Consider the following 144,179-nt stretch of genomic DNA (forward strand, 5'->3'; position numbering starts at 1 on the left):
TGCTATAATTTGTTTACTTATACAAAATAACTGTCACCAGAAACAGGACTTTAACAAAATGTAGAAGATTGAACTCCCTCCAATCCCCTAGAAGTCGCTTGTGTTTTGTGACTTAAATTGCTATTGTGCTGACAGATGTAAAGGTAAGCAGGTTTTCTAGAGAAGAGTTACCCGAAGGGAATCATAAGCTGATGAAGACAGGCAAGCCAGCCTGAGAATGCCCTGAACGAAAGGAAAGAATTCTGAGCCGGAAGACAAGGAATATGGAAGCAGAAGTAACTCCCCAGCCCTGTGTGTGCACCTCTGCAGTCAGTGATGTTCTAGACAAGTCTCCATCTCTTGCTCTGGGCTTCATTTTTCCCTGCCCTAAGCTGCCTCTGGGTAAAAGCACGTTCAGCATGTTTGACCTGCAGTGGGCCTGTTACATGCAGTGGGTCCAAGGAAACTATTCGAACTTCAGCCTTCTGTTATTGCTGCTTGCAGCTGCTTGGAAATTCTTAAGGGATGGGCTCACTGGCAGCCCAGTGAGTGGTGCTCGAGGAACCAGGGTGGTTCGGTTTTAAAGCACCCTTGATATTTCACATTTATTTATTCGCTGCTTGTAGAGACGGCAAAGAAAATGCCTACATACAATCATACCCTTACACATAGCAAAGCTGTAACTCCGGCTGTCTAAGGGCTGCGGCCCAGGCTCCGAAAGGTTTAGAACTGTGGCCCTGCAGTCCACAGCAGCACCTTCCAGGGCATTTTAGGCTTAGAGAAACTAGTCTCACTGCTATCATTGATGTGGAAATCACATACTCTGCAAAGTGAGAACAAGGACAAGGCCTCAAACTATCTGTGCTATGGACTAAGCCTAACATTTTGAGTCCTATAGCTACGACCTGACCTCCCAAACTCCTTCAGAGTGAACCGCGTAGGCTTGATATAGTTTGCATAATTTCAGAATCGAAGGATGTGGTTTTACAAATACGGAATTTTTGTTCTGCACAGTGTCATCTTCGGAAGGTGGGAGAGATGGCACTTTTGGAAAAGGAAATACTGTTAGGTTTCAGCTTACCAGGGAGGCTGCTGGTTACCTACAATATCCATTTTAAAATACTAAGCATGGAACGCAATGGGAGGAACCGAGATACTTTGTCCAAAGCAACGTCAACTTTGTATTTCCAGAAAAGTCCTGTGTATAGTCTGACACCTAGGAGCAATAATGGAAAAGGTATTTTCTTGTATCAAAAAAAAAAAAAAAAAGCATGCGACCAGCATTGCCTCCCGGGTACTCATTACTCCTCGGGTCAGCTGTCCAGGCCTCTGCTAAGCAGCCACAAGGGGAGCGTTTCATACAGTGAATGCCACTGGGTCTTTCAGATTTCTCTTCCCCCCAAACTACCAGGCAGCTCCCTTGGCCTGACAGGTGTTTTCCCAACTCTAGAGGCCAAGGATTTTGGGGAGTGTCTGAGCCCAATAAGATTTCTCCTTGGGGGAGGGCGTGGCTACATGGTCAGAGCAGGGGCGGGGCTTGTGCAGCTGAGGAGAGCCTAGCTGGTTGCGTGGAGGGTTGTTTGATTCCCACCCCCTCTTCTTTCTTTTTTTTTTTTTCTTTCCTCTTTTTTTTTTTTTCTTTCTCCCCGAGTCTTATTAATTTCTCTGTGGGGCTGCGGCTTGGAGGACCGTGGAGTGTTGGAAATGACGCTCGGAGCTTTAATTACCACAATGGCTGGACAAGTGTGAGGAAAACTGACAGGGGGAAAAAGGGGGACCGGATCGAGGAGAAGCAAAGAAGCACCCCCGCCCCTTCCCCTTTTCCCTCCAGATTTGGACGGGAGGTGCAAGGAGACTGGAGAGAGAGCTGAACATAGCCCGGCTTTGGGGGAGAGGCCGGAACCCTGCCGCCTCTTTGCAATCAACTTTTTTTGGAAGCCTTTTCCCCCTCTTTCTTTTTATTGTTGACCAACCAGTGAGAGAGGGGGAGCGAGCGAGCGAGAAAGTGAGGAGGGAGCGAGCAAGCGGAGGATCACTCGGGGAAATATCTGTACAGTCCTGCCTGGAGCACCAGCCGCACAGCACAGTCGCGCTCACTCCCACAGGCGCGCACTCTCCCGCGGTCCCTCGCCGGGTCTCCGGGTCCTCGGGCCCTGGAAGCCACCGGCGCCTACTGGCTCGCTCGCCAACCCCGGGAGCCCGTGCACCGCGCGCGCCGCGCCCGCCCCCCTCGCGCCCCCCACGCGCTCCCGGCTGAGGGGGAAAAGCTCCTCCGCGTGCCCGCAAGGGGCTATGCCATTTGGACATGTAATTGTCAGCGCGGGATCTGAGACTTGCCCAAAATGAAGCTGGCGACGGGACTGTGGGTCTGGGGGAGCCTTCTGGTGGCAACGGGGACCGTCCAGCCCAGCGCTTCGCCAGTCAGGTGGGTTCGCGCGGTCTCGCGGTTCCTTCTCGAGCTCCAGCTGTTGAACCCGCCACCTCCTCGGGTGGCTTCCTTCTCCTTCTCGGCCCCATGTCACCCACTGGCTCCTAGGCTCGAGGGACCAGAGGGACCCGGGCTTCTGGCTTGGGTCGCCCCTTGCTCCAACCCAAACTTACCTTTATGTGTGTGCGTGCGTGTGTTTTTTATTGATGCTGCAGATGAGTCCGCTTTCCTGCCTCCCCCGGTATTATTTTCTGCCCCCCTCCGTCTTTAGCCCCCTTTTTTATTTCTCGCGCGTTTTCTGGGAGCCTAAGCGGGATCGCTTCTGGTGGCGCCCGTTGTTAGGGACTTGGGAGATAGAAGCTGGTCAGTGGATGGTTCCTTCCTCCTCCGGCTGGGCAGGCGAAAAAAAGAGAAAGAAAAAGAAGAAGAAAAAAAAACAAAAAACAAAAAACAAAACAAAACCCAGATAGAATTGCTACACCTCTTCGGCCACAGAGATGTCTCTAGGCTGCTCCTGCCCGACCTTCCTGGGGTGCAGGGCTGCAGCGGGTGGAGCGCGGGCCGGGAGCCCGGCTTGGCACCTGAGCGTGCTTGCGTGCAGCGGCCAGCCGGACTCTCCCGTACCCGGCGGGGTCACCCGGGACGCGGAACCCGGCCCTGGCAGCTGGAGCGCACCGGACGCGCGCCTAGGCCAGGAGCCGGGGTCACTGGGCTTCTCCGTTGACATCCCGGAGCTGTCTTGCAATTGACTTTGGGCGCGCTTGCTCTTTCCTGCCTGCAGGATCTCTTTAAAAAAAAAAAAAAATACATCATAGACTGAACACAGAGCCAGACCTTCCCGCCTGGTGCAGGGCTTTGCTCCCGGAAGAGTTCTAACTTGAGGTTGGCCTGAGTCCCTTCAACTTCTGTTTACTGCCCGGCGGGGCTGCTGAGCCCACGGGTGGCGCTCAGTGACTTAGTCCGTGGCGGGCGTCCTAGCTGCGCCCCGAGATCGGCCGCTGTTGGCCCGACCGCTGGAGCCCCAGGTATTTGGACAGGAAAAAAAAAGGACGAATTGAGCCCGAGAGGTAGCGCACTGTCACTAGCATGCTGGAGAGTCCATGACCAATGACAGCAGCTCCGGTGCCATGGAGCTCAAAGTTTTTTTTTTTTTTTTTTTTTTTTTTTGACAATTGGGAGTTTCCCCGGGATAAGAGGAGGGGACAGGAAAGGACCAAGAAGAACCAGTGTGTCTGATGCGACCAAAAGGGCTGAAAAGAGGGCTTTTGGAGAGGCAGAACCTTCCCGGGCTGGTGGCGGGAGCGTGGGAGTCAGCTTGAAGAGATAAAGCGTTCAGGAGTGGTGACAGGGAGAGCTTTAGGTCCCCAGAGAGTGTCCTTCTGACCTCAGCGAGAAAGCAGCAGCTTGCTAGTTTTCCCGCTCCGCCCCCCCCCCCCCCCCCCCCGCCTCCTCCTCCTCTTCCTCCTCCTTGCCTAGTAAATAACAAGTTACAGTCTTAGAGCCGTTCAAAATGACCTTCCAAAGGCACATGTGCGCCATTTGTGCTGGCCGTTTGCACACTCCCAGTGACTCCGAAATTCTTCGTGCATACCAGCTACAGTGCTCCAGCCACCTCTGGAATCATAGCAGCCAGGACTTGAGATTACAGGCGGGCGCATAGATACATGACTTTCCTAGCTCCCAACTCAGAGCCCTTCGCCTTTCCCCTCAATGGACTGATTATGCACATTGACCCATTCAGAAACACTTGCTACTGTCACGCAGGCTTAGCCGAGAGGAATTTCTATCAGGCCACCCTACCAGGGGGCTGTCTGGCATAGCCTGGGCCGCTGGGGGATCCCTGCTTCGAGTCCACAGCAATTTAGTATTAACTGTGCAGTTCCCGATAGGGCTATGCCGAAAAGCCCTTTTCAAATTTAGGACAAGGAATGTAATCTAAATTAGTTCTGCAGCTGTCCCCTTCCACGTCTCAGACGGACACCAGCTTGCGCCCTAGCTCTGCTCTGCTCTTTTCTCCTGGACCGAATTGTCAGACCCACAAGTGAGCCCATTTAGAAGCACGAGGATTAGCGTTCCATTGTTCCGTGTGTGACTCTGTACTTGAAATTCTGGGGACACAAAAGAGAGCCTCACTTGTTCAAAACACAAAGTGATCTAGATTGAAAGGGCCCGCACAAAGAAAGGCTCTTGGGTGCATCCGTGGTATAATTGCAACAAGCATACTTGGGTGATCTATTGGAAACTGTCAGTGCCCCCAGGGACTTTTTTTTTTTTTCCAGGCGCCCCACCGCACCTGGCAGAGAAAGTTCAGCTGGTTTTAATGTAGTGCTATTATAAAACACGTAGCTGTCTGGTGAAAGTGAGCCTCGGTGTTTGTGGCGGTGCTTGTATGTGTTACTGTCTATCCAAGTAAATACATACTGCGCGTTTCCTCTCCCACGGTTAGCAGTCAGCAGCAGTTTGGAGGAGTTTGTTTTGGTCCAAATGAGAAATTAAGTGCGGATAAGTAAACTAAGCTGCCAGAGGGCGACAAGATGTTGAGTGAATTGCTTTTAGATGAAACAAATTAAGGAAACGAGGGAAGACAATCTGCTTTTCGCATTATTAGACACGCTTGGAGTTCAGGGGAGAGGGACATATTTTTGAAATGTTAATTTCTTCAGCAGAAGGAATGCACCTTATTTTACTGCTCTGTGTGAATGGAATAAGACATACAGTGGGAGATTCTCCCCTACGATCTTCAAGACTTTCTTGGGAAAACTGTACATAAGAAACTTGTTTTTATTTTGCTTGAGGGAAAGCAAGTCAGTTTGTGAGTATCTTCTTAAATAATACCGGAGATTTTTTGACTCGTACTAGTGATAAATTTTATCTATAAATGTTTTTAGTTTAAGGCCTTGATATGGCAATTCCACCCGAAGGAGTTAAAAGTGTTTGCCTTCTGTCTATGGTGGGACTTACCAATATCGCTGCTGTACTGAAATAAAAATATACAGTAGTGTTGAAGTGACATCCTCCTAAGCTCAATGTGTGATGGACAAGTTCATTCTCATCTTCTTGAGCAAGTTACTTAGTCCCCTTGCGTTTCATTTAATTAAAGTGCACACATCTCCTACAAACTTAAGGTATATTATTTTACCCAAACTTTAGATGGTTATTTACACATGAGAAGGAAATATTAGTAAAGTTAAGTGACAGAAAAACTGCAGAGATTCTTTAGAACATATCAGTTCATCTTTCCAAGTGTATCTGCAATGAGCATGCCCACGGGTACACCCCTTTGTTCCTTTAATGTGAAGACCATGCATGTGTGTACAAGAGAGCTTTATAGGAGTACATGCTTTCCGTTCAGAAGTCTTCTAAATAGGTGGATGCCTCTCACTGTAACTGCAAAACTACTTAAAAATGCCGTCATTTCCTACGGCTGAGATGAAGTGATGGCTTTGATTCTGTTGTGATCCCTTGTTTTCATGTCAATCAATTGCCTTTATTTTAATCATGCAAACATAGGAGTCCAAATTACAAAAAAAAATAAAACCCAAGCACTTACAGCGTTGTATATATTCATATTTTCCATTAGTCCCCTGGAAATGTGTCTTAATTAGGAAATCACATCAGAACATTTATTAGGGCTTGTGTGTGATGGAAGATTTATGCATTTTTTTATTCTAACCTGGGCACAATGTTTGCATGGCTGATGTTTTAGAGTCTGAATTCACTTGATAGAAAATCATATTTCCTCCTCAAAGTGGATTCAATATTTAGTATTCATGAGCTTTCATCTCTTGGTTCTTAAATAGAAGTACTGTTTATCATCTTTCTTATACATTCACCCCCTTCCATTACTATGGATCCTTGCATATTCTTTGAGTTACGCACAGTGAATATACATTTTCCCTCCACCACTAAGTGTATTCGTGTGTTGTGTGTGTGTGTGTGTGTGTGTGGGTGGGTCTCACTGCAAACCTGCCACTCAGCCACGGCAGGACTTCTCTAACCAGCTTTCATTCTTTCTCTCTGATAAATCTGATATGGCTGCTTGGCTGAACAATCGTATAGCCATTCCATTGCTCAGATTTATCCCTGAAAGAAAATAAAACAGCATCGATACTAGACCACTGGGGCACCTCCAAAGCCCGGACTCCAAGGCCAACTCTTCCCACAGAGAAGTCCATCTTTCCCTTTGTACTGTCCCCTCTCTCTCCTCCATTGACCATGGAAGGTGATGACTGCCATCCAACAAAAGCTACCGACACAAGGAAATGCGCTCTGGGTAGTCTCTGAAGCTTGAGTACAGCCACTTGAAATTAATGGCTATGTAAAGTACATATTTTACACAATATACTAAATTAACATGCCTTTAATATTGCATTGTCTTTTATGCTATGTCCAGCCAGTTATTAAGAAAATTTAGTTTGTGTTTTCAAAATAGCAAGAATTTTTGATTTTACAGTGTTCTGCTGTTGTTGGATGTCCAGAAGTGATGATAAGTATCCAAATCTAAACAGAACAGAAGGGATGTCTATTACCAGCAGGCTTATTGGCATTTGTTGTTAAAAGTTACATTGAAATTAGCTAATGCATGTTCAAATCTACAATAGTGTATAAAAGTGTCAAGAACATTCTGTTATCTTTTACACTGATAAGCTGAAGGTGTTATACAGAGAGAAGTTGATTGTAATACCAGCTCTCTGCTGGCTTAGGGATATGATTATATTATAGATGGTCTGTATATTAACATTCCACCATATTGAACTAACTGGGTCTTTTTTTTTTGTACTATTTATTTTGTGTAATATAGAATAGAGTAAAAGGGAGAACTATTTAAATATGTAGGAGAGTTATTGATAAGAGTTCACAATAATAAAGTAGTTTAATTCTTAATTTACTTATCCCAAATTTTTTTAAAAAACAGATAGTTCAATATTTCATGAAACCATAGCACGTATACATAATTGTGATGAGAACTTACCTGCACTATATTGTAATTAAGAACAGCCACAGATCATACCATATGGTTTTAAATCAAGATTTCTTCATCCTAGGTGCTTCTTTAATATTTGCAGCATCTCATTCTGGGCCTTGTGAGTGGGGTTACCTGCCTGGGGGAAATGCATGTGACGATTCTGTAATTTCTCACTGTGTAGCAGTTTTCCCAGCAGTGATTTTAAAGCTTCCGTGATGCCGAGATACAGTCTAGTAGAAGAGATCATGCTTTTGTACATGAAATTCAAGTTGTACATACAATTAAAACATTTGCACATATGCTTAGAAACACATCACAAACTCGCTAGCAGGAGATTCTCTCTGGAAAGACCAGTTTTAAAGAAGTATAGATGTTCTTGACTCTGTAAGGTTGTCTGTGTGAAAACTCTTTCTCTCAAATAATTCTTTTTGGAAATCTGCCCCATGGTCTCTTCAGATTAATTTGTTCATGTATCTTCCTGAATGTTGGTATTCTGACGTGTTTTAATTAAATTAATTTATTTTTTCTAAGCTTGAACAAAACACTTTAAAGTCACTTTCTCGCTTTTGTGTTTGAGACTTAAAACAAATCTTTGATGAGAGAGAGAGAGAGAGAGAGAGAGGAGGAGAGAGAGATGCAAGATGAGAGAGAGATGAGAGAGAGAGAGAGAGAGAGAGACCAGAGAGAGAGAGAGAGAAGACAGACCAGAGAGAGAGACAGAGAGACAGAGAGACGAGCTAGCATCTCACTTTTCATTTATAACAATGTGGCAGTTTGGAGCCACATCTAAAGAATCTTTTGAACATGAAGTAATGTACTCACAGCTATTTTAGAATAAATGATTCTGTACAGGCCCAGCATTTTGCACAACTCCAGGGGCAGCAATCCAGGGAATTTAATAAGTATGGCACCGCCTGCACTGTGGTAGCACAGCAGCAGCTTTGGTGTTGAGTGAATGCTAAGGACTAAAGCTCTGGACTCGTGGGCTCCAGTATGCACCTTTGAGAGCTTGGGCAGAATCTGGTCTATTTGCCCTACCTCCTGTTAGCGCAAATAGGATACCTCAGCTATTAACATCCTGAATATTTTTTTTGATAATTTATTGGAAATGGATGTTTAAAATACATGAGATGGGAATCAGTTGTTTTATGAATAGTTTTGTAAATCGATCTCCATTTGTTGAGTAAGTTCACCTGTGTAGACTGAGTATCAAAAGCAGGATTTTATAACTGGTTTTTGTTAAAGCTGCAAAGATAAGCCAACTTCTTGGAATTTATTTGGGGGTCTTTGGTGTTTTTCTTTTTATTCTCTGTTGCTGTCTTTTCTCCTATCTGCTGTCTTCAGAGAAATCTAATGCTCTTTAGAAGATCCTTATCTGGTCTTGTCTTCGCATTTTTGTAATGAAATTAGAAGCAGAAGAAAATAAGTTGTTGTTTCCTGTGTTATTTTTTATAAGACACATAGAAGTGCTGGAAGAATCATAGACACTTGAAAGAATAAATAGTTTTTCTCAAAGAGAATAGCAAAAATTGCCATGAAGCAGATCAGTTGCCAGGCCTGCCTACACTGTATAGTTCTTTCCAACACGCAGGGTGTGCGATCATTATCATCTTTGTTGTATCTAGGTCATAATATTGGATTGCATATATAATTTATGCAATATCATGATGATTAAAAACTAAAACACATTGTCAGGAAAACTCTATGAGGATCTCACTCTTAGTGCCTATTCTAGACTCTGTAATCCATATAGGAGCAGCCGACATTTGGATTTGAATAGAATGGTATTTTGAAGTCTTTAAGAGACTAAGAAGTAAAGATAGTTGTTTATCTTATCCATAATACACAATGTATTTACTTAAATAAAAAGGATTATAAAAAACATTTGGTGAGTTCTCTCTCCACTGAGTTAGTGGGGGCCTTAACCAGGGAACCCAAAGGAGTCTATCAGATTCAGCCAGACCTATCCTGAATCCAAGGTGCTTAGTGCCAAGGGGATTGTGCTTTCTTGTGTCAGTTTTTCTTTGAAAAACTACATAATGAAAGCTTTCGATATTGAGACTTCATTGTTTTGTTTTGGTGGCGTAATTGCCTCTCTCTAACTGGACATTCTGTAAGATGCTGCCTCTGGGCCTTGTGTGTTCCTGTGCTGTTGATCTACCTTAACTCTGTCTTGTTATGGATGAGCTCCTTCAAGTGCCTGTGCTTTCTTGAGCACGACAGCATTCTTAGGGCCCTAGTGACATAAGGGAGATTTGAAATTTGTTTTGGTAGAAACAGTCACTTCCTGTTAGGAACTGGAAATGAAAATGGAGCCCCCTACATTCATAAAAGATTAACATAGACACCACGGAACTTCCTGCGCATCATCATTACAAGACTCCCATGAGGATCTCTCAGGATCATTACTCTTAATCACGTTATTTCCAATACTGTAAGGGTTACTGAAGCAAGCTACACACCATTAAGAATATGCAAGACACGGTTTCTCAATTCTGGGAGTTAAATGAATAGAGTTAAGTTTATCTACTTACATACATCTATGCACATATACATACATCTATGCACACATCTCAATGCCACTTTTGAAACACAATTTAAAGGTGTTTAAAAGAAAAGAAAATAACCGCTCATTTTTTCCCTCCAAAACATCAAATATGTCAACAACCACTTTTATCACTGGATCTTTAATACTCCTTTGAGCTTTAATATGTCCGTTTTCATATGCTTCTACATTAATGAATATCCAGTATAAGGTATAAGCCCTTGTGATGAATGACAATCATAAACTAGCCTTCAGGATATTTGCGTTCTGGTCTTTTTTCGCCTGTGGTGTCACATGTGATTGCGACATAAAAACATTGTCCATGGCTCTTCAGGTTTCCATGATATGCTGTCTTGTATGACTTCCAACATGCATAGTTCTCTACTTCTAGATGAGGCTTGTTACTGGCAGGGACAAGCAGACCAAATGCAGACCTCAGATGGCAGTAGCTGCTCTGGTCTAGGCAAACTCCTGTTCTGAAGATCTTTTCTGCCATTGTTTGCTCTTATTCCCTGCAGGCCTGCAGAATATTCAAGTATTAGTTTCTTTCTGAAGGGACCTAACAGAACTCAACAGAAAACAGATAAAATATTTCTTTCAGATACATATAAATAGTTTCATTTGGGATTTCTTGGTAAGCCTTTTTGTCTACAGTGGTATCAATTAAACATAGTCTGTTCTTAAGAAAAATTGGCAGCATGGTTGTTAAAAATCTATCCTTTTTGTTTTTCATTTTTGTTTTTTCAAGACAGTTGTTTCTCTGTGGAGCTTTGGAGCCTGTCTTGGAACTAGCTCTTGTAGACAAGGCTAGCCTCAAATTACAGAGATCTGCCTGCTCTGCCTCCCGAGCTGCTGGGATTAAATGTGTGTGCCACCACCGCCTGGCCCTATAATTTTAACCATTTTGTTTTTTTTTTTGTTTTTTCAAGACAGTGGTTTCTCTGTAGCTTTGGAGCCTATCCTGGAACTCACTCTGTAGACCAGGCTGCCTCAAACTCACAAAGATCTGCCTGCCTCTGTTTTCCCAAGTTTTCTGGATTAAGGTGCTATGCCACCACCGCCGGGGCTATCTAATCTACATGAGAAGCAAAAAAGACAAGATCTCTTGAGTAAATTGGGAGCATGGGGACCTGGGAGAGGGGTACGTTGAAGGAGAGAGGAGAGGCAGGGAAGGGAACAGAGAAAATGCAGTGCTCAACAAAATGAATTAAAAAATCTATACCTCAATTGCTTTTAAATAAAATGTTAGGCAGGTCAATGAAATGGTGCCGACAAGATCTCCTTGCCTCTAAGACCTCCTAGCAATGCCAGATGATCATTCTAATACAAACATCAATTACCTTACTTAGTTCTGATTCTGAAATACTTTGTGAATCCCATTGTGAAGTTCAAAGCCTGCTTAAATTGTCCTCGCTTTTATGTTAACGTGTCGTTGGAGTTTCTTAAGATGCTTCTTCCTGAAAGCCAGGCTACCTACTCTGGTGTTTATGATCATGCCTCTTTGTTGTCTTTTCTTCTGAGGACCCCTTTCCTTGTAATTCATGACTTACCTGATGCCTGCTGAAGAAGATTTTTGCATAATTTAAGTTTATTTTGAATCCTAGCTATTCATTTATTTCCCCCTTAAGTTGACTACAGTAGCTTCTGAACCTTATCAACATCACCTTTGTTCATTTATCATACAGTTCTCACTTTTGAATGCAAGGTTAAGCTTTCAACTAATGTGAGCCAAAGACATAGTAAGCACTTAACATATCTTTTAACTAAAGAATAATATACTTTTGCTGGAATAATTTTAATTGCGTTCATACATGGTTCTTATTTGTGATTCAGTCATATAATGCACAATGTAAGCTGTTCTGAAACATAAATACAGAATTCTTAATAATAGATATTAGCGGTGTTTACGCAGGGCATTTCTTAGGTTGTTTTCTTGTGCTTCTGAAGCCATTTCTTCAAATGGAGCCTTTTAAAGACTGTATGATTTGAAACCCTTGCCCATCTTTAGAGCTTGCTCCCAAATTAATACCAAGTATTTCTGTTTGTTTTATTTTTGGCAAGTTGAAAAAAAATGTGAATATCATTCTTAAACACGTGCAACTGTTTTTAATCCACTATTTTTAGGTCAAATGCTAATTATATTGCCGCTTCCTATTCATCTCTCTCATTCAAATTTTTATCTGCTTAAGTGTTAGCAATTTAACAACCACCAGCAATGTCCTCGCTGAAGGTTGGGACCATACTAATAACCAGAGAGCAGAGGTTGAAGAGACTGGATGCCTTGCACGTAGATCAGGTGGCTAACGACCACCTGTAGCTCCAAGTCCGTAGGTTCGATGCCTCTGTCCTCATCGGGCAGCTTCTGACCCACACACATGTGGCAATGCACTCACAGATAGACACAAACATGATCAAAAGTCACTCAGGCTGAAAAAAATAAAAACCAAGGAACAGATGTAAGAAGTTTAAGACCCCAGACTTTTCTTGACAAAGGACAGTTGACAGCAATAAAACACACTATAAAATATGTCAAGTGATCTTGCAAAATTTGGGGAGCAATCTTTGCTTTCAGGGAAATTCTAATAAGAATTTCATGAGAAAATGAATTACAGACAGAATGTAATATTTTCTATTTCTAGATAGATGTGATAACATAGCATTGTAACAGCCAAGATTTCTCAGTGTCCTAAAATAGACAGCTAGACAGACATAAGCTCACCATTTTGAAGCACTCTATTAAAAACACACTAGCAATACAACAGAATAGGGGGTTCTCTTGGATGCTCTTTAGATGACTGCCTTGGATTCTGAGAGTGAGTGATGTGCTTGTAATATTGTAGTGTCAAATCCTACCAGGGAAAATGTATGTTTAAACATTTTCTTCCCTCCAATTCCCTTATTCTAGGGAACTGCCAACCTTTCTAGGCCACTAGGGTGCACTCACTGTACTTAAATCTATAATTGCCTGAAAGAGTTAATGTCACTTTTCAAACTAACCATAAACTGAGACCTTATTACTGAGAATTTATTATTAATGAGAAATGGGCATGGGGATGTCAGCACAATGTCAGAGTTTATTTTAAAACATTCTTGATCCCTTTCCCTTTAAGGCTCCCACCAGAAAAGGCCCGAATAGATAGATGGCTCTGGAGTTATCACACTTGCTGAGGATGGTGTGCTCAGTACATACATGGTGGCTCTACTTCAGGGGATCTGATGCCCCTCCTCTGGCTCAGGAGGCACCTGAACCTAAGTAGTGAACCATATACTCATGCATACTTACACATGTGCACATACATTAGCAGTGAATCTATAGCTACAGAAAGAATCCACAGTAAAAAAGTTTGGATCAAACATTGTTGTTCCTACCTGCAGGTGAGAAACAAGGAGTAAAGAAGTCATAGGGGAGGAGTGAGCCTGACTAGTGTATGTGCATGTGTTTCCAAGTACCAGGTTGGCTTCTTAGGGCCCTGCAAACCTTCTTTACAGTTGCAAAGGGACTGACTCCCCACAAAGGCATGGTTCCTCTATCTATCTGCTCTCTATGGAAGGAAAATATTCTCGACATCCCTGATCCCTTTTTCTTCAGGTCAGCAGCCTTTTCTGCTTCCCCTGTACCTATGAGAAGAAATTTGTCTAATAAAATCTGCTAGTTAAGGACCCTTGGTGCAGGAAACTCTGAATATTGCAGAGTATATTCTCCACATTTTGTTTCATTGTTGTTGGGTGTTCTTTTGTTTTGCTTTTGCACAGCCTATGTTAAGAAAACCTTCCCATATGTTTCATCTGCTTTGTAAAAATAAAAGAACCTGAAACAGGAGTATAGAAATTTATTGGAACCAGACTCTGTATGTTCTTTTTCAAAAATAAAATAAAATAAAGAAATTTGAATGAGTCGTGGGCCTTGAGACACATCAGTGTAGGGATCTCAAAAATTAAATTCTTATGGTAAATAAGAATCTTGGTAAACCTCTTTGGCATTGAACATTGAACATTTTAGGGCACATTTTGAAATGGGTCTTGTGAAATTTCTCATATATAATTCTGCAGTTTATAACACAGTTTAATGAAACTATGCCACTGTCAGTTCCATTATGTGACAGCTATATTATTAAGGTCCTATTCCTTAAAATGTAACTCACTGGATTTTTAATCACATTATTTAGCATGGATAAAATTCTGTCTTTGACTTTTACCCCTTGGACAAGTTAAATGTGACGCCTTTGGCCACAGTCGCCATTATCACCATCAGTGGCTGGAACAACGCAACTAAATTAAAACGAACAGTCAGAGGCCAGAGACCTTCGGTGAACTTTAACTAATGTATCCGTACATTTGAGAAACAATGAAAGGATTAGTGTTAAAGCCACACGCTTAGTATGTAAAAATACATCAGCTAAATAGTTAATATTTCCCAGTTGTTAACTTCAAATTTAGCAGCCTGCTGTCCCTGGAGATTTATCAAAAAACTCTAAAGATGTGCCTGGAATTAATGGGAACTGAAGTGATTAGTATTAAAGTATAATTCTTTACTGCCCTTTTTGTTTTTTTCTTTTAAGTACAGGATAAAAATTGAAAAGAATATATATATATATATATATGTATATATATATATATAAATATGAGACTTTCAGCTAAGTTGAAATAGACAAAACATTTCACATAAGTGTTGGTGAAAGGGGCATTCATTATTGTTGCTGAGCTTACGCTATTGCTCATGGTCAGAATTAGCACACTGTGAGCCAGAGAAAGAGGTAAGACCAACAGAATGGCATCCATCTAATTTTGTTTAGCAAATTTAGGTCTGGTACACGCTCCTCTACAGACCGGACCTGTCACTCATTGAAAGGGGAAGATTAAGTTCATCTCCTATAGTTCAACAGCTTTTGCTCAACATTTATATGCTACGTAAAAATAAATTTATAAGTAATATATTTCTCACTGCCAAGATGAATGTTGTGAAGGTGGATTTATTAATGAGTAAAAAGAAAAAATATTAAAACAAAGACATTTCAGTTGAGTCTGCCAATAATAAAAACATCTAGGAATCTCTGCAATATCTTTGTTTAAAGACCACACACGGGGCTTCATGTGAAGAGGAATGTTCTTTCTGCTTGGAAGTTGGAAATCCCTTTATGTTGTGATCATGTTGTGATTTTGAGTCTGCTAGAGGTTCAGACTCATCCTAAACTAGTGGCTACCTGCCACATGAACAACAGGCACAGGCTCCTAAAGCCTCAGGTATTATGAAAAAAATGTATTTACAAATGGATACATTTGGTGAGATTTCTACATAAGGCAAAATTACACTAGAAAATTCTCACAAGGCACATAACACTTGAAGGAAATATGATTCTGGAAAAATAGGAAAAATAATACCTACCTTTAGAATATTTGAAGGCCTATTCCTAAAATAACCACTATATTAAAAGGCATCAGAAACATGTTATTCAAATGTCTGCCAGTCCTTGGTCAGGGCTGAAGACTATATCCTCTATAATCAAGCTCACGACAGAAAAGAGTTCTCATATTCATGAATTGTTCATCTCATTATATTGCTAGTGGTTATTTCAAGGTTATTTTTTTCCAAACTGCTTCTCCCTTGATTACAGTCTGTGGTAATTGTGTATATGCTGATAGAGCACATGCAGGCTTTAAACTTGAAGACGTTTTGGACTTCATCCTGTGTCAAGATCAAATGACTCTCCATGCTTCTTACTAAAATTTATGAAGAAATGATTTTGTTGCTAATTTCTTAGTTCTAGGCATTAGAAACTCTCACGTAGGATTTGATGAACGAAATATATTCCATTGTCTGCACATATGTTTCTTAAGATTTTATTGTATTTTAAAGTAGCAAAGTACATTCTCACTTGACAGAATATTTTAGTTTCTTTCTCAGGAACTCTTTCCTCATATTTACTCAGTTAAAAAGCTAAAGATTTAACATCTGACACATTAATGGGGTTCCATATTTCTCTGGCATGTGCTATGAGTCTCTCTTGTTCACTTCTGTTATTAGTTGTTAAATATTCTTCATATTACACTGAATATAATTACAGTCACTCCATAAGAGCTATGTGTATGTAGTGTGAGTCTGTGTTCACACATGTGTGAATACATGTATACATATCCACAGAGGTTCAAAGTTGACATTGGATGTCTTCCTCTTTCTGTTACCATTCTATGTATCATGGTGGTGTTAAACCCAAAGGTCCCTAAATCCAGCTAGTTTAGCTAGCCATCCTGCCCTGTGGATCTACTGCACTTGTGGAATCCTAGGATCACAGGCAGCATTGCTGTCTGCCCGACTTCTTCTTTTTTTTTTATTTGCCTGTGAGTTTATTGTTTTTTCCCCTCATTATTTTATTAAAAATTTCCATCTCCTCTCCTCCTCCTCCCTTTCCCTCCCCTCCCCTCCACCCATACCCCCACTCACTCCCTCTCCAAGCCAAAGAGCCATCAGGGTTCTATACTCTATGTTAAGTTCAAGGTACTCCCAGCTCCACCCAGGTCCAGGAAGGTGAGCAACCAAGCTGACAAGGCCCACACAGAGCTCGTCCACACCATAGAATTCAAGCCCATCGCCATTGTCCTTGGCTTCTCAGTCAGCCTCCACCTTCGGCCACATTCAGAGAGTCCGGTTTGGTCACATGTTCCATCAGTCCCATTCCAACTGGAGTTGGTGATCGCCCGTTAGTTCTGTCCCACTGTCTCCATGGGTGAATGCACCCCTCACGGTCCTGACTTTCTTTCTCATGTTCTCCCTCCTTCTGCTCCTCATCAGGACCTTGGGAGCTCAGTCTGGTGTTCCAATGTGGGGTTCTGTCATTTTCTCCATCCATCACCAGGTGAAAGTTCCCTCACGTTCCTGACTTTCTCCCTCATGTTCTCGCTCCTTCTGCTCCTCATCAGGACCTTGGGAGCTTAGTCCAGTGCTCCAATGTGGGGCTCAGTCACCTTCCCCATCTGTCGCCAGCTGGAGGTTCCCTCACAGTCCTGACTTTCTTTCTCATGTTCTCTCTCCTTCTGCTCCTCATCAGGACCTTGGGAGCTCAGTCCCGGTGCTCCAATGTGGGGCTCTGTCATTTTCTTCATCTATCGTCAGGTGGAGGTTCTATGGTGATATGCAAGAAATTCATCAGTATGGCTATAGGAACTGGCCTTTTCAGGCTCCCTCTCCTCAGCTGCCCAAGGAACTAACTGGGGGGTGTCTCCCTGGAAACCTGGGAACCCCTCTAGGGTCAAGTCTCTTGACAACCCTCAGGTAGCTCCTTAAATTAAGATATATGCTTCCCTGCTCCCATATCCACCCTTCCTATATCCCAAGCACCCCATTCCTCCGAGCTCCCCCCATTCTCCCCTTCACACTTTTCTCTCCCCATCTTCCCTTGGCCCAGTCTCGCCCAACCCTCAAGTTCCCAATTTTGCCTGGCGATCGTGTCTACTTCCAATATCCAGGAGGATTACTATATCTTTTTTTGGGAGTTCACCTTCTTATTATCTTCTCAAGGATCCCAAATTTATAGGCTCGATGTCCTTTAATTATGTCTGCCAGACTTCTATATAGAATTCTGAGATCCAAATCTTGGTTGTCATCATTGCTAGGATGCATTTACCGCCAATACCTTAATAGAGATATGAACACTGTTATGTTAAGTTGGCCACAATTCAGTGTTATCCAGTTTGAGGAACACACGTGTCTGAGTTAGCTGCTTTAATGACTGGAAGTTAAAAAGCAAATGACTTAACCGGGCTCTCTCTGGCCCACAGATTGGTTACTTGAGTGAGGTAAACCCAAAAGACTGGGAAATAGATGCTGAGGATGGGTGCTGATGGATCGTTTGGGTCTAGACCAGGGTTGGTTAGCAATCACCACAGTTTGAATTTGAGATGGGAATCGTGTGTAATGCCCATATTGCCTCCTCTTTCTTAATCTGTAAGACAGCTGTCCCAAGTGTGTGCACGCATCTGGAACGCTCCCTTTAAGGCACCACACCTACTCTTCATTTATGGAACATAAGAAGAAAGAAAAATATAGTCAGAGCGATACATAATTAATATGTAATTATAAAATTATGAAAACTGTTAAATAGTCTTTGTTATGATATTTTTGCTCATAGCTTTAGATGTGTAATTCTGCTAAAGTAGCTTCTGTGAGAGCAGAGATATAACACACTTCTTTTCTTTGAAGAATGAGTAGGGAAGGAAGGACATGACGAGTATGGAAAGAGCCCGCTCAAGCAGGAGACATGATGCCAGCCTTCAGTATTTGGATGGCTGTTATGTATAAGAGGGATTAGCACTGTTCTGTGTAGCCTTGGAGAACAGAAACATTAACAGCTGCTTGAAACTCCCAGGCATCAGGTTTCATTAGAAGACCAGCGAGGAGCTTCTCATCGGGCTGCTAGGGCTGGAAGCCTGTCCCAGGGGGTGGCAAGTTTCTTAGTGTGTGGGGTGGTAGGCTATGATTCGGTCACTTCACTGAGGGTAAAGAATGATCGAGCAGCTGAGGAACAACTGGAGAGCGTTGGGGAAGGGGTCAAATTCCATGACTTCTGAGAGCCCTTTCTGCCTTAACTCTCAGGATTCTTCACAAGCACACGGTGCCCAGGTGCCCTTTTCCAGTCTCAAACCCAGATTCCGTGTCGTCAGGGCTATGGCTGTTGTTCCTTCCTCCTTGCTTCTTATCATCCTACCTGTTCTGCATAGACCACCTTCAGGCAGATCCCTGAAGGGTTTTAGGAGCTTGCTTTTCTCAAATATATAAATATTCTTCATTTTTCATAGCTGACATTTATGCCTCAGATCCAATACACTATCCCAATAAATTCTCAATTGAAAAGTATAGATATATTGTAAAAAGAAAGTGTAATAAAAGCAATTAAGACAGGATGTAAATAAACAGTATAGTATAAATACATATTTTTGGTGAGTTATAGTTAGGCCTAGCAGGGAGTGTCAAACCTTGGCCTGCAGTTGTGGGTAGATTGTGAAGTGTTGAGAAATTAAAAAACAAAAAACGAAAAACAAAAGAGCTTTCCCAAGCGACTAAGAGCAGAACTTGAAGGTAAAGGTTCACATGCAGTACAGCCTCTCTTAATGATAAACACGCCAGTCAGTCCATTGTTGTAAAGCTTGGAAGGTCTTACCATGTCAGCTTCCTTTATTACTACTTTAGAATCTCTGCTGAATGACACACACCAAAAAATAGTGTTTTGCTTTTTTTTCCTTCTGTGCCTGTTCTTTTAAAATTCTCTTAGATTCTCTTGTAAGGAAGCTGCATTTCTGTGATACACTGCTGTCTGCTTTGGTCTTTCTAATTCACATACTTCCTTGCTGTGGACACTCTATGCCTATTTTGATGTCTCGAGTGCTGTGGATGGCTTGTTACTTTGATGTAGCACCTGCAGTGTGCTGAAAACCTACCGGATAGGTGATGGTAACCCTTTTCCATTGATAAGGAAAAGGAAGCAGAGATTTCATGATTGGCTGAATCATATAGCTAGTTCTAGCAAAAGCAATATTTCATTTAAATATATTCATTTTTCGTATATGTGTGTGCTTCAGTGTTTGTATATGTGTCGTGTGTATGCAGGATCCCTTGGAAGTCAGAAGAGGGCATCAAATGCCATGGAACTAGAGTTAAAGGCAACTGTGAGTCACCATGTGGATTGTGGGAACCAAACCCAGGTATTCTACAAGATCAGTAAGTGCTCTTCACTGAAGAGCTGTCTCTCCCGCCCTCCAGAGACAATATTCTAATGATTTATGTGACAATTATTGGTTATAATTAGGCTTAGGTTTTTGGTTATGCATCTATCTTCAAAGAAGTATGAGTGAAGTTAACACCTTTTAAAAATAATCTTACCACTTATTACTCCTCTTAAAGATTCATATTTTTGTTTTTGGAATTGTATGATTGTGTGTCTGTGTGTGGGTAAGGGAACATGAGCAGCACTGCCCACACGCAGAGGCCAGAAATTGTCAGCTGCTGCATCGTCCCTCCAGCCCCTAAACTCACTCCAGTTGTTACCCTTTGGTGTTAGTTTCTGGAACCCTGACCCCTCTGTGTGCTGGGGACCTCTCACTCATCTAGAAGGCTCTTATTCTTCTGTATGTTGCCTATCTCTACTTGGACTCCCCATTGTCTGCCTCTCCTTCACACTCAGTGCTAGTTAAATATCTTGGTGTAAAATAAATACAGGTTGAATTCCTCATTGATAAGTGTCCAGGAAAGTCACAGAGAATTCATCAAAAGCCTACTGTGTTGGAGCTGGGGGATGGCCCTGGGTTTGCTTCTCAGCAACAATTTGATAGCTCACAACCATGTCTTACTTCAGTTCCAAGGGGATTTAACTCTCTCTTCTGACATCTTCAGGCACCAGGCGTGTATGTGGTGCGCACACATACCTGCAAACAAAACAATTAGGAAAATAAAATTCAAATAAAAAACCTTAAAAGGACACAGTGTGTCAAGAAGTATGCTAAATAATTCTTAGGTGATATTTGGCCCTGATTTTACCAACGTGAGCATTATTGTCATTTTATCAATAAAGAAATAGAAACTAGGAGAAATTAAGTAAGCTGTCAAATGGCATATCTGTAGAGGTGGTCAGTCAGTGATGTCTAAGAAGTCAGTAATTCTCCTGGATGTAATATCAGTAAATTGCATATGTAAATAAATACCTTTGATTAACTCTACTCAAAACATAGATGATTATATTAATGATTTGAGATCCTTAATTATTTCAATTGACATCTCTAATAATTGTCAATATCTAGGTATACTTATGAAAACAGCAAACTTAGAAACAGGATCAAGCATGTTACCAACATTTGTTTGTTGCCAGTACCACTGCTATGTTTGACATTTATATTCCAGTACATTTATAACACCTAAAATACAGTAACCATTTCAATTGCCTTCTTAATTCAATAATGTGAATTAAATTATTTAGTATAGAAGCAAAGTCATGTGTCTTGAGAATTAAATAGCTGTTTAGAACACAATCATGACTGCAGGTTAAACATGTAATGTTTAAAAACTACAGTGTTCTCATCTCCAAAGGAAATCTTACATTCAAATCCACCAAGCAGTTGCAGGGATTAAGTAAAATAATGTTGTAAAGTATTACCAGGTCCAGAGTGAGTAATGTTAATGTGTGTAGGATTTTATGGCAGAAAGAGGAGCATTACCTGGTGGTGCATATTTGTAATCCCAGCGCTTAGAAGACTGAGGTGGTGGGATCACAGATTTGAGGCCTTTGTAGTTTTTATGGTGATACCAGGTTTCAAATTTAAACAAATTACTTTCTTTCTTTTAAAAGAGCAGCATGAGAACATGGACATCTCTTTCTCATACACTGAACTTGAGTTGGTGTTTCTTGTGTTTATACACAGGAGATGTAATAGTTTGCAGAACAAATGCATACCTGGATTCACATAAGCAGTTTAAGCAGACTATCTGGGGAAGGAATTTGGCTGTCTCTGAGGGGCAGTATTCTTAAATCATTTTCCTACATATTCTGTTTTTATAGTTTTGGTATAAAAAAAGTAGCTTGGAGAGACAGTTTTGTTACAAAGATTTATGTTTACCCTGCGAGCCCCAAATCAGGGGTCCTTTCATCCTTACTGTTTTTTAACATGCCTTCAAGAGAAAATGGTTTTCAATCAAATTCATGAGATAACCTTTTATATTATATTTTATAGATATTTAAACTTTTAAAGATAAGACACAACTAATGTGCTTCTGGAGAGAAATGCTGCATGCTAGAGAGAAATGCAAGATTTATATACAAATACAGAACATATTGTTTTATGTACATACTAATGAATGAACTATAATTATCAAATATTCCCCCTATTTCACAGCCCTTGCACATTTATTTAGGTGGTTAAAAAATAGACTACATGTTAAGTATGAAGTGCTGAAGTTTGTAGTTCACAGAGACATACTGGTGATATCCCCCGGCTCACTCATTTCTTCTATCCCAAACCTTACATACTTGGAAAAAGTGTTAAAGAAGCGGGATTGCAGTTCTTCTGATGTTGACTAGCAAACTTTCAGTAGACGGTGAGTGGCGATTTAAACAAGTGTTTCCCATATCTGCCAAGGTAAAGAGTTAAAATGGTGATCGCCCCCCCCCCCACCCCCACCCAATGAGTTAAATCTCAGACTGAGAGGTGGTAGACTTCATGTGTGCAGGCTCTGCCACCTGTCATCTTCTTCAGCTGGCAGGCGGTGCTCCAAAGCAATATGGGCAGCAGGGATGTGTGGTTAGATTGCTGTCAGCTTCTGAACAAGTCAAAAGCTGAACCCTTCAATAAAGATTTGTCATAAAGCAGTTCAATTTGTATCTATTTATTTTTAAATGTGAGGATATCAACAACAAAATAATTGTTGTAAGCAAAGGACTTGTGGAATTTTAATTGTTCTTTAGCTATGGTCATTGGCTTTGGGATGAGAATTTCATGTAGCTTCAACGATAATCGTCGCTTAAATTCTGATCAATAATTTGAAATATTAAACTATTATTCATATCATTTTTTCCATGAAATTTGTTATTGCTCATAACATTCATTTTAAGCATGATTGCCCAGGATTCAGAACAAAAAAGTGTTACCTACAAAGGTCTCTAAAACACGTTTATCTAATTAGAATGTCATGATTTCTTTTTAAATGGAGACAGTGTGACTTAAATAGACCTGGTGAATGAATTCCACAAATGACAATGGTTGCTAATTCTGGTGACCCTTCACCAGAAGGTGGGTGCTACAGGTGAGGTTTATCCTGTTCTGCGAGGAGCTTGTCAAGGTGAGGGAAATGAGAGCAATTTACATTCAAGGTTTGGTTAAAGAGGGGTAATCAGCTGAGTTCGAGAGAGAGACAAGAATGTAACAGGCTAAGGTAGGTTGCTGGAGATGAAACGACTACACAGAACATTCATCCTGTCTTCATCTCTCTTCATACTGGCTTTTGTCTTAGATCCCATTGTCCTCCACCCTTGAGTGACTCTAATTGCATCTATGAATCATGAACCAACTCATTCTGCTCTTAACAGTTTTAATATTTCATTCCCAAGTCAATATGCTATTTAATAACCCATCTAGAATGTCTTCCACATCCTCGGTATAAGTTTTAGTGTTGAAACTATTTTTGTCTTTGTTAAAATACATTAGTGCGCTTTTAAAGTCATGCACCCTTTGTTAGGGGAGCACGTGTGTGTGGATTAATGCTCTGTTCTAAGCCCTACTGTTAGCAGAGCTGCTTTGGCCCTCTCTTTCTGATATGTTCGGGTAGGTGTGCCAAGATGCTAACCATGCCAAGGATTTCCACAAAGTGGCGAATTTATTTTCTACACTCCTCGGTGAGGACTCTGGATTTTTTAATTTTATTTCTTATCAGAGCAGTGTTCTGTGGCCTACCAAAAGAAGTGGGTGCATAGTCCCCCCACCCCCCTCATGGAAAACAAAGACACACAGATGCACTTCTCTAATGTTCTGTGGTGATATTTTGTTTCTGATCTAACAAATAAAGCTTGCCTGAAGATCAGAGATGCAAAGCAACCAACCACCAGAGAGCTTTTAACTCTGCGAAGTTTTCAGACTGAAAAGAGAGTGGGTCCCTGTCTTATCATGTTTTATATTCCTCTCTAGTGCTGGGATTAAAGGCATGCACCACCACTGTCTGGCCTCTACAGCTAATTCGTTTGGCTGCTGGGATTATATGTGCATGCCACCACTTCCTGGCCTGTATGGCTGGCTGACTAGTGTGCTCTTCTGGCAAACTATCTGTTATATTATAAACAAAATATCACTAAAATGTCACTATGTTGGGAGTTAACATTCAGATGTGAAAACAACAGAGAAGGACCTTTATGCTTTTACTGCATGGATTTAATTTTATTTATCATTAGTTTAATAAGACTCGATACCTTCATGGGAAAGACCAGATCAGAATTAGGTGACCCAGGCAGCACACGGAAACTGTCACATGTATTCTTCCAGAGCACGGTCCGCGTACTTCCCCTTAGTTTCCACCAAACCACAACGTTGCATTAGCTGTGGAAATATCAGCCTGAAGTGAATTCTGCTTAAAGGTTAAAAAGTATTGATTTATCAAATGAATTATTACCACTCATCTCAGATTTTAGTAAGACCAGTTTTCAATAATTATGAAGTAGCTTTAATATAAGGAAGAGCACCTCAGACACCCATGTGTTCTTGAAAATGAATAAGATATTTTGCAACTTTTCTCCAGGCAGTTTGGAAATTATGTGTATTGTTTAAAGTGTAGTGTATTTATATTACATAAACTTGTAACGTGTATCTAACTCACATGTCTTCTAATATAAGATTTAAAAATTATTCCAATTAAGTAGAAATTGTTAAACTTTTTTAAATTTAAGGCCAATGATCTGTACTCTTTATTGCTATGGGGACTATTGAGTTCTTCTGGATTTATCTACATCTTTGAAATAGTTTGTGTCTTTCTAAGTTTTCATTCCTCCTGACTAGGATCCTTGCCCAGGAATTCTACCACCTATGCTTCAGAAGGCAGAGAGGGACAAATAACTGGAAGACTCAAATAGCACTTTTTCCAGGGAGACGAGAGAACAGCTGCCTCTTTGGACTGTGATTCCTATTTGGAGCACTCTGCGGACTTGTGAAAGAAATCTTCTCTGCGACTATTGCCCGACATGCAACTATTTCTGTCCTAAGAGCTTAGGTCAACACCCTCCGCTGTCCTGTAGATCTGCTTCTCTGGCAGGAGAGGGACACAGACTGAAGGCTGCACAGGTTCACAGGGCTACAGGGAGTGCTCCCTTTACCCCTTTATGTCAGCTGAACACGTGCTTCCTAAAGCCTCGAGACTGCTTTTCCAAACTACGTGTCAACTACAGAAAATAAGTGGATTGCCAAACTGTCTTTTATAACAAGATTAGAATTATGCCTAGCAGAGACTTGTCATAAATAGTTATTTTTAAACTGATACTATGATTCTTAGGGATTTCATGCACGACTGATTCTCTCATCATAGTTTGTGATGCTCTGCAGTGTTTTTACGACTTTGTAAATCTAGTTCCCATGATTTTTAAATGATCTTTGGACATTATGAGATTGACTTATATAATTTGTGTTTCAGAATTCCTTTCCTTCCTTAAATAATTACAGGAAAGGCAATATGAAGGATGGATTAATTGTTCTAAAATTCATTCTTGAGATCTGAGGCAGCAGAGGTAGATTTTTAAAGATTATTTTTCTAAACATGGACTCAATCAAAAAATAGAAGCTGAAATATACTGAAATTAAAAGACTGTTTCTTATCAATTAATGTATTAGAGTGGTTTACATTAACGTAAAGCTGATATTTCAATGGAAGCATGAATTACACATGCACACACACACAGACATATTTGTTATTAATTATACCCGAGACCAGTGAAAATTATTGACATTTCTCAAACTCATGCTACAATTTGAAGTTTCCATATTGTGTCTGTGTAAGAGTAAAATATTTTTTTACAGGTTAAAATATGACCCAACTCCACTTTGTAGAACTGTGTAAGGTTTTCTTTCCTACAGTGTGCAGCATTTAATTCTCATGATAACCGTTACTCAGTTTGCCAGCAGGAGAGCCCTCAAAGTAATGCGATGTCTTTTGGTTGGCAGACTTCTTTATGAATCAGCGACACCGCACCTTCCTTTTAAGTCCTCTAGTAAGTGAGATAACATTGCATAACTTTTTAAACTCAGACTCTAACTGTGTTATGTCAGTGGCCGGTAATAAATGGTACTGCCCGGGAGTAGACAGCTTCATTCACTTGCTCCCTGCAGAAACTGCTGAGTCCTGTTGCTGTGGCTGAAGCGAGAGAGAAGAGAATGGGCCGTGGCTTGCAGTCACTCTCTTGCTGACAAGGGAAGTTCATACTGACAACTTTTGCTGCCTTGCCTTTACTACACAATCCGTTGCGAATCACCTCTTGTACTGAAGCACTGGGGCAGTAATTGGTGATATGATATAAATATTACAGATAGTTTTTGCAATTTTCCATTTTTTGTCTGAACCATCTTTTAGTTGACAGAATACTCCGGTGAAAACTGTTATCTGCTTGAACATAATAATGCAATGCTGGCGGATACACATTTGGAATAATGACGCCAATGTAGGCTTAAACTCCTAGTTCCTGACAAGTCGGTTTCAGCTAAGGAATATCATTGTCTGGTTTCCATAAGAAATGCTGTTACTCCGAATCATTGAGATGATTAATACAAAGAGAAAAATTAGGCCGTAAGTTGTAGGGAGAAAAGTTAAAGCTAAGGCTTATAAATTATTACTCAATGAAAATTGAGAAGTATTTGTTAATTACAAACCAACTGTGATACAAAACATGAACGGTTCTGCAAAGGTTTAGAGAATATAGAAAATGTTCACTGTAGTTGTAGGTTTGACACCAAAGCACGTGCTGTGATTTTACTCCCACGGAAACGCTCCTGTCACCTAAACACTTGAGAGGAATGCAGCCCCTGGCGTCTGTTAATGCATGCTGCCTCGCCTCTCATTTGCCAAAACCAATAGGCCAGCATAACTCTGAGATCTGACATATAAAACTCCAAGATATTTGTCCCTAGTCCTATGGCTAGATTAATTGCAGCTTTTGATAGTCATGATGATTAAATTGAATATACTCTGTGTGCACTAATGAATGTTGTAGCTCTGAGGTCTCGGAAAACTTAACTACCTTCCCTGTGCTTCATATCCCTACATATAATATAAAATGGAAGAGATACTTCTGTTGCTACAACTGTTTTGATGATTATTTGAAAAATATTTATAAGGTACTTAGCATGACATTTGGTTCATGGTAGATACTTGTGAACTTTTACTGGATTTTAAAAAATAAAGATAATAACTTTTAAAACGCTAATTAATATAAGGGGTTTTATCATTGGTATTCAGTTTAGAGAGCACTTAATAAACAAAGCAAAAGCATTCATCCACAGAGTGGCTATTTCTGTACCAGTAAATCCATCACTAATATGCAAGAGAATGTAATAAGTCAGGCAGATGCAAAATTAGAGACTTTTAGAGTTTTATTGAGGATGTTAGCAACTAGGGGCACTAAAGTGAAAATGGACATTTATTACAGCTTGAGTTTGAGATAATTTCCTAGTTAGTGCAGTTTCTGAAAAGAGTCATGATGTTGACCTGGAATAGTTAGGAGATTGTTTCATACAGGAGAAACTGCAGTAAAATGTAGTTAAAGAACTTTCCTAGAATGTACAATAGACAGTCAATTCTGTGTGACTGGAGAGAAGTGAAGAATGAGATTGGAATATGGAAAAAAACAGATCCCTATAAACTGTGTTCCTTACTATTTACTTATTTATTTTGTTTAAAAATATTGATCCTATTTTATATACATATTTCATATAAAGAACTTATTTTCCAAAAAGTGTATATATATATATATATATATATATATATATATATATATATTTCTGTATATATTTTATTATACTACATGGACCACTGTTCAAATAAAATAGTATTAAGGACTGGAGGTATAGCTTACTGATAGAACTCTTACCTAGCATGATCGAGGTTGTTGTTCAATCTCCAACACCACATAATAGAAAAGCTAGGATTTAACAACCTTGATATTTAACCAGACTGACATATGTAGAGTTAAAGATGAGGAGACATTTAAGACATGCAGTTTTGAAAAGAAAAGGAAATACAGGTTGTGTTTTTTGGATAGTTACTGGTTTTGATTGTAGGAAGAAAGGAGATGAGAGAGGTTTTGAGATAGAAGGAAAGTAAAAAAAATTATTACGTTATATAAATTTCTGAGCTAAATACTTTTATATGAATGATTTGTACATGCATGATAATAGTGACATGTTTAAAATACCTAGACATACACCTTTTTGTGTATATATATATATATATATATATGATACCTTTAAAGATTTTTCAAGAAGAAATCTCACACCCCAAGAATAAAAGAACCTGTATAGAATTCTAAATAAACAAAATAGGTATTTACATCAAATTCTTTTACATTTCTAAGCCATAGTATAGACACTTGGCTTATTTTAACATTGCCTTTCTTTGCTAATTCCTTAAAAGATTAAAATTTAGTTCAGTTACCCTATCCCTGGGGAGATAATCACAATTTCTCCAAACCAGTCATCATTATTTTATTTCCCTAAGTCAATGCCTCATTCAGTCATGGAAATTGGATAATGTTCTGTTCAATGAAAGGGAGGTCAAGTGTTTTCTTCATATTGAAAAGCAATATACAGGCAAAGCAGTTTCTTTTGTTATAACATCATATATTCATGTGGTTTCTAGACTGCAACAGCCCATCTTTTTCACTTGGGTTTAAAATTAAATCCCCCATTAAGTAAGACTCAATTACCCATGACTTTTAAGCCAATAGTGGAATATTTCTACCTATAGATATTCTATATTTAATAAACGAACTCTAAAAGCAAGGGACTATGTTTATAGACAAAGGATTTCAATTTTTATGAGTCAAATGCATCATATCCTTAATCAAGAGAGAATGAATGCATGATGGTTGCTGGCTTGTGAGCTCTCAGCTAGCCTTCTCTTTTAATACATGTCAGGAGCCTATGCCTAGGGAATACTGCTACCCGCAATGGACAGTATCTTCCTACATCTATTAACAGTGAAGACACTCCCCCGCCAACATGCCCATATACCAATGTGTTCAATCCTTATTAAGATTCTTTTCCTGAGTGATTCTAGGTTATATCAAGTTGATAATTAAAACAAAACAGTATAGTGTAGAAGCCCTAAAATAGTTAACGAATAAACTACATGGGAAGTAGAAAAATACAAGATCTCCTGAGGGAATTGGGAGCATGAGGATCTTGGGAGAGGGTTGAGGAGGAGGGGAGATGCAGGGAAGGGAGCATAGAAAAACATAGAGCTCAATAAAAATAAAAAAATAAACAAAGAAGCTTAAAATCAAAGTGGTATCTCTGATTGTATATATTTCAATCAATACTTTTCAATATTCTTGTAGATCATGACCATGTATAAGACTTCATTAACCATGGGTTATTTTATTACCTTTCAGGGTAATATTTTTGCTGTATGATTTAACTATCTGTACATCAATCAACAATGGAAATAATAATGCCATTTGAAACTTGTGATGTTTGTTAAAATATTTAATTAAAATATAATTATAGAATTTACCCTTCTTCCCTCTCTCATGTTCACTCCACCCTTCCAAATTTACAACCTTCCTTTTTATAATTGTGTTATATTTGCATAGAGATGAATGAGCAGTTAAGTACAACCTATTGAGTCTTGTATATCTATGTGTATAGACCTGAGCACTTCGATTGGGAAACCAATCTGGGAGATATCCCTCTCTCTCCAGTTGTTAATTGCCCTTAGCTCTTCATTTAGGGGTAGACCCCTGTGATCCTTCCCCCCTTTATATCAGGATGTCAGCTATAGTTGGGATTGTTTAGGTCTTGTTTAGGCAACCATGGTGTTGAGTTCTTATGCTTGTAGCTTCTCTGTCATAACTAGAATTCACAATCTTATAACAGACTTCACCATTCTATTTTATAATCTTCCCCCCCCTTTTATGTGACATTCCATAAGATTTTGCTGCTGTTTTTGAAAACATTTTTTCCAATTTTCTGTTTGATACCTGACATTTGAACTATAACATGATTGTCATTTTGATTCACATATTGTTTTTCTTGAGAAAAATTTACTGATGGAGCTTGAATGAAGTATTACGCCTGGTTAACAAATGACCCACTTACAAGCTTGGCACTTGACATTATGATTTTAAATTTTTAAATCGGGAAAGTATTATGAAGGAACTGTGAGGAAGCTTGTTACTGTGCTCACTGGTAGTGGGTACTCTTAGAAGCCTTCATGGCTCCATCACTGATTTTGTTTAGACCTTTCTATAACATTTTTTTTTATTTGAAAGCTTAGCTTTCCCTGATACATGTGTATCAGTCCAGTTGTATCTGGAAAATGCTGTTTCCTTGAAGTTTTCCCCTTCTTCTGGCCTTTACAGTCTTTCTGCCTACTCTTCTGCATAGATCCCCGATGTGTGTGTGTGTGTGTGTGTGTGTGTGTGTGTGTGTGAATGTATTATAAAGACATCTCAATTAGGGATGAATACTCCAAAGTCTCTCTGTGTATGTTGACCAATTATGTGTCTCTGTTACTTTCCATCTACTACAAGAAGAAGCTTCACCAATGACGGTTCTGCAGTCTGCAGATCTATGGCTATAGTGGTATGTCATTAAGAATTATTTTATTGCTATAATCATTTAGCATTATACACACAGCATGCGCAGGACCCGTACAAGTTAAAACCAAACAAAATCCCATCTTGACGAAGAGAATGTAGACAAAGAATCCCCTCCTAACTGGGAATCTATTAGCGGTTGGCGTATTGTGGCTTCAGGTATATGAAAAATTCTAAATTTATCAGTCATGCTTCATAGTCAGGCAGGCCACATGCTCAGGACTAGTTGGCCAACACCAAACAAACAGCTTTTGTGGCATTTGTGCTTTCGTTTGGTGTTGGTACTTTTTGTGTTGTTTTAGAGGAAGAATCTGAAGTTGGGTAGGTAGGGACAGGGAGGATATAATAGTTGTGGGGGAAATAATATGACTAAAATACATTGTATGAAAAACTTTAAAAATATGTTGAAAAGAACTAACCATAGTTATGGTTTCCCTATACCATTTTAAATTTCTTATTAAATGGTAGCATTGGAAGTATCACAATCAAGTCTTGGTTAGGAATTAGGACAGTTGAATGTGAGGTGACACGTTCATGCAGCCCTTAGTCTGCTAAATACTTGAAAGTGCTTTGACCTACCTGCAGCCTTTTCTCTTTTGTGAGTACCTTGTCAAACCAGTTCATTAATTCTATATTTTAGATAGACACATAGACTTATGTACACTTCAGTTTTGTTTATATTACACAATAGCCATATTGGTACTTGCCAAGATCCATTGTTGAATTAATCCATTAGAAGGTAATAGTTATATAATTACTTTACCTATGCTATTTTGTAAAGAGTAGCAAAGTGTTCTCTAAGTTGTTTTATATGTAACTGTCCACTTTTAAGAGTAAATTGAACTGAAATAGTTTTACATATTGTTTATAGTAAATATTAAGACATTTCATTGCTAAATTATTTACTGAGTATAGTTTGAAGATATCTAGATTTGATGAGCTATTTCATAAGTATCCAATAATCTCTGCTGAAAGTAAAACCTATGTAACAAATGAATATATGGAAGAAATTATCTTTATTCTCAAGAGTGTTCCCATACCTAGTATTTTTTTTTTTTTTTTTTTTTTGGTTTTTCGAGACAGGGTTTCCCTGTAGTTTCTAGAGCCTTTCCTGGAACTAGCTCTTGTAGACCAGGCTGGCCTCGAACTCAGAGATCCGCCTGCCTCTGCCTCCCGAGTGCTGGGATTAAAGGCGTGTGCCACCACCGCCCGGTCCCATACCTAGTAATTTTATTAGCAAGCAGTATAAGTAGCTATCACTTGGACTGTAACTTGTGAATCATGTTTTATACTATATCCTGGGATAGGCACATTTACATACATAGGCTTTCCTTGAATCCAAATACCACTCTTGTAAATTCAGAAGTGGATATCAGCAGATGGTGTTGGGCATAGCTCTCCTTGTCTTCTACCTTGTTCAGTGAGACAGTCTCTCTTGTTGTTCACTGTTTAATGTGGTGGACTAGGTGGCCCATGAGCTTCTGGGGACTTTTCTGTCTCTACCTCCCTGTGTCTGCAGGAACTCACTACACATCTGGCTTTTACTTGGGTTCTGGCAATTTGAAGCCCCAACACTGAACTTTGTGACAAATACTTCACACACCGAGTCATCTGAGAATTTAAACTTGGCTGTTACCCCAATACTATGTATAGTTTTCTCATTTTGATTCTCTGCTTACTTTAAAAAAAACTTACTTTAAAACATTATTAAATGCTAATTCTAATGGTTACTAATAAGGACACGCAGGAAATGATAAAACTGTATGTAAAGTCTAAATAAACAAGCTAATATATAATGTAAATAAATAAGTTAATTATTTATTTTCACAATGCCTGATGGAGGATGATGCAGAAGTTTGAACAATGAAAAGAGCAGCAGGCTTTGGCCATACTATGTGTAGCTGAGATATTAATATTATTTGTGGAACAGAACAGCCTTATGCACATATTCTTGTATATGAGAGTCATAATTAAAATTGTACAACATAAAATAATATGAACTAATAAATTATAACTCATTTTTATTTTTTAAATCTGACCCATTTAGACTTTATCACTCTTTGATTTATACTCAGCAGAATTATATAATAGGATTTTTAATGACTTACACATGATTATTTTCAACGAAATTAATAAAATAATATATGGAAAGTTTTATGTGATGTGTTCCCAGTATCATCTTTCCAGAGAATTTTCTGAAGGAGTTCTATGAGGAAAAGGAGCCCAAATCAGTCCATATGGAATAGCACAACAGAAGCTCATGTAAAGCCTATGGACATTATATACGACTGGCATTCTAGTTTATGGTCTGATAATTTTCTGAAGGTTCTTATTGGACTGGCAAAGATTGTACATAATTGTTCAGTTGGCAGATTGACAAGAACCAAGAAATTTGGAAATGCGATGAAAATAATATGAGAAAAAATGTTAGAGATATATTTCTGTCTTAAAACTCAAGAGAAATCCTTGAAAGAGGATGGTATAATTCATATTGTTAATAATGAGTGTTTTATAGACAGCCAAGGACCATATCCTAAAACGCTGAAGGAAAGAACATTTCCCACTGTAGCTATTCCTACTCTGTACATATGTATTTAGATACACTTAAGCTCCACAAGCTGTTAGGGAGAGTCAACATTATGGTAGCCTTGGATAACATTACAGCTTTCCTGCTGCATATACAAGCTATAACATTTTTGTTTATTAAGAATATGAAGTCTATACCTTTAAAAATACGTTCAGAAAATAGACTGATAAATGAAAAAAATTAAAAATCTCTAGAATATTTTACTCATGAAATGTAAACCCTAAGTTACAAAACAATATATAAATTTACATTAAGTTATTTGTGGTTATTAATTTTCTTCTTAAATATGGTCTGGTTATTTATCCAGTGTGAACAGTAATCAAATTGACTTTAGTATTACTTTAATATTATGTTTGATGTAGGATTTGTTTTTGCCCTAATTCCTGCTCAGTAGCTGATTCATATGTAGTATGTTATGCTTTGGAAGAACAGTTCTGACTTTGGTTTTTCAACAGCTTTTATAGCAACTTAAACCAACTTAACCTTTATCCTAAAGGAGACATTATCTCTTGCCAAAGGTTTCCAACTGTAAACACATCTCTGAGGGGACAAGACCTGAAAGTAGGTGAGACCTCTCCAAAGTCTGCTCCAACAACAGTGCTCTGATTTCTTGAGGGCTGTGCTGAGAGAGCCCTAAGACATAGTCAGACTTTACTATAGTGATATTTTCCTTTATGTTTTAACAAATAGAGCTTGCCTGAAGATCAGAGCGTGGAGCTAAACCACTAGAGGCCAGACAGTTGTGGCAAACACCTTTAATCCCAGGCAGGACTCAGAAGACAGAGGCAGAGGGATCTCTGTTAGTTAGTTCAAGGTCACCCTGGACTACTCAAGATTGAATCTGTCTAAAAGAGAAACAGAGCTCACACAAAGGTGATTCCAGCACTTGAGATCCCAAGCCTTTAATCTCAGCACTAGGGAGGTGGAGACAGGAGTGATATGGCTGGGCAGAGAGAGGAATATAACGTGGGAGGATACAGGAGTTCAGTGCAGTCTGAGGGGCATTCTGAGGCAGCAGTCTGAAGGTGGCAGTCTGAGGACAGGGTCTTCCTTTTCGTCTGAGGATTCGGTAGAGGCAAAAGGACTCTCTAGTGGCTGGCTGCACTGCTTCTCTGATCTCTCAGCTTTTACCCACTCACATCTGACTCTGGGTTTTTATTAAGAACAATTAGAATTTGTGCTACACTTTAGTATCTGGGTAATCAGACTTTTGGGTCAGTATGTCAAATACCTGAGATAAAAACAACTTAAGTAAAGAGGGGATTATTTGGATCCTGATTTCGGAAGCTTAACATGGTGGAGTAAAGCAGCACACATCCATAGTAACTGAGTGCATATGATGAGAACAAGAATGAGTGAGTGAGTGAGTGAGTGAATGAATGAATGAATGAATGAATGAATGAATGAAGACTATGAGGGTGTGGCTGCATTCTAGCCATCCTTTCTCCCCCTATTGCATCTAGCCATCTGGCCTGTGGGATCATGCTGGTTCCTGTGACATTCATTGTGGTCTTTCTCAACATACTAAATTAATCCCATCTGGCAACACCCTCACAGACACACCTACAGGTGTGCATAACACCCTCACAGACATAGCCACAGGTGTGCATTATACCCTTACCCACATGCCCACAGGTGTGTGCAATACAAGATAACAGACACATTCACAGGTGTGCACTGCGCCCTCACAGACACACCCAGAGGTGTTTATTACACCCTCACAAACACACCCAAAGGTGTGCACTACACCCTTATAGACATACCCACAGGTGTGCATTACAACCTCACAGACACACCCACAGGTGTGCACTACACCCTCACAGACACACCCATAGGTGTGCATTACACCCTCACAGACACACCGACACGTGTGCACTACATCCTCATAGAAACACCCACCGGTGTGCATTGCACCCTCACAGACATACACACAGGTGTGCATTAAAGGTCTTAGGTGTCTCTCATCCCAAATAAAGTTGATAACCAAGAACCATCACTGGGCTCAAACTTTATTTGTATAGAACCTTGATATATTTATGAACGTTTTTGTTTTGCAAGCTCAAATGCAGAAAATATTTGATTCTATAATACTAATTCAGACTATTCAACCACAATTTTAGTTTAAACCATTTAATGTTTACTGATAAGGTCGAGTTTACTCATTCATGTTTTATATGTATTTTCTGTTTGTCTTGTCTTTCTCTAATTTCCTCTTCATCATTTTATGTCTTTCACAGGATTAAAGAAAAAGAAAAACTCTAGGGAATTTCCCAGTTTTGTCTTATTCCTAATGGTATTCTAAATTATCCATCTTCAGATGTTTTCATTGCAAATTGTGCATACATTCACTTTAAGAAATAAAGCTGAGGGCAGAGGTCTTCTCTATTAGTTACTTCTTTAACTTGAGAAATTAATCCTAAAGAAAGAAGTCTTCAAGAAATATATATATATATATATACACACACACATATATATGTATATATACATATATATATATATATATATACATATATATATGTAATTTTGGTAATTGGTTTTAGGTGCCTAAAGATAAATCTAATGGCAACCCATCATTTATTCTTACAAAGCTCTAGTATTTAAGGACCTTCTACTACACTGAAGTTTTATGGATCTGGAATTCAATAATGGCTGTCAGTAAGAGATTATACCAGTCAATACTGGCTGGTCAGTAAGAGAGGAGCATGAAATTACTTCTTTCTAAATAAAGACAATAGCATTAAAAACAATAAATGAAATAGCGATGGCTTACATTATAAGTCCGCTCACAGCTAGTGTCTATCCATCTCGCCTAGTTAGCATTCGAAAACTGAATAAATGGAAATTTACGAGATATCTACATACATGTAAATTCTTAACAGCTAGCTGATTTTTCCACTGTCAGCGGATTGTCCTCCTTGACCCCCTCCACACTCTTAAGCTTCTTTGATTCATCAGCATTCTTTTCTCTTCCTGCTTGAGATTCCTCTAGAGATATCTGTGGCCACAGCGGGAAGAGAGAGGCCCTTCAACAATTCAAAAACACCCACGTTAAAGCCACAAGACCAGCTACTTTTGGCTGTTTCTCTAGAGGTCATGCACTGCTTTGTGTTTTCTACAACATGACACAGCGTGACAGAACGAAGTAGTTATCTTTTGTACTTGTTGGCTTTGTTATGTCGACTTCACCTGATGAGACGCTCACGAGAATGCTTTCACGGTTTCCCGTTGGGAGCTCCTTCTGCTCCCTTTAAAGTATAATATACATCAAATAAATGGTTCATTTATTATCCCTGGCACCTGGATTTGGTATAAATCCTACATAGATATCACTTCAAAGATGTTTTTGGATGTTATTTGGTTTTGAAGGAATGAAAATTCAGTTAATGTGCATGTTTTCTGTCTAAGTTACCATTTTATCCCACCTGTTACAGCAGAAGAGGTCATTTTATCAATGGCTGTTACAGAGGATAATGTTCTGATTGTCATGGAAATAAAGGTTTCATTTGTAGCTGAGGTTTATAAACTCTTCAACTCATTGCCCTATTTTTGCCATGGTGCCAGTGAGACGACAAACTTTGATTAATTAGGCTGATAGTAGCTGATAACGACCTTACCAGCAATGCTCTAGAGTATGCAGAACTCTTGCTGGGTTCTGTAAAGGAGGAAAAGGATGGGCTAAATCTTGTGAGTGTTGCTTGAATGATGGGGTCAGCACCATAGTTCTGCCCTGAGTAGATTGGAGCAAATATTTCAAAGTAGTTGTGTTTTTCAGCCTAGATGTCTTTCTCAGAGACACTACTTAGAGTTCTGTAACTGCTTACAAACTTAAGGTTTGTAGAGTCCCTTACTTTTATTTCAATTCTGTTATCTTGTTAGCTATCCCCCGAGTTATTGTTTTACTTAAACCCAGTTGTAAGTGACTTTGCCTGCGTGTCTGAGGAGTATTCACCTGTGTCACGGTTTGCCTTAATTGTGAACATGCAAACTCACATTCATATACACATTTCAAAGAGCCCGTGCCACACAAGTCTTAGCCCCAGATGTCAGCAAGTCAACTGGGACAAGTTTAGTGGGTCATTCGTTTCATGGAAAGATTGGCTCTGATAGGGACAGCAAAGTGCTGGTGCTATCCTGCCTACTTCACCATCCCCTGAATAATGGTGTATGCTTTGCCCTCGAACTGAAGGTGCTGTGTTCAAATGTACTGCGGACAGTCTCTGAGGATAACAGTCAGTATATATTTAAAGAAGAAACAAACAAACAAACAAACAAAAAAACCCAAGTGGCCATCTTGTTAATGACTCCTAATGTCTTTTAAAGAATCTTTTGGTTTTTACAAAATTTTCCTCTTTCCTCATTCAGATAAATTGCTCTTTTACTAATAACAAATTTAGGGTATTTGCCTATTTTCTAGGATTTGTGGGCACTGAAAGGTTTATTAGAATGGCAGGTTTATTGTTCACACTGGTCTTGGACATCTGTTTCTGTCAGCCAGTTTCTGTCATTGTAGCTCGCTCAAGTTATATGAATGGGCTAAATATTTTTGTTTGTAATTTTTCCCCTCGCTTCTTGCTTCAATGTTGATTGCTTTGAGTGAGAGCAAATGCTGTAGAGAGCAAAATTAGCGATTATAAACTTTTTAGACATGTCTGTGTTGCATGACAAAAGTCATTTTCCCTTTTTTTCATCAGCTCTTAAATTCTTTTACTTACAGTTCCCTAGAAAGAAATAGGTGAGTCAACAAAATGAAAAAGATTTAATTAATTTCCAGGGCCACTTTTTAAATAGTCCTGTAGTAGTCATTTATATGTTAATATTTTACAATGACTAATTTAATAGACAGATGGTAGTTGATATTACAGTATGAGAGTCAGGCATTTCCCTGGGCCTAATGATTACCTACCTAGTTTTCAATTAGAGAAGATGGCCAATTATCTAGAGTGGGCTTTATTTTAATTACCCAGTGATTAGGCCAGCTAGGTAACCAGCCTGGAGGAAAGAGAACTCAACTGTGATGTGAGTGAATTCTTACGAGGGAAACTATAATACAAGTTTTTAAAAAGGGGCGGGGAACAATGTAAAGAAACTGCTTTAAAGAAATGATGATAATTTTCCCAAGTCTCTTCGTATTTTTTTAATATATTTATCAACTAAGAGGGAGCTGAAAATGTTAAACTGGCTAATTTTGAACTAAATTTTCTTGCCTTTTTAGATGAAAACATTTTCAGAGGAGTGAGTAGTAACATAACATTTAAATTCCTTGTTATAGTGTGTTTTATATTTCTTATGTGTCCTCATGTTTATAAAATGTCATTAATCAGGTAGCCTTTTTCATCTGAAACATGGTGGAGACTCCAGGCAGCTATAGCATGTACAAATTTTTGATGAATTCCTCTAGTTTTGTCTTCAGGCTTTTGCTCAAGTTCCTTTTCTGTCTCCTGTATCCCCTGTAGTATTTCTAGTAAGTTCCATCTAGCAGTTTAACTTGAACAGATCTAAACCAGCTTGAGGTTCCCCGAATTTCCTACATCTTTGCTTCCACCCAGGGATCGACACTGTTGATAACTCTTCAGACATGATTTGTTCTAGGTTGGATTTTATGCTATTTCTCTGTATTTTTCCTGACAGTAAGTCTGGGAAGATTTCTTACCATGGGGGTTTGAATGAGATGCCCCCCATAGTCAGGTGCCTAGTCCACAGCTTTGGGGGAAGCTTGGTGGAGGGTGTATGTCAAAAGGGGTGGGCTGTCTCTGAGGATTCAAAACGACTCCTGCATTTTGCATGTGTGTTTTCTGCTTCCTGTTTGTTGTTGGAGATGTGAACTCTGACCTGTTGCCCTGGCTGCCTAACTCTGTTCAGCCATCATGGATTAATTACTCTTTGGAAACATAAGGCAAATAAAGATTTTCTTCCATGAATTTCTTTGGTCATGGCGTTTTATCACAGCAATAGTAAAGTAACTAAGACTCTTTCCTTATTCACTTTGTTCTCAGTTGGCATGTCTTTCAACCAGACTTCTAGGGGCTTACAGCCAAGTCGCTACAACACCTTTTATTGACTAAATATTCCTGTTTCTGTAACTGACCTTTAGTTTGCTAGCAAGCATTAGTATTAAGCATGCTTATCGTTAAAATATTATTAAAATTCCATTGACTGAAACATTAAGTATAAAATATTTAAAATTGTCTACTTCAGTTTCAAGGACTACACTAATATGTTACTACTTGGCTAACAGGAAACAAAGAAAGGGCTTTTAGGTCATACAAATTACTGAAAAGGACAGCTTTAAATACCTTCAAATTTAATACTCTTTCATGCATGGTAAGTTTCCCCATCCTTCATTAAATTTAGATCCTTTGAACATGGGAAACATTTCTTAGGAATGTACTATGGCATTTAACACAGTTCCACACAGCTCAGTAACAGCTAATTCAATTAACTCTATGAATTTCTGTTTTATTAAGATAATCCTTATAATTCAGGAGAGACTTGTTTTTAATTTTTTAAAATCTTTTTTGTTAGTGGTGCTGCTACTGAAAATTGAACCGTATGGGGAACTATGAATAAAATACAGTCACAGATCTCTGTTCTGAGAGTCTGTGATCTATTTGATGAGAATCTCCTTAGATAAGGCCTAGGAATGTACTTTTGTAAGAATACAGGACTTTTGGAGGAGGTCGCTTGTTTCGATAGACACCAATTTGTTGTGGGAAGGCCGATTGGTTGTTCTGGCCAATTGGATGCTCAGACCCGAAATAACCACACAGAAACTGTATTAATTAAATCACTGCTTGGCTCGTTAGCTCTGGCTTCTTAATGGCTAACTCTTACACATTAATTTAATCATTTCTATTAATCTGTGTATGGCTACGTGGATGTGGCTTACTGGCTAAAGTTCAGACGTCTGTCTCCAGGAGGGCTACATGGTGTTTCTCTGACTTTATCCTTTTTTCCCAGCATTCAGTTTAGTTTTTCCCACCTACCTAAGTTCTAACCTATCAGGCCAAGGCAGTTTCATTATTAACCAATGGAATTCACAGCATACAGAGGGTAATCCCACATCACAGGACATTCCATAGATCAGCCAATTTAGCTATCCATTATTCTATGCATTTCTTCCTTATATGTCCATGAATTGTTATCACTAATGAGAGTCTCTGGAGCTAAGGAAAAATGCTTTCCATATAGATGGATATACGACTGCAAAGATCACAAAACAATTTTTTATAGGATTAGTAGATAGATATTCTGAAGAACTATAGAAGTATCTATATATTAAGCATTGTCTTAAATATTTTCCTGTTGCAGTTTGGGTGACATCAGCAATAAATAAAATTAAACTATTCATAAATGCTTAAAGTTAAGGTATTAACCATGGTGAGACTCCCTGCCCAACATAGAATATATGTGAACATGAAAAAATATTAGAAATTGATCAAAAGTACTTGAACTATTTTTTGCAGGAGGAATGAATCTGCATCCTTTAGGGAGTCATTTGAAGATTGGGAAGAATTTGATTTTCTCTATTCTCCATTGGCTCTGGCATATTTTAATAGAGTTTAGGATTTAAATAGCTTAAAAATAATGGCAAATCAGTCAAATTGGGAAATCTTAGCTGATACTCCAATAGAAAAGAAGCACGAAAATTTAATACCCTGGCTTCCCTTAGTAAGTCTTAATCTCATTTGATCCTTGGGTATTATCATTTGAAAGAGTATCTCTCTCTCTCTCTCTCTCTCTCTCTCTCTCTCTATATATATATATATATATATATATATATATATATATATATAATTATATTTCATTGCAGAAAAAATCCCCACATGCCATAGGAACTTCCACTCCCTCTCTACACACCTATGCACACCCTAAATTATGGAACTTTGCTTCCCTGTAGGGTGAGAATGTAAGTAGTGTTTGTTTACGTACAGTGTGTTTATTGGGTAATAGCAACAGGGACAAGGGAGGGCAGTCTCAGCTAAAAAGAAGACTATTTCCCTTTATATGTTTTATATTTATTAATTAAAATTATCATATGGGAAATAACAGAATTTATATCAATGTAATCAATTTTAATGTTCTTATAAATTATTCAATTATCACCCTCAAGGCATTGTAGTATGATTAATAATCCAGAGACAGATATTAGCATTCATCCTGAAGATCAGAAAAGCAAAACATCTAGCCACTGAGTCTTACCCCTAGCTCAGTGTCATTTTGAGATTCCTGGTCGGAGGATTGCGTGGTGGTGGTGTATGCCTTTAATCTGAGGACTTGGGAGGCAGAGGCAGGTGGATTTCTGTGAGTTTGAGGCCAGTCTGGTGTACAGAGCTAGTTCCAGTACAGGTAGGGCTGTTACACAGAGAAACCCTGTCTCTATTAAAATAAATGTAGTATAATGAATAAAAACCCAGAGACAGATATTGGGGTTCAAATTGAAGGTCAGAGAAGAAAAACAGCTAGTCACTGGCTTTTACCCCTACTTCAGTCTCATTCTGAGATTCCTGGAGGCAAGATCGCCTTTCCAGACTGAGGAAGAGGAAATGGCTGCCTGTTTTGTTTTCCTAACCTTCAGGGTGAACCCCAATTTATGTCTTGGGGTTTTTATTAATTGTGCTACAAAGCAGAAACATCAACATAATTTCTGTTTGAACTTAGTGACAGGCTTTCAATTTCTTTCTGCTATATTGCACACTTAGAAGGTTTTGTAACTTTTTAAAATAAAAGATAATTTTTGTTTCATAGATCTTTTATTTTTCTTTTAGGTGATTGATATGTTAGATAAACTCAATATGGTGGAATATTTCTTGAATAAAATTGAACTTGGGGTAAACCTTGATTGCACTAAACCGGTATGAGGTAGTGATGTTTGATGCTCATTTTTGTTTCTTTGAACTTCATCCAGAAAATAGTCTTCAAAGAAAGATGCTGCCCAAAAATTTATGCACATTGATCCTATCATTACTACTTACGTGCTTGCATAGTGTACTGAAACATCCACATTTGTCATGATTTAGGCCGCTCATGTCCAATGAAGGGACTAGAAAAACAAGGTTCAAAATAAATTTAATAAACAAAAATGGAATAAGTTAGATATTGAAAATAAATATCACACCCCCCCAGATAGTTCTCTATATAGATTTAAAGATTTTATTTTTGTGTATGTATTCATGTATGGATGCATATGTGTGTGCGTTGCATCTATGTGCTGTGGCATAGTTGAGGAGGCCAGAGGACAAGTTGTGAGAATCAGTTCTCTTTTCCATCATTTGGTTCCCGGAGATTGAACTCAGGTTGTTTTTTTTTTTTTTTTTTTTTTTTTTGGTTTTTCGAGACAGGGTTTCTCTGTGGCTTTGGAGCCTGTCCTGGAACTAGCTCTTGTAGACCAGGCTGGTCTCGAACTCACAGAGATCTGCCTGCCTCTGCCTCCCGAGTGCTGGGATTAAAGGCGTGCGCCACCACGGCCCGGCTTGAACTCAGGTTGTAAGGTTTGGTAGCAAGTGTCTTTACCATCGTGCTGTCATTTTATAGCTATTCTTAAAAGATGTGTCACTTGTGACCCATAAGAAGCAAGAGATAACATAAGACACTATACTTAGTGAAGATTAGAAAAATCATTGACTAACTATGTGTTAATGTTATTATTATTACCAGGGAATAAACCCAGGACATTCTACATACCAGGAAAGTGCTTTATTATTGAGTTACACCACAGCTCCTGTTTTTTTTTACATATATAATTTTATGAAGTTTGCATAGACATTAGACTTTCTTACAGAGAATTTCTGCCACTGAAAAATTATCTAAACATTAAGGTGGCAATGGTTCTATGTAAATTTTATATTAAACAGTAAATTTTTATTGATCAAATTTTTGATTGACAATTTCATACCTGTATAAAATGTATTCTGGTTACCATTCCCCACACATATACACGTTTACCTGTCTCCTGTTCTTATAAACTTTTCATCCCTGTCTCTTTACCGTATTTATGAGTTGGTTTTGTGTAGTGACCCATTTAATTTAACCTAATTCACCTATGTGAATGCAACAATATATTGACATGTGCTGGGACCACCAGAGCCTCACATAGCTTTAGGAAACCACTTGCTTTCTTTCTCCCAAGTTCAGCTAGGAGGGTAGCAGGATCCGCTGAGCCCCTACTGCAGCCATGCCAAGTCATTGATCAGCCCATTGTGCATACTCAGTGCAGGATATTATAAATTCCTGATTGCAATGGCTATATCTTCCCTAAAGGTGGCATTTCACAGTTGTTTTCCCTATTTACTGATTTTTATATTCTTCCCACCTCTCTTCTGCAATGTTCCCAGATCCTTAGAGGGGGTTGTTTAGGTATGAGGACTCATTTGTCAATTATTGTCAGTACATGCATCCATGAGTCTCTGCATTCACCCCTGCTCACTGAGAATGAGAAACTGCTCCGATTAATGCTGAGAATTGTACTTTTTCCATTTCCCTAGCAAAATTTAAGAAGATGTCATTAAGGTTACATTCAGGAAAATGTTATATGATGGTCTCTGTATATGTATGATATTTGTGCTGCCGTGGGTTCGTTAACAGTTACCATGGACTAGAGTTCGTCAGTATTTGTGGGTTGAGGCTAGAGAGATGGCTCAATGTTTAGAGAGCACTTACTGCTTTTTTAGAGGACTTGAGTTCAGTTCCCAGCATCCATGTCAGACAGCTCCCAGCCGCCTATAACTTCAGCTCTAGGGGTATGTAATGCTGTCTTCTGCACTCTGTAGTCACCGGTGCTCACATGTACACAGCCACACATGATTAAAACATTTTTTGTAGTCTCAATGGTTACTGTACGGTGCATCATCAAGCTCTGTCAGGTTTTGTTTTCTTTATTGTTTTGATCAACTACAAAGATAACATATGCCATATATGGTACGATCCATTCAAGACTCATAGATGATTTAAATTACTTATTCATTTGTGCACATGCATATGATGAAATAGGTATCTGACCAAAAACGAAGTATGCTTTGCCTACCCTTTTTGCTTAAGATATCTGTTTTCATAGAAATATTAACTACTTTGCTATATTACTTTGTTCATATATAATTTTAGCTAAGTTATAAAGATTTCCCTAAGATGGTCTAAAATAGTGACTATTTATCATAATTTTAATTTGATAACTAATACTCAGTCAAATACATAGATTTATCTGAGGTGTTCGTGGAACATGTGATCACTTGCTTTGTAGATACAGAATTAGATGTAAAATGTAGAAAAATGAGTAGTTAAATGTAAAATTCATCTAAAAATTTCTGGCCATTATTTACATGAGGATGGATAAAATGATACAATATCATATAGAGTTACATATATAATTAAGAGCTACAAAAATAAATACGTATTGCTGTTCTCTTTGCAATTCTTACTAACTAGTAGCAGAATCTCAACTTTTAAATTATGTTTCTGTATGACATTCATTTCTGTAATTTAAGGGATCTTGATTTTTGTTAAGGAAGATAATATATTCTGGAGCTGATCTTTCCTGAATGGTATAATTATGTGCCACATCTAATTTTAGGCATCAATGGGGCTCTCTCGAGTGCAGCTGTCAGGTAAGGATAGCATGTGTTCCATCAGGTAGGTTTCTACCACTGCTAAGTATTTATTAACTTAAAAAGTTGACTTACATGCAGCATGAGAGAAGACACATTCATCAGTAGCATATAAGGGACCAGGTGGTCTGAACCAGATACAGTGCTTCTTTAATTATTTGCTAGTAGTGTTGGATAATACCCTCCTTAATAGGCTAATAAAATAGTAGGTATACAATTTAAAGCATTTTTTTTTCCACTTGAAGAAGAGTGGGCGCTAAAACTTAGCAAGTTTAACTACTCTGGTACGTGTAACTGTCTCCCATTCCCAGAGCTGTTTGTGAACCCTGAATCATAGCTCAGAGAAAAAGAGCTAATGTTTGAGAGGAATCTCTTTTCTTCGTAATACTTTTTATTTGTAAACACTGAAATTTTGTTTTATATAAGCAAGATTTTAATGCACTAAGTGTTCTTGGAGATGGTTATGATGGGGCTGGAGAGATGACTCAAGAGTTGCAAACACTACTTCTGCCAGAGACCCAAATTCAGTTTGTAGTGTCAACATCAAGCAGTTCACAACTGCCTGTAATTCCAGCTCTTGAGACCTGACACCCTCTTCTGACCTCTGGGGAAAAAAAACACAAACACAGATGTACTCTCCACAGAAACACAAGCATCCACATAACATTAAAAACGTATTATGATGTTAAATAAGTATCAAAATAGAATTCTTTCTTGCTATAAACTCTATTCTTTTTTTCTGAAGATAGTAATGTCTTAAGTGAAATATGAAGTTATTATCATTTAAGAACTATGTGTTCCTAATTTTATATAAGCATATGTTTTATAATCATTATGTAATTATATAATTTCTAATTAATTTTCTATGTAAGTTTTAGAAATCTTAATCTGTACAATACTTTTGCATTTTAGCTTTTTGGAAGGCTATAAATAAAACCTTTTGTTTGTGTAATATCTGTATTAAGTTCATTGTCAAGTTAATTAACCAGTAGCTGGGCATTTCACAGGGATTAATGACCAGCAGGGAGGAGTAGATGGCTCAAGGTATAGCCAAGGGCCATTAACATCTGCTGGCCATTAATTCCCACAGAATGCGCAGCTTTGAAGTCATTACTGCTATTATTATTTTTGAAAAGAAAAAGAAATATAGGCATATGAATTTTTTAAAAAAGTCAGTCCAATTTTAATTGATATGTACAAAGCATTCATGAAGAACTTAATTCTTGTACATTAGCCAATCACATTGCAGGTTTCATCTCTCCAGGTTCCATTTGGGTAATAATTAAGTAATAACAATTGTATGCCTGGCATTTCCTGGGGATTAATGAGTGGCTGGGTGGAGGTAATTGCATAAAGTATAGTCTCAGGCCATTAACCTCAGTTGGTCACTAATCTCCAGGAATTTCTTTTAACCGAGGTAGTTTTGTGATAGGAAGAAAAATGTATTCAATTATTTTAGTATTATTTGAGCCATTTTTATCTTGCTATATAGATAATAATAGGAGAGATCAATGGAGTCTAGATGTTCATTTCAAAGTTAGCTCTATTAGACTGTAAACACTCAGTGAGCGGAGGCCATATCTATGAAACTTGCATATAATCTATTCAAAAAAGGCATGTAGAGTATTAAAATCAACAGGAAGAACCAGTTTTCATTATTTATCTATACAAATGTTGTATAGGTATTTATGTGTCTTGTTGCTTCTTACCTTTTTAGGTAACTAAGGTGTTTTTGGTTGAGCATGATTAGTCATGTTTGTAATTTGTAAATGTATAAAGTGATCCAAGATGGTCTTGAGCTATAGGCCAGTTTGGGTCAAATAAAGACAGACTGTCAAAAAATCAATTACACAAATAATATTTTTCCCTTGGACAAAATCTGCCTATGTTATAATGTGGTTATGTGTATTTCTGCCCAACAGGCATATAATCATTTGTTGTTCTTGTTTTCCAGAGTCTCCCTGTTGCAATCCAGGGTGGCCTCAAGTTTAGCAACCTTCTTTTCTAGTCTGCCTAGTGCTGTGGGTTCAAGCTTATGCTACCACACTTAGCTGGATGCATATATTTTAAATATTTTGGATATCAGTGTGGCAAATTTCTCAGAAAATTAGGAAACAACCTTTTTCAAGACCCAGTAATAAAACATTTGGGTATATATCCAAAGGAAGCTTAATAGTGCCACAAGGACATATGCTCAACTATGTTCACAACAGCATTGTTTGTCATAGCCAGAACCTGGAACCAACCGAAATGCTCCTCGACCAAAGAATGGCTAAGGAAAATGTGGTACATTTACACAATGGAGTACTACACAGCAGAAAAAAATAATGATATCTTGAATTTTGCAGGCAAATGGATGGAACTAGAAAACATCATTTTGAGTGAGGTAACCCAAACCCAGAAAGACAATTATCACTGTACTCACTCATTTGTGGTTTTCAAACATAAAGCAAAGAAAACCAGCCCCAAAATCACAAACCCAGAGGACCTAGACAACAATGAGGCCCCTAAGAGAGTCATACATGGATCTAATCTACATGGGTAGTAGAAAAAGACAAGATCTCCTCAGTAAATTGGGAGCATGGGGACCTTGGAAGAGGGTTGAAGGGGAGGGGAGAAGCAGGGAGGGGAGCAGAGAAAAATGTAGAACTCAATAAAAATCAATAAAAAGATAACAATTCTATACATGAACTATAACCGTGTATTTGTTGTTATGGAGAGTATAACTTTGATTATTAATTATGCAGGTTCCTAGACTTTAAGGTGACTGAATAATATAGTCTGAATGTATTTAATAACAGACATTTATTAAAATAGTTAACTGCAACAGAAATAAAAATTAACCAAAAGTTACAAGATGTTATAAATACTCAAAGTCACATAATAATATTTGGAAGTAGCCCTTTTTGTACCATTTTTACAGTATTAATTAACCATATGAAAAAGTCAGTATATTTATCTAAAGTTCATTGCATTATAATAACACTGTGTTTCATATAAAACACAAGAATCTTTTTGTGTCAAAGACTTAGCTATCTGGTGCAGGAAATGGGTGTCAGGAACATGAAAAAAGTGACGATTTTGAAATTTTCATGACAGTTGAGTTAGCCAAGGTTTTCTTCCTCCAGTTCTGATTTCTTTATCCTGTATCTGAGTTTCATAGTTGGAATATAATAGATGTGACCTACAGTCACATTAAAGGGATACAACTATAATTAGGAGCTACTCGTTCATTAATTTTTTATGATTTTTTATATAAAAATATTAGTATAATGTCATTTGATCTCAAATTTCCATCTACTTAGAAATTTCTGTCTTAATGATTGTCAGTTTATAGTTTTTCTTTTAGTATATTCAGATAAATACAGATTCCACATTATAGTAAAAGGAGAAAAATCAATAAGATTAAAATTAATCTCTTTTTAGTGTTCAATCCATATATTTTATAGTCTAGTCTATTTCTTTGAAACTGTTTTAAAATAGAATGTGGTGGCCTGCTTTGCATACCACAGGTCAGTTAAGATATAATATTTTTGAGAGGACACTTTTACCTCCGTCTCTGCATCTTATTTCCTCTTTAAATATTGCATTTTTTCAAAACTCACATTTGCTTTTCCAAGACAACTTTTAGATTGCACAAGCTTTACATTGTCTCTGCTCTCTGTTTCTGAATCCTCAGTCTATGCTTGTGGTGTCTCTGCTTGTGAGAGCATGCTGAAATTGTCTTATCATTTTTTAAAGTACCACTGCAAGAATATGCTTGAAAATGTCTTTGTATGCACCATTTGTACCTCACAAAGAGTGTTTGTCCTCATGACAGGGACTGTATTCAGAAGCACTGTGGAACGTGACCAGGGTCAGAGAATTTTTACAATCCACGTTTTAAGTGATCTTTGGAATGTCAATAGTTGTGAATGTTCATATCGCTGGGTGACAAGAGAAATAAAGCATTGTATCTAAGCCTGTAAGTTGGAGGAAATCATAGAAGCAAGGGACATGCTCACTCAATAGGATAAATTCTAAACAGAAAGAGTAAAATGACCATCTAGACTATAATTTCAGATGAAGAAAAATCTGTTAAATGAGTCAGGAGACAGTGTAGTCACTATCTACAAACCATTGCAAAAGATGATCTTGAGAAATACTATTCAAAGAAATTTAAGTGATTTATAGAATTTATTATCTACCAGTATAGTCCTATTCCAAGCACTGTGTTTTCAGAGTATTACTTATTCAATCTTTAACAACTGTGAAAGGGATTCCTTTCCTTTATGGTGTCAAAGAGAAAAACAAACAAAATCCAGTTTATACAGTACACTACATGTATAAGATGCTATATGTACTTCTAAATGTTGAGTATTTTTAATCTAGAAATTAGAGGGAATCTTCATTATTGATTTAAACACACATACACACTCATAATATGATACAAAATGCTTTTATATAGTCTACCTATATACAGAGAATTCTAGAAATACTGCAAAGTTGAAAATAAACTGACTTACGAGCTTACATGTTCATGTTCTAAGGTCAACCATGCACTTCTTGCCCCTGCTATTGTTCACAATCATTCAGTTTATGTTTTAGTTATAGAGCACACAGCTTCAGTTAGATGATAGACTACTTGGGAACACTTCATTTAAAGGCTGACTTTCTTACCTAGAGGAGAACATGCTAGTATAAGAGTTCTTGAGAAATAGGGCCAGACAAATAGGTTTAAATAGGCCCAAAACCAAGAGGAAGTTGAATATATTTCAAATTAGATATAATCAGTTTAAGGTTGGGTTTCTAATTTTGGTTTTATTTAACATAGGATGTTAAATAGTTCAATAAAAGATTACAATCAATTGCTGAAAAATGAAAAAAGTACGTCTGACTTTTTTTTTTTTTTGTTTTACCATGAAAGTGTAGGGGTCACATAAATTCTAAAGCTAATTTTTCAAGAAATATTGTAATGGTAATCTTGAGCACTGTTCAACATCACTGTATTTGTAGATCCTACTGATACTTTTTATATTTTAAAATGTGATCAAAAGACCAAATCAAATTTATAGAATTTTTGTGTATTACTCAAATTGTATAGCGTATATAATTTATTTTGAAGTTCCTCAAGATAACTTTTCAAAATGGATGGTATCAACCACTCTGTCAGAATAAAAGTATATACCAACAAGAGACAGATGTAAACTGTCAGATATAAGTTTCTGCGTGGAATACATTATCGGGGCACTAGACAGGCCACAAGAAAATCAAATACAATGAATAAGAGGAATGAGAATCAGGAGAGATGCTGTCTATTAGATAGACCTGTTTGTTGTTACATATTCGATAGTTCATTAGGTATAAGCATTTTATGAGGAGCTGCAAATAATAGAAAAAGATAAATATACTTCAGGTTATGTAGAACATGGCATATATGCATATATGTGTATGTATATGTATCATAGAGCTCTTAGCAGAAAATGATTGGTTATGCCTTTTATTTGGGGTCAAGTAAGGGAAGTCCTCTTTCTTTTCAAGATAATTAAGAGTTGGACATGGCTGGTGAGATGGCTCATTCTGTGATGACACTTACTCTTGAATTTGCAGACCTGAGTTTGATTTCTAGGATGCACACAGTACAAGGAAGAACTGACTCCTACAGCCTGTGCGCCATATTACATAATATAATGTATATATATACTTTAAAGAATTACATGGGGCTGATTATCCCAGATGGTGGTAAGAGATGAAACTATAAATAGTTGAAAGGGTTCTGTAGCTAGTTCTTTAAAATCTTAGAACATAAAGCTACTTGAAATATCTTGGAAAGAAATTAAGGAAAATGCAGACTTTCCAATGTTTGCCAGACGGTATAGGGCAGACATACATGCATTTATGGTAATCACAAAGCTTAGTTTTAAGCGACAGAAAAAATTTTCTATTGTAGATACACTAAATTTTTATTTGGGGGTATATTAATTACTGTTCTGGTCATGGTTTCTTCACAAACCATGACCAAGGCCACTTATAAAAGAAAGCATTTAATTGGGAGTTTGCTTATAGTTTGAGAAGGTTAGTCCATGATCGTCATGTTGGGAAGCATTGTGGTAGAGAGGTGTGCACCGGAATAATAGTTAAGACCTTACATTTGGTCTGTAAGTAGGAGGCAGAGAGAGAGGCTGGGCCAGCATGGGCTTTTAAAAACTCAAATTCCACCACTGCTCCAGTGAGACACCTCCTCCAACAAATCCACACCCCAACTGCCCTAACAGTTCATCAACTAGGAAGCAAATTCTGATATATATGAGCCTATGTGGGTCAGTCTCATTCAAGCTACCACGGGGAGGTAGGGAGATAGCTCACTTGGTAAAGTGATTGCTGTATAGTCACAAGGACACAGAACCATTGTTTAAAAACCTATATGTAATTCCTGATTTAATAGGCTTGACGAAGAGTGTCAAGAAGGGTGCTGATTTTATTTTATTTTAATTTTAATGGAGGAACCCTGGAAGTGGCTAGAGATTTAATCAGTAGGGTTTCCTTGATAACGGTTCTGATCACTTAGTGACATACTGCATCTTACTTCAACCTTAACCTTGCCACCTAGGACAAGAACACAGTTGAAGATGGCCTTTCAGGAGAAGACAAGTCATGTCAGCTTGTCAGCCTATCTACCCCACATCAACATGTGGGAAAACGCATGTGATCCTGAGTGTCAGCCACACTTGTGGGATGTAAAGAGGAAGATCCTTGATTCTATTCTATCTTATTTTGGTCCCTATTCTCAATACCCATCCTTTTGCATTCTAAAATGTATTTTGTTTTTTATTCCTCATTTTGGAGAACTTAGGGTACACAAAAGAGGGGTGTCTTTTACTAATTGCCTGGTATATTGAAACAGTGGCTCTTAGAGGAACACAAAAATGGGTGGCAAGATCTGGCCCACCTTGTCTAAGTCCAAAGCTTGGAACTGCCTCTCTTGCTGTTAAGGTGAATGGCCTGAGTGGATGCTCAGGTTCTTTTGCCTAAGACTTTAATAATTATGTGAGGGAAATGTGTGGGAAGATAAAGTTAAGCATTTTCAATGTATGTTCCTTGAATCGAAGACCTTTAGAGATGAAAAAGTTAGTCTGTTCACCAACTAGGTAGTATCTACTAGGGTCAGTTACCATAACAAGATAATTAGTTGTTTCTGTGGTAGGAGTTTCAGATTTGTCTTAGTTACATATTTGGTACTCCAAGAATAGCATTAGTTCAGTGAATTATCCAATAATATTCCAGTGAATTTGCCTTTCCTCCCCTTGGTGTTTTTTTTCCCTCCCCTTTGTAGTTCAAAATCTTTGGTGCATGCTGGTCAGTGTTGCATCCATGAGCCATCTATAACCTTGTTTTTACTTTTAATTTTGGGCAGGCTGGTCATGTATACATTGTGTAGTTCCATTGAAATCAGGATCTTTTTGCGTTAGGCTTGTGAGTAACTAGGATTAAATGCCTACAGCACTGGGTTCAATTAATTCTAATAAATCCTTCTCAAGTTTACCAGAGTGTTCCTTTCTTCTGTAACTCAAACCCTGTCAGCATAGTTTACTATCTGAAAAACACTACTCATGAATGATTCTTGTTAGACCAGAGACAGCTTCAGGGCATGGCTGAAGAAGCACACAGTCACACTAGTGAGTTAGAAAGTCATTGCCACAAGGAGGAGGATGGTTGTAAGGGCTAAAGCTAGAGGATGTGTGTTATTAAAAAGCAATTGCAACCGATAAGGTGAGAGAATGGGGACCTGCATTCTGGTTGTCATGAATATCAACACTATATCTAAATATGTATAGTTTCTGGGGATTATCTCATCTGTTAAAAACAGGAGCAGAAGGCAGTGGAGTTCAGAGACATTGCCAGGTGTCATCCTTGGGTGATTTTAAAGCGATATAGTAAAGATGATATCTGAGTGATGGAGGAGTTAATGTGAAAGCAGCTAGAAGGAAACCATAGCATGACGACATCATACAAGTCGGAAGGCAGAGCTTTGAAGAAAGGGGAGGAATTCAAATTGTCGCCATCCAGAAGTCAAGAATCGGGTGAAGTGTGTATATGTGTGTGGGGGGGTTCCCAGTGAACTAAGACTGCTCCTGATGAACTAAGGGCTGAAGATATCACAGGACCTGTAGTTTCCTTGTTTGAGAAGATGGGAGGAGGTCACTTTTCACGTGGTTAAAATGAGCATCCATGCCATCTGCTACTTAACTGTGAAGACGAACCACTTCCTGGGGACTGAATGTGCAGAATACTCAAGGAAACTAGAGAATTAGTGGAATGGTCATGATTTGGCACGCATTAATCTATGAGTCAGATTTCTCATCAGAAAAACAGAGGTGATAGCAGTCACATCACATTGCCTTTGTGCACTTGGTCGTTTGGCCTTTGTGTCCTGGTGACACTTCCAGTGCAGTTAGAGAAATTGACATCTACCATTGCTCTAGTTCCCTCCCTGCGTTCTAATTTTCTTTAAGACTTGTAATATGTGGTAAATTCACAACTGTTTCCTGTCCTTCACAATCTAGCTGCTAGGTTGCATGAAAGTTTGTCAGACTTTGTTTCGCAATTCATGGAAAACTGGATAGTGGTCAGAGGTTAAGGGCATTTGCTGCTCTTGCAGAGGACCTGCGTTTAGTTCCTAATACCCACATCAATGGCTCATAACCATCTGTAACCCGTTTCAAAGGCTCTGACCCCGCTGTCTGGTATCTGTAGGCATCTTTGAGCACATAATTCACGCATATACACTCAGGTACAGTCACATAAACATAAGATTAAAAAAATTTTAAAGCAAATGGATATCCTACTTGGTGAGAATAAGGTCAATATCAGTTTCTTCTTTTTGAGAGTGTTTCTCGGATCCCATTTCAATCACTACTTTTCATTGCTCTCATCTATCCATGCGAAGTTTCCTCCTGCAGAAGAAAAGTCTGCCCAAGTGAATTGTGCGTTCTGATAAGGATTTTAAAGTGCTTTTCTGTGAGATAAAACATAAAAGTTATTTTCATTTATTTATTCTAACCTTAAGGGAAATAGGAATGGAAGAAGATTTGGTATACAGAAACATTACAATATATAATTAGGACATGTTTTCTATTACTGAATTTCGGCTTTAAACAGAATGTTTAATGCTGTTATAATCCCCAGCTTCACTCTCCAATCAAAGCAAACCAAGTACTTCTGACATATTACTGTCGTTATCACTACAGAATCAGAATCACAAGTCATATCAGAATATCTAATTTCATAATTGCCTCAAGCCCCATGCTATTTAGAATGTGCTTATGAGAATTTTTTTTGCAAACATGAATGATAGTGAGACATTTAAAAGGGAAAAAATTGTGGAAAGTAAAAATGATTCCCTCTTTCCACCACTGTCTTGACTTCTGGTGTTTTTAATAAAAAAGCTTTTTTAATATAACTCAATTTTAAAAGCTAATTATAAATTCACTAAATTGTAGATCTTTCAAACTATAATATCAAAAGTTAAATTAGCACAAAAATAAAAACAGAGAAGGGCATTATTTTAAAGCAAGAAAGCTATACATTTATTTAAATCAGATTGCCAATCACCATGCAGCTGTGAGCTTGTGAGGCAGAGGCCCCGTCTTTGCAGGTCAACTGCTCATGGCTTTTCTACCCTGAGAGGGCACAGTTTTCTCCATGTAAACTGTGATCAGTATTCCCATCCCTCAGTTGGTTCTAATCATCTGTGTTGCAGACCCTCAAATATGCTGATTTTGTTTACATTTTATCCCTATATTTCTTTTGTGTTTTCTCACCATCCCTTTAAAGTTTAAAGATAGACAAACAGTGAGATCATGGAGTCTTTCTTGGATGATCACACGACTGCCAGCTCGCTTATGTCCAGTGTCCCTCTGGCTGTGTCCTGTGACTGCCTCCTGCTCCTTGCTTCTCTACTAACCGCTCTTGTTTCTGTTCTTTCTTCCTGTTTAGTCCATTTTTAGTACACAGAATTTAGTAGGATTCCAGTTTCTCTGTGTGGAAAGCATAGGCAGTGTGTTGACCTGACATACGTTCATTCTTTCCGGGGATTTGTCTTCTGAATCAGGAATGGACTCAAGGATAGCAACTTCTGTTTCGTGTGATATACTGTAGAAGTAGAAGGTAATGGGGGGAGGGGCTAATAACTTAAGCTCCCCAAAGCCCTGGAGAGGGCGACAGAGGGAATCTCACATGGAAGGGGTTTGGTCTCAGTTTTGTTTTAGCCAGTGTACAACCATTTCCCAATGAAAGCATCCCAATCACCAATGTGTTTCTGAAGTGACACTCTGTAGCAGTCAGTGTCAGCATTATTTGAAATTATTCTAAATGTCCAAATAACCATGCCTACATTTATAAGTAATTCCCTAATGGTTGTGTTAAGAAGCGTGATATGTGTTGTTGACTTAGAGTCACGCTTAGTGTCCACCAGGCTCATTTGCTGCTTACCATCGTCAGATTTGGAAAGACAAGGCTCACAAGGCAATAACAATTGAAGTATCTCAGTAGTGCCTTCCTTACTGCTTAAGTGTTTTAGACATATTCGGTCTCACCCTGAAAATAGTACAACAATACTTTTCAACTTTTCTTATTACTTCTTGCCTGTGCTGTGATGTGCAGTCATATTTCCGGGACTCCATCTTTAGGAAGATTGTTGTGCCCAGTGCTTCGGTTGTGTGCTGTTGGAGCAATTTCCCAGGATATGGGAAGGAAACAGTCCCTTACTGAACTTCACACAGGTGCTGGCTGCTTCTGTCTTGATTGTTCCTCATTTTTGCTAGCCCCACTGTGAGTTTACAGTTAAAGATTGTGGGAATCAAAGGGCTCAATTTACTACTGTCCCATACATATTAGAGGAATGGGACTTTACTTGTAGTCCAGGTATTTTCCCTTTTCTTCTCACTGATATAGACCGAAAAGGGCAGTTTATTTTATACAGCATGAATGATTAGACTGTGATTAAAGAATAAAGAATAGTCCTTTTTCCTTGTATTTTCTGTATCATAGTTTATAATATGTATGGTAGGACCTCTGTAAAAATAGTCTTTAATATTTAATAATGGGCAATTTGTACCTTTCTAAGATTTTTCATACTTTAGTTCATTAAAATATGCCTTCAAAAATGTATGTGTATGTGTATGTGTTTATGATGCAACATACATGTCTGTACCTTCACCTATAAATAATACTTAAAATATATAATTTGTGACTTATAACTATAATGGATACCCCTATCAGTATATACTATATTACAAGTGTGATATTTTGCATCTATAGTTTCTATATATATGTATATTGCATGCTGAAATACAGTCTGTCCACAATTAGCTGTAGTCTGAGAAATGATCATTAAAATAACTTTATAGAATAATTTGTTCCAAAATATACACGTTAAAAGACTTAAAAATCTAGAGGGCAATTATGTATATGTTAATCCAAGGGCTGTTTCATGAGACTAGACTACAAATGTACACGCCTTCCAGCAAGAGGCTCACTGCTATTAGTTGCTAACTGCCTAATCATAAGATTAGTAGTGTGAAGTCTTTCTGTTAGAAACCTTCCAAATACACTTAAAAATAATCAAATAGAGCAATAATCCACATAATTTCAAAATACTTAAGGCATAAGCCATAACTGTATAGCATGCTAGTGTTGCCAACAACACTTATGGCTTGTTTGTTTACCTCTGTGCGGTGTTTCCGTACTATTAGCAAGAGCAAAAGCGCACCCCAATTGAATCCACAAGCAGTATTTACATGTGTACTTCATAACAAAAGTAGTTTTTAATGAGGCGCTGTCTTTAATTGGTTGGAACACTATCAAGTGATCTTTAGTTCTTAATTCAAAACTTATGGGGAGTGTTGCTCTGCTATCTTTAAATGTTTCTGGTTTTCTTTAAATAATTCTCAGAGGATTAACCTTGAAGAAGATCCTTAGAAGGTGCTGTACCTTCTTCTGTTTATTTTTTCTTCCTGCTCTTTCCTGTGTTCCATTGACCTTCTTGAGGTTCATTCATGTGCTAAGATTTTTTTATACACCATCCTTCCCAGGGGAGTGCATTTGTAGAGTAATTGTTAATAAGGACTCAGTTCACAGTAACAGAAGTCTTTGTTTTATATAGATATTTAATGAAGCAGCATTTTATTGAATAGATGGAACATGAATTTTTTCTAAACCATTAGATATTACTTTCATTATTTTATTTTCTCTTGAGGATACCTAACTTAGTAAAAATTAATGTTTATAGGAGCACACTGTGAAAATATAATAGTGATTTTACTTAATTGAGGTCTCCTAATATACATAAATATGTTCAGAAGTACATTTCCTTACTTGTAAGTGTGACAGGGAAAGGCTAGAAGTAGGATTAATAAAGGGATGTCATTCTAATAACATAGAAATCTATGAAGATCTTATGTGATGTCCGGACTTCGTCCAGACAGCAACGATGATAAATGATGGTGTTATGATGACAGAGTCTTCTGTTTAAAATACTTTCGATTTCATCAGAAGTTTTGTGAATCATTTCTCTTTATTCCAGTTTGAAGTGCATGTTGTTTTCTGGCGGTAAGTCCTAAAGGAACATCACATGACTTTTCGAGCGTCAGTCGTCACCATGCTTGTAAAGTGCAATTGGAAGCACCCAGACAGAGGAGGGTTTTAAGCTGACAGGGAGCAGGTGCTCTTGTTCAGGGCCCGACTGTATCACAGTCTCCACCATTATGCTAAGAGATCCTCGGGGGTTTGGAGAAAGAGGCAAGATTAGTGACAGTCCTTCTGATAAAACTGGAGACTCAGTACAGTTTGAAGTCTGTGGCATCACTAGAAAGGAAACGGGGTCTCCAAATAAACCCAGAGATATAACATACAGAGCATCCGGCTCTGCTAGAAAAGATTTCTGCCGGCTTTAAGGGACTGGGAACACAGAAAATTCAGAAAAACATTTTCCTGGTGCTCACAGGATCCAGAGCCAAGTCCTGACTGTGTGCTGTGTTTCTTCTCCTTCTACACCCTCTACTTTTCCTCCTACCTCTCGACCTTCCTTTCACCTTTCCTCCCTGCTCCCCCACTTCTCTTCACTCTGTCCGTCTTCCATCTTGTCCTTCCCTTTCTTCCTCTTCCTGCCCTCTGTCTCATCCACTTGATCTTATATATGCTACGTTTTAGATACATTGGTTCTAAACACACTTATAGCTTCTCACTTATGTCATATTTATTTGTGACTTTTATTTGTTGTTACACTGAAACTTTCAGTGTGTCTCTTCGGATTCATTCTCATTCTTTCTTTTGGTATTTTCTAGGCTCACATATCCAAGAGCAAGGGCCCAATTACACTAATTCAGCTTTCCACGTCACATCTGTGAACGGTCCTATTTGGCTGTCATTCCACCTGCTTTGAGTGACTTAAGATAGATTACTGATAGCAAATATGATTGATATGAGCTCCATTATAAATAATATATTTTCAGTTATATGTTTTCCTCTAATGAACGTAGGTAGTTAAATTAGACTTTCTGAACATACTACATATTCATTTGTGTTTGTGATGGATTTTTTTTTTCTGGACCACAACATGTGCAGAATCATGAATCTGAATGAACGGAGCAAAAGTCAAGTGAGTTTGCTGACTTCTTGAATTCTCTATGGAAATTACTAGCCTTGTTTGACACTTCCTAATGCTGATCCCTCATCAAAGACAAAATGAATGACACAGCCCAGTAGGATTATTCTTACGATGTATGCTAAAAATAAGTGGGTAAACATCTGAGCCCTTGCCCGGTCCTTCCTTTTCATGCATTGCAAGGGAGATGCCAGAGAATCATTATCTCTTTCCTGTCCTCAGAACAGAGCCCACACATTGAATACCTGAGTGACAAGCAATCTGGCCTATCCATATGACCATATTGTTTCCACCCCTAATTAGCCTGGTCCTCACTGTGCTGCTGAGGAAACAGATGCATGAAGCAGCAAATTACCTTCTCTTTGCCTCTGAACACCGAAAATAAGACCCAGCATTTAATTGTCTCATTTGAACTTGGGCCATTCAAAAGCAATAAAGTGGAAATATTCACTAAGGGAACAGCACTTTTAAAAAAACATGTTTTCTTTTCATTTGGAAGTCTTTATCGAATATTGAATCGAATTAATAAGAATTTTGGCAGCTTCAGTTGGAAATGATCATTTCTTATTATAAGTCAGAGAGCCATTTGGATCATTAATTGACATACGAATAAATTGAGATGAATGTAGTGTTTCTGCTCTTGAGGGTGTCCCGTGTGCTTACCTTCATGCCTGCTTCTCAGTCAAATCAATTGTCATGGTTCCTTTTGCATTCTTTATCTGATTGTTTTGGAGGTATAATTCTGCACAGCTATCAAAGTGGCAGCAGTCACAGGACAATAACCAGGACCAGGCTGCCAATGAGAGCAATCCGACCCCTTGACAGACACAGACAATCTTTAGTTTGGATCTTGCATCCTTGTCAGAACTTTGCAACAATGTGTTATTTTATTCCTGCCTTTGTGATTTCCAGTGCTTAACAAAGGTCCCAATAGTTGTCAACTAGGATTTTCTGGGCACACACTATTTAGCATAAATTCCACTGCCTGTTTTACACAGATTATTCAATCTAATCTGTGTATTTCTACCATGATGGTGCCACTGTTGCTATCATTTTATGGTTGAGGTGTCTTTAGGTTCGTGCTTCATGCAGAAGCAAAAGTTGCTGTGCACACATGCAACAATGTAAACAGATGTACGAAAAGACACTATCTGAAGCCCAGGGCATCTACTTGAGAAATTACCCTAAAACCTCCAGTTGTGAGACTCACAGATTCAAGTGAGGGTGTACATGGCAAAAGCAGTGTTTATTCCACACAGTTGCCAGTCCGTTCACAGCACTTCTTTTCAGCTATCAGATGCTCAAGAGATAATTGAGGAAAGGACTCAAACAGAAGCCACACTGACACACACACTCCACACACACACACACACACACACACACACACACACACACACACACACATCTATGAATTATGCATTACACATCCACATCTCTGGCAAGCCCAAGACCAAATATCCTTGTGGTCACGGTCAAATGACATATAACATGAAGTCGTAGGAATGAAAATGCAGGCTGAAGAGATGGAGACTGCTTTAACAGCAGGGCGTGTGTACTCACAAGCTCTTAGATTTCCTGTGCCAAGGGTTCTCCGAGCAACTCCTATACAAGGGCCAGTGAGATGACTTAATGGATAAAGGGTGCATGCTGAAAAGGTTGATGGTTTGCATTTGGGATCTGAGACCCACACGATGGAAAGAGAACTGACTTTCAGAATTTCTCCTGAGACTTTCCCACACTATGGTATGTGTTCCTCCAGTTAAGTAAATGCAATACAATACAGTTTAAAACTTCTGTTAACTATTAATTCCGTAACATTTTCTGAGACATCTGCTATTTTCCAAGCCTAATGGTCATATAAGGTTAAACTCAAAACTTTTCAATCTACAGAGTGACAAATAACTTCATTAATATTGTCAGAGATTCAATTATAAATAGAGCTAAGGAGTAACACGGAAACATGCAATGACGTGTAATGAAAGACATTAGAGGTGTGTGTGTGGGGGTGGGTGGGTGGGTGGGTGGGTGGTGAGGAAAGGAAGTCATATTTGCTCTGTAGCTATAGAGAAAAACTAATTGTGCTGGGTAAAGCATCTCGTTTGAATTCTGAAACACTCCTCTGATTTTATCAGGGAAAATGGGACAGAGAAGGGGAAGAGCCAACTTTAAGGAATGGGGCAGCGAAGAAAGTTGTTGGGCAGAATGAGGGTTGAGAGAGCATTATGGAGACTTAAATCACTCAAATCTGTTCTGAATGCGAAGGTGATAAAAAGTCAGTGACTTTTTCATTTGACTAAAAATTAAACTTGGATTTATTTTGTTCTGTACGTACTGACTCATTAGGCCCATGGCATATCACCTACCTTTATTTTTCTGTATATCATTAGTTGTGAAATAAATCCTACTACTCCCACTTTAGTGTGCTCAAATACTATGATATATGTAAACAGGCAATTATAATACATTGTTATTATTTAAATAATAGTTCTTTAAAGTGTATTTTTATGAATATGAATGATATAGCTTATTTATGCAGAGATGGTAGATTGGCATAGTGACATGATTGGTGTTTAAGGATTTAATCAATTATTGAAGCACTTTTCGTGGTGAGAAATGAGAAAATAGAAAACTCAATGATTTCCTGGCTTATTAAACACTCTTGAGGAAAGAAAAAGGTAATGGGGGCTGGGGTATAAAACAATTAAGTCCAGAGTAATACAATGTCGATATACTATTCAAATATTAATAAACTATTGTTTCATGTAAATGAATTATCAAAATTTATTATTTCAACATAAATACACAACAGAAGAATTAAAATTTTGGATGCGCAGTGTTCTGCGTTACTATATGAAGAATCAAGAAGAAACTGGGTATGCGGACAATGCAAGAGAAACAAGAATGTGTGTGTGTGTGTGTGTGTGTGTGTGTGTTTGTGTTTGTGTATACGTGTGTGTATACGTGTGTGTATACACGTGTGCCGGTGTTTGGTCAGTGCCTGTATAAAATTGTATGTATTCCCACAATTTTGTGGGATTTCCTGTAGAATTAACTGCATACTAGAAGAGGGCAGTTTATTATTCAGATGTACATTCATTTATTTTGTATACATTTATGTACACATGCTGCTAGGTGTATGTGGCTGTCAGAAGATCATTGAACTGGTAAGAGTCAGTAATCTCACACCATGTGGATCCTGGGGTTTGAACTTGGATTGTCAGGCTTGGTGATCATTAATTACCTTTACCCACTGGAACATCTTGCTGTAACTATTATTTTTACTTTTTATTAACAGTCTCTATCTTGAACTTGTACCATCAATAATTAATACTTTTTTATTGTACGGGTGTACTTTGAATAAATGAGATCTGGGGCACTTACAAAAAAAAGATTCCTATTCCTTCTATTTAAGTGATTACAGGACCTTGCAACCAATAAAATAAGAACTACTAGAAAGAATGGCTGTAAGTTGATGCTTTGACAGAATTTAGGATATTTGTACAGCAAAAAAAAAAAAAAAGGAGTTTCCACCAGCAGTGGATTGATGATAATGTATCTGTGAGCCAGGGAGATGGTGCACACTTGCTGCATAAGCCAGGCAATCACTGGAACTCATACCAATGTGGAAGGCGAGAACTTACTCTACCCTTGAAGTGAAACTTGACTTTGTTGGGAGAGAAAAGGGGAAGGCAAATCTTTGTGAGTGTTAAAATGATGATAGAAGAGTTTATCAAGGAAATGGAGGAACAAGACATGATCAGAAAAGTTCAGTCATGGGAATCTTCCTTAGAGAGCATGTTTCTTCAAAGTGTGTGGTCCTGAGTCCCCAGACAAGTGGCCCTGACACAGGTTATTCCTTTGTTGGTCAGGAGCTGCTAATGCCCGTAAGGCCATGCCTACTGGATCATCAGCTGTAGCTCTAAAACAGTGCATGCAGCTGGAGCCATAAAGACTAGCATAAACATTTCAGTAACTTGTAATGTTGTTGCCTTGATTCATATCGCCCTCTCCAAAGTACCTTATCGGTAGTATATAATAATTACCTGTTTCGTCCACTTTCCTTCTTTTTGCTATTATCATTCTGCTTTCCAGTTTACTTGCTTCTCTCTGAGGAGAATTAAGTATATATAATTTCATTAATAGAATAATTTTAAAATTTATAATTCTTAAACTCTCTTATATATACTTTTACTAAAATGCAATTTTAAATATTTTTATAAATCACTTTTAAGAGCAACTTTACAGTGCTAGTCAAGAATTTCTCTTTTTATAAAAAAATCAGGCTTATTGTAAATGGTTTAACCCATATGAGCAAGTCTCATTACACATAGTGCTAACCCTGCATGCATTTTAATGGATTAATATTTTCAATTAATTTAAAGATACCATAGATATATTTAGTTTTTGGATTTCAATCTGGGGTCCCTCACTTGACAGACAAGGGCTTAGCTCTGCTGTAGCACATTTTTGGTTTTGTCAAGACTTGATCTTGTGATCTCAGCTTCCTGGGCAATGGTAATTACAGGCATGTTCTACAAGGTCAGGATTACTATGAAATCTTACAGGTATGTTCTTAGACATGCTGAGAAAAACAAATGCTACATACATGAAAATTACATTTTGAGTACACTATACTTTCATGTGTATTTAAAAATTAATAAATTATGTTCTTTTTAAAAATTAGTGTATTCAATTTTTAACATTAAAATTTGTATTTCTATTTTGTGTAAGATGTCTAACCACATTATGAAGGTGTGTACTATGAATTTTCAAATGAAGGGCATACATATCTATGTCCTCAAACACAATTTCCTCATTAGAATACATTCAGGATCATTTCTTAAATTTTAAAAATATAAAACATGGATAACCATTGTCTGTGTCCCTCACTTTGAGGACAGGATATTAGAACTTGTTAGTAATTCCACAACAAGGCAATAGCTTTATTTTCAATTTATGAATGAAATATGTGATAATTATGTAGATTTACCAATAAACATTGATCCCATTACCTCATACATGGTGATTAAATATTGTCTATTATTGGAAACATTTGATGAAAATAATTTAAAAACCTACATATTAGGCTATATAAAAATCTTTTTTTGTTTGCTTTCTGAATTTTATTAGCACGTTTTTCTGGAATCATTGCCCAGAAATCCTGATGTAAAACAAGTTTTCACTCTGTCAGAACGCATGTAGGGATCTATTATGAACTGCTGCCAGTCTGGAAATGGAGAGGAGTTCAATCCGTTTTTATGCCAGTTCTGAGAAACCCTGCAAGCTCCACATTCGTCATTGTGGTTTCCCATTGCAGTGATGGCTGGTGTAGGCCGTGCAACAATTCACTTCTCCCAAGCCTGCCAGAAAGATGAATAATTTTAACAACAGAATAATAATTACCATCCTCAACGATCTATTGGCCATGTTGACATTTAATGACAAGCAGGTGTTTTCTGAATTGTAGCCCTCTGCATTTTCTGTCTGTAGTCCCATAGGACAGTATGTATATTTGTGTGCTAATCTTAAATTATTGAGACCATTCAATTCCTTCATAATTATTCTCATTTCATTCATAAAAACTAAGCATTCAAAGTCATCAAAGATGTAACATTATTTAGCAACAAATTATTTGAGAGATAATAATTATTTAATAAAAGTTAAATTCATTGACTAACTTTTAATAATATATAATAATACAATATGTAAAGTTGCTACTTATGCTCACTTTATCTCTCGTTCAGTAATATTCAAACTGTGCGCTATAGGCACATGCCAGTGTTCCATGACTAGAAACGAGAATTGAGTAGTACCAGCTAAGAATGCTGTTATTACATCCTTGTTTAAAGAGTGCTGTAAAGTGACACTCTGAAAGCATCTCCGACCACCTATGCTTTCAGTATATGGGCTTCAGAAGGAAGAACGCAGCTATCTGAACTACCAGTGTCTCGGCATATGTCTTTCTTGAAATTCATTAACATGCAATGATATTTTTGGCATGTTATTCAAGATTTCTCAAATTAAATATTTAGTAATTTTATGTTCTATTTGTTAATAAGTGGTGTGAGAACTTGTGATTAATGGTGGACCCTTCCCTCTCCCCAGAGATTAGAATCTCATAGATCTGGAGTTAAATGAGAATGAGAAACCACTTTTATCTGCACCACCTGTGTAGTTACTTATATTTTCTGTGGTCAAAAGCATGAGGGTGAAGAGATGGATCAGTTTATGTCATACTACCTGGGAAGAGAAAGGAAGGAGCAAGGAGAGAAGAGGAGAGGAGCGCATAAAGGGGGCATGAAGCAGGCATGGAAGAAAAAGATGAGGAGGATCTTTTTCTGATGTTGTATTTATTTTAACTACATATTCATTTTTATTACTCAGAGTGTCTCATTTGCTGATTTCTTTAAAATTTTACATACCAATCCCAGTTCTTACTCCTTCCCCTCCTTCCATTCTCCCCATCTTACCACCACCCCACCCCCATCCACTCCTCAGAGAGGGTAAAGCACATTGTTTTGGGGAAGATTCAGGGCTCTCCCTAATATGTCTAGGCTGAGCAAGTCATCCAGCCAAAGATAATGGGTTCCCAAAAAGCCAGTACAAGCAGTAGGGATAAATCCTGGTGCCACTTCAGTGGCCCCTCAGTTTGCCCCAGCCAAACAACTGTCACCCACATTCAGAGGGACCAGTTTGGTCCTATACTGGTTACTATCCTGTCCGGCTGGAGTTGGTGAGCTCCCATTAACTCAAGTAAACTGTTTCAGTGGGTGAACACATCATGGTCTTGACCTCTTTGCTTATATTCTCACTCCTCCCATTATTCAGCTGGATTTTGGGAACTCAGCCCAGTGCTCCATCGTGGTTCTTTCAGTTGCTGAATGAAGGTTCTATGGTGACATTTAAGATATTCGTCATTCTGACTACAGGGTAAGGCCAGCTTAGGCACCCTCTCCTCTATTGCTTAGGGTCTTAGCTGGGGTCATTCTTGTGGATTCCTGGGAATTTCTCTGGAGACAGGTTTCTTGCTAGCCCCACAATGGCTTCCTCAATCAAAGTATCTCTTTCCTCGCTTTCATCTCTGTCTTTCCTCCATCTCAAATATCCCATTCCCTCAAGTTTTCCTCCCCTCTCACCTTCTTTCCTCATCTCCCATTTTGCCCTTCCTTTATATATACATATTCCATTTGCTAGATTCCACATGTGAGATCATTCTGAGATTGTGTAACATTGTAGGCAATGTTACACATGTTCAGAATAATAAAAAAATCACGCTTTTTTTGGAGGTAATTCGGTGTTAGATACACTCCAAACCCATCACTCTTCCTGCATGTTTGACTTCTTTTTTCTTTAGAGTTGAGTAGAATTCTATTGTATAAACACACAAAATTTCATTATCTATCATTTTGTTGATGGGAAACTAGGTTGGCTCCAAATTCTTTGCTATAGTGTTTAAGGCAGAAATGTAATGGCGGAGCAACTAATATCATTATACTTTTTAACCTATTTTGTTCTACTTATTTTACCTACTTTCTTCACCTTTCTTTCTGTTATTAAGCTGCTAAGGAGCAAGGGTATTCGTGTGGTTCAATGATAAATAAATCATAAGGAAAAGCAGTCATTACTCCGTTTTCCTGGTCATCTATTTATGCTGCTCACTATATGTGAGTCTTGTTCTCAGAGTTCCACGTTTACACAACCCATCACCAACATCTGCTATCCTTTCGTCCCCGCAGTCCAGACGGTAAGGAACTCTGTGCCTTTTAATTCTAACTTGAACAACTTCTTTGAGCATCTGTGATGACCCCAAATCTCATTGCTGATAGGACTTGATAGGCAGAACTCTGTTCCAGTAGTCTCTTGAACCAAACTTGTAGATTAAGTTGAAAACATTTTTCCAGTGAGGCAATTGCTGTTGTAACCAGAAGAAGCCACTTCTCAAACTGATGGCAGGACTGTTCATGGATGAAGCCCTGAGGTTGGTACTCTCCATTAACTGGGTGTGTCACAAAAACTTAGCTATTCTATTTTTGGAACAGAAAAACGGCTAAAAGCTGATTATGCCTTGATCAAGTCAAAGTAACAGCAAACAATGAAATAGTAGATGGGGGGCCTCTATAACCAGGTGTGTAATATACTGGGAGATGCATAATAACTATAGCTTAGAAACACACTTGCAAAATTATTTGACATTGAAGACTAAATTTGTAATACAATTTGTAATAACTGAATATGTGTTAATGTTCTGAAAATTTTGAAAAACTCGTTTAAATAATATTCATATACTACTTGTAAGCAGAGCTAAAGAAAACTGGTATTATATTTGGAAACAAAAGCAAAAGGAGTGTTGTCATGGGTAAATAGCTTTTATATGCCAATAGCCAAGAAACTTATCTACTAGATAGTTGAGAAGCTGAAAGAGCAGAAAAAGTTTAAACACGCACTATCAGACTGACTTAGGAGACACCAAGAAGCTGCAGGTTTGTGCTCACATACAAAGCAATGCATTAGTCTCAGATTTTAAGTAATACTTTCTTATAAAAGAAACACTAAAGATATAGTATCATTAGTATCATATGGAAAGTAGTAAGAAATTTACCTTTGCAACCATTATCTGCAGAAAGCAGTAGCCAGGAAACAAGAGACACAGGCGTTTGCACTGCAAAGCACCCTGCTGGACTCCAAAGCATACTGTCTTTTTACAACTGCTATTTTTTGATCTACAAGTGAGTCATATTATCCTAAAGTCGCAGTTTCATTCATAGTGGTGATATTATACATGTAGTACAGAATGTCATTGGGATAAACATATACCAGAAAGCAAGTTTACAGTACTATAGAAATGGATCTCCATTTCATTTTGTTTAAAGTGCTCCTCTGACACCACATTTTAAAAGAGGCATTTGCAGTAGGAAAGACATAGCGCTTTCATCTGTGGAGAAAATACTGGTATTAACTCTTTGAATCTAGACTTCCAAAATCAGATGACGAGCTCCCTATTCTCCTGATTTTCTTCTCTCTCTCTCCCTTTGCTCCTTTCCTTCTTCTTCCTATTTTCTTTTAGAGATAGTCTTGCTGTTTAGCCTTGTTGGTCCCAAACTCATTTTGTAGAACAGGCTGACCTCAAATTCCTGGCTGTACTCCTTCCTTGGACTCTGGAGGACTCGGCTTGCAGTCATGAGACACAGTGGATGGCTTGAGTACTCAGTTTCTATAGCTGAATAGTGTAATACAGCTAACATTTCGAGAGTACTTATTTATTTTTTATATCAAGTATATTTGTCTCAACTAGATAAAACATTTTGGGACCTCTTAGGGTGATTTAGATACTTTTAGCAAGCACATAAACTGCTGTTTTTAGGTATTACAGCTAATTTCATTTAAATTTTGAAATCTATTTTTATATTGTTCAGATATAAAACAGGCTTATTTTTATTAAAGTGATATGGAGTTTTGCATAGAAGAAAAAAATGTAGCAAACTACATTTCCAAACAGGGTAGAATTTGCAATCTATGAAGAGAAGTGAGGTGATCAAGGGTGTGACCGAGTATTTGAGACAAATAGTCAAGGAGTGAAAAAGTTATGCTATTCAGAACAAAAAAACAAAACCAAAATAAAAAAATCAAACAAAAACAAAACAAAAGAAAAAAAACCCAGCCAAAACAAACAAGCAAGCATACATACAAACAATCAAAAACAAAGTTAAAAAAGTAAAAGACAGAACACGGAGCTCTTCACTGGCTGAAATGTTTTCTTGACACTTAGGGCTAGAATCCAGACAACTCACTTTGACTTTGGCTTCATTTTTATCTTCCAAGTGCTTCAGGGTTGCTGGGTAATTAACTTACTAAGTTAGAGGTTTTGTTTATCTAACAAATGATGATATGTAGTACACACACATTTTCTGAGGAAACTATACATTTCAAAGAGTATAAAAATATAGATTATTATTATCTCACTACTTTTGCTCCCTCATAAATGCAGCAAACATATGTTCTGTAGCAATTGCTGTTTCTTTACTCCAAAGCATTTGCTTTTTTCCAGGAAATTTAAAATAAAGAGAAAAAAACCACCAAGACTTACCTTTGTCAATTTTGGTTAAGCTCTTACTTTTCATCTCCTTTTTAAGATTAGAATGTTATTGAGATGAAAAAGAGTTAAATACTATGTTCTACATTTCAATGTGTGTGTGTGCGTGTGTGTATGGTGTGTGTGTGTGCGTGTGTGTATGGTGTGTGTGTGTGTGTGTGTGTGTGTGTGTGTACACATCTGTGTAGGCCAGGGGTTGATGTCCTTTTCCACATTGCATCTCTTCCATCTTGGTGTTTTGAGACAGAGTCTCCTGCTGACCCTGACTGAACTAGCATGCTAAAGTGACCTGCTAGTCTCTGCACTCCAGAGAGTGACAAACAGGCATTGTCAGTGCTGGGTATCCAGACTTCATGCTTGTTTTGCAGACCCTTTACAAACCCAGCCCATTCCCAGTCATAGGGAAACAGTGTTCAGTTCACCATTCTATGTTTAAAATGAATAATAAGCCCCAGATTCCATACATTCTGAATAGCTGAGTACTATGCCTTCTTCCCTTTGCTCGTTTTCACTCCTGTAATCCTATCTATTTGGTTTTTGTATTGCATGTACAGCAGTTAAAATAGCAGCAGCAGACTGCGGAGGTCTAGACAGCAGTGCAGCGAGCTGTCACTATGCTCTTACTTCTAGTAACCACTTTTCTGATTTGGTTTATATTAGTTGACACACGCTCAGATTTTTTTCAAATGAGAACTTACTCTCTTCTCTCCACCACATCCTCTTCCTCTTCTTTCTCCTTCCCTCCCTTCTCATCCCCTCCATCTGTCCCTCTACCCTCTTCTCTCCATCTTTCCACTTTTTGTTTTGTTTTTTTGTTTGAGACAGGGTTTCTCTATGTAGCTTTGGAGCCAGTACTGGTACTCTCTCTGTAGACTAGACTGACCTCGAACTCATGGAGATCAGCCTGCTTCTGCATCCCAAGTGCTGGGATTAAAGGCATGTGCCACCATTGCCCAGCTATCCTTCCACTTTCTGTCTTTCTATGAAACCTGGGATGTCTGACCCACATCTGTACAACCATGTCCTGCTGGCCATGTTTTCCTGGCTTAATATTATATGTTATATTAGTGAACTTTATACTTATTAATAATATAAATGTTTTTGAATATTATATGTAATAATAATAATTGCAATATTATGTGTAAGACATGAATGTTGTTTACAGAAGGTCATTTATTGACCCTGTCTTGCTTTTGTAAAAAGAACTATTTCAACTCTGTGATAAAAATTATTTGGTGCATATTTGCTCTAAACTTTATTCTAGAAAAGCTGACATAGTTATTTCAAACATGTATTTACTTCTAATTGCATTAGATTGAATTATTATGTGACATCATGAGTTGGCGTTTAAGAATATGAACTTTACAATTAATCTTTTCAATACGAACAGAAATAAAATAATGAATTCTTTCATGAATTGTCAGAGAGGCTAACTTGCACTCCCACGCTGAAATGTGACAGCATCCATCTTAGAACTGCTAGGATAAATTTGCTGTTACCTGATTGCAACTATTTACTGGGGCAACACGAATAAAAGCAAATCCAATCTTTCCCCAAATGATCATTGCAATGAACCTTTCTGGAAATTTTTGCTCCTCATTCACAAGAAAATAAAGAATATAGGTCTGAGTGTACTGAAGACATATTTTCATGCATTCTGTATTGAAGACTGAGCAAAGGAAAAATTGCATATTCCTTAGTGATTCAGCTTTTATCATACACATACTCATGTTTTGTAGAAATTCTGCTTCAAAGTATAATATAAGAATGAAAGCCGGGCGGTGGTGGCGCACACCTTTAATCCCAGCACTCGGGAGGCAGAGGCAGGCGGATCTCTGTGAGTTCGAGGCCAGCAAAGCTGCAGAGAAACCCTGTCTTGAAAAACTAGAAAAAGAAAAAAGAAAAAAAAAAGAATGAAAAAAAGTTTATGAAAATATTCTTGATTTCAATGTAATCATTAAACCTTCCCACCATTTCTGGTTAAGGTGACTGAATCTCAGGAGAATAAGGAGTATCAATACTTAGAGAGTTCCTGGGTTTCTAATACCCTCTCACACAAAACTAATCCCTGTTCAATCCTTCCAAATGGGTGCACGGAGGAGGTGTTTTGCATTCCACCTGCAGCAGGGCTGGTTGTTGACGGACAAGTGTTGTGTACAGAGAGCATGACTGGGTTAGGGCCTGTGGGAAATGGTTGCATCTCAGGAAAGGGCTGCACGCCAATTACCCTTCCCCTTTATTTCTCTGTTTAATATTTAGACAAGGTGATTAAGCCCAAAATTTAAATTTCTCACTGCTTTTGCATGTATCATAAATGGGATGGTAATTCTGCATTATGAAACACAGGGCAATTAATCACCTTTTGAACTGAGTCATGCAGCTAATTGAATGAAACTATCTAGGGACACACACAAAATAATTAGTTTGTGCCTCTTAGGCTGTTGGTATCAGGGAATTTATTATAGAATGTCATTTTTCCGCCTGTGAGAACATTAATGCAGCATAATATTTTCATTCTTTTGGCTTTTCTTTCTTAATATGTGAGTCCATTTGTGTATAATGTTTAACACCCAAGTATAATTTGAAAATTCTCTAACAGATAAAATAAATTTACCATTCATAATTTACCAGATGAGCAACTTTATTATAAGATTAGTGTATGGCCAACATACATTTGTGTGTGTTTCTGTGTGTGTATACACAACATTGTAAATATTTTATTATCTGGAGAAGCTGAACTGTAAAGGAAAGCATGGGATTTGTAATAAATGATGGACTGCAACTGCACACAGTTTGTGTGCCCACCTGGCACACTTTGAATGCACGTGATGAGTCAGGCTAGAGCTCCTTTTCTTTGAGAAGCTGGCAAAGTGGGGAGGAGTTTGAAGACGAGAAACAATGATTAGAATATATTCTAAAAACAAAAATATTTTCTTTTAAAAGTTATACTTCTTCCCCATTTTATTAAACATAGATTCTTTCTTCATACAATATAATCTGAATATATTTTTCTTTCCCTCTCATCCATCGATCCTCCTTGCCTCCTCTCCCAACTGGATCCACTCTCTTTCTGTCCATCAGTAGAAAAGAATAGGCTTCTAAGAGACAACAAAATCAATAAAAGAAGATCAAATCAAAACCACCATATGTATATAGGACAGGCCAAGCCAACAGAAAGACAAAAGAACCCTAAGAGAAGACAAAGGAACCTGAGATCCACTTGTCTACACATCCAGGGGTCTCAGAAAGTAAAGAGTATAAGGACCCTTGCAGTTCATGTGCTTGCTGCCTCAGTCGCTGTGAGTGCTTATGAGCTCTGCTTAATTGTTTTTGAGGGCCTCACTCTCCAGGTGTTCTCCAACAGCGCCCCCCCCCCACCCCACTTCCCCACTCTTTCTGCCTTTTCGGGGGGGGGGTGGTTCCCTGAGCTCTGAGGAGGAGGGATTTGAAAAAGTCATAAACAAAATAGTTTCAATAGAAAGATCCTTCCCTTCCTCTCCCGGTCTCCTACTTTTTTAGCTGGGAAGCTTTGCATCTTAGTTTTCGTCATCCCTCAAATACACCTTCATGTTTCCACACCCTGCTTTTCAACTGCCATTCTCTCTGTAAATCCCACGATCTTTATTTATTTACTTGGCACGCTCATCGTTTTCTACCTGGAACCGCTACAGTGGTCTATTCTATACGTACTGTTCCATCCAACCTCTTTTATTAAACTTAGAAACATTTTATTTTTGGTGCATAAGTGTTTTGCCTACGTGTGTACCACCACAAGAGGTGGCCACAGAGGTCAGGGATAGTGTTGGATCCTCTGAGCTGCCCGCTGTGTGGATTGAATGCTGTAAATCAACATCTTAGCCTCTGGAAGACCAGCCAGGGATCTTAACCACTAAGCCATCTGCGCATTCACCTTACACTTCCTAAATGATTTTTTTTTGTATGCAGATCTGATCATGTGAAATTTTCAATAAAAAAAAAAGTTGTAGTTCCTTGACATTTGAGTGCAGATAAGTGTATTGACAGGTCTTCATTAGGCATTCATTCTGTACACTTTTGGGTGTACGTTAAAACTGTACCTGCTGGCCGGGCGGTGGTGGCGCACGCCTTTAATCCCAGCACTTGGGAGGCAGAGGCAGCCGGATCTCTGGGAGTTCGAGGCCAGCCTGGTCTACAAGAGCTAGTTCCAGGACAGGCTCTAAAACTACAGTGAAACCCTGTCTCGAAAAACCAAAAAAAAAAAAAAAAAAAAAAAAAAAACTGTACCTGCTGGCGGGATCCGTGCTGTCTTGCTGCATGCATCCACTGTTGAGTTGGTGAGGGCTAGGTTTACTTTGTTCCTGTTTGTCACCCCAGGTTCCAAAGCCTAGGAATCACTTTTTACATTAATTAATGTTTCAACTTTCACATGTAAGAGAGAATGGTGGCATTTTTTCTATTCTATATCTGGGTTATTTTAACTAATACAATGTCCATATTATATTACTTAAGATAATTAATTGAACTCCATCTATAATGATGAAGATAACATTTACTTATTTGGTTCCATTAATATCCCATTATTTATGAGTGTCGTAATTTGTTTTATCTATTAATCATTTTATGGCCACTATAAACCTTGGGTGTATATTCATTTCTTTGGCATGATGAGTTCTTTTCTCCAGGAAAATATATCTATTTTTTCAGGGGTGGGGCTGCTTAATTGTGTGGTATATTTGTTTTCAGGTTTTAAAGAGCCTCACCTTATTTCTCTGTGTTAGTTATATCAACTCTGCCAATTTTTGTTCATTCTGCTTTAAATATCACCATGTTGAATTACACTTAGGTATCTTAGGTAAGGATGTACCATCTCATCTTTCTGTTTGAATACTGTTCTTTGTTGCTGCTCACAAGATGTATCTGACAGATCCCTATAGTGATGACAAAACCTCACCAAGTAGAAATTTCTTACCATTAGCTTTCCCAATTTCTTGTTCGCTTTACTTATCTTTCTCCAATTTCATAATCATCTTCCTAATGTTTCGGCTCTATTTTTATGTGTCTCAGCAACCATCACTATACATGATACATAGTAGGTACTTAGTAATTTGTGTTGTTATAATTAATTGTTAGGTTCTTTATATGTGGATCAGCAGAGTACTGTTTTGGCACTTTATACCCTGAGTTGTATTCTCAGCACTGTATGAACTGGCTGTTTCGGCACATACCTCTAACCTAAGCACTCAAGCAGCCGAGACTGAAGGATTAGAAGTCTGAGGACGCCCTAACACTAGAAATTCCAGACCAGCCAGGACTGCATAGGTGAGGAAAGGAAGAACAATGTCTGCTGAATTCCATTATTTTGCGATTTCAAACAGAAGATAGTTTGTTAGCTTGATAGTACTTTGTGTCTAAAAATTATATTACTGTTAAACTTATTGATAAAATACTACAATAATATTTTTTATTTTTTTGACATTTTTATTTTTTTTCTGTTTTACTCATGTTTATTTTTCAAAGTAATTTTTTCCCTAATTTTTTTATTAAAAATTTCCATCTCTTCCCCTCCTCCTCCCCCTTCCCTCCCCTCCCTTCCACCCAAACCCCCACTCCCTCCCTCTCCAGGCCAAAGAGCCATCAGGGTTCCCTACTCTATGTTAAGACCAAGGTCCTCCCAACTCCCCCTAAGTCCAGGAAGGTGAGCAACCAAACTGACAAGGCTCACAGTAAGCCCGTCCATGCTGTAGAGTCCAAGCCCATCGCCGTTGTCCTTGGTTTCTCAGTCAGCCTCCACTGTCAGCCACATTCAGAGAGTCTGGTTTGGTCACCTGTTCATTCAGTCCCATTCCAACTGGACGTGGTGGTCTCCCGTTAGTTCTGTCCCGCCTTCTCAATGGGTAAATGCACCCCTCACAGTCCTGACTTCCTTGCTCATAATCTCCCTCCTTTTGCTCCTCATAAAGACCTTGGGAGCTCAGTCCGGTGCTCCAATGTGGGGCTCTGTCATTTTCTCCATCCAACACCAGGTGAAGGTTCTATGGTGATATGCAAGATATTCATGAGTATGGCAATAGGATCTGGACATTTCTTGCTCCCTCTCCCCAGATGCCCAAGGAACTAGCTGGGGGCATCTTCCTGGACACCTGGGAACCCCTCTCGAGTCAAGTCTCTGCCAACCCTAGAATGGCTCCCTTAATTAAGATATATAATTCCTTGTTCCCATGTGATGTGGGAGAGTCTTCTGTTTGAGTTGATTTCATTGGCTAATAAAGAAACTGTCTGGCCCATTATTTTCAGCCTCTTTCTCACATCTTGACTAACCCATATCTAATAATCTGTATAGCACCACAAAGTGGTGCCTTACCAGGTAGATTCTAGCGTACGTCCATCTTGGGCTGGAGCTTCATCGCGTCTGGCTTCTCTCTGAGGAGAGGCATGGCGGTCTGTCTAACTTAGGAGAGGCGTAGCATCTTACTGATCCTTCTACCTCACTTCCTCTTCCTGTTCTGTCTACTCCACCCACCTAAGGGGTGGTCTATCAAATGGGCCAGGCAGTTTCTTTATTAGCCAATGAAATCAACTCAAACAGAAGACTCTCCCACATCACCCATGTCCAACCTTCCTATTATTATTGGAATGTTTTGAGAGAAAGTGAATGTTGTTAGTTTCTTATTTCTAAAATTTAAGAAGGTGTAATGTGCTTATAGTTTGAGTTGCTAATTAAAAAATTAATAAATTTAAAATAATTCTGTTTGAATTTTAAGTATATATTCAGTTCTAATCTATATTCTTCAGTGAAAAATTGCCTCGGTCATTTCAAAAAGTTCTAGGCAGCAAAGGGAATTCAAGGAGAAAATTGGGTGGTCTAAAAGCTGTTGAATGAATCTTAATGTGGTTATTAAAAATAAAGGATTTAGAAATAATTAAACCAAATGATGCTAATAAAATGTAAGGTAATGATTTAATGGCATTAATCCTGGGAATGGCATAAGACATTCAGTAAGAACACCATTAAAATGAAATAGAATCACCCTTGTGTGGTGCATGCTTGGGTTATCCCTTTCCAAAGGAGGCTCTGTTATGTTAACTTGTCAGGGAAGACCAAGAGTTGGTACAGTCCAGAATGATGGAGTTGCAGTTACCAAAAACACAATGTGGACAGTTACCATAGAAGGACTAAATCACACACATTCAGGTGAGAGAAAATGAGACACAATTGTGTACTGTGAGTATAAAAATAAAATCTGAAATTTTTTCTTTTGATTTATTCTTCTTCTGTAGACTGAAGAAGAAAAGAGCAACAGGCTATCTTCTTTCTCTTTAACCTAGGATAGTAATATACTCAGGGATGACTTCCATACATGTCTGAAATATTTAACTTAAGATGAGTCATTAGAAGTTGCTAGGATGTTTGGATGCATCCTTCCTATTTCCCTACCCTAAGTGGGCATACTGGAGTTTATTTGTCCCCATGATAGAACCCCTCGAGATTCCCTGTGAGCTGTGAATACAATGCGAAATGAAGAAGTCTTAGTTTGGAGCATGGATGTAATCAGAGCAAAGCTTAAATAGAATACAATGTGAAATATAGGAAAGCTAGCATCAGGAGCCAAAGGGCTATTATTTATTGTATTTGCCCACTACAAAAAGTACAGCTGACAATTTATTTTTGTTAACATGCTATGGAATCCACTACTGACAATTATTTTTTTAGGTCTGGATGGATATATATTTACTCATATATTTTGACAAATAATGAAATCTTTCTGTCTTTTCAAGCTCTGAAAAACAACTAGCTCTTCAACATGAAGGATGCTGTGCTTTTCATTATCTTAATGATGGGTTAGTTTTGCATTTAAAAAGCTTGTGGCAGAATATTTGTTTCCTAACCTTCATGATTGATCAACCCAAAGTTGCTTCTTTTTTAAAGAGAACATAAGTAATGAGAGGAGTGCCATGGTATTTATAAACAGCCGACTCAGTCCTTCTCTACTTAAGGACAATCAGATGAGGGTGCAGTTCAGAAACAATTCATCAGTGCACACTGATTTCTAGCCCTTCTCCCTGTTCCTTCATCTCATATGCTATTTACCCCATCACCATTAGTTCTCCGGAAATGTCTACATTTCTTTACATCTGCTGTGTCCTGACAACTCTGAAGCAGGCTGGATGTACTGATTTCTAATGTAATATATAGAGGATGCTTTCAATGGACCGTTTGTTGTCATTCTTCACACAGTATCATCTTGGGCTAAGTACTTAAAAGATTTCTTTAGAAGTCTTGATGTTACATTTTTCTCTCATTGCAAATATTATAGATAAATGTCATATTGAATTTAAAATATACCCCAGAGACAGGCAATTCTACACGCCACTTCATAACTCATTGCTTTCCATAGGATAATTCTATTTGTGTTTGTTTTACCTTGATTTTTCCAGTTCTAATTCAAGGAATTTAAAACAACACAGAAAGGTGACTTAAGGAAGAGTATTGATATAGTAGAGAGCAAGGAAGATGCTTCCTTACTTCTCTGAGCAGTTCTGGTACCCAGAGTGATCCTTGGGCATCGTATGTGTTCATTACACATTTGGAAAATACATGAATGAAGAATTGTTATAGTTTTAACAGTTCATTGCTTCATACTAGTTTTTTTTTACATGACAGAATGGAAAATTTGCTCTTCACTGCTTTGTAATTTGGCTTTCTAAAATTGGTACATTACTTACCCACTTTTCTGTTAAAAAACATAGGTTGAAGTTTTGTCTAAGGTATAAAATTGTCTTTCTCTGCTATGGTATCCTCTGTATTCATGGTTTGTTTTTCTCTCATTCTCTTTGTTAATGAGATTGGCAGTAAGTTAAAAGATAGTGTGTTATTTTTTGGGTGAAGAGATTTAAAAGGTCAAAATCGAATGTTCCAGTTTTTTTGTTCAGTTTCCACATACTCAAGAATCATGTGTTCTTGAGTACCATAGCACACAATGTGGCACAGAACAGTTGCATCATTGTCTAACGTTCCACTCCATGTCACAGGCATAGGGACTTTTGCCTTCTATTGAAGCCAAGAATATAGGTAAGATTATAAAGAGAAGATAAAAATTTATCAAAGTTTTCCATGCATAGTTATTATTCATGCAAATATATCAGTTAAAGAAGTAAGACTGGCATTTAGAGGCAAGACCAGAGCTTGAGATAATTTGGGATTTTCTGTGATGGATTTGGAAATGATCAGAACATGAATGACAGCACAGCTCAACAGAATTCATAAAATCACGAAAGAAGAACTGAATGATTGAAACAACACATGGTCAGAAGAAATGTTTGCCGAAGAACAACCCACTGAAATGTTAGTGAGGTTATTAGGAATAGGAATACATTATACCCACAAAGTTCCTGCTTCATACACAACAACGAAAACAGGTTCAACAATGCCAGATATGGCGGTGTCTTCCACTAAGTTATGGCTTAGTCTCAAATAATGAGGAATTAAGAATTGTCCTAATGCATTTTATTTGGGTCAGATTCAACCATGGGAAGAGAACTACACTTTAGTGAGTTAATCTTGGCATTTTTCATGTTTTCACCATGAGCATTACATGATTACATGTTTTTCTTCTCTGAAATGAATGCTGAGAAAAAAAAGGTCGTTTTCCTAGAGATTTAAAATGTAAAAACAGAGTAAGTCAGAGAGCTGCAACTCACGATAAATCTAAGATCTGAGTGTGTCTGCTTTATTTTGTTGACATGGAAACAGACCTAGAGGGTGGGAGTGACTTACTAAGGACAAACGGTTACTATGCTTTTCAGGGTATCTGATTTTGGTGCTGCTCCTATTGGATTCTCGATTATTAATGCAGGAAACATATATGTTTAGAGATTGTGGTTATATCTATTAGATGTGGAAATTTCATAATGAATGGTTCTCTTGAAAGACTCATGGGATTATTAAGCTATTTTGTAAGAGATAAAATGCTATTTATTGTTGACACAATTTTCACCTTCCCACAGAAACTCACCAATCATTTTTTTTTTAAATCATACAGATTCTAACAGGGTCTGCGGTTTATTCACAAATTCTTTGAAATATTTCAGTGTAGAGGGGAGAACCCTCAGATAATAAGTGGCTATTCAACCTGACACTTTCCCACTAAGTATTCATCGGATTCCTCAGTCTGACAGCTTGTTTGGGGTTGTGTGAAAGACAAACTGTATTAAATTAGTCTGGCTCCTCAGTAGAAAAGAAGAGATATTGTCACTGCCTACGGCTCACCACAGTAAGCCACAGAGTAAAAGAATACAGTGTTGAATCTGTGGACAGACAGAAGCGTTGATTGACCCTGTATCAGTGACTTTGGAAAGAAGATGGAAAATGCTCTCCTGAATACTGTGCCTCTAGATGGTAAAATTAAGCTTAAATGATCTGCAAGTTAAAAAGAAAAAAACAAAAAAATACAAGAGCCCTAAATTCACATTCCTTGATTTCTTTAAGCATCTTTATATGTATTTCTGTGATGTGAAGGCAAATGCATTTTATATTTAAAACAAGCAAAGCAGCATCAGCGGAATGATTACTGTAAGGAAGTATCAGTATCCAGCCCAAACTTGCCTTTCATAGGGATCACAAATTACTATCACAAAAATCACAACAACCTAAAAATAAACTTGTCCAATATAAAATTTGATAGATATCAGTGAAATAAATACATTTCTTAGAAAACTTCTTTGAGCCTAACCACACACAATGGTAATCATACTTTTTTCTTTGCTTTTTCTCTATAAGTATCATTAATAGACATGTGTGTAGCTGCATTTTTAATTTGTTTATGTGTATGGGATTTTTGCCCACATATATGTCCATGAACCACTTGTGTGCCTAGTGGCTGCAGAGTCCAGAAAAGGGTGGTGGGTCTCTGAAACTGGAGTTACCAATAGTGTGAGGTATTATGTGTTATAGGAGTTGAATCTAGGAAGTTTGACAAAGTAGCCAGTGCTCTTAAACATTTGGTTACATCCTCAGCTCCTATAGCTTTTAATATCATAATTACTAAATGAATGACGACTTTGTGTTATTTCATTGTTATTGAAGCCCTTTGCACATATTATTTCCTTCTGGCCTTAATTAGGGGAGCACAAGTAAAGATCTTCTAAAACATTTTCATTATCTGTATTTCCTATGTTGTATTTTGATCATAATCACCTACTCTCCCCCAACTTCTCCCTAATACACCCTAATTACATACTTGCCCAACTTTGTGATCTCATATAATAAAAAAACAAAAGCCATTGATTGCAATTTATGCTGTGTGTGGCCATGCAGTGGAGCATGGTCAGTCTACCAGTGGCCATACCCTTAAAGGAAAACAGTTCTTTAGTTCCCAGAAGCTGTGAGTGAGACATCATGCTCATCTCTCTCCCACCTGATGGAATTTTATTTGGCTTGAAGTTGTTCATGTTTTAGATTTTCAGATTTCAAGTCTATGTGGGGAAAAGATCAGAGGAAGATATAGAAACTAACAGCAGTAGAGTTGGATACTTGATACATTTTAAAATAAATGGCCTTTTCATAGCACCACGACCTTTACAGCAGTTTTTAGTCCTCTAGTCAGATGAATATAAATTCGATATCTTTCTACTATCTGTCTGTTAATTTCTCTCTCTATCCATCTATCTATCTATCTATCTATCTATCTATCTACCTACCTATCTATCATCTATCTATCTATCTATCTATCTATCTATCTATCTATCTATCTATGCCTGTCTCTATTGCAGAGAATTGTACATGCTTGGCAATCATGGAGCCACATAACTAGCTCATAATTTCTGCTATTTATATGAGATATGTTTCCAATTATTTGAATTACTTACACAAAAATGTGACAGTGAGAGTTTGGAAATGTGTTTTATGTTTTTATCTTTTAGTCTCAGATTTCTTCCAATAATTTAAAATAAATCTTAGAAATATTTTTTTAAATGATATGGTTTTAATAAATATATTATTAATTCTACATGAGGAATTTTCTTGGATATAAAGAATTACTATTTGTCCTGGAAATGGAAGTTGAAATCTTAAAAGATATTATGTATATTGTTTTATTATATCTCATACTTAGACATGTGTCACATAATGTAATTGATAAAAAAAATTATTGCCAACTTAGGGCATGTTTGTATCTCAAGTTCACACACACACAAAATTTTAAATGAGCCATTGAAGTATTTGCAATGTCATGAATTTCCGATCTCTTCAATTAAATATTCATTTTTTATTTCTCCATATCATCCTGCCATGATTTCCTATAAAGACATATTGGGGTATTATAAAATTTATTGACTTATTTATTAAATGAGAAAGGTGAATTTGTTCCTGATTTAGTTCACATTCGCTAATAAATCTGCAATGTCTGTAGTGGTTCACAAGCTCTATTGGAAACTATAATTCTGAATCTACGTTTTTCCCTTCCCTCTGCAAAGGTACTGGAGGTTGTCCCACTGTGTTGTTGCTCATATTAATCTTTCTTAGTTTCATGGCTATTTTATGTTAATCTTTTCTGAAGGCTGAATTTGTCACAGGCCTTTAAGTCTGGGGGTTGGAGAGTGTACATGTTAACAGAGTGAGCAAGGTCACTGAGACTGTACGATTAAAGAACCTTCCTAAGCTGTTCCTTCCCATCATCCTCCCCCTTCATTCCACACATAGCTTCCTATCCTACTCCTGACATCTTTCCCCACCCCTATCAATTTATTTCCTACACTAAAAAGAATGATAATAACGTCCCAGACAAACTTCTGAAAAAGATTTGGACACTAACAGCCCATGCAATGTAGAAGAGAGGTGCCACACACAATCCTCCCCTTGTTCTCTTCCATTGTGCCCTGTTGCTTTCTCTTGTGATGCAACCTTCAGTTCAACCCAGTCTCCCCTCACATGTAAATCCAGCAGGCTTTGTAGATATGAATAGCTGTGCCCTGTAGCAACTAGACAGAAATGAAAGGAATGCATGCCTAACTCTGAAGTATAGTATTCTGCTACATGGTTGAAGTTTAGCTGTGCTTAACTGTTGGAAAATATTGGGACATTATTTCAGACATTGAAGTTAATAAGTATTTAATTTTGTAAAGTTCCTTAAATAAGTGATCTCCAGTTATACTTTAACTTCTTTGTATAGCACAGTTGGAATATTAAAAACACTGTAGGAGATAAACTAAACATGTTAATGTTAATTTTAATACTAAGTTAAACTTTATTAACTAAGGAAGAGAAAGAGAGAAAAAGAACTGTTGTATTCTCATGCCCAGTTTCCTGATAAAAATATTTTGTTTTTTATGCCTCTAAAATATTTTATGATGGTAGCTAAAGACAGAAAATGTTGACAAGGGACTAAGCTACGTTTATCATAATCCAGTATTTAATTTCATTCTATAACAGTTTAACTCACTGCCGTCTATTCAATATCAAGAAGTACAAACATTGGTTAATGATTTTTTAACACTATGAAATGTAGCTAGAAGACATCTTTATATTTTTCTTTAGTAAACACATCTCAAATGCCAGCTTTTCTTTGAAATACTCTCCTACTATGTCACTGTAAAGTTGTGATTTATTCATACTCTGAGTCTTTGTTGTGGTTTTGAGCAACTACATGGTGACAGTTACTTTCATGACGTCCCTAAGCAAACAGGCTGCAAACTAAAAGAACTGCCAACATCTATTATTCTTTCTTATTCAAAATACTCTCTGTTCTTCACTTTCTAGATGTCAGAGTGATGAGGATATAGTAACAACTCAATTTAACATTTATTAACTAACAGACCTTATAAGATTAGATAGTTTTGTCAAAACAAACGGAATTTCCTATTTTTCTAAAAAGAGAATTTATAGACTACCATGCATTGGAGTGTCTCATGTATATTTTAAATATGGATATTAAAGTTAAAAATATATAATATTAAATACTCAGCTCAATCTACTATTTTGCTAATATGTAGGCAATAAACATCAGTGCAGAACATTTCATCTGCATTAGGAAATACATGTTATATATTCTGATGACTTTGTGTGGTGTCATGTGAGGTGAATTATGACCTGCTTCCACTGATCAGCCTCAAACACATAGGCAACTGATCAGATGACTATTACCCACAATGTTCTCTCAGACTTCTCTCTTCATGGATGAAGGATGGGTTTCTAGAAACACACACACACAAATGTAAGTACATGTGCACATACATATAAAGCAGGACAAGGTTTCTTAGATGTAATAACAGAACTCAGAAGACTGAGGTAAGAAGAGTGCCGTGAGTTTCAAGCCAGCCTGAAGTTGTATTTTTGTCTGTTCTTGAATTCTTGATCTTATGTCAGTTTCTGGTATGGCGTGTACCTACTTATCTGACAGACTTCTTAAAAAAGGTGATAAAATGTAGATGCTGTGATGAATATACACACACGCACACACACACGCACACACACACATTCTATACTGTAATGGTCTATTGAGGGAATGGCAGATATTAATAGCAGTAAGAAAGCAATAGTGCAGAGGGTGCCTGAACTGGCCTTGCCCTGTAGTCTATCTTAAATGTCACCATAGAACCTTAATTGGAATCAGAAGCAGAGAACCACAGCAGAGCACTGGGCTGAGCTCCCAAAGTTCAGTTGAAGAGTGGGAGGAGTGAGAATATGAGCAAAGAGGTCAAGCCCATGATAGAGACATCCACTGAAACAGCTAACCTGAGCTAATGGGACCCACCAACTCTGGCCTGACAGGGAAAGAACTAGCATAGGACCAAACTAGGCCCTCTGAATGTGGGTGAGAGTTGCACAGCTGGGCAGACTGAGGGGCTCCTGACAGTTGGACAAGGATTGCTGACTTTTTGGAACCCACTCTCTTTGTAGGAATACCTTTCTCAGCCTAGATATAGTAGGGAGAGCCTTGATCCTAACTCAAAGCAATGTGCTAGACTTTATAGACTCCCCATGGGAAGCCTTACCCTCTCTGAGGAGTAAAAGGGGGGCAGGGAAGGTGTAGGGAACAATAGGAGTAAAATAAAGAAGTAATTGAATGTAAGCCTGGCATAGTGGCACATGCCTTAAGATGCAGTACTCAGGGGACAGAGGCAGGCAGATCTTTAAGTTCAAGGTCAGTCTGGTCTACAGAGTGCATTCCAGTATAGCTAAGGCTAAGCAGAGAAACCCTGTCTCAAAGAAAACCAAGGAAAAAATGGCTATAAATACAGAGTTTATGGTGGTGGTGGTGATTACCCAAACCTGTCACCCCATATGAGGATATTTTATACATCATCTTCATGTTAGTCTCAGATTGATAGACAGAATTTGATATTTTCAACCATTGTTAGTCAAAAGTTAGTATAATGTGAGTTTACTAATACAGTCTACACAGAGACTTCAGTAAATATAGATGATGATAATGGAGAGAAGACAATGTCAAAACTGTGAAACATCAGAATTGTATTTAGGAAAATATGGAATCAATTGTAATTTAAGGTTATAGTATAAGCATGTCATAGGAGGAGCTTTTAGAAGTACGGACAACGTTAATTCTTACGATGGAAAATGAATTAGATTGAATTTGCCTCCTCCCTGCCTCCCAATTACCCCCTCCCTCCTCCACTCCCTCTCCCTCTCCTGTCCAGAGAGCAGTAAGGGTTCCCTGCCCTGTGGGAAGTCGAAGTTCCTCCCCCCTCGATCCAGGTCTAGGAAGGTGAGCATCCAAACAGGCCAGGACCCCCAAAGCCAGTATGTGTAGTAGGGTCCAAATCCAGTGTCATTGTCCTTGGCTTCTCAGCAGCCCTTATTGTCTGCCATGTTCAGGGAGACCGGTTTTATCTCATGCTTTTTCAGTCCCAGTCCAGCTGGGTTTGGTAAGCTCTGAATGGATCAGCCCCACCATCTCAGTGGGTGGGAGCACTCCTCGCAGTCCAGACTTCCTTGCTCATGTTTTCCCTCCTTCTGCTCCTCATTTGGACCTTGGGAGCTCAGTCCGGCGCACCAATGTGTGGCTCTGTCTTTATCTCCATCCATCACCAGATGAAGGTTCCCTCACGGTCCTGACTTTCTTTCTCATGTTCTCCCTCCTTCTGCTCCTCGTCAGGACATGGGAACTCAGTCTGGTGCTCCAAAACATTGAATCGTGCACACAGATTTGTAAAATTTTAAGCCCATTAGTTTAGTCTCCTGGCTTCTTCTAGGTTGCAGTATTAACTCTTTTCAATGCCTGTTGTTTATGTACAAACACAAGCTGCTTTATCTCTTTCAGTATTTCCTTTTCTTAAGTGAAAGTTAATACCTTTTATATGTTGGACAGTATGGATAGAAACAACCACATTCCAGCTATCATTCAGTGTACTGAGAATAGCTAAGGGAGGATTATACACATGACTGGGTACAGTCTATCCATTTCCCCTTTTTGTTTTGCAGATAACAAATGGGCATGTTTTCTAACACTGTGAGTGATTAACAGATGTGAGGTCAAACTTAATCTTTTAACTGTTGTTTATGAGCAGTGTGATTTTCTTAATTATACTGACATTTCTTTGGAATACATCCTGAAATCTAACTTGCCTGCCTTGTCCTCTAAAGTCTTCTCCCTTGGAAACCATCTCTCTCAGGCACATAAAAGAACACAGCAAAATGAATAAAATTCCTTGTGTGTTTGTATACATTAAAAGTGTACCTTGAACTGGGACACTCTGATGTAAACCCAAGAGATCACAGATGATAGCACTGTGTTTATTTCTTATTTGAGGCAGTCTCTCTATGTATTCCTGGATGTCATGAAACTCACTCTGTAGACCAAGTGGGCCTTTATCTTAGAGTTCTTTCTTCCTCTTACTCCCAGATTTCTAGGATTAAATGTACATGGCACCAGTGCGTGGCATTTTATTTTAATCATAGCATTTTATAGGGAAATACTACAAATAATTCAGTTTCATTCTGAAGCCTTGGGTTTGAATTTGAAAGAGGTTATCTTAACTTAAATTCTCCATAGCACTGATTTCATCTTATAAAGAATTATAGTGTGATTCAGCTGCCAATTTCTGAAGAGCTCACCTATCCCTTGGAAGACCTAGTATACTCATGTAAGAATAAATAAGACATAAGTATAAGGATTTTGGCAGCTTGAAAGTCAATGGATTTTGGCCAGTATCACAGTGTTTAATTTTCATATCTTTAATGATTTTCTTGCGTAGTTGTCCTAATAGTTTAAGGATAATTTTAATCTCTCAAATGTTGTATCTGATCCAATAGCATCCTTTTGCCAAATTATAATTCATGTTTTAATTGAAAATAGATTTGTCTCTCATACAATGTATGGTGACTACAGTTTCCTCTCCCTCCTAACCTCCCAGCTCTGTCTGCATTTTCCCTCTTACGTAGATCCATGTCCCCTGTGTTCCTTTCAGAAAAGGACAGATTTCCAAGAGATAATAACCAAACAGAGCAACACAAAATGCAATAAAACAAAGTCAAAAGCCTTTATATCAAGGTTGGACAGGGTAATCCAATAGGAGGAAAACCAGGCAAAAAAGTAAGAAGACATGTTACTACAGTTAGAAGTCACACAAAAAACTTTATGCTAACAGCCATAACATGTATCAGAGAATCTGGTGCAGTCCCATGAAGACTCCTGTGGTTGCTGCTTCACGCTCTGTGAGTCCATGTGGTCTCTGCTTAGTTGATTCGGTGGGCCAAGTTCTCCTGGTGTCCTTCATCCCCTCTGACTCCTACTACATTTCTCCATCTCTTCTGTGGGTTCCCTAATTTCCAAGGGGAGGGACCCAATGGAGACGTTCCATTTGACTCTTTTTGCTTAATGTCTGACTGTGTGTCTCTAATCTCACTCACATCTGCTGCTGGAAGAAGCCTCTAAATAAAACACAGACCTATGAGTCCAGCAGAAAATCAATAGGAATCATTTCATCGACTTGTTTTTCTTTCTTTCTTTCTTTCTTTCTTTCTTTCTTTCTTTCTTTCTTTCTTCCTTCCTTTCTTTCTTCCTTTCTTTCTTTCTTATTTTCTTTCTTTCTTTCTTTCTTTCTTTCTTTCTTTCTTTCTTTCTTTCTTTCTTTCTTTCTTTCTTTCTTCCTTCCTTCCTTTCTTTCTTCCTTTCTTCCTTCCTTCCTTTCTTTCTTCCTTTCTTTCTTTCTTTTCTTTGTCCTTTATTTTTTTGCCTATCATGCTTGGTTCCATGAGTCTGAGTGTCAGTTCATTTACTGTATAGTTTTACAGGAAGTGGGTGTCTATAGTATTAAGTTATTAGTATCTGGATATTTTTATTCAGTTCCATTTATTCAATAATGGTTACATATTAAATTGCAAATCTATTTCACTCTATTTATTAGTCTTCTTGATGAGAAATTTCTGGCGTTTTACAGACTACAGATCTGCTTCTTTTTCCTTTCTTCAGAACTGGAAACTTGTTGATTTTTGCACATTTTTATTATTCCTTTCAAATATAGTGAAAAATATTGTTAATTGTAAGGTTCTCACTGGAATCTCTAGTGTTTTTCTATGTATATAATCATAACTCTTTCAGTAATAATTTTGCTTTTTCATGATCAGTTTTTATTTACATTTATTTTGGTAGTAATTTAAGACTGAATTTGAGACTTAATTGTAACATTTGAGTATTGTCTATCTTCCAGTACTGTGGTTATCAATATCACGAATCAGTGTAAAACACCTGTAGAATAGGAATAATCCTTTTGGTTTCCAACTAAATAAACACACATATACACAACACATACACATGTACACCCTCCAGTATGGACAAAATAGTTCTTTGTAGGAGAAATTAAAAAGTAACTAGAAACTTTGTGTGGATATACTAATTTATCTTTTGAAACACTGCTGAACTCTATTCTAGCCAGTGATTATTAAATAATGTTGTTTTAAGAAGTTGAGATTATAGCAGTTATTTATTCTTACTGAATTACAGTGTGCTGCTTAAAAGTTGATAAGTATGTTCAATTTAGAAAGTCTGTTTCTATTGTTTAAGGCTACACTATTTTCTAAGAATTTCTTAACTATATCCCATAAGGAAATGGTTGCATGTTTCCCATTTGTTTGTGTTTAATTGTACCTTAAATGTGACGAAGTGATTGAAACCATTCCAGAATGATTAATAAATAATCCTCACTAAATCGACACACTTATATGCCAAGTCAGGTGTGCAAAACAACAGGACACTGTGTAGCAAAGATGCAAAGGAGAAAGCAAAACATGTAGTCACCATTCTTTCCCTCCTGGCAGGAAAGGTTTGCTTGCCCTTTGTGCCCAGAAGGCTCACGGTGAACAGTTTCTAAGATTCACTGCACTGTTGCTTTGTAAACATTCACTAATGAGGAACTGTTAAAAAACTTGATACATCACTTCAGAGAAATGTGAATAAGTCATAATTTAGCACATGAAACAGTCTGTGAGAAACAGGAAGAAATATGGAGAGCCAATGTGAAAACTTTGTGAATTACAGAAAATGGTAAACTATGTGATGCACAAAGGAAAGCCTGGATGGTACCTGCACCATAAGAAAACTATATATGTATATGCACACAGAGGGAAGAAGAATCTGAATTAAACTATATATGTGTATGCACACAGAGGGAAGAATAATATGAATTAAACTATATATGTGTATACTTAGAGGGAAGGAGAATCTGAATTAAACTATGTATGTCTATGCACACAGAGGGAAGAAGAATCTGAATTAAACTATATATGTGTATGCACACAGAGGGAAGAAGAATCTGAATTAAACTGTTGAAACCTTTGGTCATTTTTACAGAATATTTTTATTTGTTTCATGAACTGATTACCATCTACAATTTGTCTCCAGGGCTCTTTAAGTGTTCTTGTTTGGGCATGGCATAATAACAAGTGTTTGTTTGGTCAGAACTATTAACATGGAATGGGAAATCAGGATGCTAGCATTCACTTGGAAGAAACATGTAAGCAAGATATAACTTTTTTCATGTTGTAGGGCTATTCATTTTCTTCAAGAATCTTGTAATTAATTTTCCTCAAAATATCAATCTTTTGTTTTATCCAGCACTAACTAAATGTCATTTCAGGAAGTTAAGATCAGAGTAATTTAAAACATTATGTACCCAAAATACATGTATTAAAAATAAATATTTATTAACAGCCTTAAGTCCCCATCTTATTTTGCATATTTTGTTCATTGAGGATATTTAAACAAAAAAGCACAAGAAACACAAGACAGTGTCCCTGTGCTTTCAGTCTAAATGCTTGTTCTGCCCCTGCTTTTCAGGTACTAGTAGTAATTTCCAGTTGGAACATACTTACTAACTTACCAAAGTTTACAGAGCAAACTATGTGAAATTTGGTAGAGTCTATGTCTGATTCCAAAGCTCATTTTTCCATCCTCTCTAAGTAATGATAAAAATCAGTTGTAGCATTTAGCTCACAGATGAAAGCACACAAACCTTAGCAAACCTCAAGAAATAAGATGGTGTGCAGAGTGAACTTTTTTTTCCAGTTTATTTATTTTTTATTAAAAATTGCCATCACCTCCCCTCTTCCTCCCCCTTCCCTCCCCTCCCCTCCACCCACACCCCCACTCCCTCCCTCTTGAGGCCAAACAGCCATCAGGGTTCTCTACACTATGTTGAGTCCAAGGTCCTCCCAACTCCCCCCAGGTCCAGGAAGGTGAGCAACCGAACTGACAAGGCTCACACAGAGCCCGTCCATGTCGTAGAGACCAAGTCCATCGCCATTGTCCTTGGCTCCTCGGTCAGCCCAAAGTTCTGATGAGGAGCGGATGGAGAGAGATCATGAGAAAGAAAGTCAGAACCATGAGGGACGCATTCACCCACTGAGACGGCAGGACAGAACTAATGGGAGACCACCAAGTCCACTTGGAATGGGACTGATGGAACATGCGACCAAATCGGACTCTCTGAGGGTGGCTGATGGTGGAGGCTGACCGTGCAGAGTGAACTTAATCCTCAAATGCCACTAAACAAAATAAGTAAGAGAATTGGTACCCTAAAGAACCCAAAAATGAATAATAAATGTCAGAAATCTTGCAGATGGAATTGTGGTCTTAGGCAAGTATCCAATAACTAATCATATGGAGAAAGGAGGGGGTATGTCAATTAATAAACCACTGGAGAAAGACACATAGGTGCAAGAAACACAATTGTGTGTTTCAAAAACCATACAGTCGTTATAGTATGGTGTTTCCAAGCTATAAAGAGTAAGTCAGAAAATACATAGAGAAACAAAAGCACTAAGACTACATACACTGTACTGTGGTGTCTCTTGTACAATCAGCAAAGACATCCAAACGAAGGCTACACTGTCCGCCAGAGATCAGCTTAGAGTATCGAGTAAGAGAGTGTATAGTAAGTCAGAAAGAAAAATGATTGTTTCCTAAAATCTTACAGTTTGCAACCAACTTGACCCATCAACATGTTGTTAAGTATATAAAAGCACAGTTTAAAGTATGTATCACTTCCACTGTCTTTTATAAGATAAAAGAGAAGTAAGAAGAGTAGTATAATTTTAAACCTCAGAAATTACTCTGTAAGCCACCATATGATTTATTACCAGTTAATTCCCTAGCTGATAACATTAACCTTTAGTATGCCATTGTTGAGCTGAAAAGCTCCTGAAAATAAAGTAAATGACATGTCCCAGGAACTGGAGTAAATTCCAGCTGTGTGTACAGATCTGCTGTGTCCTTTAGCTCAATCATGTTCAGGAATTATTCTTAGTATGTGTGAATGGAGAGTGAAGACCACCAAGGAAGGGCACCCTGGAAGCTTCTTTCACTTTGATTTGCTGGTTTCTCCATTTTTGTGTAGACAGAGCTTGCTCATTCATTTCCTGGTTACCCAGACCTGAAAATCATAAAGAAACTGTATTAATTACAACAATGTTGGACCAATGATTCAGACCTATTTCTAGCTAGCTCTTACATTTTAAATTAACCCACTCTATTAATTTATTTCACCACAAGATTATGGCCTACCCATAACACTCTGGGGTATTTGTCTCCTTCAGCAGCTACATGGCATCTCTCTGACTCCACCTTCTCTCTCTCTCTCTCTCTCTCTCTCTCTCTCTCTCTCTATATATATATATATATATATATATATATATATATATATATGTATATATATATATATATATAATCTTCCAGCCTAACTTTCCTCTGCTAAGCCATTGGCAAAAATAGCTTCATTAATCAACCAATAAAAGCAATATATATATATATATATATATATATATATATATATACACAGAAGGACATCCCACATTATCTCCCCTTTTCTGTTTAAATAAAAAGGAATATTTTAACTTTACCATAGTAAAATTACATATATAAAACAAGTATCAAGCAAGAATTACACTTACAATATTTAGTCTATTTGTATCTGGAAAGTTTCATATCTAATTTATCTATTATCATAATGAAGGAAAACTTTAACTGTTTTCAACTCTTCAAAGACACCAGAAGGATATAATGCTAAGTAATCAGGAAGTGCATTGTAAGCAACTTCCAAAACTCTAGAATTGACAGAGACATCTCACTTCTTGGACAGTCACCCAAAGTTCTTCTGTAATGTGCGGGCACCCATATTCAGCCTACAGGCCTATAGTATCTGACATTTCCATGAAACAGGAAATTTGAAAGGCAGTTTTCAGTCACTTTTTCTGCATCCTGTAGAATGTCTGCCAGTTATTTCTGTGAAGCAGGAACCCTGAAGGACCATCCCTTGTTTTGGAATGTTCAGCAATCACTTCTCTGTGGGTCCTGAGTGTCCAGTTCATATAGCATACCGTCAAGCAGTCCAGCCAAGAGAAGTTTCTTTTCCAAATGGCTAGCATTGTCTCAATGAAGGCAAGTTCCATATGAGTTTCTTCAATACCCATAACCTTCTCAAAAGTAACTGGTGCTGCCAGAAGCAGACATGTCTCACTGTTGAGAAAAGTCTATGTCCCAAAAAACTTTAAATACCATATTTTGTAGGTCTTTGAAGTATGGAAGATTATCTATCTAACCGAAATATAATTTTATATACCAAAAAACCTAGCTAACGTGACCAAAAGTTTGATTATTATAAATGATGATTATTCTGTATTTTTAATTATACATTACATTTTTAAAGAGTTGCACAAACATAGCACTTAAATAAGAGTAGAAATATACATATAACAAAATTAACCTTAAATCTTTATCAAAAAATCAAAATCCATACCAATGTAAAGTATTCATCTCCATATAATATCCCCCTTTAAATGAAAACAAACATTTACAAACAATCATTTTGGGAATTTGGGCATTTTTCTCTAAACTGCTTACTGCTGTTTGTTGTGCGAAATATTTTTAGGATTCATGGAGACCTTTGGAAGGTTTTGTTTCATCAAACCACATTGGCCTGGAAGAAATCCATAGGTTCTCATCTTCTGTGTAAACAAAAGAAGAATCTCTTTTTTCCCAAAGAAATATATCTTTAGACTAAAATTTTTAAATCAAAATACCTTTAAAATATATATCTTGGTTTAGCTTAGCAGCCACCAAATATCTCTCTGCAGTCAAAAATTCAAAGAAAACACAATAATATGCCTAATCCAGATATTCCATTTTTATGTGATTTATTTTTTACATCTTTAATTTGTCACTATTTGTACTCTTTTATATTACTTTTACTGTCTTTTTAAAGACTTTGCTTTATTTTTTAAATCTACTTCTTTTTATAACTTTTTCTTCTCTCTCTGAAACCAATGTACATTTAGCCAACACTGTAACTCATTTAGAGGTCTTTTAAATCTGTCTTTATTGCATATCAGTAATCATTTTCTGACCAGGAGCACTTTTAAAAAAATGCCAAACAGGCATAGCTAGGACCAATGCTGAAGCCCTGCCTGTTTGCTCTGTCTAGTATAACATGGCAGAGGCATGTTCACCACCTATGCGAGCCATGCTTACGGCCCCAGCACTAGGGACACAGTGGGTCTATTTCACCATTAAGCAATTTGTAGCACTCTGCGCACAAACACTGATTCTGCCTACTCTCTAAATATCTCCTTCGGCCTAGCTTTACTCTGCTAAGTCATTGCCCAAATAACTTTATTCATCAAGCAATAAAACCAACAGATATACAGAAGGACATCCCACATCATGTTGTGAAATCCCTTTTTGATAATTTATCTTTCCCTGAGGCTGTATGATTAGCTAATGACCAGACTACAGTACTTATGTGCATTGGCAATCTTAGCCTTACTCTGGTCCTTATATTGTATATAAGTTTGGTTTTCTAAGACTTTAACACATTTGTTTCTGTTTCTGTTTGTTTGTTTGGCTTACTCTACTGTTTACATGTTTGCTTGGTTTTCCACCTACTCTTGTCTCTTGTGTACTTGGCTAACCTCCATTCTTTGCTTGATGCCATTAATGGCAAAATGTTCATCATTTCAAGACTGATATGTTAAAGCCTCTTTTGTTTGGGAAAGGTTGGGACATTCCTGTTACCTTTCGTGGAATTATTGACTTAAATTTTATAGATGAATGAGATTTGAAACTTACATGTAAAGTTAGCTGAATATGTGTATACTTCACTTACATGTTTTATCTTCCTATGTCCAAAGTGGCAAAAGGATTTTGCATAAATCTATATAATATAGAAGCTTCAAAACACTTAGAGTACCTGGGCCCCAGGAAGAAGAAATGGATTCTTGGGGAGACAACAAAGATATGAAGTGGGTACTTCATTTTTTATTTTTCTGTTTCTTGGGGGGGGGCTATTAGTACAGTTCTACTGAGCAAAGAATCACTGATTAGCATAAGCTAGTTGAGTCTTTTACTTGAATATGCATTTCTTATTTTTTATGACTGCAAGCTATGGCTCCTTGGAGATAACATGGCTCTCTAAATTTTCTGTCTCTTATTCATCTAACCCTGCCATATTTACTATTTTTGGTATGTGATTTATAAGTGATGTAAGCCTTTTAACTTCTGCATGAATGGATTCAGTCTGTTTTTAAGATCTTGCTTTTCCAGATGATTTTTTTTTTGCCTTGAACTGTTTATATTTTTCACAGAAACTTTTTCCAGAGTTTGCATATATTAATTTATTTATCAATTTCTGTTCTTTTCTGTTTTGTAAACAATGATTGGCAATGTTTTATGATACATAGTTCTGATTTTATGTTTGTAGTTATTTTGTTGTATGAAAGTATTTATTAAATTTGCTATATTGAGCAAGAGTCTCAAGATGGAAAGATTTTTAAGTTTCAAAATATCTGAGAAATTTCTATAACATTCCAATAATTCATTATTTTTTATTCCTCTCACCAGAACATTTGTAAATAAGTAAATGTGTGCCAAAGTGATGTATAGTACTGTAAGTGTAATGTTCAGAAGCTAAAACTTTGAGGGCAAAGAGCCAGCAGATGAAGTCTATATGTGGACCTTGAATGTGGTATATTTTACAACTGTGTTTTCTTATATATATAATAGTATTATTTATCTGAAGAGACAGGTGACCAAATTAGGAAATTTGCATGTAGTCAATAAATGACAGCTTTTATCAGTAGCATTGTGCATATTATTATTCCAACAAAGACAGACTTCCTGTAATTTTGTTCCTTATTTAGTCTATTTGCTTCGGGTAGAAAGAATAATGATAACTCATGCTAATTATTTTATAATTAATAGGGAGGAGTTTTCCGAGATCAACAGTTTAGCATTTTGGTAAATACCACATAACAGATTCAGAGCAAGCACATAGTCACATAGCAGGTTGTTTTTCCTCTTTTTCTTCCCTCCATAAGTGCTGCTTAGGATTTATTATAGTGACAAAATTTGTCATTAAGTCATAGTGTTTAAGACTTGGAGGCTATTCAAAGAGACAGCCTAATTGCTCTAATGTTCCCTTAATTAGGGAAGGAGTATTTGGAGACCAGGTCTGTGGTATGGGGCTAGAAGAGGTTTCTCTTGGGTTCTGGAAGTCAGGGTAAAAGTAAAAGATGAGAGCACAAGGTCTCATGAGATGTTAGTATAATCAGTCTTAATTCTCTCTGCTTGTAGAAAAAATACTTGTAGCAAAATAAATTGCTATGAGAATAAATGTTCTTTTATAATAAAAACATGAATGAATAAATAGCAAGTTCTTGTAATTTTATGGTAACTTTTGAGTTTTAAAAAGTCTCAAGTAAATTTTAGATAAAATGCCTGTGTGTACATGCTACAAGTGTGTGTGTGTGTGTGTGTGTGTGTGCGTGTGCGTGTGCGTGTGTGTGTGTGTGTGTCCTAAAGGCAGCTAGAAGAAGGATTAGGAACCTCTTAAGCTGGAGTTAAAGGTGGTTGCGAGCTGTCAGACATGGGTGCTGGGAGTTGAACTCAATTCTCTAAAAGAGTAGTAAACACTCCTAGCTATCTCTCCAACCTTACAAAATGATTTATGATGTTGTATTGAAGGAGATTGCAGGTTGTTTTTTTTTTTTTTTTGTCTATGACAAATAAGATAGTAAAATTTACTTTGAGAATTTGAAGGTTAAGGGGACAGTATCTACCTATGTATTTAAAAGCTTGGAATCTTTTTATGGTTATAAACCATGGTATAAAAGCATTCTAATTTTTTAATGCCCCCCCCCATTTATATTCTGAAATGACTTGAGATTTTGAGTCAGAAATATTTTTTCTTTGTACATTTCTTGTGTATGGTATAGATACATAACTCAGAGGAAATCTAGCCCTTTGACTCAATCTTTACCATTCTGAGGTACAGAATATTTGTGGGTTTTGTAAATGTTTTCTAAATCACCTATGGAAAAGTATTTTCATTTGACAGTGTCTCAGGCCTCTCAGACCATTGACTCAAGATGTAACCTGTCTTATGAAATTAAACACACTTGTGTATTTGAGAGATTTCTGAATTTGAGCTTTCTGAATATTTGACCTTGGTTCTTAGAAATACAGAGGACATAGTTCTGAATCTGTGTCCAAAAAGCCGCACCATGAACTCCTGTCATGGGTTTGTTCTTCTCTTGCAAAAGGGTAAAATGTTTTAAAATATTGTTTCCAAGAACCCATGCAGAAATTGGAACACAAAGCCATGGCTGAACCACTTGTCTAATTTCATTTTTCATGAATTACTGGTTTCCTAAAAGTCAGTTTGACAGGTGAGTAGAGGAAAATAATCCTGTAGTCAAAAGGAGCTCTTTAGGTTCCTTTCTCACTTGGTCACAGCTTGACCACAGGACACTCTGGAATGCACTGGCCACCGATGAACTCACTCACTCATCCCCACAAAGGTCAGAGAGTTTGGGGTGTTCAGGTCGTTATTTTCAGCATTCACTTATCTTCCTATCGGCTTCCTGTGTAAGCAAGACATAATAGACAATGTCTCCAGGGAAATATTTATTTTATTTGCTGCCAAGTATCTGTAAACGAATAAAACAGTTAGAGAGTTCTAAGATAATGCTTACATGAAGAACACATGTCTTTTTTTGTCGGTCTTTCTTATTTAGAGTTTATTGTGTGGTGGAGGTATAGAAAATCTTAATGTTGCTTTATGGAGACACCATTTGAAACTTCTTGTAATACATCAAGTTTTTAATATCAGTATCTTTGTCTATAAAAGCTGATGATTAAACACTTTATTCTGTTTCAAAAATATTGTTTAATATCTAGTAGAAAAAGGAATTTTACGGCTAGCTCAAAATTTTCTCCGTTTTAAATAATATTAGTCTAAGTAAAAATAAAAAATTTCAACTAATAGGAGGCAATGAGCATCTTGATAGCTAAGAAACAAGTTTTCATGTCCATAATTGATAAAACTGTAATATAAATAACACTCTTTTTAATAAAAACTCTAGTTGTTGGAAATTATAATTCTTTTATAATTTAGCTTCCTATAAATGCTACTTTATCTACACATGAAAGACCCCTTACACTCTGGTGATGGGGATATAAACTAGTGCAGCATTGAGGAGAAGTGTGGTAGTAACTTGTCACACTACTGTTGTCCCTGTCCTGAACTTCAGGACTACCCAGTATACACTTGTATCAATAGTCCTCATTACAGTTCAATTACCTAACAAGAAACAACTTAAAGCAGGAAGTTATTTTGGCTTACAGTTTGAGAGATCAGCCCAGAAGGTCAGGAGCAGCACTGCGCTGCCTGGAGGCAGTGAGGTCAGGGCATCTGAGCCTGTTTGCTAGTATGTGGGGAGGTAAGAAAGCAGGGGTGGATTAGGAAGTGGTTACAGGCTGTGTTCTAGTGATTTGCTTTTGCCATCTGTGCTTTCACCTCTAAGTTTCTACAACCTTCCACAATAGCAACATTATCAGATATTTAAAAACATAAGATTGAGAGGGAACATTTCAATTCATTACCAGAAAGACCCAAATGAAGTGAAATATACATGCTGAAAAGACCCCTGCATTTTCATGTTGGTTGTAGTACTATTCACAATAGCCAGGAGACAGAAGGACCAACAGATCAATAATTGTCTGTGGCATATACGTAGAGTGGAATGTTATCCACATGCAATAACACATGAATCCTATAATTGGGAGAAAATGGATAGACCCAGAAAGACATTATATTAAAGAAAATTAATCAGGCACAGAAAGATAATTATCACAAGAACTCAGTCCCATTGTGATGTAAAAAGAGTTGATGTTGTAGGAGTTAAAGGCAGGGTAGTGGTTTCTAACTGGAGAGAAAAGGGCAAGAGAGCATAAGAAATCAATGAAAAGGTACAGCCTTAAGTGACTGGAAGTTGTAAGTTAGGAGGTCTGTGGCGCAGCCGACTGAAGGCACACAACAGTAACGCAGCCAATCCCATGTATTCCAGAACTGAAGGATGGAATTTGAATGCACTCATAAAGAAAAGATTACAAAAGCTGAAGGGGATGGATATACCAACCAGCTAACTTTAGCTGATCACTTCCCAGTGTTAATATGTGTTTAAATCATGTAAATATTCACAAATTCTATGAACCAATAAAATTATGTAAAATAATCAACATAAATAGCATATACAACATGTAACTCCCAATGCTATGAGGTTATGTTTTTTTTTATAGTGAATAACTTTCCTACCAAAAGTCAAATTTATATAACCCGTGAAGGACTCTGTATCGTGACATTAAGATGGATTGAGAATGTGCCATCTTTAACATTCCCACTGCCCATCTGAGGGGCCTGTGAAGAGATGGGGCAAGTTAATTCTTGAGTGAAAAAGGAAACCCAAAACAGGTCTCTAACAGGTCATACCACCACTACTACTACTACTACTACTACTACTACTACTACTATTACCACTACTACTACTACTACTACTACTACTACTACTACTGATAATAAAATTTAAAAGACTGTTGTCCTCCACAGCTACTATTACTACTACTACTACTACTACTACTACTACTATTACTACTACTACTACTACTACTACTACTACTAATGATAATAAAATTTAAAAGACTATTGTCCTCCAAAGCATCTTTGGGTTGTTAATGATACAAAATGTATGTTTTGAAAGTATAGCTCAATAATTTTCAGTGGTGATTTAAAAACCTAATTAGATTTTTATCAACCTCAGTGTGCCAATGTAACTGGTAATTAATAACAATAACAATTGCTGGGTTTTAGAGATGTTGAAGTCTAACTTTGTCTTGTAATTTTAAAAAGGCATATATTTTTTTACAGAATACAGAAGCTGAAATTTTTAACCCTTAATAGAGTATAACTCCAGTAGCATTATATATGGAGAAAGCACGCATACACATTTCAAAGTTAATTTATGGGTCACAGCTGATCTCAGTACGGATTTGGTTACTGAATAATTAAGTATAAAAAGCAATTTAAAAACATATTGCATCCAGTAGTGCATAGTTTCAAAACAAATTACATTCAGTAGTCAATTTCACAAAAACATAACAGTAAAGGTTTACCCACAAAAAGGAAAGGTTTTGCATTTATTATCCAGTATAGAATTTACTAATTATAAAATTTATTTACCTTTCACAATAAGTTTAAACATTAATGTGTTGTTATAGGTACCAGAGATTTTACTCCTACTTCTTCCTGGGAGGGTGATATAGAGAGGGAAATCGTGATCTAAATAACACACAGTCAAAGACAGTGAAGTTACAAAAAGACTGAGAGTGGACCTGCCATTTTATGAATTTTAACACATGCCCTATCCAGTGAGAAAGTTACAGACAAAGCAACATAAAATTCGTGACTTGGTAAATTTCATACTGTCTGAAAAGGAAACAAGTGACTAGAACATATGGAACAATCAATGAGAGATTATACTGATCACCCTTCTTGGTTGCTGTGAACATATATGTCTGACGGTTTTTAAGGAGAAGGAATTATTCTGGCTCATAGTTTGTGGGTACAGTCCATCAGGGAGCAAAGACAAGGCAGGAGGAGCACAAGGTAGCTGAACACAGAGAAACAGAAAGTAATGAATGATACCATCCTGATCATTTTCTCCTTTCTATTTGGTCTGAGACCCAGCCCTTGGGATCCTGCTACTCATCTCTAAAATGTAGCACATTTAATAAAAACCAAAAGACAGAAATTGGGGTTCAACCTGAAGGTCAGAAAAACAAGACAGCTCGCCATTGGCTCTTACCTCTACCTCATTCTGAGATGGCAATCCTACCTCCAGAAATCTCGGAATGAGACTGTGTGAGAGCTGTTTCCTCCCATCTTATATTCCTCTCTAGCTGGGATAAGGGTGGGCACCACTATCACTGGTTTCTATGGCAAACTAGTGTGGCTACTGGGATTAAAAGTGTGTGTATCCACTGCCTGGTCTGTAAGGCTGATCATTGTGGCTGTTTTAATCTCTGAACTTCAGCCAAGCTTTATTTATTAAAATACAAGTGAAATATCATTACACTAGGGTGGGTCATTTCTCCTAAATTAAAACAATGCAAAAAACCCCTTTCGGACATGACCAGAGATTTTTCTCCAATATGATTCTAGATCCTGTCAAGTGGACAATATTAACCATGAGTAGGTGGAGAAATAGCCCAGTGGTTAAAAGTACTTCTTTAATGCTTTTAAAGAGGATCCAGGTTCATTTCCCAGTAGGTACTTTGGGTGATTCACAGCTACCCATGTGATGTTCATTCCAGCCTCTACAGCCCCTGAAATACACGCTGGGCACGTAAACATACACAGGTGCAGGCAAATTTCTCTAATAAATAAATGTATCTTAAAATACATATATGAGAAAATATCAATAAAATAACTATTACAAGAATTGTAGAGTACTCAAATTATGGTGGCAATAATTATTGAGAAATTGCAAATTTATATAAGGTATTCAGAGAAAAAAATCGTGGGAAAAAAAGCACTGGAGTGGAGAAAGAGCAAAGGGGTTAGAGGAGTAAGCGTCGCGGGCTGATAGAGCAGCCTGAGACCTTGCGGTGACTCTGTTGAGCATATAAGGATTACTAGGTGTTTGAGAGGATAAAGAAAAATTGAAGATTAACAAAAAGGTATAGCTGCGAAAATAAAACATGTAATAGACTTTCAGTTCTTTTCTCAGTCATAGAAAAATCAAATAAAGACTTCTGGGAAATGGAGTGACCCAGTTTAATGACTAGATTATAAGGGTTGCTTCAGTTTGTTTTTTTTTTCTTTTTTTTTTTTTTTGAAAATGTCCTGAATATGGTCAGAGAGAAATAATAACACAGGCAGGTGAAGAAAATTCAATATTGAAACCCAAGATAAATATATACTAGATCTGAATTAAGTTTCTTTGATAACCCTGACCCACCCTTCCTTCCTTCCTTCCTTCCTTCCTTCCTTCCTTCCTTCCTTCCTTCCTTCCTTCCATCATCTTTCCATTAGTTTCATTTTAGCAAAGTGAATGATTGTGTTCAATGGAAATAAAACTGGGTAGAACTTATGTCTTATCATTTTACTTGAAAGCAATGTTACAATTCTTTATGTGTATATGGATCTCACTGCTTTGGCTTCTCATCTAGCAAAATGAAAGCAAACATTGAATGTTATTAATTAAAACAACATTTTAAATCTAAGAACACTTAACAGTTTCTGTGGATTCTGACTTTACTTTTTCATTATTCTCCACAATTGGGAAATTTCTCAGAATATTATATTTGCCTATTGGAAGACATTATATTTGGTTATTACCTGAACAAATTCTACACCTCCAGTCATAGTTTTGATATTTTTTTTTAAATAATGAACTGTTTGACCTAGTATCTCAGCTTCTTATTAACTCTTATAACTTATATTAGTTCATAATTCTCGTCTGTGTTAGCCAGGTGGCTTGGTAACTTTTTTGGCGAGGCAGTCACAACTGGCTTCCTCTGTCTCTGGATGACGAGGGCATACTGAATGGTTTCCTTTCCCCAGAATTCTCTTGTTCTCATTGCCAGGCCTCTACTTCCTGCCTGGTCACCCAACCTCTACTTCCTACCTGACTATTGGCCAATCAACAAAATGCTGCCTCATTTTCTACATGTCGTGCTTCCTCTTTGTCTGGCTGGTGGCTCTACCTCTGTTCTGCCCCATAGTCTCCCAGTCCTGCTCTCCCACCTAAGCTCTTCCTTACTAGCTATTGACCAGTTGACTGTTTACTAAACCAAGGAGAGAAATACATATCCACAGTGAACAAACAGATTATTCCACAGCAGATATACATTTTTTCTTAAATCATAACCCATATTCCTTGATTGTTACTCTCAACCTCTTTTTCCTTAGTTCTAACATTCAACATACTGTTTTAATTCAAAATTCCTTTAGATACTCATATAACCTCCCTTTCTTCTTTAAGATTTTTAAATAAAACAAGGAAGGATGGTTATTTTTGGAAAACCAGTATGACCAGGAAGCCAGTATTCTTCATGGAGTTTAAGCAGAGTATATAATTTATATAAGTTTATAATCTAAAAAGATAAATTTAGGCATAAATATAACCTCCTTTTCCATATATAAATTTTCTTATATGAGAAATGGTACCTTCTTCCATAGGTCTAATTCATGGCCAGTTTGTAAACCATTCTTCCATTCATACCTTGCACTAAATATGAACAAAAATAAGATATCACATCGATTTGTCACTGGTACAGTTGCAGTCCCGCTGACTGAGTAGGAATACCATTCTCTCTTCTTCATACATTTCTAATATAAAGGCATTTGGTTTCCTTTGAAAGTTCTATATTTCTCCTAGAAATGTTTAAAAGGTGATTAGATCTGTCAAGTGGAATGAAGCTTCCTGACTCTGGCTGCCTTCAGCCCTGCTTCCCCTCCCAGTTTCACTCTTGCCTTTGTTCTTATTTCATGAGGAAGGCAGGCCTGTAGCTAATGCCCTCAAGTGCCTCACACTCTCCAGCTGTAGAAAAGTCAACAGTAGCAACAACAAAGAATAAGCAGAAAAGGCAAGACAATTTCTTCAATATACTCAAGGTTTCTTATGAGGCCCAATAATATTTTTTTATTCCATTGGTGCTCAAAACATTGTTTGTGTTTCTTTTTTCTTTCCTTTTTTAAGTTTTTTGAGCTCTAGTGAGGAGTTTTAATATTAAGAGAAAGGTAAAGTAGAAGGGAGAGAGAGACAGAAAGAGAGAGGAGAGAGAGAGAGGGAAACACTTGCGTCCTCAGAAGAACAGGTGAAGAAAGTCATTGCTAATGTTTCTATGTTGGAGAAAATGAAGGGTACTTGCCGAAAAGGCAAGTGAATTCATGATGAATGATGATATGGTCTTCCATAGGGAATGTTGTGGTGCTTTCCCAGGACAATATAAAAATTATCTCATATGCTACAAAATAGAAACATGTTCACAATTATTTCGATTTCCAGCTATACAAATTGGGGGGACTCAAAATAAGCTTGAAAGCTTTCCTTAGGTTTCCAGGCAAAATATGGGAAAGGAAGGGAGCAAGTGGTGAATCATTCCTGCCTTGGTTTGCTTAAGACTGACCACCAGGACTGACAATATGATGAACTGTCATCTCTACCTTAGACTCTCACCCTTGCCTTTCATTTGCAAATGAGCAAGCCAGTGGCCTGTTTTTAACACATGGACCATTAACTGTCTCCTTCTATTTGCATAGTAATGATAGTGAACCAATGGTGATTTACTGCTATGACTAGTATCATAAATAACAGATCATTTACGCTGCTAATTATACTCATTTCCATATCAATAATGCATTCTGGGCTGGGTTGGACTACGGCATTAGAATAGAATGTAATGACAAATTGATTCCCTACTAAAATGCTGTGAAACAGGTATTTATTGCAAAAGGAAACTATTAAGTAATGTAGATAAGTGCCAAAGATATTTTTTGTACCTAATTCTGTTGATTTAATAAGCAAAAGTATATGTTTACTGGAAAAATATTTATCCCTTGGGTAAGCACAAGTGTGTAATGTGTTCAAATCTGTTGGTGTCTGTCAACTGGCTGGCTACAATATGGTGTCTAAGCCTCTGACTCACATTTGCTTTGTGGGTGGGCCAGTCAGTTCTAAATTCTATTATGAGATCCTGACTGCTCCCACAATTTACAACAGTTAACGTTAAGTTGTAGCTCCTCAAAAGAAATGATTATATTAAAGCCTCAGTCCTCAGTGCAAACATCATTGCCAGATCAAAGTCCAGTACACACCCACACCCACCCATGCACACCCACACTCACACACCCCCACACAAACACCCATGCACACCCACACACACCACACATACACACACCCATGCACACCCCCACACACACACCACACATACTCTTGCACATGCACGTACACAACAGAAACACACAGACACACAAACTCATATACACACAAAGACACACATATACATACTCACACACACAAACAAATGGGTAATCAGATATACACAAGTTAGAAATAGACAATGACTAGAGGGAAGGGGAAGAAAAAAGGATGACGAAGAGAAAGAAAGGATGGAGAGGAACAGAGAGGAGAAAGAGAATGAGGCAGAGAGAGAAAGAGGGGAGAGAGAAAGACAGACAGAGAGAGAAAGAGAGAGAGAGAGAGAGAGAGAGAGAGAGAGAGAGAGAGAGAGAGAGAGAGAGAGAGAGAGAGAATAAATATATCCTGTGCACTCACTCATGAAGATAAGGGAGAGACTGAGATATGCCTCATGAAAAAAAGATAGTTTTCGTAACTTATGACCCCATTTTTTATAATAATTATTTAATATGTATTTTGGCTATAAAATACAGTTCAGAAGTTGCTAAACCAATCTGAAATTTTGTTTTTGATTGGCTGTGAAGAATGATATCATGCTAAAACTTAAAAGTAGAAAATAATCACAGTTGCTTCCCATAGTTTTGGACTCTAAATAGTTTATAATGAAGTTTGGGTGTTGTATAGGTGAATAATGGAAATATAAACTTTCTATTGTGACTTTTGATATCAGAAGTTATTTCTGAGGATGAGAATTTCAAAACGTGAATATTGGTTTAGAAAAATAGCTTGTGATTGCAGTTAAATTGATAAATCACATGATTAGGTGACTCGTATGCTCTCTAGTGCTTTATCTCTCCTTAAAGTACTTAGTGAACAGAGACATAAGAAATGTAAACTTTCATATTCAACCTAATAAGAATTTAAAATGATGGCTTCCAACAAACAAAGAATACTGAAAGCAGATCAAAAGAAATGTGAACAGTATTTGTAGAATGGCTATTAATTGATAGGTCAGGCTCTGCCTTGCGAAGTGATGAGGACAATCACTGCACATCAAGATGGAGAGTTAGTAATTTTATGGTGCTTCAATAACTGAGTTAAGACGAAAACTATTTTCTTTGACTCAATATTATTTCATATTTTAATACAGATTCACGAATTGGAATTATGAATAGTTGTAAGATGAATATATTCAGAAATTTTGTTTTAAATAACAATCCTCTTAACTGAATTTCAGAAAATTTTACCACGTTGAGTGATATGTTAATTATTGGATATATATATATACATATTTTATATATGTATTATAATGCTAGATTATTAATATTAATCCATTAAATTTTGATTTGTGTTTAGCTACTTCTTTGAGACAATATCACACCTTGAACTTATTCTGCCACTGAGAATGCCTTGAACACATAGGGTTTGTACTCATTATGTCAAGGATTCATAAGTTTGGTATTTTAATTGGTTACTGGTAATGACATTTTAAAAAATGTGTAGTAAAATCTCCTGATATTTTTCAAATATTTATTTTTTATATATTTATTTATTTATATTTTATGTACATTGGTGTTTTGCCATGAATGTTAGGTCTTAGGATTACAGACAGTTGTGAGCTGCCATGTGGGTGCTGGGAATTAAACCAGGGTCTTCTGGAAGAGCAGTCAGTGCTCTTAATCTCTGAGCCATATCTCCAGCCCCTCAAATATTTTATTTCAAATCTCAATCTGGCTGTTACTATCTGCATTTGTGTTTCTATACAATGTGCTTGTTTCATGGGCTCATAAATATGTTTAGATATGTCTCATACCATACCATTGCTTTTCTGTGTGTAATAGCTAAAGTGAACTTGGATAGAAGTTACCACTAGAAGAAAGTAATAAACAGATTTATGAGTTGTCTCTCCATTTATCCTTTTAATTCACAAGATATGTAAAGAACTTTCAATCTTTGAGTATGGGCATAAGCAGACTAAATATTTGTGGAATTATATTTTAAATTTTACATCTCTTCCTTTTGACATCTGACAAGATCAAACACTCATATGCAAATTCAGTGTGTCTGAATCCTATCAGCAGCTGTTAGTGCATAGAACACTGTAACATAACACACCGACACTGTCTTGTACCTGGAGCATACATGTCACATACTTCTTGTTGCAGGGCATCGCGTGTTAGAAACTGAATGGCGATACTCTCATCATTAGAATTGTAAAGATGCTCCTTCCTAATCTGGCATTTACACACATGCATACACAGACAGAATATGTTCATTTATTTCTGGTGCAGGTGGTATAGACTCGAGGACATAGCTTTAAAAGGATCCGAGGACAGCATAGCACTTCATTTATTCTGATTCCCTCGTGTGATAACATGATAGAAGGTATAACTAAATATTCCTTCAATACATATTTATTTCATGACCAACCAATCTACAGGCTTAGGAGTAAAGCAGATTTTGTGTCTTTAGTTTTAAGAGCTAGGGACACTTAATTTTTGCATTAGCCATAAAGAAATTCATAAGCCAAACTAAATTTCAACATGAAAATCAAACTAATCCCAGACACAAATTATAAGAAATTACTTGAAATAATTACATTGTTAATTTAAAATTGATCATGTTCCAGAATTTATTGTTTTATAATAATTTAAAATTTCATCTCATTGTTTTTATATAATTTCAAAGTGTAATTTAAACTTTGACAATATGTTTATGGTATATTGAAAAGAAAGCCAAAGTAAAAATATCATGGGGAAATCTAGACATTAGGCAGATTTTGCTATACCATTGCCTCAGTGTTCCATAGCACAGGGTGGAGGTCAAGTCTCTGCTCACCATTTTCAGTGTACTTTAACAGTGTTTCTTTCAATATGTGTTACTTGCCTTAATTTGAATGCCCAATTTTAAAGCTAACAAGAAAACAAAACATTAGATGGCTAGACTTTACTAAAAGAATGAAAAAATTAGATACATATGTGGAAACTCACTCATTCTCACCCTGTTCTGCATGTGGATACCCTTGACATATCTATTACTACTCTAAACAGAATCTTACACAGCAGGTCGGCAATATGCAGGTAAGAGAGGGTAATCACTGTGGCTGCTTCTTGTTCTGTGAACAGAAATGATCTAGCGTTCCCTCGCTGAGTTGTGTGTTGTTCTTTAGTCATTATCAACTTCTGATAGTACTGGTAGGATGCCCAAACCTGCTCCTCTCACATTATCTCAGAGGTAACACTTCTTCCTTACCAGATTCAGATCTCTACTGCCGGCTATCGGCACATTTTGCTGTCATTTTTAGGAAAGCTAGCAATTAAATTACAAACATGTAATTTATCAGAATAGAAAGATCAAATGCTACTTAATATCATGTTTCAATCCCTGGTAGGATAAAGCATTATTTCTTAACGTTTGATGTTGCTGGTGAATTATAGCAAATGTCCAAAATCTTTGGCCTGATTCCAATCCAAAGATCTGTTTCTCTAAATGTATGTGTCATTCTACATTTGCTCATAGTTGTATTGTTCTATTTTTTTCTCTTTATGTAGCTGAACCTTGGCAGGTAAATGCCAGAGTTAGCTGTTTTCTGTACTCTGACACATTTTATCCTTATCAAAGTACCTATTATCCTGTTACCAAGATAAAGAATTTGTATATGAGAGTTGACCACAGATGACATAACATTCCAGCATTTTGTCTTTCCCCCTAAAAGTTTTCAGCCATACATAGAATTACACCTAGGGGGGTGGTTGATATCATCTATATAGCATTAAAGTAAGGCAATTGTTTATATTTATGTTTCAGTTTGATTTTTTACAGTTTCCATCTTTATGCATGAAATCATTTGTTACAATTCACCAGGATACATCAAATATTAAGGAATAATGCCTTATCCCACCAGGAAAATAGAGATGTGATACTAAATATCATTTGATCATCCTATTTTGATATGAACACCAGTAGTACATTTTAACTTTTCTTTACAGCTTCACACGTTTCTTGGTGGCTCCACCCCCGCCTTCTCTGAATGTCTTATTCCATTGGGCATGTTTGTCTCCCCATGTTTTCAGTGTCCTGACTTTGATTTAGATTTGTATGGATAATAGATGCTTAATTAAAATAAATCGAACTTTTCTGAAAAACCTTTTTTGAACTATATTGATTACTCGAGATTACACAGATAAGACACAATTTGATTCTTTCTTGGAGCTACCTATTAGACAAAAGTCTATACTTCCAAAAAAAGAGCAAGAAATAACACTTCCATATCTTAAGTATTTCAGGTATTCTCATTCTCCAAATATGGTGCTGTACTTCTACAACCTATAATTTTTTTTACTTGGTGGTTCATAAAGAAATTCTTAGTTTTCAATTTACAGTGTTAAGACACCAGACACAGGGTTTAATTCCTCACTTTTAAGGGCCATATCTCAAAGGGACAATTCCCAATGTAATTTGCTTTTTAAAATACATATAAAATGAAGAGAATGTTCTTTTATCATTAGACAAATTTGTTGCAAAACCTGAGCTAGAGTTGTGGAATTGTTGGCTAGATGCATTAAAGTAGTTTATTTGTGTAAGGAGAGTATTCTGAAAACTTGCAAGTGTCAGTGTGCTTCTGAAGAGGTTTTTAGGAATGTAGAATAGAGATCAATGATTTTACATTTTATCCTTTCTAAGTGGAATCCTACATAGGATTGGCTATCTAACTGAAACAACTGCATGCTCTAGAGAAGGAACATTTTAATGTATAGACATAATTTCTACTGAGTTTCATTCAAATAATCTATTTTAGAACATTTGATTGGTAAATTTTAAAAAAGATTTTAAAGAATATTCGTCTTTCTGACCCAAAACCACAGAAGCCATCTCTATGAACTACAAATAAATGTGACCAGTTGTAAGACTCTTCTTTACAGCATTTTGAAAAATTTGGTTTAGAGTGTAAACCCCATTGATAGCCTCAAGAATTTAAATGATCTCCAAGGCAAACAAGCAAACAAAAAGCACTATTAGCATAAGTATTGCTTTCAATCATTTAGCCAATACTTCAGGAAAGTACTACTGGCCCAGCCATTGTGCCACATGTGTCAGAGATGTCCTGCCTTGTAACCCATATCATATGCCGACAAAGAGAGCCATTAATAAACAGGAAGGAGTAATGAAAGTCTGAGTGCTGGGTAAAAATGTTCTTTCTTACGTCAGAAGTATGGCATGTTAGAAGTCCTGAGGAAAGTCTCTCAAATAATCAGAATGTCTCTTTTAGTAATGGTAGAAAGGAACATGAACATGCAAACTTCCCCCTGAAAGGCAACTGCCTCCAGGGCTGCTTTTGACTCTTGATTTCATTTGTTGACCTAGAAAACTTTGGAACAGACTACATTCCCCCAGACTTGAGCCACAGCATGCATGAGGCAAGTGAAAGACTCCAACAGTTTGTCTGATTTATAGTTAAAGAATTAGTTAGATAAATGTATGTGACCCGAGGGCTGGAGGTAGACAGTCACTTCTTAAATTCAATGCTCGAGTTCCCTATATTAAAAAATAAACAATGAAATTTGACTTTGCTTCTAGAACAGGTTTTAGAAATGCATTACTATGTGAGTTGGCATTCCTAAGTTTTCAGAACAATTTTTTTTTCTTTCTCATGGTTTTTTTTTTTTATATTTAAAAATTTCCATCTCCTTCCCTCCTCCTCCCCCCTCCCTCCACTCCTCCTCCCCCTTCCCTCCCCTCCTTCTCCCCCTTCCCTCCCCTTCCCTCCACCCATACCTCCCCTCCCTCCCTCTCAAGGCCAAGGAGCCATCAGGGTTCCTCACTCTATGCTAAGTCCAAGGTCCTCCCAACTCCCCCCAGGTCCAGGAAGGTGATCGACCAAGCTGAGAAGGCTCCCACAGAGCCCGTCCATGCAGAAGAATCAGAGCCCAGCGCCATTGTCCTTTGCTTCTCAGTCAGCCCCCGCTGTTGGCCACATTCAGAGAGACGGGTTTGGTTGCATGATCCATCAGTCCCATTCCAACTGGAGTTGGTGATCTCCCATTAGTTCTGTCCCACCGTCTCCATGAGTGAACGCACCCCTCACGTTCCTGAATTTCTCCCTCATGTTCTCGCTCCTTCTGCTCCTCATCAGGACCTTGGGAGCTCAGTCCAGTGCTCCAATGTGGGGCTCAGTCACCTTCCCCATCTGTCGCCAGCTGGAGGTTCCCTCACGGTCCTGACTTTCTTTCTCATGTTCTCCCTCCTTCTGCTCCTCATCAGAACAATTTTAAGTGGGACTGTAACATTTATGAAATGAGGATTTAGGTATAAATAATAAAATGAAAACATGTGCCACAATGACCTATTTCTGTATCAAAGAAAGGCATGCATGTCTGATGTTTTCAGAATATTTTCTAAACTCAGCAGATGTTTCAAGTTTCACTATGTACTCAGAAATTTGATTTTATAATTTCACTTAGAATGAATTCATCTTAATGCAGCACCAACTATTTAAGAAATGCATTAGGAAAATACTGCAAATAAATATTCCAATTTAAAAATAAAAGATTTTCTACAGAAGCAACAACACAGTCTCAATACAAGGAATAAAAAATCAGATTTACGAATACTTTATAATATATTAACTATAGAATAGAACATTGATTCAGTTTTAGGTATGAATTGGTTGTCTAATACATTCAAGTAAAATAGATTAAAAACAATGAAATATATTCACCATAACAAATAGTAAGTCCTCCAAGATTATTAAATAAAATATTAAATAAAATATTGGAAGAAAGAGTGACAGTTGATATATTGATTGTTATTGAAAACAATAATAGTGTATTTCTTAATATAAAATTTTATAGTATGATATATTAAAACATACATACATGTGTAAATACACATGTATATATGTATACAACCATCTATAACAATCTTTATGTATCAAAGATGAACATGATATCATAGCATTGTTTACATGCTTAACATATAATGAAGAGCTTTTAAAATAAAACCATCTCCTTTAATGCCCATTTCTTATGGTTAGGAAGACTCAAAAGATGTTCGGTGTATGCGTGTGAATTTCTCTGCTTAATTAGTTTAAGTCTGCTTTTATTGGATATGGGCTTACATTCAATAAACCTGTATTCAAGAAATATTCAAGAATACAGAGTTACATTCAACTCTTGGGTGTTCTCCCCCACTCCTGCCCTGTTATCTAGCTCACAAACTAACCGGAATATCATATTATCTGGCTGCAATGAATGCCACAGCACTTTCAAAACTGCTGTTCAGCCTTGTTTTTATAGCAATGTGGAGTAGATACAAGGTGAATTTTGAGTTTCTTCAACTAAAAGTTTAAATGCATTTTCATAACACAGATTGTAGCTTGCATATCTATTTGCAGATATGAAATATAATTGATACTTTCCTACTGTATTCAAATATAAAAATTATTAAACTTAATAACTGAAAAATGAATGTTTTAGGCTAATGATAAAAGTTGATTAAAGACTAGTACACTTTAGAAACACAAATTGTTTAGTTAATTCTTCTCTTACATAAAATATTCTAACTAATTTGTCGTTATGAAGTTTTCACAGTAAATAAGTGGTGTGCTTTAAAGACACAACCATTTTTTGTTAGTTGGTAGTGAACTAACAATCTAAGGGAGATACAGTGCATTTTAAGATACATTTCTGAGGTTCCTAGTTAAGAATTTTCACAAAGAATCTTTTGGTTCTCTTTCTCTGTAACATTATTTCTTCTGTTTTTTTTTTTTTTTTCAGTTCTTTAACAGATGAAAGAACAAGAACTTTTCAATTTTAAATACCTTCACAGCAAACATACATCCAATTAATTTTATTTTTAACAAATGGAGACTATTAATAGAAAAAGAACCATATGAAACTTGTGTGGAAATTTCATCTTCTGAATAGATAACATTGTTTCCATACTAAATAATACTGTCGTAGCCACTTTAAATTTAGGCACGCTACTGCTGTAATGGGTGTCAAGCGCACCTGAAGTTTTAATTGACTGAAATAAAACAGAAATGCCTAGGAGCCGCCTTTTACAAGTTAAGCACTTACACATTGCTCATACTTATGTTCAGCACTAAGATGGCCGGAATTTGTCGGCTTTCTTTCTCGTGTTTTACAGACGTGTTCTGCAGGGTCTGCTCAGGCTGCCGTGGTTGATCACTGCAGAATGACCGAGATAACAATTATGACTCATAATGCTTGAGACTGGATGAATCCAAGGTAGTGATGCAGGTGGGTTCTCCTCCAGGTGGGGGCCTTCTCTTTGGTTTGCACGATGCTGGCTCATCACATAACAGGTTAATTCTGGTTATACTTTCTCCACAAAAAGCCACTGATACACAGTGGTTGGAGCTCCCTTTTGACTCCATCCAAACCTAATTATACCCCCAATGCCCCACCTCTTATATGGTAACACTGGGACTTAAAACTGCAGCATTTTGAATTTCTGGGGAAAAAAATCTTGTTTAATAGAGTTCTAAACTTACATGAAAATATATCACATTAATATCATTAAAATAAAATAAAATCATAAATAAAATAAATAAATAAAACAATATCATAAATAAAATCATAAATAAATAAATAAATAATATCATAAATAAAATAAAATAAAAATAAAATCATAAAAATTACTATATTATTGAAGTAAAATTCTTACCAAATAATCAGTATTCTTAAACAGGGGCTTATTGATAAGCAGAATTAACCAATCAGTAGTCAGATTTTATATATGCAGAGAAATATAGTCTTCATGGAAAACTGTTAAGAAGTGCATTATTCTTATCCTGCTGACTTTCGGAAACTGTTATAAGCAGACTTCCTCTAGCTGCCCTTTCTTTTGGAGGTTTGCTTTCTATATTTAAGGCATTTCAGTGAGTGAAAAAATGAAGAATCGTTAATTTTTACTCTTTGAAGAAACTGATTTTATTGAATTTACTATTAATAATTATTACTAGAAAGAAGAAAATAATTCAATGTTTGTTTCAACTGGAAAAGCAGTCCAGAAACCTCAAATGAGATTGTAAGTTGGATTGCTCATATCCAACTTAAAAACGAAGGTAAATCCATTTCTTGATCGGTCTTGCATGCCAATCTTTGAAAACTACTTTTAAGGTATAAATCTTTTTCCCTTTCTTCCTAGTTTGCATATATTTCCTAAGGTGAACATTCTTTGTAAGGAACTCTTTATGATATGATCTTATCATGCAGATTTGGATGAAGGCAATAGAAATCAGCCTCATTTACCAAATTAAGTTGAATGTACAGAAATTAATGATTAAATATGCTGATCCTATCTTGTGGATTAGTTAAGGTTTGAAACACTAAGGAAGTGTGTGTGTGGGGGGAGGGACTGCTTGCCAATAAATGGAAAGTATATAAATTATTGCTTCTATGGTGCCTGAGTACCACACTAAGGCTGCATTTTCTTGTCTGGTTTTTGGTAACCTTAAGCTACACACACACACACACACACACACACACACACACACACGCACACACACACTATATCTATATTAGTAGTATAATATAATCTAATAATGGTGTAAGAGTTTCTTGTGGGAATCTCAAGAAATTTATGTTTGTAAATTAAATTTATCTTGGGGTTTTATAAGGTTATTCACACTTTATGTGACTGCTTGACTGAAATTTTAGCTATTTCAGAATGAGACAGGAGTTTTAATTCATTGTTTATAGACTTTTATTGTCTTTTTGAAGGGTTTTGAAAAATTGTATCTTTCCAGTCTATATCGGGCATGTGCCTTTCTGGAAGGCTCCAGTGGATTTAAGTCAGACCTCTCCAGCAAGAGAGCAAAAAGATGCGGCAACCATACACCATTCTTCATTCCTAGCAAAGCAGGAAACTGGGGAGTGTGATGTGTGTTTAATTCCTCTCCTTCTCCCCTGGTTTTCAACAGCGTATTCATTTTGATGAGGTCATTAAATAGGTTTGGGTAGATACAGTGGGAGGTTAGTTGCCCATGGACTGAATTGGCAAGAAAAATACCTTAGTAACTGTCCTCATGTTTGGTCATTCCTGTCAGCAACACAAATGTGGGTCAATACATGGTTTGGGTGGTGATCCAGGCGTGCTTGATATCAGGGTTCTGCAGTCTATGTAGCTACAACCTCCTCTATACTTTGAAGGGTCCTGTGCTTTGTTGTTATCACTTTGAAGTTTTAAATTTTAAATGAGGAGCCCCAGACATTCACTTTTCACAGTTTCTACAATTTTCATAGCTTGCTTCAATTGTTTCCATGAATAATGTCATAATATAACATGATTTTAGTAGAAGAAATCTCTGCAATTTGTGACCTGTGTTTTCCAGGAAAATGACAGTGTACTATTATATAAAAAGTACAAAAAGTAACACAATATTATTTTTGAAGAGTAGATGAAATGTTAACTATTTAAGTAGATATCATAGACACACTTAACTGGTTTCATCTCTTTAATATCTTTAAAGATATTATATTACGTAAATGGTACTTAAATACATACCTAGGTTGTTTAGTGGGTATATGTATTTTAGTCAACAAGGAATTTGCAAACCCTTCTGTTTGAAGAGTCATGAAGTCTTTGCATCTCTTCATACAGGTACTTGCTGTTCTGCCCTTTTATCTACTACTTTTCTGCATTTCTCTAGGCTCCACTCTTTCTTCTGTGTATGATGGAAAACCCTATAAAGGTAAACATATAGAAATCCAAAAGAGATGATATTAAGCAAAGCTGAACCATATAAAGACCATTTTTCAGCATTCTGTAGTTTGCACTTCATTCCTTGATGCCTAACCAGGTTGGTGAGACCTAATTTTAGAGTAGGAATAATCGGCAAACATATTAATAAAGTAGACATTTACAAAGTTAAGTAAGCGGCTTAGACAAAGGCTTTTCTGAATTAAATGACAAGCTAAAATATTTATTATTTTCTTAGTTCTTGAACCACTCCTTCCACTTCCAGGGTACCAAAATAGGAAAGTGGCTTCGATGGGGACATTCATTTCCAGAACTCCTATAGTGGCATAATGATCTTATCAGATCTGTTCTTCAAATTGACATTTGCTTTTGTTTCATATATTGTGTTTCAAAGATCTATGTCACTTGTAGTTGAATCGGCATCAGGTTGGCAGAATTGAAGGCAACTTTGGCCTCACTGTTGTTTGGATTCAGTTCTCTGAATGTTTAGTTCAAGCCAAATGTCCAACCAGACAGAAATCTGTGCTTGTAGCCATTTATTGTGACAACAAATGCATCATTAGACAAACCAGTCTGGTCACACACTATGAGTTAGTCTCCATGTCTTGAGCCAGCTTCCTTCTGTGGATTCCAATTTAAATCATTTCAATATGCTTTCTGGTCAAGAGTCAGATGAACTAGAAAAAGCACTAGACAAAGCTTTCAACTTTTGTCCAATGCAGAAATTGAAAGCTTAATGTTTTTATTAGGGTTAGATAAGATTGAATTAATGGTTCAAAAAACCCAAATTTATTAGTATCATTTAAAATACTAAGATTGAAGCTTTGAAGTTCTTTTAAACTTTTCATATAGGAAAGTAACTGATCTCTTTTTGGAATGAAGCAATTCAGAGCCATATAAAGTTACTGCTGCAAGTCAGAATTCTTAGGGGAAGATCACCTTCCAAAGAGTGGATGAACTTCTACCTGTGAAGGTATTTTGCCTGCCAAATGACATTAACTAAGTTATTTTTAGTTTTTAAAGTTCTTATTTAAAATAATATAGAATGAAAGTATATACTTTATAGCCTTTACTAATAGGGCAGTAAATCTGCCAGTTCAGAATTCTGCCAACTATTCCTCCATGAAAAGAACAGTGTGTGGTGTTACTTAGTGGTGGAAGATGCATTGCTGTTGGAATTTAAAGGGTTTCTATTGGTGCCGACAATTTTCAGAGATGAGTGTCTATGAGAATCAATAGCTGATTTCTGAAGTGTGTTTAGAAATGTGTGTTTAGGAATATGGTGTACCTGCTTTAGTTTATGTAAGTTAACTTGAGGATTTTTATCTATATTAACTTATGAGATCCTAACAAAAAATATAAATCAGAAGATTCAGTTAATTCACATGGTTCTTATAGTGATGGATTCCCAAGCAGGTCTTCATATTTATAATGTTGAAACCTTTGCTACCTGAACAAAGTCCCTATATAATCAGTAGAGAGTATGGCTTCAGTAAGCCTCCTATAAGCATTTACTTTCTAGAAATGGCATGCACTGTTCTACATGTTCTGAGAAGAGAAAGGAGGTCTAGACTGTGTGTGAATCGGGGTTGAACATGTCTGATGTTTGGGTCCCAGAAATCTTATAAACCCCAGGAACGACTGTAATTATAGTCTTGAAAGGCAGAGACAGCAACCCTAACACTGTCAACAAGCTACAGATTTGATCAGTAGATCTTACCTTAAGGAAACAGGCGAAGATTGAACAAGGAAGATTACAGATACCAATCCTGGGCCTCCTCAAGCGTTCACACACGTGTGTGCCCACACATGCAAACACCTACTAGCATGGTCATTTTGACAATGTATAAGAACTTAAGTTCCATCATGATTAGTGAAAAAGGCTTGACACAAAAGTAAACATATGACATTGTCTAATATATTTGTGGAATCTAAAGACATTTTCCTCCTAGAATTTGCAAGTAGAATATTTGTTACCAAAGATAGAGAACAGTCAAGACTAAAGATATTTATAGAAATGTCCGTTGTTGAACATTTTATTCCACTTAATATTAGAAGGAAGATCTAGTGTGAGTAGGGAAATCATAGACAACAGGAATGTCCTATCTATTTTGAAGAAAGCACTTGAAAGTTGTGAAGAAATATGCTTACTAAAGAGATATCTAATCTGATTAACTTTTTATAAACAATATTTACACATATAGAATCGTCACATAACACTATGTGAATATGTATAATTATGCTTTGTGCATAAGATAAATATAATAAAAATTAATTTAAAACATGTTAAAATATGTGTCCATCCATATATACTATTTTTTAGTTTCATTTTATTTTATCAAGTATTTGTGATATTAGTAATGTTATAAAATTCCAGATATATTATGCTGTCTATGGGGATAAACCTATTCTATATTCTAAAACTAATTGACATGTCAATAAATATATAATAATTTTCTTCAATTAAAGACAATTATGGTTATCATATACTTTTATAAATAGTCATTCAAATATGCTATTTATGATTATATATAAATATGAAATTATCTCTTTTAATTTAAATAATTACACGTAAAATCCCATAGGAAATCAAAAGAAGATTAAAGAAAAATTTATATTTCCTTCAAGTTCTTTAACTACACAATGGATCAGATTTTTTTTTATGTAGACAAGCCTGGATTTATTTCAGTGTTTATGTCAATAACAATAAAATTTGTGTTTCATGTGATGTTTTGTGAGATGCAGATTTAATTGTCCATTTGCTACTGATCTGTAATAATCCACATTTTCATTGTATCAAACGGATTTAACAACATTTTGGAGGCTGATGAATGTGACTCATGGTGTCAGCAAAGAGGAGCCAACAACTCATTCTACAAATTTAATAGTGAAAATGCTTAATGAATTCTCAGCATGAGAATGTGATTAGCAAAACTCTTTGGTCACCCCATGTTATAGATTAGACATCACTGCTTATGCTGGGATAGAATTATTTTTTTCAACAATGCACTTGTTAAATAGAAATGGATGCACCTTAATCTAGCAGATGTTTTTATCTCTGTGATGTATGTTTTTTTCTGAAATAAACATCAATATGTATAAAGTCATGCATTTATATTCCATTAAGACTTGTTTAGATTTTGGCCATGGCGAAATAAAATAACTCACAAACCTCAAGGACTATAACACATCACAGACTTACTTTTCAGTGCTCTGTGTCCTTGATGGATTTCAGGGTGTTACCCTTGGCATTGCTTTCTTACGGTAATGCCTAGGTTGCTGGAGCAGCACCGTCTAGAACTTGGCAGATATGCCTAATGGAAATGGGAATGTAGTATATTTAAAGTGGTCTTCATGACATTCCTACTAACATTTCATTGAGGCTGCTTCAAATGGCCATGTAAAACTTTATTAGCTATAAGGACAATGAGAAAAAACTTAGATTTAAAGGATGCTCTAACCAGATAACACATTTGATCCAAGCAACTGCTTGTTGAGTTCTGGATTGTATCAGGGCTGAGAATTTAACAATAGTTTTGTCAGATTAATTTTAAATGAGATATGGAGAAAATTCCAGTACATTTCTGAGTAAGTTTAGGTCAAATCTAGTAAAATTTTGGTTCACAAATTGTACTGCATAAAAGAATTATCTGGAGAGCTTTATAAAAATCCTAGCACTCAGGATTGACCCTAGTCTTGAAAATTAGAATCTTTTTCTAGGAATGTTTGAGATGGATTGCTCAGACATCACTATTTCAAAAACCTCAGGTGATGGTAGAACACAACACTTAGAGAATGACTACTGTAGAAAATATAGAAGCTTTTACAATGAAAAATCAAATCACTGAGTTTAATATACTAGTTATTTTTGGTTTCCCTAATAATGCCATTCATTCAATTAATTACATACTCAAAAGTATTTTACAGATCTAATATGAAGAATTTCGCCCTAAATTTTCCAGCTTTAGTAGACTTAATCTGATGTGCAATGATAATTATATCATAATACAAAACATTAGATACTCAAAATGTTCGATATTCTTTATTAAAGAGTATACTGATGTGAAATGTAAGATAGTTTGGTGAGAAAACTGCAGCTTTACTAAGGTAACTTTGCTTGTTTTGCTGCTTAAAGTTTATTTTTAAAAGCCATTCTTTACATGCATATAAACAAAGATACACACACACACATATATGCAAATGCAGATACTTTCTAGTCACTGCTACAGTGGAGAAACACATTGTGTATTGGGAAGTGAGTGTTTTTGAGCTTAGACCTTGGCTTCCTCACTTTCTAGCTTCAAAACCAAATTAATTTATTCAAACCCCTCACGCTTAAGCTTTCTCAGCTGATGGGAAGTGGGGATAATATATAATATTCTTTGGATTTCCGTGAATAGTAATGAATAAAAACCTATTCAGTGGCCTGACAGTTAATAAGTCCCGAATAAATGTTGTTGTTATTTTAGTTTTAAATTAAGGTCTTTTTTTAACACATTTTTATTCAGGCATAAATCAGGCATTTTCCTTAGCATTTTTATTCTAATGAAAGATAAGCAATGACTTCCCATGGCATGATAAGCTCAATAACACCAGCATTTAGAAGAAGGGTCTAGCATGGGAGGATAGTCAGTGGAGCTCAGAGAAGGCTCCAGATGAAGATAACAGACTATTTTAGGGGAATCTGCCCTGTTGTGAGTCGAGGTGGGGCAATGAATGCAGGGAAAAGGGCACATGCTAAGTGCACTGAGAAGGTGTTGACAGCCTGGCATGCTCACGAAGGTGACATAGCTGGGAATGGAAGGAGAAGAAGCCCTATCTCCTGGTCCTCTTTGTGTCTCACTCTATGGAGTCTCTGACTATCTTTACTGGATGGTAACTGAGAACCTCTGAACCCAGATAATGCCAGTATTGGCATTTTTGGAACCAATAATCAATGCACATCAAATACATTATTCCAAATGACAAGCAAAGTTAGCTACAGTCCAGGACGAGTCTTTGAAAGGTTTTTAACAGTAGCAACAAAGGTAAATGTTTCATTAATGGACCTGTCCTGTGCTCTTCTTTCAGCCTGGCTTTTCTATCATCTTAAATCATTTAGTCCTTATAATGAAAAGTAGATAACTATAATATGTATAATCATCTTTTATCTGCAGTTTGTAACAGCGCGTAAGTAGTAGTAATTTGCTCTCTAATACGGCTTTTAGCCATATGTTCAGCTCCTATTTTCACCAAGAAATTGGCCATTTCATCTTCCCAGAGTGAGTGGCCATGCTTGTTCCAGATCTGTGGTCATATTTTCCATCTATTTTTGTAGTTTCCTTTAGACTTACAGAGAGTTCCTCTTTGTACATTGAATTATGAGGACATAAGATATTACTGCTGGCCGATATTTGAAGGCAAAATGTCCTAAATGTCATCTCTAGTCAAAGATATAGGAGAGATTGGTATGAAATTTCAGAAACTACTATTTGGTAGTTGTAAAAATGAAATGGGACATACTGTGGGCCAAAACCCACTAACCTTAACACAGCTAACTGAATCAGTATTAGGACAAATACAAAATTAACTAATATATTTAATTGTTAGATTTTCAGTTTGTGAAAATAAAGATTTCAGGTATTCATCAGTTTTCACCATGTGGTGCTAGGTTTTCCTTGAACATTCTTGGAATTCAGTATTTTCTTTTCTTTTTATATTTTATTCATTTTAATTAAAAATAGATTTTTTTCACACAGCATATTCTTATTAGAGTTTACTTAGCCTCAATTCCTCCCCAAACCTCTCCAATTCCCCACACACTCAAATCCACATCCTTTTTTTCATTAGAATATAAACAGAAATCTAATAATAATAAATGATAATTTTTAACTTTACCTTAAATATGTTGAGCTCATATAATGTTTGATAAAATATACCACTATTGAAACCAATTGTTAAATAATGATACTGTTGGAAGTTGATGAAGCATAATTAATATAAATTCAGAGACAGAAATTGGGGTTCAACATGAAGATGAGAAAAGCAAACAGTCAGCCACTGCCTCTTACCTTGACCTGAAATGGTGATCCTGCCTTCAGGAATCTCAGAATGAAACTGAGCTTGAATCTGTCTCTTTCCATTTTATAATCCTCTCTATTCTGGGATTAAATGCATGCACCACTACCACCTGGCTTCTATGGCAAGCTAGTGTGGCTATTGAGATTAAAGCCGTGTGTTATTGCTGTGTGGTCTGTAAGGCTGACCTGTATGGCTGTTTTACCTTTCTGATCATGAGGCAAGTTTTGTTTATTAAAATACAAATGAAATGTTACTACAAGTTGTAGCAGTGATGTTGATTTATGTCAATGTTTATGTCAATGTGGTATATAAACTCAACATCTCCCAAAAGAGAAAGTCCACCTTGAAAGAATGATGTTATTTTAAGATAATTGGGTTTTCATTCACAATATACTTACTAAACTGCTACTGTATGGTAATTCCCTCTGTGTTAGCATGAAATAATAGGTTTAAAGTCTGATAGTTGTTCTTGAAAAATCTAAGACTATAATGGAAAAATAGACTTTGCAATCAATTATTAAATAACCTTACCTTCTCAGAATTTAGTCTTACCACATATTATGGGGGCAGAAATGAAATTTCCAATTCCCAAAGTTTAGTGCATGCTAATTTACTTAAATTATATTGTAAAATACTATGTCTTTGCTGGGTGGTAGTGTTACACGCCCTTAGTCCCCACACAGATCTCTGTGAGTTCCAGGCCAGCCTGGTCTATAGAGTGAGGTCCAGGACAGCCAGAGATATTACAAGGAAATCCAGTCTTAAAAAGCAAACAAATGAACAACACTGTATCTCCCATGCTATGTATATGTGCATATATATTACATAAAAATTGTTTACAAACTGCCTTTTGCTCTAGTTCCATTATCTCCACAAAGACAGACTCAAAGCACTATGTATTGCATAGAGAATATATTTTATATTTGCTACATATTTTTTCTCAAAAATATTTGTTCAGAAATAAATAGATAATGAATTAATAAATACTGATATGTGAAAGGAGAAAAACAATTATTTTTATGTGAATGTAGGATTTCTTAATATTATTTATGCAACATCATTATCTTTTGATGGAAAGTTTCTTGATACATTTGTAGATGGAGCACCTCTGTTTTTGTAATAAATAACACACAAGGTATCTTGTATAAGTTGTCCTATTAATTCAGGCCAGTGTTTTGAAAAATGATAGTAAAATGCCAAAGTAATGACATAAGCAACAATCATTGCTGTTATTCTGGTTTCTACAGTTTTGACTGACACACGTGTGTGTATTTGCGTGTGTGTGTGCATGTGTGTGTGATGTGTGCATGTGTGTGTGTTTGTGTGTGGGATGTGTGCATGTGTGTGTGTTTGTGTGTGGGGGTATATTTGTGTGTGTGATGTGTGCATGTGTGTGTGTTTGTGTGTGGGGGTATATTTGTGTGTGGGATGTGTGCATGTGTGTGTTTGTATGTGGGTGTAATATTGTATGTGTGATGTGTGCATGTGTGTTTGCTTATGTGGGAGTGTATATTTGTGTCTGTGATGTGTGCATGTGTGTATATGACAGAGAAAATTGAGATGCTAACGTAGGCCTTGTCCCCCTCTACTGTCAGAATTTTGAATGTTTCTTCCGTCATTAGTATCTATCGAGTCCCTTTCATCAGTGCATCTACTCTTCGCCCAAGCTTCCCTCGTCTCTAATTCCTTTCCCCTAAGTTTACATCATCTCTAATTCCTGAGAACTGTTAATTTACTCTTCAATTCTGAAAAACGGTCCTTTCAGAACATTTTAATGTGAATAGACTTATAACAAATACAGCCTTTGGGGATTTTTCAACTTTTCATTCATCGTATTTCTCTGCATTTTTTTTTAGGTTGTACACTTAATGATGCCTTTTTCTTCAAGATTGATACTATGTAGTTCTTGTGGTTAAACCATTTACCTGTTAAAAACATAGCTAGGACCATTTAAGTTTCTATTACTAATAAAGCTTCTATGAACTTAATACAGGAACTTTTATATGAACCTTTTTTCATAAGTCTTGAATGAATGACCAAGGCTACAGTTATGGGGATGTAGGTCACATGTATAGCTTTATAAGAAATCTACAAAATATTTCACATTGCAGGTAGCACTGTAAGTAAGTCACTTCGCATCCTCGCCAGCATTGGGTGTTGTAATTCTTCTTTTGTTAATGATTCAAATAGTATCATGACAGTATCATTAGATTTCTAAAGTAAAAGAAAAAAAATATAATTTTGAGAAATTCTTGATTCTCATAAAGCAGTCTTGTTACTCTCATGCTGCACCCCTTTGTCTTCTCATACCAGAAGCCCTGGAGATTCTTTTCTTTATGGTTTTTTTTTCATAATTTTATTTTGTTCAACCATTCCTAAGTTTATCCAGAGCTATCTGTGCGATTGTGGGTATGGGATTATCTAATGATGTTAAAATGGCTCACCAGTGAGCACACATCTGTAGATAATGACTCCTCCCCCCAAATCCACCAGTAGCCAGTACTTTGGCAGAGATGGGTAGGGCCCCATTAACCTCCTCGACATTCAGAAATGGTTGTTGATAGCTCCAACTTAGGATAGACCCGATACTGTTAGTTCACCATTGTGATAACTCTGAAGTTGTGATTTAATAGGCCCTCTTCTATCTTGGGGCTCATAAATTCTTTGTCTCTGTTCTGCAACACTCTTTGAACTGTAAGGAAATGGTATAAATGTGATATTCAGTGCTGGGCACTCACCCTTTCCCTGTTCTCAACACCTTGAAGAACCACAAACCTCTGCATTCCTTCCATTAATTGTAAAGAGGGTGTGTTGATTAAGAGTAGCGTTTTCTATGTCTGTAAACATCTGTGTTTAGAACGCAATTTGACATGTCCTTTTAGCTAAAATCGGTAAACTTCTTACTTAAGCCTATGACTTCCTCAACCACTGTTATTTTTGTTTGTTTTTGTTTTTGCTTTTTACTACATTTATCATATCCTGAATCTAATCAGAGAGCACTTGTTACACCTATAATAGCCCACTAGGTACAAATGGGCACAAGTTGCCTGGTAAGTTGGTATGGTAAGATGTAGTAGGGATCAGAACTGTGTTAGACTTTTGATACCTGCATATCACTTTCTAACATTAGGAAAGCAAGCCAGAAGATAGAAACACCCAGTTCAGTGGAGCTTGATTTATCTATAACTTGCAACTAAAGCTTATAGTGTGTTCTGAGATATAGTGTTATCATTTCAGTCCATGTGGAAACTGAGGAATTGAAAAAAAATGTTTTGGTGGCCTTGAGGGCCTCCTTGACTCCAAAGGAGATATCACAGGCTTGACATTAGGTGGTGTTCAATGAATTCTAGACGTAGCACTAATGAACCAAGAAGGGTTTCTCCCTTCAGATGTTTACCTACTTATATTATTAAAAAATGGGCTTACAAAAAACCAGGGTTTTATAGTCTTTTTTCAGCATGGTTACTTTTGATTAACCATCACTCTTCACCTACTCATCGCACCCACAGCTTCCTGCCCCTGCTTGAAACCTTATACCACCTAGTTACTCTTCAGTTGCTGTGAAGAGATGCCATGGCCAAGACGACCCTTATAAAGCAAAGCACTTGATTGGAGCTTGCATAAAGAATGTTAGTTTGTGAAGTAATATTAAGGCAGGAAGTAGATAGGCTTGTCACTGGAGGAGTAGAAGAGAACTTTACATTCTGATCCATAGGCATCAGGCAGAGGAAAGATACCCAGTCTTCCATTGGCTTTTGTAATCTCAAAGCTCAACCTCAGTGACACACCTTCTCCAACAAGGCCATGCTGCCGAATCCTTCTCAAACAGTTCCACCAACTGGAGACTAAGAATTCAAATATGAGTGCATGGGGGCCATTCTTGTTCAATCCACCATGCCCTCAGTATTTTTCTTCTCTCTCTCTATCATTTATGTCCAAATAATCTTCCTGTCCTATAGGTATTCAATACACAGAGGTACTTGCCTTGTTTCATGGTTTGTACAAGTGCCCTAAATTAAACATATACATAAAAAGATTCAAATTGTCTCGGCTCTTTATATGGTTTGCATTTTTTTGTATTTTTCCCCTGTATATGTTGACTTCTTTCATTGATTTATGTGTCTAATGTGAGAGTCTAACCAGCCTCAGGATGAATGAGGGAAGAAACTATATAGCTGGAGCTAAGCCAGGGATAGAAAAGACCTGAGCTGCTTGATTGGAGCTAAGTCTGCAAATGTGGAGATAGTACTAGGCTGGTGCAGTAATAGCACATGTGATTTCAATTTCTAAATATTAGAAAGAGAGTGGCAATACACATGGATCTCTCTGGGATGATGTAGAGTAGTTTGGGTATAAACTTAGAAGTGTTACAGATGAGTTATGTATTGCAGATTTTATTATTATGAACAACTCATAATTTATGCTTAGCTTTCTTGCTTTGGTATATAGAGTTGGTCATTTCTTGGGAAACTTGTATATGCCATTCTTGTACTATTCATGTGTGCAAACACATTTTAATGATCAAAAAAGACAAGAGAAAACTTTATAAAGAACTGTATTTCAAATCAGTTTTTGTAGAAAAGGAAGAGCTAATAAAAACATGTATTTAACAGCCAATCCAGAAGTAAGCTGTTATATTGGGTTTTTATCTTTTCATATATATATTATCTTCCTTGATCCACACAGTAACTCTGTGGGGAAGTCATGGTGCTTTGCAAATGAAGGAATTGTGACTAAATTACTGGGGAAGTCTTATCCATCTATCCACAACTAATAATGTTAGAATAGTGACGAGCATCCCTATCTAATCTCAAGACACTCTGTCTAGTGAGAATGGGGAGCCAGTACACAGGCACTTGGTAAATAATCAAGTGCATGCTTAATTTTTAAGATGAATTCGAACTGTGTGACATTCTCATACAGTGGTTTTCAAACTTAGATTAATGATGTACCTTCAAGATCCAAACACAGAATCCTCTACCTAGCAGATGAGTTATTTTAAATTTAGATAGCATTTTTGATGCCTATGAGGAGAGGTATTCTTTAAGGTTGTTCTATGTACGTGAAAATATGAATTAATTTTTAGTAACCAGTAATAAGAGTTTGAGGATTTGTTACATATGCACCCTAAATGTTAATAACCAAATTATTAATAGTTTATCTTTTAAAAATGTATCTTTTTGTTAATGAGTGGAGCTAAACACAGTAGATTAATATTTATTGGTCATGTAATGGTTGGTTGAAATATCTTGTGTGTATATTGAAACTCGGGAAAGCAGATCTATGAAATTACTACTTTGTGTGATCAATAATTTTGTACTTTTTGTAATTGAGCAAGAGACACCTAATCACAAATTTTCATAAGACTGCATCTGTAAAATATATAATCAATGGGAAATTTGCATCGTTAATATAAGTTGTCACGATTTAAAAGGTAAATTATTTATAATATTTTATTAAATTTATAAAATTTTAGGCATAGGACTTTCTTTTATTGGTTTTAAAACGTGTTTATTTTATAAAAATGAAAGCTTGGGTCTCAAATCTTCTTGCCCCCCTCTTTCATTTTCATGGTCCATCTTTATTGCTACTACGTCTTCCTTCTGGTGTCTCCCAGAGTCTACCCTGTCCCTGTGGGCTTTGCTACTCTGTATGTAACTGCCGTGTGCTGCACTAGACAGATGGCTAGATGGTTAGCTTCTTCCCAAATCCTCTTCAGTCCTGGCCAGCATGATGTTACATGCACATGGGATCACATTGCTGTCATGCTTGCAATGTTTCAAAATGTTGCCATTATCTTGTTGATGAAACCCCCCTTTTTGCAGAGGAAAAATGTTTCTCATTATTTTAGGGGTACAGTTAGCTGCTTTCACCCCAAGTATCCAGTTTCATGTCTTTTTTTTCCTCATTTTTTTTATTAAAAATTTCCATCTTCTCCCCTCCTCCTCCCCCTTCCCTCCCCTCCCTTCCACCCATACCCTCACTCCTCCCCTCTCCAAGACAAAGAGCCATCAGGGTTCCCTTTACTATGTTAAGTCCAAGGTCCTCCCAGCCCCCCCTAAGTCCAGGAAGGTGAGCAACCAAACTGACAAGGCTCACAGTGAGCCCATCCATGCTGTAGAGTTCATGTTCATTGCCATTGTCCTTGGTTTCTCAGTCCTCCTCCACCGTCAGCCACATTCAGAGAGTCCGGTTTGGTCCCCTGTTCCATCAGTCCTATTCCAACTGGACTTGATGGTCTCCCGTTAGATCTGTCCCACCGTCTCAATGGGTAAACGCACTCCTCACAAGGACCTGCCCAGCGTGGGTTCACAGCCTGTCCCTCTGTCATGCTATTCACTCAGTCAAAGTGTCTCAGTAATTCTTACGTTGAAGACTTTCAAGGCACACTTAACTCCTGCATGGTCTTGACCCTGTGCGCTGTGCCCTGTCCTTGCAATCTGCCCTTTTCTTCTTCCAGTGTCCTACAAAATTCCCAGGCAGTAACCTGCTCTGCTTATTGTTTCGGATACTACTGTGGCTGAAGCGTAACCAGCGCTCAAGAAATCTCCACCTAGAGAATAATGGGGTGACTAAGGTCTTCTTGTAGATAACCATTTTGTTTTGCTATAAATCAGAAGAGACAAGACTTCTGATTAGTAACCCTTACATTGATAGATGGTTTGCTGACAACCGTCACAGGCACTCTAGTAAAAACAAATGCTAATGAACATTTTTAGATTTTCTTCCTTCATTTTGACTCTCTGATAAGTAATAATTGAACTATAAACTCTTAGCCATGTGTCTTTTCTTCCAATATATAGGACTGGAAAATATAATATAGATTCCATATAGATGTTTATATAGATCCAATCTAAATTTTAAGTTATAGACAAAAATAGAAATTGTTTCATTATATCATATGTAAAATATTTATTTTTTTTAAGAATTGACAATTTTTTAAAATTTAAGTTTAGTTTTCATACTCATAAAACATGCAATTACCCATTTTTTTCTGAGACAACATCTAGTATTTTGATAGCATATTTCTGGATAAAAATCAACGGGTTTTCAAACTACTTGTTTTTATGTTAATTCCTTCATTTATGTTTCTCTTGACCAATTCCTCATAACATCAAGCAATTTTAATGACATATAATGTCTTTCTTTCAAAAGTTCTTTATTTAAGGAATACTACATTTTAAATAACAAAACTTATAAATATAATAGGCTAAATAAGGTCTAAAGAAAAATTGCGCAGTAAAATATTGTTATCAGGTTAATGTTAGAAGGGTATTACAATGATAAGAGCTCTCCCTTAAACTTCCTCTTTGTCTTTAGAGTGAGGGATTGTTCTCAAGACAGGTATGAAAAAGTTTTATAGACACAATGTTTTAGCAGACACCAGTGTTATTATGTAAAAGAGGAAATGCATATTGCATACTTTTGTTTTATTCTAGCATAGCTTAAGTTGGTACTTTTAATACATTTTTTTTATGTATCAAACTCATCAGAACCATGAACTTGCATGTTTTCGGAGCTTTTTGTTGTCTTTAAGATGCTGTAGAGATAATAATAAGACTTAGTGGATTTTATTTTATGTGAGTCATTTATCCGAACCCAGGAACTACATGAACATAAACTTATACAACAATCCTACAGCATAGGTAGGTGTCTAGAATTCTTATTTAGAATGCTTGCATCCTATACTACTTACAGATTCACAGTGAGTATTGAATTTGAGTTTAAATCCAGCAATCTAACTTTAAAATCTGTAAACTATATGACTTTTGCAGTTAAGATTTAATAAGAACAGAAAATAAAAGAGAGAAAAAACAGAAAGGAAAGGAAAGGAAAGGAAAGGAAAGGAAGAGAGAGAGAGAGATGGATGGAGAGAGAGAGAGAGAGAGAGAGAGAGAGAGGAGGGAGGGAGGGAGGGAGGGAGGGAGGGAGGGAGGGAGGGAGGGAGGGAGGGAGGGAGGGAGGGAGGAGAGGAAGAGAGGATGCCTCTAAGGCATTTCAGCAATCCTAGAGTCTCATTCCTGGATTTAGTATGGCTATTTTATTGAAGGGATTCCAGTAATCTCCCCAAAAGTATAAAATTCTCTCTAGTTAAGTCACCTGTGGAAGTCATTAGAGTTAAAGGGTTATATTAGTGACATATTCTGTGCTTTACTTTCCAACTGTCTAGACAAATACTTTTTCATCTCTTCCTCCTTCAGCACTCTTTAATACTAGAATCTTGGCAGGGCATTTTAAAAGTATAAATTCCACAAAGGGACATGAAAGTGAGCAGTAGTAACGTATTATGACCACTCCTGGATCAGGTTGTTTCTTCGCACCCATGAAAGCTTCATAAGTTACTCCCGTCCTTCACTTTATTATTTTGGCCGAATTCATGAGCGCTCCTGGGTCAGAGTGCTCACTAGGTGATCAAACATAGTGCATGGCTTCTCATCGCTTTTTAAACAGTCATCATTTTGTCTTTTTTTTTTAGGATGTTGGTTAAACAGATTAAATTTATATACCACTTTTCAGTATTCTTCTTTTACAGTGTTTAATTTTTCACTTACATTTTAGTTGTTTTATAATGTATTATATGCCCATGAGAGCACAAGACACAGGCTCAGGAAGGAGGGCCAGAAGTCATGAATTTGATGCCATCTTAGGTTAAATAGCAATACCGGATTTTAAAAAAAAATAGTAATTAAATGAGTAGTTCCTAATCTATTATATTGAATACAAAAACTAAAAGAAAATGAGGGAAAGAAGCAGCCATTAAAACTGAAAACTGAGTAGATACATATGAAAAGCTATGTAAAACATTAAATAGAATTTTCTTTATTTACAGGTATTATTTTAATACTTAATTTTGGATTCTCATATAAGAAGAATCTCTTATAATTAATAGAGTATGTAAGGATCCAATACTTCTTGATGACACAAGTGGACTTTGTGAATTTATTCTGGGTATTATTGGTACAAATATTATTAATAAATCTCTGTCATGTGTCACATATAGATAAATCTTTTGCCAGTGGGGATCTTAGTATTGAGCACATTCATAAAGAACTATGGTAATCCATTAAAAACTATGGTAATTCATCATCCATTTTGATTTTATATATGTTCACTTTTGTTCTGTGCTTAAAAGTAAGAGTTAACGGTGTTGAAAGAGATGCTTGCTATCACTGGTAATTTTATGCAGAAATGGCCACATGACCATTATAAGTTAAATATGTAAAGGTCTAGTTATTCCAAGCAGTTAACTACCTTTTGATTTTGTGAAAATTTAATAATAGACATTCCCTGAGGACCTACACGTGTGTTAATTCCAGCACTGTGTGAATGACTTGAGCTACTAAGCCGACTTTTGCCCTGCTACTCTGGTTTACTCCCATGTGTATTGAATTGCGGCAGAGCTCTCACCTCACTGGAGACAGCAGCCACATTGTGAAGACTGTATGAACTAGTCTTTGCATCCATGTTAGCTATTATCTTTTGTTCCTTCACGATCCTTCATAAATATGAGCTGACTGACAGTCTCCACAAGTTTAGTATTCTTAGTATTCTTTCCTGGATTATCTGTCACATTTGCTTTTAAATCTATGACCATTTCAAAATAATTATTGCTATGCACATAAACATACACATAGCTCCTACTGAGTCTGTTTTTTTTTTTTTTTGCTGCTCATATGATCACCTACAAATCTGAATACTTGTGACTGTATAAACCAGGGAGCTTGTCCCTAGAGAGAAAGCATTTCCCCCTCAGCAGCCATTGATTTGCTGTAGCTCTTCATGTAGGAGAGAGACCTTGTGAAACTTCCCCATCCCAATCGGCATGAAGTTTCTGCATGTAGCTATTCTGTTTTTTTTTATTTGTTCTGTCTTAGTAATTACAGCCCAATATGGTAACTATTGTCCCCTCTCTAAATGTGTTTATCATTTGTTTCATGACATCATTTAGTAATGGGTTGCATTAGAATTTTTTAAACCAAATATGCTACAGTAATTTTTAAACTATTTTAGTTTAGTCATGGCTGATACTAAATATGAATGAGGTTTTTTATAGCATTCTGAAAACTAGCTCAGAATTTCCTTTTAGTCATCTGTAAGGTTATACAGAAGCAACGTCACATAATCAAGTCTATGGTTTGCTTTCATCAGAGGACTCCTTGAATTTTTTCAGTTTTATCTGAGTTTACTCTCCTCACACTTTCCTTGATAGGTCAAATCTAATATTCTTGCCTCTAAAATATCCTTGATGTCCACACTGTTTGTCTCCCTCCTTTTGTAACATATTATTGATTTAAATGTTTGTTCCAACTGTTGTCCAGTGAGAAGGGTTTTCACATCCATCAGCCACAACATTTCTCTCTCTCTCTCTCTCTCTCTCTCTCTCTCTCTCTCTCTCTCTCTCTCTCTCTCTCTCTCTCTCTCTGAGACAAGGTTTCTCTGTAGCTTTTGAGCCTGTCCTGGAACTAGCTCTTGTAGACCAGGCTGGCCTCGAACTCACAGAAATCCACCTGCCTCTGCCTCCCGAGTGCTGGGATTAAAGGCGTGCGCCACCACTGCCAGGCTATAATTACTCTCTTATTTGAATATTGGAGCCTACATATTTTGTTCTAGTTGATGTCAGTTGTTTCTCATGTATGTCTCCTCTCTTTTGTTTTTATTTAATGTTATTACTTGAGTCTTAGCCAGTATGAAACTCATATCTGTAATGTAGGTATCCATGTAGAAAACATAAGGTTCTGTCTCCTTAATGATTGTAGAATAGAAACTGCTTGCTTCATCCTCTTTGAAAATCAACTGTTGGTTTGCATAGATGTATTGACCCGAAATGGAATCTGAACACAAAGCACATACAATACAAGTGATCTGTGATTATTTCATAGCAAAGGTTGGCACGGAAGAGTAAATGGTTCATCACCAGAGAACTTGAGCTAGGTGTGATGGGATAGAAGGCATCTCACTCCTGTCCTACTTCAGACCTGGTCCAGATCAAATGAAATTCTTAGAAATTCAATGCAATAATTTTAAACAGTTGTGCTGTATTGTGACTTCTATGTAACTTTCAGAACTTAGAAGGTTTTATACATTTACAGGTCCCATTGCATAAGAGTTAACAGCATTTTTTAAATAAGAAAAGACATGCATTTAAATCATTTCAAGAGTTTATCTCTTTTTTTTAGTGTGTCTTTCCTTTTGAATTTTGAGCTCAGGAATCTTGGCAGGTGCATGCATGCACACGTATGCACATGTGCACACACACACACACACACACAAAATCATGTTAGCATTACTTTCCATTCTCGCTATTTCTTGAGTTATTTTTCCATAGGTCCTTTGGCTTTTATGCAATAGAAAACATTACTTTCAGTTATGCTCCTACTGCTGGACATGACCGAATAGTTTAAGTGTCTGAGGTTTCTAAGGGGAACTAGAGACACTGATGTGAGAGTCATAGAAACTCTGGGTTCTCTAGGGGATTAGTGAGAACAGGGCTGCCTTTGCTTTTTTATTATTGTCTTTTATATACACTCTTAAAAACCTTCTTTTTTGTATTCATTTTGATAGTTATGTGCCTTTAGTAACTAATAAAGTTTGCCAATGAAAGCTGTAAAGATAGTGAATGTTTCAAGTTCCATTGAATCACTATAACTAGGTAAAACTTGAATCATTTGCCTATTGTGATATTTAAAGTAAAAAACTTGTGTATATTTTTATTATTCTTTCTCCTTTGGCAAGTATTTATATATATGAAATAAAATAAAGGCAATAAAATATAAGTATTTTATATTTAAAATTTGGCTTATATAACTTTTATAAAAGCATAAAATATAGTTTTTATGTTAAAGCCTTATTCTGAGAAGCCATTATAATGGAGAAGATTTGATGAACCTGTAAGTTGACAGGATAGATTACTGGTGACAAGCAAGATTGTATAGTATGCATAACATATCAATATTTTAATTAGTGGTTTTATTTATTTTGAAGCTGACTGACATTTAATTACAAAAATAATTAATTTTTGATCTAACAAATGTTTTTAACATTGGTCATATGTCAAGCATCATAATAAGTCTTGTCCATTAAAAGCTGTCTAAACAACCTTAAACAAGAATAAAGTTTATTACAGTTGATTAGTCACCTAATCATATAGTCACTCTGGAAATTTCATATCATATATTGTTGATCTTTTTGTTGTTTTTGTATTTTGCTAATGTTTTGAAAGTTTTTCTTTTTTTTTCCTCATTTTTTTTATTAAAGATTTCCATCTTCTTCCCTCCTCCCTCCCCCTGCCCTCCCCTCCCTTCCACCCATACCCCCACTCCACCCCTCTCCAAGACAAAGAGCCATCAGGGTTCCCTTCACTATGTTAAGTCCAAGGTCCTCCCAGCTCCCCCTAAGTCCAGGAAGGTGAGCAACCAAACTGACAAGGCTCACAGTGAGCCCGTCCATGTTGTAGAGTTCATGTTCATTGCCGTTGTCCTTGGTTTCTCAGTCCTCCTCCACCGTCAGCCAAATTCAGAGAGTCCGGTTTGGTCCCCTGTTCCATCAGTCCCATTCCAACTGGACTTGGAGGTCTCCCGTTAGATCTGTCCCACCGTCTCAATGGGTAAACGCACTCCTCACGGTCCTGACTTCCATACTCATTAATATCTTGCATATCACCATAGAACCTTCACCTGGCATTGGATGGAGAAAATGACAGAGCCCCACATAGGAGCACCGGACTGAGCTCCCAAGGTCCCGATGAGGAGCAAAAGGAGGGAGATCATGAGCAAGAAAGTTTTTCTTTAAAAAAGAAAACATTGTTATATTTTAGGGCCTCTGTTTCCATGATCAAATGAAAGATCTTGCTGATTTTAGATATTTTCTTTTTTAAAGTAGTGAAAATAATATCTTTACTTTGGTTTGTAGCTAATGGTCTTCAGTAAGGGTCTTTAATACACCAGAAAAAGGATCTAATGGAGTTTAAGTCTCTTAGTTACACACATTTTAAACATCTCAGCAAAGGGCTAATTTTTTCTAGAAGTAAAATGAACATTAAAAATGCAGTGTCCAGTGATAAAACAATTGTTTTCATTTAATCAGCTCTATATAAAATATTATATAGACATTAAACTCTGTTACATATAAAGTTAATGTGTTGGTACAAATTAATATATCTTAATCTGAGCTTTTTATTTACTTATTTAGGTATCTGAAAGACTAAGTTTAAATAAAACATTCCTGTGGAAGGCATCAGCACCAGGAAAGAAATTAAGAAATTATAATAATCTTGTGAGCAGTGTCCTAGACAAAGTGTTCACAAATCCATTTGAAGAAAAATGCATATGTATTAGATATTCTAATCTTCCATTTCAGTGAACTACATCCTGTAATCCTTCATTATATGTTGAAGGACGTAGTATCGCCTTTCATTTTAGAATTTAGGTCAGCTCTGGTATTTGTTGCAACATAAATGCAGCAGAGAATAGATGAATAACTGTTCGGGCATATTTTCACAGTTTGTTACTTTGGAAATATTTTTATATAGTTCTCTTTCATGAATAAACTTAAAATTGGAACATTTTTTACAGTTTTAAATACTTAAAATATCAATTAATGAGGTCCTTGCCTTGAGAAGCTGCAATGTCCCATTTCTTAATAAACTCCGTGACAGTGTAAATTCCTTTAGCAGAATATGAAATATATTTTCAGTGAGAATTCCTGAGATGTTGCAGTATAACTTACAGATGGATTAGTAATTTAAGAATTATCTAATAGCTTTTTTCTTTTTGAGAAACGAATGCCTATCCAACCTCTTTTGGCCTGTCCATTTCCTTTTATGGAGGAAAAGCACAAAACCCCAGGACATCTTGTTTGGGTAATTAGCATCATTTCCTTTAATCAAGAATAGGTGGACTAGCAGAGTCAAGAACATATTTCTAGAGGAAAAAAGACCCAAGTTTGACTCTTCAGAGGAACAACTGGACTTGTGTTAGCTAAAATTCAATTTTCTTCTCTGCAAACATCTTGGTTGGGTATTTTTGAAGGTTTGATCACACGAAGCAGTGAGTATGATTTAACACTAAGTACACAAAACTTTTCCAAGATAGAAAGTGAGAAAAATACCCCACCAACATGTGACAATTTATTCCAATTTGAGGCTCAGTTCATTGTTATGTAGCCTGTCTATGTCTATTGCTCTTAGCTTCTGGATGCTTGCATGTACTTTCCATGACATTCTAGCTCCCAGTGGCTCTCGGCATAGTTCAGGGAATGTTATTAGGGTGACTTCTGCGGTGAATACAGTTGTAAGAGCATGGGAGACTGTATGCATTTGATCAGACTTTGGAGATCCTATTCACTACCCTTAGGCTTCAGCTCTGTCTGAAGGATCTGCTTTGTCTTATTTTGACAACTCCAAATACAGTGTTGTAAAGGGAAGACGTTCCTGACATCTGCTTAATCTTTTCTGAACAGCACACGTAATTGATTAGCAGTTCTGAGTTACTAGTTCCCTCTGACTTATGAAATCAGTTACTTCCCTTTTGATTTACTAAATCTGTCACTTTGTTCCCCCTAAAACAACTCTGGTTAGTTCAATCAGAAAAGTCATGTGCTTACAAACTATGCCCCAACTAAATGTTTAGCAGTTTCATCATTATATCAAGGCATTTGGATAGAGACATTGTCCTCTCTAAAGCCATATCTGGGTAGTGTTGCTGTATTTGTTTTAGTGCATAAGAATATTCAGTCATTGCTATTAATTTTAGCTGGGACCCTTCAAGAGGCCAGAGAAGTACAGCTTTCTGCTGGCTGTTATACATGCCTTGTTAATTACACAGTGCTCTGCATATACTGTGTATGCAACCAGTGTTTGCTAGAAATCATGCTTCTTCTGAGTTGTTCAATCAAACAAAATAAGCGCACTCCTGAGAAATCAGCGTGTGCACAAAGGAATATTGCACTTAATTTTCTAATGGAAATTTAAGAATAAAGTTTATTCTGTACATTAAACATTGTAATGGTCTCCAGCTACAAGAGGCAAATTTATTGAATTAAAACTCCACTATTCATGGAATGCACAGAAGCCCTAGTTAGTATATTTTCTGAGTCATAGAGGAGCTCCCTTTGGCTTTTTTAAAATTTAGTTTTATGAGTTTATAAATTTAGTTTTATTTTATCCATATGGCCATGGTTCTAAATGTTCTTATTTACTTAAATATCATAGGACTGGCAAGTCTACATGAATACACTGATTCTTTACTATGTGTGCATTGGTACATCAGGAAATAGTCCTCATGTGAAAGGAAGAGAAGATGTAAATGACTTAAAATATTCATGGCTTCATCAATAATTTGAATTATATAAACTGTGCAGCCAAAAATTTTTAAAACTATTGTGTATGTCTTAGATTTATTAGTGTGGCCTCTGAAACTTTAGAACAATTCCAAGTAATGGTTCAGTTCTACCCAAACCTATGGATTTCATTACAGTTAGTTTCATGACCAAAGCAACAGACAGTGCTTTACTATTCCTCATGTCAGTCAGAGCTACTGTTCTGTGCTGGGTGTGGGCCCTGTGCTCCCTTATCGCGGCACATTATAGGTAGAGGTGGGGTGGAAGAGTCAAGTCAGCTTGGGGAACGTATGAGGTCTGTTCTCCTAAGTATATTTCTGAAACATAGATATAAATAATATGTAAAATGAAAATAAACCAAATTTATTAAATATAAGTAACATAAAATGAAAATAATAAACATATTACTGATTGATGGACACACGTAGTATATACATTTTGAAGTATGCTAAACTTAATGAAATCAAGGATTTGATACTTTTGAGAAGGGATCTTACTCTATAGAGCAGTCTTGCCCAGACACAGTCAAGTCTAGCTACAGCCATGATGATCCTCCTGCCTTCAAGTACAATGATGACAGGTATAGACACTATGCCTGACCTCATGCTTATTTTTATTTGCTTATTTCTTTGAATAGAAGGACAAAAAGGATAATGATGGAAGTTTGGAGTTCTTCACTTTCTACCAAAACCATAATGTAAATAAATCCTTCAAATTTTATAAAGACCATGAAGCTGTCATGTAGCATTCAGGCATGAGTTAAGAGATTAACAAGGCAGATTTTTTTTTCCTAAAGGAGAAGTAAGGTTAAGAGGAGAATATGCTAGTTCAAGATCATGCAATAAACCCTATAGCCAAGGAAGTTATTAACATCATGGAAAATGTGGCAAAGCTTTGAAGAAAGGGTAGTAGTTTAATTCTAGATACACGAAAGCATAAGGAACTCTTTCAGTACTGGATGCAGTACTGTGGAAGAACAGGCAATTAGGGTGAGCAGAGAAGAGGCAGTGTAGTTGGGCATGGGTCTGCTTGTTCCATTTGTCCAGTAGGTCAAGGCAATGAAAATTACCAGTGGCCTTAGAAGTAAGGAGTGGTACATATGTGACCATGAGATAATGCTCATAGCAGTGTGGAGAACACAGTTTGAATACTAACTGCCCATAAATTGAAAAGATGAATCTAAAATCCACATGGAGTTTTAAGCTACAGATCATCTTGACTCCAAGTATATGCCTTACATCCTATTAGACTGCTTAACTACAAACCTGGCAGATATCACTTAATAGAAGAATGATTTACCTTGGCCCATGTTTTCAGTATGTCATGATTTGGACAACACACTTAAGCTCACAGCAGTGCAAGCATATCTATCGTACAGGCTCCACATCGTGCAAAGCAGAGCATGTAACAGGCACTGGAGGTGCAACCCTAGCATACATTCTACCCACAGCCACCTACATCCTGCAGGGATTCTTTATACTAAAGGCTCTATAACTTCTAAAGTAGTGCCAATAGCTGAAGAAACAAATTGATCAAAATGAGTCAGTGGGTGAGACATTCTGATTAAGGGCATGATAATGATTATGGTACCCCACCCTAAAACTAGAGGAGGAAAGCAGAGATTCCAATATATAATCAGTATTTCATGTGTGTGAGAGATATTGAGACAGATTATAAAAACATAATGAGGCTTAAACTTAAGGGGAGAAAATGGACCATAAACAGAAGCTAGTTGATACATTTTTACCCAAGAAGTGAACTGTTGAGAATGATAGGAACATATAAGTTGGATGTATGATCTGAGATGATTGCCAGAATGAGAAAGAAGTCAGGGTCAGGATGAGAAAAAAAGAGACAGAAAGACAGAGTGAGAGAGCGAGAGAGCGAGAGAGAGAGAGATGCTACAGCAAACATGGAAAGCATCAACGCTAGACAAAGAGCTCTTTTATAAGAAGTACAGATAGTTAGATATTTGATTTATTTGGTATCCCCATAAATAATGCTGTTAAATTTAGTATGCAAAGTAACATAAGAATCAAAAATTTCAAATTTCAAAAGAACTCTATTTTAAGTTTTATTTATTTTATCCTCAAATGCCTGCTTTTCCTTTTCCATGTTATTTGACAACTATACCTTTATGCTAATATTGTAGATTACTGGGGAGGGCATAAAAAGGTTATGCAATTCTTCTCTTATGATTAACGGATTTATAGACTTACTATAATTGAATCCAAAGAAATAGGTTCCCAATGTTCAGAATTATGTCTTCAGTATAAAACTGAAACTGGGTCTTTCATCTTGTCTTGTATCAAGAAGAGAGCTGTATAATTTATAGAGATAACGATGGCCAAGTTTGGGCTTGTTTAAATCTTTGAATTGACAGTCAGTGCCTCACAGATTGTAAACACATAGGATTTGTAGTTGGTGTAGAAAGAAAAGCACAGCGTTGCCTTGCATGAGGAATGCTTTCATTACAGGGCTGGGGACTAAACCCAGTTCCATGGGCATGGTCTGCAATTGCTCTCCCTATTTGCAATAGGGGAGCCATATATTGGGAATCACTTCTTACTTCTTTCTTTCCATGGGCAATTTGATAAATCATTACATATTTGAATGCTGTTACCTTGCTTCGCAGCAAATCTAGAACTAAATATTAAATAAGTCAAACATGAAATGCACTTAACAATATGCTGGAGTAAATATTACAAATTTGTATTTATATTGCCAGTACCTTCAGTTTTTAATTTGTCAGTCTATAGATCTATCACTGATTTGGTTCTTATATGCTTTTCTTTTAACATTATGTGCAGTAGTCTTGTTAGTTTACAAATGTTGCTGTATTTTCCTGTCTGTCATAAACGTGGAAATTGCAGTCACAAAATCTGTTCTTCATTTTTCTCTCCTTGAAAAACCAATATAAGATATCTAGTGAAGTGCTATCTGGGTTTGCTTAACACACATGAATTTTAAGAACAATTCCATTCATCTTTTGCATTTGCAACAGTCTCTCCCACTGAAATTCACTCCTGGAATTTTGCTACCAGATGTTTTCTTTGGAAAATCTATATTGGCTTCTATTTCTGTTCGAAAAGTGACTTAAGGTGGAAATGAATGAGGGAAAATGAATGGCTCAATTACATGATTATAGCAGTATAAATTATTACCATTTTGTGCTTAACTATGTTTCACTTTCTGGCATATATATTGCTATACTGAAGTGATTATAAAATTAAAATATTGCTGTTAAATAGCTTCTGGCAGATAGAAGAAAATCAAGTGAAGATTTTGGACATGACCTTGCTCTAAGTTTCTCTACCAATGGCCTGTCAGTCCTTTTGGCAATCTTCCTGTAAGAAGGAGAGGATGGGAGATTCAGAGCCATTTGCCTCTCTGCCCCAAACAGCCAGGACTTCCTTCTCTTAGACACACTCTCAGTCACAACAAACAGAGAAAAATAAGTGGAGTTAACTGAAAAGGGTTCACTTGCTGCCCTGCGTAAGTCATTGGAAGTGATCCAGAAGTCACAGGCTGCTCTACTTGTCTAAAGTCAATGCTAAGAACTGGACAAGAATTTTGATGAGGTGTTGCAATAATATCGTATCTCAATCTGTCCTTAAATCGGTCCCATAAACCCCCACAGAGAGGGTCACAATTGCTATCACTTCCTTTTTATGATGTTTCCCTTGGAGGAAGCAAAAGCATCTCAGTCTGCATGAACTGTGTGAAGCCCCCGCAGCTAGAGAGCAGGGCCCCTCATAACATGAGGACTTGATTATGCTAAAATACACCTAGGTGATGCCGGTTGAAGGAAGACAGCCACACTTTAAGGAAAGCAGCCAAATGCAATCTAAAGCTACTTAACTGAACAAACTGCCCAGTGATCAGTGGACACTGGACAAAGCGTGCTCTGAGTGTTGCAGGGCCCTCAGTATCAAACCACTATTAGCAAACTGTCCTGTTATCACCGGGGATCCAGGGCATGTACTTAGGTACACACAGTAAATGCAGAAAACAGCCCAATACAACTGTCTCAAGAGTTCCTCTGTCCTTGCCATTCCCATCACCAGAAATGCTTAAACTTCCAGGTTTCAAACCCTTTTTACAGGCTTTCTTAAAGACTTCCCCATTTCTATTTTTTCCTTTTTCTTTGAATATCAACACTAACAGATTTTATATCTAAGAAGTTTGTTGTGATTTTTCAGCTGAATTTAACTTCCTAAGATTAACATTACATGCTAATTAATTAATGTATTGGCATGCTTGTGTGTGTGTTGTATGTGTTTATGTATACTTTATCTGTTTGTGTGTATCTGTTTGCATTTGTGTATGGAGGTCAGGGCTTAGCCTGGGATCTCATTCCTCAAGATTGTCTACCTTGTTAGTTAATAAGTTTGTTTGTTTGGAAAGAGATTTGCTAATCAATACACTATAAAACACTAGGATTAAATTTTTGAGCAAGTTAGGCAAAAGGACTACAACCTCTTTCCTCCTTATCATGAGCATCTTTGAATTAGTGGAAATACCAAAATATGGTAGAAGAGAAAAAAAACGTGCCCATATTCATCAGATAGCTAATCACTATGATTCCTAGAGTTAATTACCACACTGAGTTAATACTATGCTTTTTATCATAATATAATTGTAGAGGATAAAGAGTTAGACCAGTCAGTGGTTAATTGGTAAGGGATTTATGAAAAGAAGTGTGGTAGGTCATCATACATTGAACATAACATTACTCAGTTGGGTTACTATAATATCAATCTATAGAAAAGAACATGCTTGATTTATTATTTTTATTATCTGGATGTGAAAGATTTTTTTCTGCTTAGAAATAATAAATGTGACAAATTTTTAACCAAATGAAAGTCATATCATCAAGTGTCAGAATAAAATCACCAAAAATGAGAAGGAAATGCCTTTACAGGACAGAGAATATCCTTGATATATAGCTTTAAATTTTGTAAGTAAAATACTGAGTCCATAATGTATTGGAAAAGAAAATAGAAGAGTTCAACAAAGAAGAATGTAAGAGTTGGAAATTGTGTTAAAAATTTCTCTATAAAGTTCAATTAAATGAGAGATATGATCTTTCTTCCTTGGCTAAACAAATATATTAACAACAACAGCAACAATAAATAAATAAATGATAAAAGTACAGATAGCATAACTGCTATCTTATATAATCTAGATCATGCTTTGGTTATGCATTTTAGCATTGTAATTGGCATTCTTTGCTGTGTGGTTGTTGTATGTGTTTTAAGTATTACTTTATCTGTTTGTGTGTATCTGTTTGCATTGTGTATGGAGGTCAGGGCTTAGCCTGGGATCTCATTCCTCAAGAGTTGGTCCTCCTTGTTAGTTAATAAGTTTGTTTGTTTGGAAAGAGAGTTCCTCAATAGAGAGTGATATATGTCAGTTAGGCTAGACTGGACAGTAATGATGTACCTATCTCTGCTTCCCCACCAATGGTATAATTAGTGCAATGCCACAATGCATGAATGTTCTACATGAGTTCTGCACACTGAATCAGGACTCTGATGTTTCTGTAACAAGTGTTTTTGGTGACTGAGATGTCCTCTAGTATCAAGTCCTTTATTTTAGTATTTTTATTGTAAAGAACCTTTCAAAGAAATCTCCAGAAAACATGGCAAACATACAAAATAATGTATTTGCTATTAAAATGTAACTATTAATTGTGTCCTTATTAGTCATCTTAAATTTACATACATATAAAAATTTACAAACATCCTGAACTTTAGTGAACTTTAAAGAACATAATTACACACATATTGAAAATTGTATGGTAAGGAAAATATATGCATAGTTCTTTAATGTATATTTACTGAAAATGCTTCTTAGTTTAGTATCTCTAGTACCTTGTACATATATGCATGTATGCAGTGTAAATATATGTGTTTATCTATCTTCTTTATATTCAGATTTTATAAGTGAGAATTCTGACTTTGTAGACCCTGGAAAGAGATCTGATTTTCATTTGTAATAATCTAACACATAAATTCTTTTGCTCTTGTTCTGTGACTCATGAGTTGGGGAGTATAAGTCCATAGGACCTCACACATGACATATTCATAAAGTGAATGAGAAGAAGGGAACTGAAGACATATGTTAGACACATTTAACACAGCTTTCCTAAGTACTAGAATGCATTTATGTGTACAATGTCAAAAGATCACCCCAAGCATTGACTTTGTAAAGACTATATATTCCAAGAACCCAAAATACATTCATGGCTATGTGCATTTTTATGACATCACATTTAGGCTATTCTTGGACAGTTCAACTCGCTTTTTTATTGGGGGTCTAGCAATTTTTTCTGACTGCCAATGAGATTCCATCATGAATTATTCTAATGAGGCAATTGGAGACATGACTGATTATTTGGCTGCAAGCCCAACATTAACTCAAGTTGGTTGATTCAGAGCCATTTGCCTACAATTACTGGAGGAGTTAAGAGATGCTGTCTTTTATATAGTGTGAGAATACAGAGGAAAATCCTTGTCTTTCTCATGGCAGAGTGCGTGCCATAAGAAACACCACACACACACACCACACACACACACACCACTAATGTAAATTATTGTTTTGTTGTAAGAAGCACATCAAAATATACCATAAAGCATAGCCTGCTTACATGATATGCATTTATACAGAAGAGAAGGACTGCAGCTATATGATATTTGTGGTCTTCCAATTGCAGAGTTAAAAATGACTCCCTGGGCAAGGTTAACAAATTACTTAAGCCAGTCACAGGGGCTATCAGGGCCCCTTCTTTCTAACCCCTCCAGTCTTCTTACTTCAACCTGTCTCATAGCACCTCTGACTCACGTTCATGCACCTTCATATATATAAATATCCTACATATATTCAATGTTGCACAGATGTACACGCTGTCACATCAGGACACAACTGCTTCTGAAGAAGTCTTGCTTGATGGTCCTTTACTTGAGTTTATCCACCATTTTGAAAAGACTTTGATTTAATATTTTACTGTTTAGAGTAGTAAACTTTCTCTTATAAATAAACTCTTTGAACCACATGCTTTTTAAAAGAGTAAATGAGCAATATCATTCCAAATTTCCATCTTTTTTTTTTTTTTTTTTTTTTTTTTTTTGGTTTTTCGAGACAGGGTTTCCCTGCAGTTTCTAGAGCCTGTCCTGGAACTAGCTCTTGTAGACCAGGCTGGCCTCGAACTCCAAATTTCCATTTCTATAAGAACACATTTATTATCACAATTTCTAAATATTTAGATCACATTGAGTATTAAGAATATTAAATGGTTGAATAAAATCATTTGGTTGAAACAACATAAACAAGAAATTCTATTTCCTAGTCATTTTCTATAATCTTTATTTTTAAATGACAGAATTGATTTAATTCTGAATATTACCACATATGCTTTTGTTTTATGAAATAAAGACAAGATTTTGTTTAATTTTAAAAATATCATTCATGTATCCTTTAAATACATATATATGTACAATACTTAATTCAGTCTTTAATGGTAACAAGTATCAACAACTGCTATAGTATTCCAGTTTTTACAGTTATTATGTGTTTACAGGGTAACAATTATAACTGAAAAATATTTTTGCATTTTCAAAGTGTGTAAACTACTAAGTAAACCTATGAAGAATTCTGTAGTGAAATGTAATAAAATATATTTAATGAGTAAATATATTTAATGTGTGTGAAACAAATTACTGTTTGCTTAATTAATTTCACAAAATATTCTTTTAAAGAAAGTGAGCTTTATTTTGACATCATTTCTTTAGTCAAGAAATAAATTGCACAACTTTCTTCTGAAATAATATATATATATGATTATATGTGACTTTATAAAACATATTACTTAAAAGTATTATAGCCATTTAGCAAAATGCAGAAATAATATGGCTGTTGAAATGCTTCTAGTTGGTAGCCTTACATATAGTCTTGTTCTTATTACTTATATTAAGTCATTTATTATATTTGCTTTATTTTTTCCTTATAATTTCTTACAGTTGAATTTGTGCCAGTCTTTTTAAATAGCCAAATAAATCATATTGTAAAAATACTTCAGCTAATATTTAAATATTTCAAATGTGAATTAACAGAATGCATTCTCTTTATATTACTGATTGGGAAATCAAACTGGAATATCTTTATAACATATGAATTATACTCTAATTTCTTATTATATATAAAGTACAAAAAATATTAATAAACATTTTTGACTCCAATCTAAATTTTACATTTTAAAGAGAAATAAAAATCTTAAGTTTTAAATATTGAATTACTACAAGAATTTTAATAAATGCCAGTGTTCAGTATTGCTTGTGTGTTGTAAAACTTTATAAACTGTTCAGAAAAACATGGACAGTAAGACATAATGCAAGTCTGATGTCATTGTGTTGTCTAAATTTTTAGTGAAACAATATTCCTTCCTTTGTTTAATACTGCCACAATTTTAGAGAAATATTAATCGGCAAGTCATAGAGAAATAAAAAGTTATAAAGGAAATTTTCCGGCCATGAGTGCATTTGACAAGGAAGCTGATAAAATAAGTAGTGGAATGGGGGGGTACATAGTTGGAGGCATCTGTCAGTTGCTGGAATATAGCAGCCCAGTGTCTGTCCTGGAGAAAGAGATCCGTGATGAAAGCATCAATGTCAGGCATATTAAGAAGCATCTCTCCACACATTTTAACATGTCAATGTTTTCTGAGAAGGCAGGGTGTTTCCATCTCTAAGATAAACTTATCAAAGGTTTAGTATTTGATTATAGAGCTATTTTGCTGCTCACATGGACAGGGTATATTCACTGCCCTGAGCTGTCTGGAGGGTTGTCAATTGTGTTGCAGCATCCTATTCAAAAATAGGCCAATTTTTTTTTTTCATATCTCCCACTATTTCTACCTTGAAAGCCAGGAGCAATTACATTCTAACAAAACTTCAGGCGTGCTTTTGCTATCACCATAACGATTTCTATCATCTTACATCACTGGAGACTGAATAACAGCGTCAACAAAAGAGAGTCCATGCAAGGAATTAGACAGGGGGGAATACAAGTGGCGTTCTAAGGTGTCTTTTCAAAATGATGTAGTTATGTCTGGAGGATCTTCCACTGCGTTTTTTTTTTGTTTTTTTTTTCTCATTTTTTTATTAAAAATTTCCATCTATTCCCCTCCTCCTCTCCCACCCTCTCCCTCCCCTCCCCTCCACC

The sequence above is a fragment of the Arvicola amphibius genome, chromosome 8 (genome assembly GCF_903992535.2).
Source record: "Arvicola amphibius chromosome 8, mArvAmp1.2, whole genome shotgun sequence".
Classification (NCBI taxonomy): Eukaryota; Metazoa; Chordata; class Mammalia; order Rodentia; family Cricetidae; genus Arvicola; species Arvicola amphibius.